The 140,600-nt window shown below is 36.3% G+C and overlaps 4 protein-coding genes across 5 annotated transcripts; 2 read left to right on the top strand and 2 right to left on the bottom strand.

Moving 5' to 3' along the window:
• The first annotated feature begins 81,563 nt into the window (after nucleotides 1-81,563).
• Nucleotides 81,564-91,326, top strand: LOC134661475 (tyrosine 3-monooxygenase). The gene is made up of 8 exons (XM_063517587.1): nucleotides 81,564-81,835; nucleotides 86,642-86,753; nucleotides 86,847-86,960; nucleotides 87,046-87,084; nucleotides 87,210-88,029; nucleotides 90,055-90,181; nucleotides 90,364-90,593; nucleotides 90,781-91,326. Exons 1-8 carry the CDS (start codon nucleotides 81,770-81,772, stop codon nucleotides 90,953-90,955), a joined length of 1,683 nt encoding a protein of 560 aa, XP_063373657.1. The 5' UTR covers nucleotides 81,564-81,769; the 3' UTR covers nucleotides 90,956-91,326.
• Nucleotides 91,327-93,773: 2,447 nt separating this feature from the next.
• LOC134660858 (myosin-9-like) lies at nucleotides 93,774-108,853 on the bottom strand. Of its 2 annotated transcripts, XM_063516700.1 has the most exons (10): nucleotides 108,626-108,853; nucleotides 108,270-108,389; nucleotides 106,715-106,780; nucleotides 105,919-106,059; nucleotides 105,713-105,844; nucleotides 102,877-102,987; nucleotides 100,934-101,086; nucleotides 100,197-100,336; nucleotides 99,337-99,586; nucleotides 93,774-93,959 (listed from the first exon to the last, which is right to left on the bottom strand). In XM_063516700.1, the coding sequence occupies exons 1-10, from the start codon at nucleotides 108,704-108,706 to the stop codon at nucleotides 93,792-93,794; spliced, it is 1,362 nt and encodes a 453-aa protein (XP_063372770.1). In that variant the 5' UTR covers nucleotides 108,707-108,853; the 3' UTR covers nucleotides 93,774-93,791. The 2 variants fall into 2 exon arrangements, with proteins under 2 accessions (XP_063372770.1, XP_063372771.1); XM_063516701.1 differs by lacking the exon at nucleotides 108,270-108,389 and having other exon boundaries at nucleotides 108,626-108,851.
• A 480-nt stretch (nucleotides 108,854-109,333) lies between these two features.
• LOC134661477 (endoplasmic reticulum mannosyl-oligosaccharide 1,2-alpha-mannosidase) lies at nucleotides 109,334-126,159 on the top strand. The gene is made up of 11 exons (XM_063517589.1): nucleotides 109,334-109,718; nucleotides 110,321-110,458; nucleotides 111,307-111,415; nucleotides 111,807-111,992; nucleotides 114,674-114,822; nucleotides 115,727-115,915; nucleotides 119,701-119,888; nucleotides 121,225-121,333; nucleotides 122,710-122,889; nucleotides 124,421-124,561; nucleotides 125,944-126,159. The coding sequence occupies exons 1-11, from the start codon at nucleotides 109,575-109,577 to the stop codon at nucleotides 126,157-126,159; spliced, it is 1,749 nt and encodes a 582-aa protein (XP_063373659.1). The 5' UTR covers nucleotides 109,334-109,574.
• Nucleotides 126,160-131,748: 5,589 nt separating this feature from the next.
• On the bottom strand, nucleotides 131,749-140,319 carry LOC134660721 (uncharacterized). The gene is made up of 4 exons (XM_063516505.1): nucleotides 140,190-140,319; nucleotides 136,349-136,823; nucleotides 132,745-132,934; nucleotides 131,749-132,121 (listed from the first exon to the last, which is right to left on the bottom strand). Exons 2-4 carry the CDS (start codon nucleotides 136,801-136,803, stop codon nucleotides 131,888-131,890), a joined length of 879 nt encoding a protein of 292 aa, XP_063372575.1. The 5' UTR covers nucleotides 136,804-136,823; nucleotides 140,190-140,319; the 3' UTR covers nucleotides 131,749-131,887.
• Nucleotides 140,320-140,600: the final 281 nt, after the last annotated feature.

Genomic DNA, 140,600 nt, shown 5'->3' with positions numbered 1-140,600 from the left:
GTACAAATTATTTACATTCTTATTTGGGCTCTTAAAGAAAGTTTCAAATTCTAAGGCGCAAAAACTGGCTAGGGTCTTACGATGTTAAGGCGGTTATAATTAACCCGCTGCTGCATACAAATCAAGATACAGTACACTCAGATGCAATAATATGTTACATAAGGCTGCAAAAATATCTGACAAGATATTATTCGTAGAGCCATAAAAGTGTGTCACATATCTTTGCGGCCTTCGAAGAGTAACATTATTATTGCAGGTGACTGATGTACAAAGTTGAAACCCGTAGCACCGGACGCCGCTCCAGGGCCCATTTCTCGAACGGTATTAGACTAATATTATTAGTCCACAAACTGTTAATTAATAGGGGTTTCCATGACAACACACTAATAATATTAGTCTAATACCATTCGAGAAATGGGCCCCTGAAGTGCCGAGCAGTGTGAATAGTGTGATCAAGAACGTAACGGAAGGTGATGACAAGGCAATAGATGAAAGGTTATGCTATTAAACCCAGCTTCCACATACATAACAATGCAATTATCCTATGCACAGCACCTTGCCATAATACCAATACAAAACATCGTTCACTTATAGGTACTACATATATTATCAAGTAGCAAAGTATGTTCGTTATAGTCGGCGCAACGTATTAAGGTCCAATATTGACCTTATAAACTGACTCTCGTATAATATATGAAGCTAAAGTTATCAGTTTAATCGTAGGTCTTATATAGCTTCACAATTATAAGGATTAAGGGTCAATAGAAAACTGTGAAATATTGAGTTTATAATAATTTAATAATAGTACTGTACCTACCTAGTGTATTTACCTAGTTATATTTATTCCATTTTCAAAGTACAAGTGTTGATAACTGTAGATAAAAATGATCACAGATTATGATGGGTATTTAACTTATTAAGTTAACTTATTAACTTAAAGTTGTGTAAGTGCGAAAATCAAAAACACGAAACTAGGTAACTTTTTAGTTTGCTATAGTTACGGAAACTAAATCTTAATTTCAGTTTTATAGCGACCAAGACCGTCTAGTTTAATAGCACCAAAGTTAAGGATGGGTATTTTGCCGTGCTTATCGCTAATGAAGTACTTGCATTGAAAAAATCGTTTAAATAAAGGCTTTATTCAAGAAGAACAAGATAAACAATTGCATGAGTTTTCCAATGTGATTACTGCATTTATGATAAGGCGATAAGCGTATAGTACCAAAGAAGTTAAGAAGCTTTCGGTAATATAATATACCTAAAGGATCTTATATGACAACAAAAATCTCTCTATGACGCATGATAAAACTAACATTCCTTTAGTCTGAAGGCTACATTTACCTTATTTACATTAATAATACGCAATTACTTAGGAGTAAAAGCGTGTATTAAGGCGATAATCTTCTAACCATAGGGATTACCTGAGATCACCTTGTTCTGCGTGTAGTTCAATTGGAACAAGGTTGAAATTTTTCAGACTATGCAATAGTACTTGTATCATAGCCTGACTGTTTAGTTGCACGGCTTGGCAATTATCCTCTGTCGCTGAGAATTAACAAAGAACTTAATTGCCGCATCTACATTTTTACTTAGGCTTAGCGAGAAATATGAGCCAATCATAATAAAGGCAACAATGTATTTATGTATATGTATTGTTTATTTAACTACAATATTTAACACAGGGTGACATCTGACTAGTGTCTGTGCGGAAAGAGAAGAGTCATTGAATTTAAGGGAGCTCATACATTCTACGACTTTTTCCGCATAGACATAAGATAACGGAACAGGAACAAATTTCGTTAACTTAAGTCATAGCTTCCAGGGAAATTACTCATATCGTATTTGTAAGACCTAAACAAAAATACTGGAATATAACGACTGCGACGCCCGCCTTGACAAGGTGAAATTTTTGTCACCAGCCATACTCTGCGTACTGAAAAATTTTAAGCTAAGCAAAATTTAATGAGTCTGATTGACTGAGTATGACGTGTAAAAGCATTGTATGTCTGATAATTAAGGTTTCATAGTCAGTTACTAATTACTGTATCACTTGTGTAACTGTAGAGTTCCTTCACCAATTTTTAAGTTCACATCTATACGTTTCAATTAGTGGTGGGTAGCGTATGTATTCCGTTTCCAACTAGTGATGAAATTAGCCGAATCTGCATCCAGGACAGAACTATTATTAATAAATTGTTTGTTTATTTCTATACAAAGATAATTACAGCGACCATACAGGCATAATATCAGATCGTGTAGACCGAGAGGTGAAGTGTTGCAATCATAAACCGTTTCCGGATTTGCAACCTACCCTTGAAAGGGTCACACCAACACATTCTGCGAGCCAGTGTGCAAATATAGCAAGTATGAATGTGTCTACATTCTATATAGTAACAAATAACGATTTATCAGTTAATGTTTATTAATAAGTAAATGCTGTTTTTCCGCAAATATACACAGGGGCATATTTATTACAAATATATCTGATTCCTGATGTTAGGCATTCTATTTAATCTGTTCGTATTCCACATCCTTTTGATGTCACTTGCGAAAACATTTATTTTATTCACTCCAAATCATATAGGTCTTAAAATGAATGAATGAATGAAATAAATCAATCACATGAGAAGTAAAAAGTATTGGAGAATAAAACCTTTTTAGTGACGCTGAGAGTTTCAGAACTAAACGCAACCTTTCTTGTGTGTTGTGGCCGCTCTCCACTATTAAATACATATAACATTATATATGGGTCAACCAAGGCTAGGCATAACACGTATACAGCTAAACACTGGATCAACTAACTGGATAAACGTACATACGTTATCCGTACTTTACTTAGGGTTGCCAGATGGTCGGGATTCGGCGGGATTCTCCCGATTTTTAGTATGTGTTCCCGATTCCCGACAAAGTGAAAATTGTCCCGAAAAACAGCTTCACGTTATAAGTTACTATCTGTTGCCCGCGACTTCGTACGCGTGGATTTGTATATTGGTGGTTATATATTCTATATTAGCTTAGAACATTATGCAGAAAACGATAGCAGTAGGGACTGCAGTTAATCATTTGTTAATTATTATACACAACCTGGCTACGAAGTTTCAAGCCCCTAACTGAATAAAATTGTTCTCGATATCCCTCCCAACCCCCAGCATATTTTCAAGTCCACTATTTAGTAAAACCTACTACCTAACTACCTATTTACGAAGTTTGAAGTTCCTAGCTTTAAATAAAATTTGAACTCTCTACCAACTTTCAACCCCTTCTTAAACCTTTTAGGGGATGAATTTTTAAAAAAGCTGAAATTACTTATTATGTATTATAATAATATGCCTTTATACAACGATTCAAGCCCCGCACTCAAAAAAATGTTTGACCTCCATACAAATTTTCAACCCCTTTTTTACCAACTTGTGGGAAGAATTTTCAAAAATGCCGAAATTACTTTTCTTGTATTCTAATAATATGTCTTTATACAAAGATTCAAGTCCCGCACACAAAAATGTTTGATCTCCATACAAACTTTCAACCCCTATTTAACCCTTTTAAGGGATGAATTTTTAAAAACGCTAAAATAAATTTTCTTGTATTCTTATAATATGCCCTTATACGAAGATTCAAATCCCGCACTCAATAAAATATTTGATGTGCATACAAACTTTCAACCCCTTTTTCACCACCTTGGGGGATGAATTTTCAAAAATGCTGAAATTACTTTTCTTGTATTCTAATAATATGCCTTTATACAAAGATTCAAGTCCCGCACTGAAAAAAATGTTTGATCTCCATACAAACTTTCAACCCCTATTTAACCCTTTCAAGGGATGAATTTTTAAAAACGCTGAAATTACTTTTCTTGTATTCTTATAGTATGCCCTTGTACAAAGATTCAAGTCCCGCACTCAAAAAAATATTTGATGTGCATACAAACTTTCAACCCCTTTTTCACCACCTTGAGGGATGAATTTTCCAAAACGCTGAAATTAGTTTTCTTCTCTTTTATTATAATACCTTTTTACGAAGTTTCAAGTTCCTAGCTTACAATAAAATTTGAACCCCAAGACAAACTTTCATCCCCTTTTTAACCCCCTTAGGGGTTGAATTTCCAAAAAACGTCCCATAGCTTTTTTTTGTAATCGGCTATTATGCCTTTCTAAGAAGTTTCAAAGCATTTGTAATGGATTCAAACTTTCAATCCCTTTTTATCCCTTTTAGGGGATGAATTTTCAAAAACTCTGAAATTACTTTTCTTGTATTCTAATAATATCTTCATATACAAAGTTTCAAGTCCCGCAATCAAAAAAATTTTTCTTCTCCATACAAACTTTCAACCCCTTTTTCACCACCTTAGGGGATGAATTTTCAAAGACGCTGAAATTAGTTTTCTTGTTTTTTAATATTATACCTTTTGATAAAGTTTCTAATTCCTAGTTCAAAATAAAACTTGAACCCCATACAAACTTTCATCCCCTTTTTAACCCCCTTAGGGGTAGAATTTCTCAAAATCGCTTCTTAGCTCTTATACATTTTATAAATGCAACCTCGTGTCCAAATTTCAACTTTCTAGCATTTGTAGTTTCGGCTCTGCGTTGATGAGTCAGTCAGTCAGTCAATCAGTCAGGACACGTGCATTTATATATATAGATAGATAGATAGCTGTTGCCCGCGACTTCGTACGCGTGGATTTGTATATTGGTGGTTATATATTCTACATTAGCTTAGAACATTATGCAGCAAAATATTGCAGTAGGACGGTTAATCATTTGTTAATTATTAATATTATACAACGCATGAGATTTGTCTTTCACAACCTACGAAGTTTCTAGCCCCTAACTAAATAAAATTGTTCTCGACATAATCCCTCTCAACCCCCTTAGAAGATTTTCATGTCCTCTATTTAATAAGACCTACTACCTAACTACCTATTTACGAAGTTTGAAGTAAATAAAATTTGAACCCTATATAAACTTTCAACCCCTTTTTAACCATTTTAGGGGATGAATTTCCAAAAACGTCGCAATTACTTTATTTTGTAATCGGCTATTATGCCTTTCTAAGAAGTTTCAAAGCATTTGTAATGGATTCAATCTTTCAACCCCTTTTTAACCCTGTTAGGGGATGAATTTTCAAAAACGCTGAAATTACTTTTCTTGTCTTATAATAATATCCCCATATACAAAGCTACAAGTCCCACACTCAGAAAAATATTTGATCTCCATACAAACTTTCAACCCCTTTTTCACCACCTTGGGGGATGAATTTTCAAAAACGCTGAAATTAGTTTTCTTGTTTTTTAATATAATACATTTTTACAAAGTTTTAAATTCCTAGCTTAAAATAAAACTTGTACCCCATACAACCTTTCATCCCCTTTTTAACCCCCTTAGGGGTTGAATTTTTCAAAATCGCTTCTTATCTCTTGTACACTTTATAAATGCAACCTAGTGTGCAAATTTCAACTTTCTAGCTTTTGTAGTTTCGGCTCTGCGTTGATGAATCAGTCAGTCAGTCAGTCAGTCAGTCAGTCAGTCAGTCAGGACACTTGCATTTATATATATAGATATCCGAACTGTCGTCGAGCGAGCCACCGACCCGCGTCGAGCCCGTCGGGCGCGCGTGGCGAGATTGGGCAGAGCAGCTGACGTTAGTGCCAATAATGTAAAATATCGTTGTTTTTAATACAATTAATTTAATTTGAATGGTTTTTTTTCCCGACTTAAGGCCCAAAATCCCGAAAAATGGATATTTTTTCCCGATAATAGCGCCTTTCGATCTGGCAACCCTAACTGTACTAGTTACTGGTATAGGAGAACCCTCCACCAAACACCATTAACCCGTGGAGCGCCCCAGTATTACCGTACTATGGAACTCCTATACTAACTACTATCACACGTGTGATTAGTAGGGAGCTCCATGGGTTAAGTCAACAAACTACATAAGTGCTCTGGAATATGTATTTATCATCTATAACTGTTTGAAAAAAAAAATGAAAAATGAAAATATTTATTTACATTAATAAATGTTACATAACAAGGTAACAGGTTGGGACTCCCTATTAAGTATATTATACCTGTATCAGGAAACCCCGCTCCTCCGTAGCAACAAGTTGTAGATTTAAGAAATATTTAACTAGCATACAGAAAGAAAACTTAAGCTAATAGTACAATTTATTCTAACTTTGTGTGTGTGTGTGTGTGTGTGTGTGTGTGTGTGTGTGTGTGTGTGTGTGTCTAGGTATATGACTGTGTGTGAGATCGTTCAATTAGAACAATATAAAGCAAGAAAGAAGTTAGTCATTACTACACTACACGGCATAAAATCCTCGTATGACCAAAACTAAAATTACCTACTCATAAGTACTTATAACAACTCAATGAAGTGCGACATAATGTCTGTACACAGCGCTTTGTAATATTTAAAGGCTATCGCACTACAGCTCTCCTAAACGCTCAGTGCTCAAAGACACTGGCCGAATAGTTTCCAACGACTACGAATATTTCGACGAATATTAAAAAGGTACCTAAGTATTCGAATATTTTTTGGGGCTCATTTAACCTTTTCCATGCCAAAGACGTATATATTGGCACCGCAGGTCCAACGCCAAAGACGGATTAATCGGTCACAGACCACAGAGTAACATCGACCTACGTGCATAGACATAAAGTTCAACTTCAGTTTTGACACTTCAATGACGTGCCGTCTGAGTGACAGCTTTTATGTTTGACACGGCGTCTAAAAGGTTAAAAGCCGTGTTAACATGGCGAAACTGGCTTTACGAGTAAGAGCCAACAGGAGTGGTCATTTCTCCATACAAACGTACTCGACTGTTTCCTCCGTGGGTTTTGAAGCTAGAACAATGATTTTTTCAACACAGATTAATATTGTCAATATCTGTGTCGGACCGTTTTGCTTTTTTTGATATTTTTGTTTTTTAAGGCGCTAGAGCCCTTCAAAAATGGCCAAAATGGCCTAATTGACTATGCCGCAATGAGAGGCGTGCTATTCAAAACTGATATCAATTAGTCAAAAAAGCAAAACGGTCCAACACAGATAATGTCATAATCAATTAGATTTCCAAATTTGGTTACGATTGGTTAAGTTTTGGAGGAGGAAACAGTCGAGTACGAAACCCCGATTTTTGAGATTTTTACGCAGGGTTTTTCGCCTTGTCCTTATCGCACTAGTTTTAGAAGCCGCTTCCGTTAGCGAGACGGTTATAATTACCTAAAATATTTAAATCTTAGCTCCTGTTGGCTCATAGGCTGTTTACACTGCATCTCTAATCTAAACGACTCAGTGCCCGACTCAATAATTTCCACTATTCGTAACCGCCGAATATTGAAAATTATTCGTAATTTTTCGCGGCTAGTTTCAAAAAGTAAGTAGGTACTTTTCAACACCTATAGTAGAGATGACGTAAAAAAATATTTAAAAAATGGTGTGTACAGCATTAAGCATAATTGCTCAAAAACATGAAACTAGCCAAGAGGTAGTGTATATCACAAGTACCTAGCAGACAAAAGTTTATACTCATACTTAGCAATTGCAATAAAACAATGATGTGGTTCTTAGCTGAATAACATGACATGGTGTAGCATCTAAAGCTGCTATAACGCCTGCTTAGCAACACATTGTAAGATTGTAACACCATTAGAACAATTCAATTAGCAAAGTGCGTTATGTTTCATTACATAACGCATGGTGGTTAGCTCAGCGTAAACGTTACGTTGCGACCTTGACTTTCACCTTAAACATTGGCGGTGCCCGTGGCCAACGCCTTCTGCACTACCGTATTGCAAAACCGTACACGCTTACTTGAACTTTAGGAAGTATGCTTTTATTTAATAGCATTGCATCATAATTGCTGCCTATAACAGCCAAGTATTTATTTGCTAAAAGCTCTTAGCTTTCTTGATTTTGCTTACCTACTCGTACATAATTTTATATGAAGTACAAACAGCAACATTCTTAATTGTCCATCAGTGGACCTTATTTATGCCTTTTGTGTTGTATACCGATAGCGCCGCGTTTCTAGAAACAAAACACTATCTAAAAAAAAAGAAAGGTTTACGAAAGGTTTCAAAGCTGTTAATAGTGTGGGCTATGGTACTGTATAAAATATTGTTAAGCAGATTTCATGAAAAAGATTGTCATGTATGAAAATATTGGGAGATGTATGATGGTAGAGTCTGTGCGGAAAGCACCGAACAGACTCTATTTATTTATAACTTTGATTGAGGGCATTTTATAATTTTGATAAGCCGACAAACCGTTTTTAATTAACGATTTCATAAATTGGACATGATCGAAATAGGTCGGTCTATATCTAGGTATTAATGATAAAAGGAAAAATAAATTGCGGCGTTGCCAGCTCAGTAGGAATAAAGACTATGCATTAAATATAGGTACACTGCACATTATTAACATTAAGTGTAAAGCCAGTTTTGAAACCGGCTAGGCCGAGTTTCGTTTGTATCTTTTTTGTTCAAATGACTCAAATCAAATACACGTGTACACGGATACATACTTTAGCACACGTTCACAGCAGTTCCATTGAAGTCTAATGACCTTACCCGACATTATGCATTATAAACCTGTTACTAAAAAACCTAAGTAGAGCACTCCATAATGCCTCTTTAAAGCGCAAGTTTGGCGTGTAAAGGGGCCCACTGATTAACAGTCCGCCGGACGGTATCGGCCTGTCAGTTGTTCGGAACTGTCAACTTTTTGTTAGAGAAGTCACAGGCCGATACCGTCCGGCGGACTGTTAATCAGTGGGCCCCTTAACATTTAGACCGTGAGAGTGGTAGTGCCCCGGGCAACCATTACGATTACGGTCACAGGCCATATTTACGTACGCTTTACATTTAATCGCATTAACATACATCAAACACAGAGGTAATGTATGCTTTGAAGGTTATCTTTCAGCGTGTAAAACATTATATCTAAAGTTTGACAATATACTGTATACTTACTAGTAAGTTAATTTATCATGTTACTCATACAGCGATAATACATGGAGTACATTTGAGCGAACGAAATCACCAAAGCATATATAAGCGCTGTAAGTTGCACCGCACATTTTTAATCTTTGTGTGTGTTTTGTTTTTCAAGTATTCACAAACGCGCTACAAGCCTCAATTAATAAGCTATAAATTGTTTATTCTGCCCTTTTGACTTATGTATTTGTAAGAACATTTATTTAAATAAGTATTTAAGTTTAGCGGCTTCACTACTAGAGGGTATACAGACGGACATAGCCTGTCATGTTGTTCACTCAAATCATCGACGTTTTAAGATAGCGTAGGTACATTGAGTTTGTTCTGACTCATTAACTTGTGAAAAGTAATCCGGCTCATGACCGATTGTGTAACGGTTTAACACACTCAAACGTACGCTGTCCTTTAATTTTTATTTCTTAATTTCGGTAAGGTGTGTTAAAAGTTTTAGCGATTCATATTTAATTACTAATACTTGTCAATATGAAGTCCGTATTATGTAGGTCGGATTTAAGATCGTTTTGGGTAGTGCAAGAAGGCCTTGTGCAATTGTAAATTGACATCCAAACCTATTGACAAATGTTTTGGAATAAGCTCCTTACCAAGGAACACAGGCACATGGGGTTGTACAAGAAAAATCACAATAGTCACACGTCCACAGGCACAGAACATGAAACACAATATGGTCATACGCTTATTTTTCACCATTGTAGCTACCTGTACATAAAACAGTGTAGTGTAGTGCAACGATTAGGCACTGTAGCCTGTAGCACGGGTCAAGGAAACCTCCACTCCGTTTTATTAAATTGCTTTAATTTATCTTACTTTGTTTTTTGAATAGCATAAGGTATAAGATTTTACTATCCATAAATTTAATTACACAGTTAACCTTTGTGAATATCAAAGCAGATTTAGTCACAATTCTGAAACAACATTTAAATTGTTATTATTGATTATTGTCTCCAAAATGGAGTTAATTAGAATACCGATTTCATTGAGAAAGTTACTTAATTTAAGCTCAAGAATGCAGAATGTACCCTTGAAATTAAGTGCTGATTTAGACGTCACGCGAACTCGCATGCGATTTTAGAACAGTTACATTGCGGACTGTTGGTTGCGTCCACTTCATCCGACCGATCAAAACCCGCAATGTAATGAAACTTGCATGCGAGTTCTCACATCGTCTAAATGAGCCCTCGGACTTTAAAAAACATCGTGTAGGTAGGTACATTGAAATGACTAGAAAAAATACATAAGTAGGTAAGTATGAAATTGTTTTTTTTCCTTCTAATTTCTTATTTATCTCAATGTTATTTTCATCAAAATTGAGTTCAATCATTGCGCCAATAAGGTATCGTCACCTTCCTAGAGTTGTCCAGGCTTTTAACCACGGCCCGTTAAGCAATAATATGTACAATCACGTATTAATTGTAAGTTAATATGACTAGTAAAGCCGTCAAGCGCTCGTTGTAAAACAGTTTACACACGTGGGCCGATGATTGATCGTTAGGAAACTACACTATGCCCATAAATCCAGCTACAGGTAGTCCTTACCGCGGAGGCATTAATAGACTCGGAATTAGACTATAAATTGGCTCCATTTATCCTGATATTCCATAAATCGCCTTGTATCGGCGACGGAAATTGAAAATATGCTTTCGTGATCGGAAAGGTCCTTGTACAGCCACCATTGTTACCGACCAATTAAATTCTAAATATTTATGATGCAGACATTTCGACGTTTAAGTTTAAGTAAGACGTTTTTTGTCCTCAGCGTTGTTAGAAAACGCCTTTTTAACATTGATGTGATAAGATTAATTATGCCGCAAATGAACTCAAGCCATTCAAAATTTTAAGAGGGTAAATTGGGTGTCAATTTGTATTTTTTCCGCGTTTTCGTTAAAGTTTTGTGTAGAAAGGTATTAATTCGCATATAACGAGCAATTTATGAAAATATAAAGAACTCTTCTTTCGCCGTTGGTATTCAAAAACCCAATAAACCCCATTATTTGGATGAATTTGTGGAAATCATTAACACAGAGAGAATCGTTCACGCACGTTTGTAATTCGCAGATCAAAGTAGCACTTTACGACGTTAGGAACTGAGATTAAGTATATGGCACTAATTTAGTTACAAACAATTAAGTTTAAAGAACCTCTCATCTCACCATAATCATTTCAACCGAAAAACGTCAATTTCTCCTTTTCGTATATAGGGTTACAAAACCCTGTACGAAGCATGATTCGGCTGAAGGATGAAGCTCTTAGCACAAAGTACGAGTACAAGGAACTCACTGGTTATAAATATTATAAATAAGTACGTTTTTGTATATTATATAATCAGCGTTTTAATCTAAATACAGCAGGTAATACGATCGAACAATATGCCGGTTCATTTACATAGTCATGTTTTTCTGTTAATTATGATAATAATAGATTGTTAGATTGTAACATACTGGGTCTGTCCTCTGAGTTTGCCTATAATTTACGGGATATTTCTTTGAAGTTTTATGATTGTGACTGGGATTTTGTGAGATTAATTAGATTGTTTTATTTACTTCTCTAACTAGTATTCAACACTTAATTCTTGCTAAAAAATATTATATAATGCGTGTTCTACATATGTACAATACGATATCTGGGTCAGTGAATGTGATTTGATGTGAACGTGTGGATAAATTTGAGTGTCATTGTTATTAGTAACTGTTAGAACTGTTAAAAGAATAAAGTGAATTCGAAGAAAATAGTAAAATAAAATTGGTATACACAAATTACCTAGTCATAAAACGCTCTCCTCCAGAATAATTAGGTAATATGACTAACTGGGCTTGGGTAACTTTGGAATAAATATGGATTATGCTTTCTTATAAATGTTATGGTCAGACATAACAAAATCAGCCCTGTATTTACCGGTCATTGGCACCGCGCTGGAAAATATAAAGAGACAATTCGAGACACGACCATGAAACACCGTTGGTTTATTTTTATTTTTAATACTAGTTAATCTACTTACAAACAAAAAAACATACAATTCATGTTATATAAACACCATAGCAACTGGTACCTAATTAGGGCGTGACCGATATAAACAAGTTGCTGTATTAATTACTATAACAAATGCATCCCGCCATTAATCACGCAGTGATATCGGCATGATACTTGCGATGTAAATCCAACACCAGGCTCAGTTCCGTATCCTACTGAATTATAACACCGATCAGTCAAAGATAAAGCACTCCGTTGGTAACTATTAGCTACATTTTTTTTTGTTTTAGCTCCCACTAGTTGTTGAGCCACAGATCAGTATTCTAATAGATTCATTCAATAAGACTTGCGGTTACCTCTGGCTCTCGCGTTATACTTATAACCTCATTTAAGTTGCATCAAAATTAACAAACTGTCCGAGATTAAAAATGACTGCTGACTGCTCTATTGGAGCTATAATCAGCAAAAAAGATGGTCGAGGTTTCATAGTTTAATGGAAACAAAACGCTGTTGCTGGAGGAAAAGAAGGGGGAAATAAGTGTTACTTCTTCAATTAATATTAAGCTTATGTTTACGCATTTTGTGTTGGTGTCTTTTAAAAAAAGTAAAAGAAAAGGGCTATCGATTGGTGCTTATTTTATACAATTCTAGCTAATAGATTTACCAGTACACATGCCTAACAGGTGCCAATGCGGAGCTATGGTCGATAACCTAGGCCACCACGGCCTCTCATGCAGCCGGAGTGGGGGCAGGATCAATCGGCAACCCAGCGTAAACGCCGTCATCCGAAGGGCCCTTGTCAGTGCCAAGGTCCCGGCGGTCCTAGAGCCCAATGGTCTGGCCAGGGTCGATGGCAAAAGGCCTGGCGGAATGACGTTGATAACTTGAAGTAAGGGCCGGCTTCTTGTCTGGGATGCTATTTGCGCAGACACCCTGGCGCCGTCCCATGTTCCAAGCACCAAAGTTGGTGCTGGTGCGGCCGCGTTCTCAGTCTTAAGCCTCAGGCGTCGCCAGTATATTACCTACCCTTACCCTTGGTAGTAGCTACATATTTGCGACGTTGGCGTTAAAACTCTGGGGTCGGCGGCTAGCACGCGTCGCCGCTAGGAGTTAGCAAAGCGTCTTATGTGGTATCTACAGTAGGTAGTCTATGTTAGGCGCAGACACTTACAAAGTGCCCCTACTTCCGCGAAGTGATTCAATTACTTATCAGTTTTTTTTATGAGATTAACGTTTTGGTGACTTGGGTTAGTTCTATGACGTGGAATAATTAACGATCAGATAATATGTATCTGGACTGTCTGGGTCTTGTCTGGGTCATTTAGGACGACGACAGTGTGTAAGACAAGTACCTATACAATGCAAACACACCGCCATTAGGGCCATTTGTTACCAACTGTCGCAACCAAGAAAAATCGAAGTACACACTCCAAGTGATATTGTCTCATTATCAACAATTAATACATCCGCCGAGATGAGATTATTTTAGTATTAGATTGGGTATTAATTAGCACTAAGTTTAAGTATATTGAAAATCTGTAGGAGACCGAGCTTCGCTCGGAAAAGATATGAAAACTCAAAAATGTGCGTTTTCCCAGAGACAAGACCTAGCTAGATCGATTTTTCACGCCCGAAAACCCCCATAACGCAAATTCATCGAAATCGTTAGAGCCGTTTCCGAGGTGCCCGAAATATATAAATAAACAAGAATTGCTCGTTTAAAGGTGTAAGATAAGATAAATGAAAACATTTATATATTGGTAGGGGAGTAGTTACAAGTGTTACAACTGTATTTCTCACACTAGACTTTTTGACTTTTCTCACTTGGACTCAATGTGACCACAATGGAGATCATTACAGATAAAGTAAGTATAATACAAAGGATACTATGGGATATATACTATCTTGAGAACGTGGGTCTACGTGACTAGAATCACGAAGAACATTTGCGGATATGGTTTATATGTACTTCCTGAATAATATTAAACAAAAGATGTTAGTCCTTGATTGTACATATCAGTTATTGGCAATGTGAAGTTGAATGCTAAATAGGTTAAGTATTTTTTACTGTATTTATTTAGCCCTTTATCAGGCTATATATTTTCCACATACGACACCTTAAACATGTGTTCTATTTTCGATCAGTAAGACTGACATTAGATTGTCATTTTTGAAATGTCAGCCTGGTTAACATGCTTGTGGTACAACCATAGAATTAATATGACTAGAACAACTGTCAATCTTCAAAAGTGCGACCAAAAATGAAATGCAAGTGTGTGCGTAAATTGTCTATGTGAGATCAAAAATAGTGATGTCATGTTACAACATAATTAATAATCTTTCGATGTTTGATTGCTTTATCGACTACTTTTTCAAATGTGTTATCTTAAACGTTAAAATTCTACGACATTATGACTTATAAATAACACTTGCACTGCGTGTGCTATCAAAATCGTTGCAGACTTATCTTAATGTAACTCTTACTGTGTTGGAAAGTGAAGTTTAAATTTATCGCTAAACATGAGCACCTTCAAAAAGGTATAACAATCGTTATTATTTGAAGTCGGTTATAAAATCTAATATCTTAATTATGTCTTGTGAAGAAATAATTACATATCTATTAATATACCGACAAGTTATCGATGTCTGTCATATGAACATTTTGTCAAGCTCTAGCGTAAAGTAACAGGTTATGTTTTTACACAAAATATTTTAAATTATAGACTAATATGATAAAATATTAGCACACAAAGGAAGAAAAACTTATAATGAAGTTTATAAACTGGCTTCTTACATTTTTTACGCTGTTAATTTGACAAAATATCGTTATGAAAATTTCGCTCGGAATATCATAAATCCTCTGAAATGAGTATTTGCTTGGATTATTTGGCACTGTAACACTGAAATCCGACACACTACAATACACCATCTTCGCTGAATTACTTTATTTAATACTTTTTGTCCTAATCCGTGTATATTTTTCAATTTGAAAATTACCGTGATACGCTCTTGGCCGTCCGCGGCCGTCGTCAAAGTCAAAAGTGGTTACGTTTTCTCATTGGTAGTCTGACTTTTTCGCACTCATGGGATGTTCATATACGTGATGGCTTCCCTTTCACACACTTCAGCTGTCTGTCAAGCGCGAGCGGGAATTGTATGTCTGTGGGTACAACGGTCTTACCGTGGGACTCATGACAAACTCGCGTATTTTTAGGGTTCCGTAGCCAAATGGCAAAAAACGGAACCCTTATGGATTCGTCATGTCTGTCTATCTGTCTGTCCGTCCGTATTTCACAGCCACTTTTTTCCGAAACTATAAGAACTATACTGTTAAACTTACAGCATTAAGATTTTCACATAAAAATAGAAAAGAAAAACAAAAAAATTGGGGGTTCCCCATACTTAAAACTGAAAGTGGTAAAATGTGTGTCCCCCCCTGTAACTTCTAAAATAAGAGAATGATAAAACTAAAAAAAATATATGATATACATTACCATGTAAACTTCCACCGAAAATTGGTTTGAACGAGATCTAGCAAGTAGTTTTTTTAATATGTCATAAATCCCCTAAATACGCAACCCTTCATGGGCAAGTCCGACTCGCACTTGGCCGCTTTTTTCTATCTAACTCAAAGTAACTTCGAAAGCGGGATAATTCTGAAAATGGCAAATATCTGTAAAACCAGTTGCTCTAATATAATAAAACTAATTTACTAACAACTCTATGTAGGCTTTAAAATAAGCGAAACAATACCTACATTCCTTTTGTTTGTTTCTCATTTGAAACAAACAAAAGGAATGTAGCAACAACAGCAACTAACATACCGCCGTGGAAATCAAGACCAATAATATGAAACAAATAAAAACCGACTTCACAAAAAAGTTTCATGGATCTTTGTATGGCTTTCATCAGCAGTTCCTCTCCAACAAATGTCTTGCTAGTTATAGCAATATCTAATGACTTGTGTGCCGATATTATATATACTTACTTCTTTAGACCTCTTCGTTATTTCATCTGATCAAGATCTGTATCTTTATTTAATGAAAATGGCCCAAAACTTGTACCCATACTTCTTGTTGTACTTAAAGTTATACCCATTTAACAAAAAAAAAAAACGTTTTATTTACATCGAACTTCAGTGTCAGATTACGAGTTCAAATTGTACCTACCTACAGTGTACAACGTACTTAGTCCGCAGCAAGCTCGGCCAAATTTCACCTTCTCATACAAACGGAATTTCGTTCTAATTTTTAAAACTACGTGTTGGATTGTAATGAAACTTTGCACATATAATGACATGAGGTACGAGTATATCTATGCCTTTAATTTGTTTATCTTCTTTCTCGGCACGTTTCGTCGTATTTTGGAACCCTCGTAGTTTCGGCTAGGATAATACAATATAGCTCCAGCTTATGAAACAAACGAAATAAAGCATAGACTGATATACTTTATACTTTTGTAAGTGCAAACTTTTAGGGCACTCTAGCAAGTCGTTTTAAAATGAGAGCGTATACGTTTGTATGGAGAACCGAGCTTGCTGCGGACTCGTAAGCTGTTCTCATGGTTTAGCCGCAACTACGCGCTGCCAGCTTCAATTAACGGTAAAGCTCTTGATTTTAGTCACTAGACCAATTTGCCCTATTACACATGCCGGCCTTGCTGGCGGCACGTCTCAACCCGCCGGGGTCGCGCACGCCTCGGTCAAGGCGGCAGTTACCGACGTAATCCTTACGTTCTTCCGATTTATACTAACCTGCTACGTCAGGCGACACTCTTAGGTGAAGCCTCCGACCATTTAGTCTACAGGGCCTGTTGTGTACATAGCACAATGACCTCGCTTTGAAAACTTAGTGCAATAATAAAAACAAACGCTCCAGTGACCGACTGGTTCCCTATCGGTCGCTGGTGCCACTACCTTACTTAATTACATGTCATCATAATACTTATATGCCATCCATTTTTCACTTTATTCACATATTCCATCAAAATAGATCGTTCAATATAGGTCGAAGAAATATGACATAATTATGTTCAGCGAAAAGTTTTGAAGAAATCATCAAATTTGTGTTCTTGGTGACGTGCGATAACCTCTTTTGTAACTGCCCTGCCCTAACAAAAACATTAGAAGTACCTATTCACTACTTATTAGCTAGATTTGAAAGTTAATAAGGTGGTCTCCAATTGACTCCAGGAATTGACGGAACCTGACATAGTAGTTACCATTTTTGTAGCGACGTTAGATCAGGGCAAATATCAGGCGAAAAAAGGAAAAGTTGATAGCTCGGTCATGTCTTCGCCACTTAATTAAGACACGCTGAATCACAAACTGAATTAATTGACCTGAAACTGATTGAATTGGCTGGTAGTTTGAACTTACAATTGTGTCTATTAGATCTCATGTGTCTATTGATACAAAATAGTTTTTTAGTTGTTCGAATTGTTGAAACCCGCCGCCCGCCTTCCAATCAACTCATCTTAGTGCGGCTTAAAAATGAGAAAATATTTTTAGTATTTTTTAAGTAAACTTTAAGTAGTATCGATTTAACGTTTCTGAAAACCCCAATTCACACCAATTGGCTAAGCATCGCAGTCGTATCGGCGTTATATTGAGTGAAGTTCGACTAGAGATTATCCACCAACTGTTTTTTACTCATACTTACCTTCCTCATCAGAGAACATTTTAGTTCCTTGTTAGCTAATATAAATTTAACATAAATACCCTTGCTGTTATGTATCCTGCGAGATACGTGACTTTTTGGTAATTAAATGTAGGCATGTAGGTCAGATGATGTGAGCGGGTTGAGGAAGCGCACGCTATTTCAACACCGAAAGCGTGGGTACGGGACATAAATACAATGGCAAATAATATGTGTAATATGTTGCATTAACTTTCGTGTTCTCATATTTGTTATCAGTGTTATCACCAGTGAAAAACGCTAGTAGGTGTACACTTGTACAGGTAATGATATGATGACGGTGAACCGTTTTTTTGTGACGGTCTGTATCGTAATGTCAACGTGGAGATGGCGGTAGCTTAAAGTCTTACTTTACTTTTTATTGGTCATATTATACGAGCATGAAATAACAACATGAAACTTATAAATCGTTCTCCATATTCGCCACTCGTTAGGGTAAGTAGTTATTATTTTTCCCACCAAATTTTTTATCGATTTTTTTGTTACGTGATGCGCAATTTGACAAAATTACTAAAGTGGAAACATTAGGTACTTACTCTTGAAAATCATTAAGTATTAAGTTTTTGTCTTCTCGGCGAAATAAATGCGCAATATACGTAAGAAGTCAAGATTTTGCTATTAGGTCTGTACACATCTACAAATTAGTTAATTCCTATTGAAATAAAATTATTCCTACTTACCTACCAAGCGTTTCAACAAAAAAGAAAAAGCTCTATTGTAATTCAGAAATAAAGATTTATTATTTCTAAACCTTTTTCGTTTTCTTAGTAAAGCCTTAGGTGTCCGTATCCGCCCCTGGAGGATGTAGTTTCCCCCATGGGGAGATTTTTCGATAAAATTATTTGTGTTACACGTGGTTAACGGCTCCACAATAGCTGTCCAAACATACTGTATATGCACCGTAAGCGCGTTTTATCAGTTCATTAAACTTATTTATCTTGTTCCGAGCCGTTACTGCAAACATTCAATTTGCATGAGATCTATCACGAACTACAAAGTTTCTGTTTCTCCGTCTCTATCACTCTTGCATAACTGGAGTGACACAGCTAGAAAAAAAATATGGACGTTTCGCGATAGCTAGGCCTCAGAGCCGCCCAGGGTTATAAGTGTTATAACCGCAAAAATCGAAGTTCGCAAATTTCGGCATTTTTCTATGTCACTCTAATTACGCCTTCATTGGAGTAAAATAGATAGATCGTAATTTGCGAAAAACGGTTTTAGCGGTAGCCTCTCAGACATCCACAGATTCTGAGGCCACCTGCGATTTTTCCCGTGTCTAATTTCAGGTTGGCGTGTCAGCGTGTAATCGGCATTAGTCACAATTCGCCAATTTTTTCTTTGTTTTTGCTAATCTGTGGGCTCCGAAACTATCCGACCAAATCATTTAAGTACTCTGAGTCAAGGTTACCGGATTTGTTTAAGCACAATAATAATCAAAGATGTACTAAGTACTTATAGTTTATTCTATTAGTAAGAAGAAGGAGGTATTGTAACCCCCCACTAACTAACCATAATATAAACACTCCGTTTAGATTTACCCCTAAAATATGGCCATGTAATTTGGTCGTGATCGTCTAGTCTAGCGTTAGGACCCCTCGAGGTGAACCGCGGTACCCTAAGTTCTTTAATGAGTATCAGCTAAATTTTGGACTCTGTTTTTATTTACAATTATCTGGACTTTAGAAAAAATATATATTATGATATTGGAAGCACGTTTGTTATGATGTTAACTGACTAGAATAATTTATTAAAATACTAGAATTTATTAGTGTAATGTAAATGGAGTTATATTTTACTTCAAAAGATATTATTTAGGTAAATGCAGCATACATGATAATATGAATATAAAAGAAATATGTTTGGTAAAATGAGTTTAAAAAGGAGGTTGGTAGAAGCCTGCTACAATCTATTAAGCCTCCGGGATAACATATGAGTAGCACTCCTGGGGTAAGCCCATTTACACCTAGCGTTTCAAGTTAATATTATTAACTTCCAGCTTCTATACGAAATATGCTACCCATACGCTCGATGCAGGTTTGGGGGCTCCTAGTCCAATCAGCGAGGTCAATTGGAACTCCTACCCTACCTCTTTAGCCAGACGGGCTATGATCAACACTTCGGAACCTATGCGTGCCTAGATGACTATGAAGAGAAGTGTCGAAGTATCCATCAGTCATCAAAATTACTTATCTTTTTTATTTCAAAAGCTAGGGATGCGAATCCCATTTCCATTCCCCAGAACTAAAATATAAACTGTATTTCTAGTTTTTTAGAAGTATGAACGAAGTACTAAGTTTATTTGTTAAACTATATACAAAATTTTATGAGACTGAAATATCAAGATGAGCATTATTTTACTCAAATTATCCTTTGGATTACTCTTGCCTGCCAAAGGTTCCCTAAAACAGCTAGACGTCGATTTTCTATCTCCGAATAGACTGTGTTCCTAATCCCAACTTGATATTTAAGATTTTATTTTATAAATACCTTAGAAACATGATTGTAATACTCAGTACCTCGTCTCTACACCAGAAAACCAGAACTTCATAAATAAAAATAGAGATAAGATTCTACATTAATTATTTTCCCCAAATAAATAAAATTATTGGAAGATTTAAGCAATTGAAACCCTTTACCTATTAACGCACAATTTTAGTATAGTGAGACCGTAGTTGAAGTCCCTTAAAAGGAGAAATATATCAGTTTTACAGACCAAGACTAAAATGAACCCTAAATTCCGAATAATTGGTGTGTGAATTTACCGTTTGAATGGCGACTGAACGACTGACTGGCGACTGAATGGCGACTGAATGGCGACCGAATGGCGACCGAATGGCGACCGAATGGCGACCGAATGGCGACCGAATGGCGACTGAACGGCGACTGAACGGCGACATAACGGCGACTGAATGGCGACTGAACGGCGACATACTGACGACTGAATGGCGACATACTGACGACTGAATGGCGACATATCGGCGACGTAACGGCGACATATTGGCGACACAATAGGCTAGTCTTAATGGCGACACAACGGCGACTGAGTGGCGACTGAATGGCGACATAACGGCGACTGAGTGGCGACTGAGCGGCGACTGAACGGCGACATAACAGCGACTGAGTGGCGACTGAACGGCGACTGAATGGCGACATAACGGCGACTGAGTGGCGACTGAGCGGCGACTGAATGGCGACATAACGGCGACTGAGTGGCGACTGAGTGGCGACTGAGTGGCGACTGAGTGGCGACTGAGCGGCGACTGAATGGCGACTAACTGGCGACTGAATGGCGACATAACGGCGACATATTGACTACAAACATTGTCCCAAAGTACCAGGATATCATAACTGAGGAAGAGGTCATTTGCCTTGTGGCGGGTGCCGACGCTCGATTCAAGAAGAAAGATCCTAAGTCCTATTTTGTTTACTAAGCCATACGACCGTAATATTAAGGTTCATATTCGTAAAGTTCGATGCTACCAAGATCTATCCCTTTCACGCTTGCGTCTTAGAGAAAGACGGAGATATTCTCAATGACGTCTACGCACACATTCATAGGCAATAGTCGGGTAGTCAGTTTGAGTAGACTAAATTACAATAAAAGGGAACGTTTTATGGTTCCTCTACACGTACGAATTTGTAAACATTATTTTACTTTGAGATACTTTTAGTTTCTTTCCGAAAAACACTCCTGTGTGGAAGTATTTTACGTTTATTAGTAGCAAACATACTCAAAACATAGCGGAAAGTTTAAAATCTTAGGAGTTTTGGACTGTTTGTATTAACGCTGTACTAGGAGTTCAGACTTCAATACTTTGGATTCATCCTGAGGGTCGCGAAGTTGGAATCTCGACACAATGCGAATTTTAATATTTTTAATTTGTTTGTGGTGACCGTTCCGACTGAACATCTAGCAACAAGGAGGAGTTTTGGCCGAAGGGTGTCAAGTTTTGGCGGTTCCGCGGCCGGTTCCCTGACACTGCGGGGTTGCGTAATGCATCGCAATCATAATATGTTTTTTAGTGTTTAGTTATATTTTTATAATATGTATGCTAGTTTTAAGGTATTTATGTATGGGCCATTGCTAGGCTAGTTGTCTGAAATAAACGATTTCATTCATTCATTCATTCAATACGACCGAACGTCACGCTGTCAATGTCACTGTCATTCTCAATGCCAAAAGTTAACATATTTGGATTAGTTTTAACTTGAGATGGGGGGGCTTCTTGTCGACCGCCATCTTGGTCACATCGGGTCGTGATTAATTTCTTTGTTTTTGCCCATTAATGTTGTTTAAAGTGTAATACTGATAGCTTATTATACAGTAAATTAATATGGAAGTGTGCGGATAATGATCTTGATACGAGTTTAATCGCCATTCTGGCGTCAACGCCAGGTAGCCCCACGTGGCCCTTGTAAAGCCCAGCTATCGCCTTACAAGAGCTCATAATACAACCGAACAACGTCGTAATCTACGAGCATTTGGTATTTCTACCTCTAACCGTGGCTGGCTAGAGCCCTAGAGGCCATAATTTTAGTTTTATATACCGTACACTGGCTGAAGTTTATTTATTACAAATAATATTAATTCGATCCCACGTGGGATCCACTTCGACGTTGGCGAAATCATCGACAGTATCGATGGAGCCATATTACCCAAAGATTGATTGATTGATTGAACTTGAGATGGTTATTTTACACAAGTTATTAATCTAAATAGCAAAAATGTTATAGTGGGTTATATATTTAATGAAACCACAAGTGGTGAAATACGAAAACGTGCGCTTCAAGTTGTAATTGTTACACTATTCATTGGAATCATGTATGAAATACGCGACTGAAGGGGATCTTAGTATTCAAGGTATTTCTTTCTAATTTGTGTGTTTTGTAATGAACAAATTAGGTTAATACTATGTAATAGGCATACGGCCAGTCACAGTATGACTAATAAAGTGGAATAAGATTGAATCAAAGGTATAAGATACCTTAAGCCCCCAATTGCCGACTAGAATAAAGCCACTGGAACAATTGAGGTGAAGATTTTATACAACTGTTATATGTAAAGGAAAATTGTAATGTTCTAAAAACAGTTTTAATCGTCGAAATGCGAGTCATACTGGCGCCCAATCTGTACATCGCACTTTTTTTTACAGTCTTACATTTTTTGATAAAACTATTTTCTCAAAATTATAAAAAACTAGACCTTCCTATAATTTAGATTCTCATAAGTTATGAGATCCTCAAATAAAGGTATATTTTGCTTGTCTGTAAAATTTTTTAGACTCTCCCGTGAGACTGGATCATTTCAATTTTAAATGGGTCACTAACGTATTATTAAGTCGAATAGACTAGAATAAATTAACTAAGTACATACTTACTAAATTTGAGTATTTGCGTAGATAATCTGTAGATCATGTAGAGATGCATACTATAATTTTCATAATAACTATCAATATTAATAAAATCCGATACAAGAAATGTAAATCTCCGCTCTATAAATAGATTGTGTCGTTAGCTTAGGGCAAATAAAAACACCGAGGTGACAAAAACTGTTTTAGGATACAGGGGCGAAGGTCACCGGGAAATGTTTTGGTCAGATGAATCATTCCCAATTTTTTATAGTAATATCTGTAATACCAATTGACAAAACAGAGTCGCTGTCTGAACTTAATTATTTCCTTTATTATACATACGTACTTAATTGTTGCCTTGTGTCAATGATAATAAATTCTTGAAAGTCCATTGTCGATGTGGGTTTTTGTTGCAGTGAAAACTTATTACAGGTAGAACAGACGCCACATTTGAAACCTTTTAATGTTTTCCCTTATTACATTTATTATTTATAATTCATACCTACTTCCTTTCATTTATAATTAATAATCAAACGAACTTACCTGTGAAGTTTGATTACAGTTATACGAGTATCCAAATCCAAGACAACAATATAATTTACTGAGCAGCAGTACATGGAATCATGCCGTCCTTGTCACACATTTTAGAGATATAATATTTAAAAAACAAGTTCGCACTGTCCCTCTCACTCGCTACGCTATCATCCTCCGCCATCCCACTCCGACGTTGCTCCTCAGATACCCGTCATTATTTCAGAGTGGATCTTTTTGTGTTATGAACGGAGACTATTTTATTTTAATTTTCGGGGATGGGGGGTGGCACTTTGTTGTCTTGGATTTGGATACTCGTATAATTGTAATCAAACTTCACAGGTAAGTTCGTTTGATTATTAATTATACTTCCTATCCAAATCCAAGACAACAATATAATTTACTGAGCAAATGTTCAGAGTGGATTTGGATAGGAAGTATAATTCGTCTTCATTATTCGGCTCTCTAATTTGCCAGACCTATTTGCTTGCCCTTTTGAAGGTGCCCTACCCTACGCTTTCCGTGCAGGTCGTACAGCATCCGTGCAGTCGCGAAAAAAAAGGGTAAACTTATAATGTAGATCAGACACTGTCAGTAATGTGCATTGCTTTATTTTACATTATGAGTTTTTTAAGCACTATTTTTATGATTTTTTTTTCATATTTTGTTGGATCGATTTTTCAAAAGGTAGAAGGAATAACCGTTTTCTGTTCTTTTTAAATTATTATTTCCAAAGGAAATGTATAATAAAAATTACATTATAACATATAATAATATATCAAATGGCGTTATAACTAATGTATGATAGTTCTTTTATAATTATATTAAGCATTACACACCCGAAATTTAGTGGGACAACATCTTCATATTATTTGGCAGTTGCCAACTGTCAGAAAGCAAAGCAAAATGTCCCACACCCACTATAGTCTAAGATCCGGCATATATGGTCGACCTTCACCGATCTGTCTGACGGATGAAACTCATATATTATGAAAGAAAATATGTTCCTGAACATAAATAAATAGGGTTGCCTAAAGAAATATGGTCGCCTTCAAGGCTACTTTAATTAATTTTTGAAAAAAAAATTTTTCTTCATATTTCACCGATCTGTCTGACAAACGAAATAAGTTCCAATGGAAAGTATACAACTTGTACAACATAAATTAACTAGGTTGCCTATCTTTTTCCGGTCACTATTATGTGGTTGCCTAGTTTAAACAGGTGAGTTTTTATCGATAATTGCACTCATTTGTCTGACGCTTGAATTATACATCAAAATGATGGTAATTTTATTGCGAATACAGTGGCATAGGGTTGCCTGCGAAAATCCGGTCACAAATAAGGGTTGCCAGGCTTTTAAATAAAATAAGAAGGGAAGACTTTTAGTGATAACTCATAAACTTATCAAGTTTGTTTTAATTTTGTTTGAATGAGTTTTTTAAACACTATTTTTATGATTTTTTTTTTTCATATTTTGTTGGATCATTTTTTAAAAGTTAGAAGGAATAACGGTTTTCTTTTCTTGGAAATAATAATTTAAAAAGAACAGAAAACGGTTATTCCTTCTACCTTTTGAAAAATCGATCCAACAAAATATGAAAAAAAAATCATAAAAATAGTGCTTAAAAAACTCATACTGTAAAATAAAGCAATGCACATTACTGACAGTGTCTGATCTACATTATAAGTTTACCCTTTTTTTTCGCGACTGCACGGATGCTGTACGACCTGCACGGAAAGCGTAGGGTAGGGCACCTTCAAAAGGGCAAGCAAATAGGTCTGGCAAATTAGAGAGCCGAATAATGAAGACGAATTATACTTCCTATCCAAATCCAAGACAACAATATAATTTACTGAGCAAATGTTCAGAGTGGATTTGGATAGGAAGTATAATTCGTCTTCATTATTCGGCTCTCTAATTTGCCAGACCTATTTGCTTGCCCTTTTGAAGGTGCCCTACCCTACGCTTTCCGTGCAGGTCGTACAGCATCCGTGCAGTCGCGAAAAAAAAGGGTAAACTTATAATGTAGATCAGACACTGTCAGTAATGTGCATTGCTTTATTTTACAGTATGAGTTTTTTAAGCACTATTTTTATGATTTTTTTTTCATATTTTGTTGGATCGATTTTTCAAAAGGTAGAAGGAATAACCGTTTTCTGTTCTTTTTAAATTATTATTTCCAAGAAAAGAAAACCGTTATTCCTTCTAACTTTTGAAAAATGATCCAACAAAATATGAAAAAAAAAAATCATAAAAATAGTGTTTAAAAAACTCATTCAAACAAAATTAAAACAAACTTGATAAGTTTATGAGTTATCACTAAAAGTCTTCCCTTCTTATTTTATTTAAAAGCCTGGCAACCCTTATTTGTGACCGGATTTTCGCAGGCAACCCTATGCCACTGTATTCGCAATAAAATTACCATCATTTTGATGTATAATTCAAGCGTCAGACAAATGAGTGCAATTATCGATAAAAACTCACCTGTTTAAACTAGGCAACCACATAATAGTGACCGGAAAAAGATAGGCAACCTAGTTAATTTATGTTGTACAAGTTGTATACTTTCCATTGGAACTTATTTCGTTTGTCAGACAGATCGGTGAAATATGAAGAAAAATTTTTTTTTCAAAAATTAATTAAAGTAGCCTTGAAGGCGACCATATTTCTTTAGGCAACCCTATTTATTTATGTTCAGGAACATATTTTCTTTCATAATATATGAGTTTCATCCGTCAGACAGATCGGTGAAGGTCGACCATATATGCCGGATCTTAGACTATAGTGGGTGTGGGACATTTTGCTTTGCTTTCTGACAGTTGGCAACTGCCAAATAATATGAAGATGTTGTCCCACTAAATTTCGGGTGTGTAATGCTTAATATAATTATAAAAGAACTATCATACATTAGTTATAACGCCATTTGATATATTATTATATGTTATAATGTAATTTTTATTATACATTTCCTTTGTTATATTGTGATTTCATCTAAACTGTCATTGATATAATGCCTATTGTAACATAATTTTTAAATAATACATATATACTAGGGCTCGCGGTCGTGTCCAGGTTTCGTGTACACGTGTTCGGTACCCGTTTCCGTACTACACGTACACGGTTTTCTGACCCGTTCTACACGTGTACACGGGTACACGTGTAATTAAGATCCGTGTATCCGTGTACCCGTGTACCCGTGTACACGGCGAAACGGATCTTAAATACACGCGGGTCTAACCCGTTCTTGACGTGTAGCGGAGATTAAAGTTATGTATAGCTTTAAATAAAACACAGATTCAGGGTCAGGAGCCCCGATTGTTTACCAGTTTTATCGGATTTTCAAATTCGGACTTGCAAGTTATATTTGACCCACTTCCGATGAAGCTGAAAATTTCCATACGTGTGTAAGTCGGGTGACAATGCAATATTAATGGAGCTGAACTGATGATGGAGACAGGAGGAGGCCATATGAACTCTGTGATATAACAACCGAATTGTGTTTGGGGTTTTTAGAATATACTCGTGGAAAGAAAAGTACAGTCAGCGATAAAATCTTGTACCAAAAATGAAAGTTTTGCCAAAAACTTATTTATTCTTTATTTGAATACTCCAGGACCCGCTTATTTTAATCGCTTAATATCGCTTTCAAATAATTGCTAAAAACGACACCGTTATTGGTAGAGTGAACAGAAATGAAAATATTTATTTTTGTGTACTAGTTAAAATATCAAATTGTATTGTAAAAAGAAACATAAATGCTATTATTATTCGACACAGGCTGTGAAATGCTTTACAACGGTTCTCATTTTTAACACGCTTTTATTAGGTCGACCTGTATGTAACTAAATTGTAATGGAATCTTGAAAGTTAAATTTGATCCACTTCCCGGTTTCCGATTGAGTCATACATATGTAAGTCGGGTGACAATGCAATATTATGGTACCATCGAGCTGATCTGATGATGGAGACAGGAGGTGGCCATAGGAACTCTGTGATGAAACAACGCAACCTAATTGTGTTAGGGGCTTTTAGAATTGTCTCGATGAGTATTAGTTGTCTGTCGTAAGAAAAGTACAGTCAGCGATAAAAGCGTGTAACAAAAATGACATTTTTGCCAAAAACTCATTTTAAATTAAACAGTAATTTTCTAAGATATAAAAAATTGTTTTTCTACAAATTGTCACAAATGGTGTTGTTTCCATATAGAAAAGACCCATTAATTACAAAATTATTATATATATATATATACAATATGTAGTGACTGTTTATGGTGCATAATATTTTCTGAATTGATTACTTTAAACTTAAAGTATCTACAAGTAAAATGTGAAGATTTCATTAGTTGATTTATTGATTGATTGATAAAAACTTCATTATATATCATATACCACACAATAATAAGAACGGTAGTTTTAAATCCCATCCTCATTCCCATTCTGACCCTTATTGTTTCAATACCTTCATTACAAATATACTACAGAACTGTTTATTTAAATATACTAAACATTCTAATAAATTATAACTGTTATAAATGTAAAAAAATCGCATTAATTTTAACGCAGTTTTTGGTTTCACTATACGAAGTAGGAAGAAATGTACTTACTCAGGGGTCGTCATGGTGGGTTATTTTTGATGTATTGATAACAAATATCTTCCTATGGCTCCTGTTGAACCACCATGGCACGAAAACTCGTTATTTGCCCGGTCATTGCACAAAGAGCAATAGGCTTTGTCACCGGATCTGGCAAAGTTCCACACCCAACTTCTTCTCATTTTTTTTTAACAAAAATTAACAGTAAACAACAAAACAAAAACTATTAATAAAACAACAAAACGGTACGATTAACGTAGATAGACTTTAGTATCCAACTGACCAATAGGCGAACTGGAGTCTAACTAAAGTTCTATGAGATACTTTTTAAATCTTAGGCATAGATATTATTCATTGTTTGCTGTCTCTGTCACTAGTAAAATGCTTTTAAGAGCCGCGCGGCAACCAAACAATAGAATAATCCTACCTGAAAGATTAGTTGTTGTATTTTTTTGCAGATGTGTCTAGCTTATCACAAAGAGATAAGACCAAAAGCACCAACGCACGTTGTAAAAACAACACGGTCTATTGAATGAAACTTCTGCACTTTGTTTATTATCTATGTCATGTATTTTGTTTTTCACACGATAAGGCAATTGAAAATACTTAATCTCATTTTGTTAGTACCCCGTTCGTGGTAGTTTCAGTTATGCATTTGTCTTAGTTAGATAGTCATTTAGGTCGTTAGATATTAAATTATAAATATAGATTTCATTGCTATACGTATAAAATGCATGTACCTACCTAGACTTAACAAATATGGAGTGCCCTAACAGGGTGTCATATATGTACCTACCATCCTCAAATTATAACAGCTGATGTATAATGAGCATGACTATAGATGACAATACAATAAAGAATAGGTTTACTTTCATTATCAAAAAACTACATCAATGAAGAAAATTATATAAATGAACTCAACGGTACCTAAGTTATTGTTAATTTTAATTTAATTAGAGTAAAACAAAACATATGAATTATTGAAACAAAGTCTACTTTATTATTGATATTACCAATCAATAACACGTTAAACTGCAAAGTAATCGAACTTTCCTAATCTCTCTTATATTCCACCGTATCTCTTCATAGCACGAATCTCTGCTACACGAAAATGAACGGTTGAACCCGCGGGTAAATAATATCCGTTCTTTCGTGTACCCGTGTAAACGTCTCTGGATCCGGGCGGGTTCGTGTAGTTCGGGTTCTTAGTACCGCCGGGCTTAAGAACACGGGTACCCGTGTCAGCGTGTAACACGTGTATCGGGAGCTCTAATATATACACATGTGCTATACTGACATTTGTTATATTATATTTTTGTATAACGTAATACTTTATACTTACAATTTTATCAAGTACAAATACATATATTTTATAACAATTTTTGTCATATTTCATTTAATAGTAACATATAAATTTACATAATTTTTATATCTGCATTGTTTTTTAATAAAATATTGCATTTCTAGTTACGTCTTTTATGCTATCCTACTTCTTTTGCTACATATTTTATTCTAGGAGGTCGCAGTTCTAACCTAACCAAACCAATTTTTTCTTGGTTTTCGATTCTGCGGGGGCCGCAGTTCAAACCTAACCTAAACCACTTTTTTGCTAGGTATTTTATTCTACGGAGTGTCAAAGTTCTAACCTAACCTAACCCTCCTTTTGCTAGGTAAGTAGTTATTCGTTTGTGTGGAGCCGCAGTTCCAACCTAACCTAACCCATTTATGTCATGCAACTATTATGCCACACAAATAATTATGCGATATCACTTGTTATAACAAATAATATGCTTTAGAGTATGTGATAATTATGGCAATGTATATTAGACGAAGTGTAAATATACCTTATGACCACTATACCAATAATAACATTATGTGTAACGTTAATTAGGTATTACAGTAGTATACTATTCATTACGTTATTCGAAATAACGATATATCAAATTATAATATACTAGCTGAGGTACCCGGCTTCGCTCAGAGAGTTGACATGTGATTGTGTGGTAGTTGTAAAAAAAAACAAAAGGCCCCCAATATTCCAGCATATTCCACAACATTCGAGAGTGTTCTGGAATATTCCATAATGATCTGGGATGTTCTCGAACATTCGACAACACTCCAGAATGTTCTGAAATGTTGTGTAATGCTCTCGAATACTCTCTAATGTTCTAGAAATGTCTACAGGGTGAAATTATCTACCCTTATATCTTCAAAAGCACCGCCCTTCAGGTAAAAACGGGAATCTTCTTCACAGAAATACAAAAAAGGCTTTAAATAGTCCACAATGTTCTAGAATCTAGAACATTCCACAACATTTCTGTGTGTTCTGGAACGTCCCACAATGATCTCGGATCCTGGATGCTAGGCTATATCCGAATATTCGACAACATTCCAGAATATTCTGGGTTGTTCTCGAACATTCGAACCTCACGACGGATCTTGCTTTATATACTCCTACCAATGGGTAGCACCGCTCGGACCTTATAAAAAAGGCTTCAAATGGTCCAGAATATTCCAGAACATTCGAAAGTGTTCTGGAATGTTCCACAATGATCTAGGATGTTCTGGAACATTTGAAAACATTCCAGAATGTTCTGAAATGCTATGGAATGCACTCGAATATTCTCGAAAGTTCTGGACTGTTCTAGAAATGTCTAGCTTCCAAGACCCGAGACATCACACCAGGTACAAATTTTGTAGGTATATATTTCACGATCTATTCTGAACTTTCGTCTATTAAGTTAAGGTTCAAAATTCAAAAACAAAACAAAATTCTGAGTCTGGGTCTGGGCGAAACTTTCAGCACTTATATCTTCAAAAGCACACGCTTCAGGTAAAAACGGGAAACTTCTTCATGGACTGGAGATAGAGGGCTACCACACCATATAACGTCCTTGATCGTATCGGTACTCATTTCTGAATTTTAGCGGCACGCACATTGTACACTTTCTTTTATAATATATATTGATAAAAAGTAATTATAAAAAATGTAATGCACCCCTAAATTTCACATTGTCACCACGTCGTGCGTTGGCGTTGCTTGTAGCAACCCGCTACCAACTTCACACTTACAAATACTGATTGGAATTAAGTGAAATTTTATTAATGTCATTCTTACTGATAGTGTCTGGTCCGCATAATTATAAGTTATAAACCGGCACTACATTCTTAATACAAGTAACCTACATAATGTACAAACAGTAACACTCTTAACTGTCCATCGGTGGACCTTATGCCTTTTGTAATAAGGTTTACGAGAACGGTCAGTTGACAGTGTGGGCGATGGTACCTAGTTCACACCATGAACTTACATATTTACACGTTTAACAAGTAAAAGTGACAAAGTTTGTACCCATTGGTGCATTGCACTAATGTTTGTTGTGCCTACGTGGCCTTGTTATTATGTAACACTACGAATAGATGTATAAAAAAAGTCTTCAAGTATAATATTAAAGTAATAAACACCTAGTTAAGTAATATTAATAGCCTTATTATAATTTCAGATGTGTAGGTTGCGTTTCCTGTGATGAGCATTAGGTACGACAAGACAATTGCTATGCTTCCGAGGCAATCTTTACGTTTACACAAAAGCATTTTTTTATACTACGAGGTCACTGATAAGTGGCATTAATACGATTATTGATATAATAGTATATGATTGTGGAGGCAGAGCAAAGTATTTATTATAACAGACGAACTTTTGTTGCGAAGTGCCTATAGAACTATTTGAAGATCATTATCACATTTGTAATAGCCAATAGGTTTTTAAATATTCAATATTGTAGAATTGGAATTATATGAGTTTAAATTAGGTTGCCGATAATAGGTAGGTCCTAGGTCATATATAATAATAAAAACAAAACAAAATACGTCTCATCTAATTTTAATGAATACAAACAGATTCATAAAAAAAAAATCAAAACACGTTGGTTTATCTCAGTTGTGTCAAATTGGAACATAGTGAGTTTTGGTTGTCACCCGACGATACGTTAACGCATATCTGTGACATAAAATAGTTTTTTATGCTTCCGGGTTGCAGGAGTAGACACATGTGTAATTATTCAAATAAATGAGATAATCAAGATCACGAATTAAACAGGTTGTTCGATCTTGTTCCGCTAAGGCCGTCAGAATATTTGACACTATGAATTGTTAGGCGTTTCATCTATTTTTTTTAACAAGCTTACTAGGTCGACCTGTATGTAGTTACATACAGGTGACCTAGTAAGCTTGTTAAAAAATTATGTAATGGAATCTAAGGTAACTAATTTAACCATCTTCCAAGGATCGCAGCGTCATGAAAATTGGCAGCTGTATGTAGTTCTGATGACAATACAATAATATGGTACTGTCAAACTGATCTGATGATGAAGACAGGAGGTGGCCATAGGAACTCTGTGATGAAACAACGCAACCTAATTGTGTTAGGGGGTTTTAGAATTGTCTCGATGAGTATTAGTTGTCTGTCGTAAGAAAAGTACAGTCAGCGATAAAAGCTTGTACCAAAAATTAAATTTTTGCCAAAAACTTATTTGTAATTATAGTACTAATGGTAATTGGTTGCTTTAAATCAGCAAATTCTTAACCACTTGAGTTTTTTACATTCATTCATATAATACCTTATATGATCAACACACGGGATGCAGCGCAAGAAGAAATTGTATATAATAAAGATAAAGACGAGTAACACCGGGTGATGGTACCAATGTTTGATGGGGATTTTTGTTTATGGTGTATAAAAAAACAGTGATTCAAGTGTATGATATTTTACGACTACACTTTGTTCGCAAATCGCTAATTCTGCACCAACTTTGAAGTGACACAGGTTAGCAGTGCCAATATAAACGAAGTATTTAATAGAGATTTGTCGTTTTAGGTACTTCTTCCAATTCTGACACTGCATACACTGTGCAGAGCTTGATCGGACTCTACATGCCTGGTCTTCCGTTGCTATACTTGCTATAAATAAAATAAACACAAACGTTGAGTATGCCGTCTCGTTATTATATCGTAAATAAAATGTTATCGAGGGTATATCGTATTGGAATATCAGATTTTAACAATGACGTCAGTAAATTCTTCATTATCCATCGGTTTCTTTTAATATAAGCTACGTGCATTGAGTCTATTAAACTTTCTTTTTACATGAATTTCGGAACTTGCATTCCAAAGCTCCTACAGGCCTCTGAGGGTATAAAATAAAACGGTCTAAAATAATAGCATGTCTCTTACACTTCCACACACTGGACCAAATCATCAGTCAGTCGTTCGTCGAACCTACCACAACACAACATGGGATTCCCTGTCACCACTTACGTACGTGCACTAAATGGTCAATTATACCACATTTATTGCAATTACAAACGTTACTACAGTTCGAAACGCAAATGGGTCTCTTGGTTGTGGCTTAGATATCATGGAATTATACTGAAAAAATCTCCTTTGAACCATCATTGCTGGGAAGTGTAGGTATTAAGGGCGAGCACCGATTGTAACTGAAACTGCAATCTAAGACAAACTATGATAGAAATCTAAACCATTTTCATACTGTGTACTGTACGGTCAGCGAAAGTATTAGCCCCTGTACTTATACATTTTCTATAATAATACTAATACCAATACCAATGGCATATAATATAATGTTTTATCCTGTTTTATGTTAGATGACAGACTACGAGATAATATTTTCCTTGTTCTTGGTAAAGTAGGTGCAGGCACTTAAATTAGTCAATGACATTATTAATGATAATGATAAATGGTTAAGTAAAATGGGAAATTTTAAGTAGCCTACTTTTTAAATATAACTTCGATACCTAATTATTAGCTGCCAATACACGGATTGTTTCACGATGACTTATTAGGACTCTTCAAACATGATAATTGACGATGAATATCATCGCAAATGCGTAGGTACTATCACGCCACAGGAAACCAATATAAAAGTACATACCCATAAAACTTGTATCCTTCTCACTTTTCCAAAATTTTAATTCATATTTGCAACAGTAATTGGAGCGGAGTGCCTTTCGATGTTATGGTAAAAGACAGTAAGTCACAAATGAAACGCGTAACAATTATAATACTTGGTTAAGGGACGTAGAGTTCGGAATGGAACTACGGTACATTCAGATTATTTTGCTATGGTTTTAAATAAGGTGGTAAAATTATGTTATTTTCGAGTTCCGTTTCTGCTCGTATACTTAACAGCTGCGCTGGATATAAATCAGAGCCATTAAGGTTGTCTAACTATAGAGAAGCTTTTCTTTTTGTGGTATTCCTTTTATCGCAAGGTGCGCATCTCGACTATCGCAAACCAATTTGAAACGTATTGATATTGACATTAGATTGGAATCGTATAGCTTCGTTTTCGGCCATGAAACCAAAGTAAAGGAAGTGATACACATAATTTAAAATTATATTATATAATTATATCAATTAAATCGTATTATCACGTCGTGGTCGGACCAGGATCCATGACGCCTTTAGGGCCGAGTTTTTAAATCATACTTCCATATGTAGACGCATATACCTAATTATGAAAAAAGATATATCCAACTTGTGCTTTTGTGTAGATAGTGGTAACCCTAAAAAGTAACGATGATCTTGTCTGTTATATCGAAACCGACAACTAGTTTAGTATTAACCCTGAGGGTGTTAGGCCTTGCTGTTGTAGAGCGATCGATCGATATCAATTGGCGATACGAGGCAAGTCTGCATAAGTGCCAATCAGAAATCAAAATTCAATTCAATATAATCATTCGTTGTGCTCTCACACTTTTTACATGAAACTTTCGTATATTGTAAAGATTAGCAATATTGTAACTAGAGCCCGATAACTATAAAATTAAAATATTAAAATAGAAATAGTTTATTTACCAGAAATAATACATAAGTACTTAAGGTTTACTTAACCTTTTGAACGCCACACTAGGCTAGGCCTGTCTCGTGGAGTCAGTACTACTTATCATATTTGGGCCAGAGCGCAATTTTAGCTAATACCTAACTATGTTATTTGCTTATGCTGTAGAATAGCTCTGAATGAACCGAGTCCAGGCTGAAGGATTTGCTCATCTCATGTAAAACAATACATTTTATAATCTCAACGAATACTACTACAGTCACCATCAGATATATCGGAGCGGCCGAAGTGATCAAAAATATCTGAACACGCACTCTAACGCCTTTGACAATAGAGGCGAGTTCAGATGTTTGTGAGCGCCTTGGCTGATCCGATATATCTGATGACGACTGTACCTACAACTACTACCGTAAAATGGGGTGAGTATACTGTTTTCATATGTAAAACCTATAGGGTCAAAACTGAAATTCAAACCTTGATAACATTTTATTTTTACATATGAAAACTGAATGGTGTATATAATAAGTGTTCCGGGCGTTTGTATTTTAGTTTTTATTTTATTTTGGGTTCCATTTCATAACTTTGACGATAAAGAGGAAAACTCACCTCACCTCGTAGTGCCTCGTATTTGGGGTGAGAGGGGTTTTCATACAAAGGTGATTTTGGAAGAATGTTGGATCGATTTTTTTTTATTATGCGTATTACTATAGCTCCATTTTAATTTGGAATACATTATTTTTGTAGCAGTAGCCTTAAAATCCCTTCTCACCCCCCCTCTCAAACCTTCTCTCCCATTCATAACCCACCTCTCCCCGCGAAACCTACTCACCCCGTTTTACGGTACTTACTATTTAATAATTTTGATCCCACTTACGTCAACGAAAAAAAATAGACATCCTAGTCCTTACAATGACAAAATCACATGGCTCTAGTTGTTAAACAAGAATCGTTTTGACTAATGATTATGTGGTTTAACATAAGCATAAAGGTTAGGTTACATAATTAATTAAACGGGTTCATACGGGCCGAATTGCGACTGGAACAAGGTCAGTCACCGGTGACCTCCGTACGAAGTGGACTGAAATGATTTACAGTAACAGTTCATTATATTTAATTGTTTTAACAACAGCCATTGCAGATTGTTCAGTCTTTAGGGATTCCAACAGACTAACATGTTTTAACTTTTACTATAACTTACACATTCCTTATTCGTATCTCTTGCTGAAAATTTATTATAAATTTTACCGGATTATTATAAATGTTGTCATCGCCTTTCAGTAATTCATCCCTGTAACTCCACTTGCCTCCGTGATTGCAACAAACAATATTTATTGATGTAGGTACCTATTTAAGTAATTAAAAATAAACACATTACGTAACTACGTCGTAACTTTAAAGAGCCATAATGTACCTAAGTACCTACTGTAAATTGTTGTACGATACACGTGCGAATAGGTAATTCGCACTTGTATCGTTAATAACTATAATAAACTATTAATAATCGTCGCTACGCCATTAAAACTCAATTAATTATCTACCAACTTTAGGTGAGTACCTCTTACCCATGTTAAAAATATTAGACAGAAGCAATCATATTCATTAGGATCATTACCGACTTTATTGGTTTGCAGAAGTCGGTGTTTTACGTAAGTTCAGGGTCATCGGACTGTGTTTAGGGTTTTCCGTTATGTTATAAAAACCTGTTCGTCTTAGGCCCAATACAATTATTAAAGACCCTGGTATCGTACTACCATGTGGTCCATGTGACAGAAGCACGTGCGGAGATATGAACCTGCGCTGCGTCATGTGAATTAAACAGCTAAAATAAATGACGTATGATGTCCATGAATTGATTAATACCTATAGAGTAGTTTTATTTCTATATTTAGTTTAAGATACATATTATTTAATATTCCTAGAGTTAAGAACAAGATCTCAAGTCTTCGTTTAATTATGTTTTCAGTAATAACTATATTCGAGATTTTAGAGCGGGGTAAAATGTTGATGATAAGGAATATAAATTCCAATACTTGTAGTGGTTTTAGGTTTAAGCAAGACACTTATCATACTTAAACTCCTAAGGCCCAGCCATGCAAGTAAAAATCTGTTGATTTTGTTCGGTTTAAAAGTTTTACAAAACAAAACAAATGTAGCTCTGTTCCATTTAAAATAGGTACCTGATTTGCAATACCGAAGGATCCCATAAGTGTTCCATGAACAAAGTTTTGTACGGAACACTAGTTTATGTATTTGTCGAACTGTATTAAAAAAATCCCCTACATCTTACATAAGGAATAACCAAACATTACGAGGAAAACCACTTCCGAATGTTGACTAATATTATCATTACCTACGAAATTTTACGTCAGCGGGTCACCGCTCGTTAGAAATTAGACCGTTTCGAATGTGACGATGGCTCGAGACGTCACGTGACGTCAGACTTCGGCCAATGCACGTTACGACCTCCTATGACGCAGCCAAACAAGTCAGCGGTCAATATCTCAAGCAATTTCTATTAAGCTGGGTTTACACGGGGAAAGTCAGTCATTATGTAAGGCTACAAATTATTATATAGGACATAGGTAACTAGTTTTTAGGGTTCCGTACCCAAAGGGTAAAAACGGGACCCTATTACTAAGACTCCGCTGTCCGTCCGTCCGTCCGTCCGTCCGTCCGTCCGTCCGTCCGTCCGTTCGTCCGTTCGTCCGTCCGTCCGTCCGTCTGTCACCAGGCTGTATCTCACGAACCGTGATAGCTAGACAGTTGAAATTTTCACAGATGATGTATTTCTGTTGCCGCTATAACAACAAATACTAAAAACAGAATAAAATAAAGATTTAAGTGGGGCTCCCATACAACAAACGTGGTTTTTGACCGAAGTTAAGCAACGTCGGGCGTGGTCAGTACTTGGATGGGTGACCGTTTTTTTATTTATTTATTTATTTATTTATTTATGTTAAGGAGAACCAACAGCTACAAACTTTAAATAGATAGTAATATTAAAAACAGGAAGCCAATTACAGGAACTCACAGGTAGTTACAAAGTATTAAATTTAAAACTAATGCTAGCACCTACGCACACACACATGCGTACAAAAAGAGAAGGAAAAAAAGAGAAAAAAAACATAATTGAAAATGGCAATAGAAGCCTTACAATAGATCCTAAGTTTAATAAGTTTAATACCTACTTAGTACATTAGCGCCTGGAATGTCAGAGGTCTCAAAATTCGAGCGATGAAAACAAAATAAAGTAAAATTATCATAACGGTATACAGTTAAATAATACATAATTATGTAATGTCGCTATCAAGGCGCCAATACACTTAGTTGAATAAATTAATTTTAATGCATTTTGCTCGCCTAATTAGAAAAAAAAACAAAAAGTATACATGAATTAAATACATTGGTAGGAAGGTCGCTCACATAAAACACCGCTCAACCAAACTATGCCTTACATTGGGAACTTTACAATTGAATTTTTTGCTTGTTTTGCTCTATTTTTTGTTGATGGTGCGGAACCCTCCGTGCGCGAGTCCGACTCGCACTTGGCCGGTTTTTTAATAATTCAGAATAGTATGCAATGTGTTCGTATACGCTTAAACTAGAAAAATACATTATAAGACATACGATCTACCATTATCGTTCACCTATATCCAAATTAATTTGGTTCACTTTTCAGCTATTATGACATGTCCTCCCAAACATCTATATATACTTGGTCAAGCCGATCTTGTCAGTAGACAAAAACCGGCCAAGTGCGAGTCGGACTCGCGCACGGAGGGTTCCGTACCATCAACAAAAAAACGCTCACCCATCCAAGTACTGACCCCGCCCGACGTTGCTTAACTTCGGTCAAAAATCACGTTTGTTGTATGGGAGCCCCACTTAAATCTTTATTTTATTCTGTTTTTAGTATTTGTTGTTATAGCGGCAACAGAAATACATCATCTGTGAAAATTTCAACTGTCTAGCTATCACGGTTCGTGAGATACAGCCTGGTGACAGACGGACGGACGGACGGACGGACGGACGGACGGACGGACGGACGGACGGACGGACGGACAGCGGAGTCTTAGTAATAGGGTCCCGTTTTTACCCTTTGGGTACGGAACCCTAAAAAAGGCGGCAAATTTGAAAAATGTAGGCGCGAAGGGATGGCGTCCCATAGAAAATTTGAATTTCGTGCCTTTACTGACAAGATTTGCTTAACTTTATATGTGGCTTACAATCTTTAAGTGCGGTATGTAAAAGTGATACAGGAAAACTGGCAGCCTGAGTAATGAATTAACACTCGGGGAAAACGCATCGGCACTTTCAATCGACACTTATTTTCGCCGTGAACCAGTTCCACGAGGAATATTTTTCGATTTTAGATTAGATATTTATATCTAAGTGTGTTGCGTGTTATAAGTTATAATACAGCTAATATTTTAAATACTCAGGTCATCGTCGCTTGGCGTGACGTAACTTGATAAACTACCTAATTAAGTACCTAAGTGTGCCGGCTTGATGACTCAAAGTGCATTAATGCAATTATGTAGTTTGTGCTTCGGTGTTTATCGATTTTCATTGGGATAGATTGGAAACTAAAATGACACGAAATAAATTGCTTTTTTGACGTGAAGTTACACAAAAATGCTCATTTAGTAGCAATTTATACGGTAACTAAATCATTAATACCTAATATTTATTCAAGACAAATATGTAAGACTCCCGAAATAAAATAATTGCCTCAAGTCTTCAAAACTAATCTTTTAAGACCCCGTAGGTTCAGGTTCTTCTCTCGCTCTCACTGAGCGTGACCGTGAGCGTGATGGGTGTGCGTGCCCGGGATCACGGATATTAATATGTATAATATGTATTATCATGCTTATGAAATTATGTTTTTGAGAGATTAAGATTAAATTAAAATTGCACATGTTTAGAAGCAATTTTCATATTTTTAGCTTTTGTGCAAAAATTGTTAATTTTTTTTAAACCACCTTTAGATCTACATGTTGGTGTTTTTTTTCTAGCGTGTGAAGTTACTAGAGTCTGCCGGGCTAGCACATGATTGGCGCATTATCGAGCTAGGTCTTATTTACACTACATTTCATTTATCGCATTGTTACAATGGTATATGGTGAGAAAATGTAAACATATGTGTTTATCTTTGACCGTACCTAATTTACAGAGTGGGATACATTTTGTGAGCTGACTTTCAGTGCACGTCAACGTATATTTAACTTTCCTTATGTACCTTACGTGAGCACAGAAATTCAAAAATATTTTCTAGTATTAAAACTAATATAATTGTAAACACAAAGTGTGACCAGGCCAAGATTTTTTGAATTTCGCGCCAAAGAAGTAGCCACTAGAGGTAGGCCTCAAGATGGTTCAGGCGGAGTATGTCACTTTCTTAGGACGTCACATTCTGAGTTTGTCACTTTCTGACTTTGTCACTTTCTCAGATCGTCACATTCTGAGTTCGTCACTTTCTGACTTTGTCACTTTCTGAGATCGTCACTTTCTGAGTACGACACTTTCTGAGGACGTCACTTTCTGAGTACGTCACTTTCTGAGAACGCCACTTTCTGAGGACGTCACTTTCTGAGTTCGTCACTTTCTGAGTTCGTCACTTTTTTAGCATAGGTACGATTTAACAGTATAATATACCTGCACGAAAGATGTATACTGCCAGCAACCAGATTAGCTGTCGCTGTGACATACGGTCGCTTTTATATCCTACATACCAATACCAATCTCTGTTTGTCTTACGCCTGACTGGTAGAGAATTCCATTTGGCAAAACGTCCTATGTGTCGTGCAATAAAGTGAAAATAGAGAAATAAATAATAATAAAAAACAATCTAATTATGTTTCAATCAGAGTATTTAATTCAGAATAAGTACTTAGAAACTACAAGCACCAAAACATTTAGTCACAGATTGGAGTTAGGCCGGCAACAGCTTCGATTCAATACACATAAATGTTTCGCACAGTAGGAACCATGATTTTATCACTCGCCGCTGTGATTAGCTCGTGAAGGTATCACGGCAAGCTCGCTGACACCAGTAGAAGGTCATTCCAACATATTTACATTTAAACGGACTGCCGCTCCTTTCGTGACAACATATTCTTCAGCATACCGCGTCTTCTGTCATGTCTCCATAAACTCAAACGTCTTTTTTTCTGATGATAGTGTAAATTTTGGATACCTATCTGCGTATAAAATCAGCATTGCAGTTTTGTTTCAAACAATATTTCTTCTCGTGTCATCTGTGGAGAATAGGCGTCAATGGATTTGTAAACTCTGTAAATAAAACAACTATTGAAAGATATACAAACTATAATCAAAGCCTTTACATAGCAGCCTTTTCGATATTATCTTCTGTTAACTTCCCGACACTTGACCGTTAGTTTCTTCCCCCCACAGATTAAAAAACCGTCGTAGCTTCACTTTTACCGTGTTGCCAGCGCAACCTCTATTTTTCGCCAATTAAAGTTACATTCAAAATAAACTAGTATGTTTTTACATTGATATAAAAATAATAATTATATTTAATTTTAGAAATGCTCACAGACGGCCTTCCTGTTAGCCGGAATGTCCCTATTCCGTTTCGGCCATTCACAACGATGTATGTCTCTATACTCTATGTTACCATGCAATCAAATATGTAATTGTGTGAAACAATATTATTCAAAACTGAATAACCATTTAAATATTGAAAATTTTCAAGTAATTTAATTATCCAATGGTTACTTCTATAGAAATCGATCGTAATAAAGTCCTCTTCTTCTATTCTCGATGGTCTGCTTCAGTGGCGCTTGCTGCTCTTCTTTTAGAATACGTAACCTGTAATTATAGAATGAAAATTAAATTTAAATAATAATTCTGATTACTGAGCAGTATGTGGTATATTTCAGCAGACACATTCGTTGTCATTTAATTATTAATTTCCATATAGCACGGCATATTAAGCAGAAACATTTATTTTTATTTAATCACTGATCACCGCATTACACGGCATATTTCAGCACAAACATTTATTTTTATTTAGTCACTGATCACCGCATTACACGGCATATTTCAGCACAAACATTCATTTTTATTTAGTCACTGATCACCGCATTACACGGCATATTTCAGCACAAACATTCATTTTTATTTTCTTACTGATCACCGCATTACACGGCATATTTCAGCACAAACATTCATTTTTATTTTCTTACTGATCACCGCATTTACACGGCATATTTCAGCACAAACATTAATTTTCATTTTATCACTGATCACCGCATTACACGGCATATTTCAGTATATCTCTTTAATTTAAACTAATGAATAATAATATATTGTATTATATTTTTTAATGTATTAAATATCATAGCAAACACTGCATGTAACGCAAACTGCGCTTATTGTAATCTAATCATTCATGTAAGTACCCCTCCTTTTTTTTTTACTAACACTTTTCATTTCCATTAATGACATGAGTCAGCAAGGCAAAGCAACTGTTTTTTTGTTGTTGTAACATTCACTATGAATAGGACTTTGCTATTTGAAAACCATTTTTTAATGAAAAGGAAAACATGAAAGAATGGTTATTAGTGGAATATATCACTTTTACTAAATTTTAAATGTACTTAATTGTCTTCATCTTCAGTCAGTTCAATATCGTTGTCATTACGATCGAGAGTGTTATTAGCAATACCATCCTGGCCATCTGGTGATGAAAAGGTCATGTCTTTGAAGCATCCACTGGATAGAGTGGATAGATACTTTTGTTATTTTCTTTTAGCATGTCCATCAATGCCGATACATAATTTCGATATAGATCATTTGCTAGAACAGAACAAGTTTTTTTTTACAGTCTTCTAAATTTAGGACAGGACCTTCTTGAGGGCTAGCGTTACGTTAGTCATACCCAATTCATTTAAATTTAATGAAAAACAATCCCTGAACTCGTTAATAGGGATATTTCCTCTACTTAAAATAAATCATAAATTATTTCACACCGTGCGCGAAATAAAGCACCGGTTAATTATTAGAAAAACATAGATAGCGTTATTGTAAACACAATCTCTATTTAATAAATCGGATAGAAATGTAAAAAGTAGGTGAGTTGACCGTTGTTACGTCATTGTGTAATGTTTCATATACATTCCATATTATAGCAAATCGTTTTTGACAACTCTAACAAAGAAGCTGATTTGACTAGGTAAAATGTAGTCTATTAAGTCTAACAAACCTTGTTGTTTTTCTCATGTTTAGTCTTCTCCCATATTGAGCATTTCTAATGTGACGTACAAGTCTATTTAGGATCGCAAAACAGTGACAATTTGATAAATCAATGAATTTACCACACATTTATCAGGGTTATGATTTTGCATTGTTTTTATATTAATTGGTACCATTATAGCACGCACAAGAAGTCTTGTCTTTTTTTTTGTAAAACGTTTTGACTGATAAAGACATCACCAGGATCTGCTCAAAACCATCGTTAATATGATAAAATCCTGGCAAAATCATAAATTCTGAGAAACACATTTCAGGGTACATAAATTGACCTGTTGTAAATTTAGAAATGTAACGTACTCGACGTAAGTATACAATAATTTTATCCAATTCTAATTTTTCAGAGAAATGTACCGGATTTGAGCTAGTCTTGTAAACTTTCACTTTAGGCATCTCTGTGACATTATGTCGAACTAGCAGATCCGTATTCAAATACTGTGCGGAAACAACATAATGTGCTTCTGTTTCCATTCTAACGAAATCTACCATTATATCGAAATAAACTCTGCCCATAGCTTATAATGTACCTAAAGCGATTCCTTTCAATATAAGAATATTTTTTTGTACACATTTTTAGATTCAATTCTTCTATTGAACTTTGTTTTATTACGGAGCATTCACTACTTAAGTCAATAAATCCTTTTTAATTTTATCGTTAATGTAGACATTTTTTTTATAAATATTACTTTGTATATTTTGAGCTGTACTACATACCTTTTTAATTACAAGCGTGCTAGGTACATTTAGCCGGGTACCTATGGCCTAATAACATATAATACCCTAGATTTTTATATTTACCTAGTTATAAGTTTGTAAATTTTTATACCTATTTATTTAACCTGTCGAATCCCACGATATGACGTCACCATAAGCGTTCTGGCTCATATATGAGCCGTGGGAGCTGACAGATAATTACCATTATTAAATTATTTTCTTAGTATTATGGTATTGGCCGTGTTTGACTTGGAATCAAGTTTTCCGTACCCCGCCAACATTATTCGGACAAATGTCCTAGTTAAGTGCATTTGTGGAGATTTTACGGCAATCAGGCGCGATATTTCTAGATTCGGAGCATTTAATTTTATGTTGAAGTCTTAAATGCCATGTGTACAGTATCTTGCAACGTCTGACTAATTTGGATTTATTGTAAAATTATTCCTCGAGAGATTTTTCTCGTCTGCTTGTCCTAGTACATATAGCCAACATTTCAGTAAACCTATCAGCATAATAACGATCATCTAGAAAACTATGAGACATTTTGCGTTGCCATTCAACGAATATTAATTCTGTAGCGTTAGTTTATGAGACTTAACAGGCTCGACTCGATTTATTTAATATAAATTTCGTTTTGAGACTTGGAGAGACTTTACACCTCCAAATCTTATTAGTATTAATACTCTGACATTGAGGACCAATTACATCTTCAAATTTAATGTACGTATAATTAAATTTATTAACCACACTATACATCTGTCTGTTATATTGTAGTAATTATTTATTTTAAGATTATTATAATATAATGTTTACCCAGTTATTGGCTATTGTATTTATGAATGTTGCTATGTATTTTTCATGTCACTATATGATGTTACTGTAAATGCTGTATTGACTTGTAAAAGAGCCCTTGAGGCCTACTTGCAGATTTTTTAATTTTGACCCAACACAGGATGATATTGACACAGACCTTCATACTCGTACCATTGCTTTGCAAGGCCCGTTAGTTTTGGAAATGACTGAAAGGTGGCTTGCTTATCACTCCATTTATATATAGCTGCTGTTTCATTTACTTTTCTGAGCCAGTCTTCGGGTAGACAAAGTCTTTTCGCATGGATCGAATTTGTGTATAACGTCATGCAAACATATGAAGCTATTTTTACTGTGATTATTTATTGAATTTATAAATCATTACCTTCAATATACGGCTATTCTTGGCTTACAGCTAATGTAATATATTTACAAAAAAACATGTAGCATTGGGCAAAACTGATACATGATTAATGAGCACCCACTTCCAACAGTTCCAAATATACGTGATTTGGGTCTCATTCTCGATACAAAACTGATATTGGACGCCCATATCAATCACGTTCTTAGTAAATCATACCAAATGCTAGGAATCGTAATGTAACGCGTATACGCGCGCCTATTTTGGTCTTTAGTTAGATCTTATCTCGAGTATGCCTCAACATCAAAATGAAATCTCCATGTTGCTCATATGATCAGCTCTTAGTTAAACACAACATGCTATCCCTTCACGACATACGTTTGATAGCTGCCGTTGTAATGTAGAGAGAAATTTGCGTTGACGATATTGACTGCCCTCAACTCCTATCTAAATTATATTTTAGCCTCCATAAAGCCAGAACTAATTCTGGAAAACATGCACCCATACACAGACTATGTAACTACTACAACAAATCCCTAAATGAAATTGACCTGTTCTCCAAATCTCACGCCCAGTTTAAGGCAACTATTTCAAAAAACTTGAAAAAAGTTTATTTCACTACGAGTGCCTCTTTTAATATGCCAAGCATGCATAATTTTAGTTAATTATTTTTATTCTATAAATATAGCCACATTATTTCTCAAGGCGTAAGTTATTAACAATTTAACTTTTATAATCGTCTATAGATCTATATCTACCAGTGATTCTAGCAGTTACTTATTTTATTTTATTTTAATTAGTTCCTATTTTACTGTTACACATGTAATTGTCTTGTGTCGGTATACAAGACAATACTTAATATTTTTAACATTGTAAAATAATTTATCTTCAGCATGTATAACTATAACCTCTCTCTGTCATGGTATGTGTGTTCGCAGTGAGACACTTTTGAGTATACATCTGTATTGAAATACGTATGTGCATTTTATTGTACTTACACGTTCCCTGTATATTTCTATGTTATCTCCTTGATAAAAAAAATATGTCGTATAAGTATTTCGATTGGAAATACACGTACTAGGTAAACTAGTACTAGCTCGGCGAGTACGCCGTACTCTTCTAACGTGCCGTGATCGACATCGGCCCATACAGCGTGAATTTGAATGCCTAATAGATGAGTGACGCTGACGAGTGACGGCGTCTAATACGCGCCCCTCTTCTGATCCTAGTGCACGACGCAGATTTATCACGATTAAATATGTCTTCGAGTTTTCTTAGCAGTACGAGTTATTGAAGGACTCCGAGTCCTAAGCTCTTACGACTTACGTTGATTATTTATCAGGTATTGGGAAAGCGTACTCATAACTAGCGATCACTATCCACACCGGATATAACGACAATGTCTATTTTCATACAATACATAATTAATTCGTTTTAGTATATTTGTGGAAAAAAATTAGGTAGTTAATATAGGTAGATGTAAGAATAATGACAATATGTTAAAAGATGGTGGAATTATGTAATTGAAGTATGGATATTGCATGTTTTGCTAATAAAATATATATAATTAACATTATATTCGAGTGACAAACCAACTTATTAAGTACAGCATTAATTGTCATCAGTTTGTAAACAACAAGGTCATGAAAATAGCGATCAATGTTTTTAGCAAAATCTTGTCTATGCCAATGATGGTGTTACTTTTAAGAAAAGTTACAAATGCAAATATTTAATTGATTGACTAAGTAAGATTGACGTAAATATATATATATATATGTTCAAAATATTGTTTAATATTAATATTTCAGTAGATTTCATTTTATCATGGGTGTGTTTCTTTAGGCAATTTTTATTGCCAGCGAGAACTGTTTAACTTTTTTTCGTCCGTTTGCTTTGGCGCCAATTAAGATTTTAAAAAAAAATAGCTATGCTGAAGTTTTTCACTATTGATTTTGGAATTTTCAATGAAATAATTTAAATAATACAAACTCAAGTCTTTGATTGGAATTTATCACTACGTACATAGTGTAAAACAAAGCCGCTTCCCGCCGCCTGTCTGTCCCCATGCATGCCCAGATCTTCAAAACCACGCAACGGTTTCTGATGCGGTTTTTTTCAATAGATAGAGTGATTCAAGAGGAAGGCCCATGTATAACTTGTTAACCCGCGCGAAGCCGGGACGGGTCGCTAGTTTCATATAAATCACACACTAAATAATCTACGACGATGCTCAATTTTATTGCTTATCAAAACTAGATATAGAATGTATAGGTACAGCATTCCGATGGCTACAACGAAACTATATTTCAAGAGTGTATGATTGGCCTAAAGCGCGGCCATTTATTTGATTTATATTATTATTCCTAATTTATTGGGTAACTAGATTATTAAACTGCAATATTAGAGTATTAGATGCATAAAATGCCATAAGATATTCATCGTGCATCTTAAAATGATGATTCCGTTCTTTAGTACATTAGGTACATAAACTTATCGATCGCCCGCCAAAAAACGTGTAACCTGTCTGAATGGGTAAGAGCAAGATGGAATGCAACGACACTGCGTTAAAACAGTGCACTTACATACAAACACGCGAGCGCAAGCAAAATTACAAAATGTCCTTCATTCTGTGTTTATAATGGTGCCGTTTGCATTATTTTTACTTACTGAATACTTAAAAGTTGCGAATGAATATGAGTTCTATTGTCATTGGGTGAACCAGGATCTATTGAGGGTGCGCCATGTTGCGGAATTTCACTGGAACTAATTTTTTCATACTACACTGAATTGTCACCCTATACATGAGAATAACAGCGCCCTCTTGACAATTATCATATAATACTGGTCAGGCTATAATACTAATAAAATTCACCTTTTTTTTTTATAACCTGTAAACACTTATACTAAGCGGCTAGGATACTCGTAAGTATAATAAACTACTATGATTACAGTATCGAAGATCGTATGATTACAGTGTATTGTAGTGACATTGTGACACTGAGACAAATAAACAATAAACACCATTTATTTTAGTCCATTATTGGATGTGTATAAATAAGAATTATTATTCCCAAATAATATTTTAAAAGAGCAATGTATGTGTATAACCAAACCAAACAGAATGTATTCATTCAAAACCAAATTAATCGATTCGATCGATTGCTTACAATACAAACCATGCATATATTTGGTCCCGGGAAATACCGAAACCGAAAGTACCGATTCAGCCCTCTCTACTACATACGTACAACATCTACGTATTTTCCTGCTAAAAAAACCACATAGGTACGAATCTGTAAAATAATCTCTTAGTTCAAAGACTTTTATCAATTACGCAATCTATAAAAAGAAACCTTATTCGTAAGGTCGTTAGGTTCATTTTTATATAGCATCTCTGTTTAGAAATTTAATATCACACGTATTAAGAAAAATAGAATTGTGGGTAGGTCAGCACTTAACTTGCCGTAGTACAAACGTACCAATACATACAAGAAATAAAATAAAAGAAATCATGAATTGCCGATGGTAACGTATAGTTCAGTTTATCTAATTAAGGTTTAAATAAATAACACCGATTAAGTTTTATTCCCTGCGCCAAATATGTATGTCACAGCAAATATGACAGTTCCTTTACAAGTGAATTCAAATGTACATACCAAAGCGATGATGAGCGTTTTCAGTCGTCCTACACTTCTGATTGTAAACTCTGTAAATAAAACAACTATTGAAAGATATACAAACTATAATCAAAGCCTTTACATAGCAGCCTTTTCGATATTATCTTCTGTTAACTTCCCGACACTTGACCGTTAGTTTCTTCCCCCCACAGATTAAAAAACCGTCGTAGCTTCACTTTTACCGTGTTGCCAGCGCAACCTCTATTTTTCGCCAATTAAAGTTACATTCAAAATAAACTAGTATGTTTTTACATTGATATAAAAATAATAATTATATTTAATTTTAGAAATGCTCACAGATTTTTTCTTCAAAGCGTTGCCGAATTTCAGAATATATGTTCAGCCATCAATCACTTCTGCGTATGGAGTGATCCATACTCTCATAGTTCTCATGTTCTTTATTTGTTTGTTTTCTTCCTATATAGGTTACACGATGAATTTTTAAATTGTTATTACATTATACTTTTAGCCTGACAATAAAAATCTAGCATGTCGCCGATTTGATATCGCCCACACATACCCACAATGACTTACGTCAAAAGTGAATAGCGAACGAATATGGAATGAATAGAGTCGCTATGGATTATGTTTCCATATTAATTATTAAGTACATATTTACTAGATGGTATTGTATGAAATCTAGAAGAGCACCAATTTACTCTTAGCTTACGTGATTGATCTAATAAAACAAAAGGTAAAACTACGCTCAATTACCAGGGAAAGTTTGTGTAAAAAATTAAGCGATAATTCACCACGAGCTATCCCTAAAAGTAATTGGTTTTTCAGCTGCAAAAAGTGGTGGTGCTGTGTCTACGGAAAATAAAGAACTAAAATATGACTATTAGTCCTGTCAAATTGTTCTTGTGTTCATAATAATAAAGCTATATTGTTTCTAGACATTTAATAAATGGCGTCGCAGAAGAGGACATCGAAGAATTTTGGGAGGAAGTGGTTGATTCAATAAATAAGTATTCGCAGTAAAGTGTCAATTATTATGTTTCTGTTTGTATCGATAATATGCATAATTTTATTGAGACATTGCAAGTAACTTTTAATATTTTGGCCTGACGTTTCGAGTCTGCTTGTGACCTTGAACGTTACGTCAGTCACGTCACGCCAAATATTATTTAAAAGTAAGTGCACTCGTTTAAGTCGATCGACCAAATACCGGTGTCGAAAGGTGTCATTCATAAGAGAATTAAAAAAAAAATCATTGTTTGAATAAAATATAGTTTTATTCACTTCTCTATTCCAAATCATACAGAACACCATTTTGCTTAGTTCTTTCATTACTTCTACATACTTCACACAGTAGGTAGCATTTTTTTACTAAAACTTTACTAATTCTCCAAGGCTAAAATTCTCATACATTTCACGACTCTTCTCTTTCCGTAGAGACTTTAGAGTTAGACCAAGATAAGTCTGATGGTAACCGTACTGTTCGGAAAGAGAAGAGTCGTGAATGTATTGGGCCCTATACAATATAGTCAATATACATTCCACGACTCTTCTCTTTCCGTACAGAGTGTATATAAGTTACGCTATGGTTTGAGCTGTATATTATACTACTCTTTGTGCTGTACTCTGGCGGCAGAACATTTCAGTAACTCACTATTTATATTTACATAAAATTATGTATGGATGTGATTTGAGGCCCGGGGAAGGACCTAATTATTGTTTATAAATCATCATCATCATCATTATATTTCCACGCAGATGAAGTCGCGGGTCGAAGCTAGCGCAACATATTATCTACAGTTCGTTAACTCTAATGACCTTCGGATTTTAGAAAGATACTTACATCGGGTATCGGCGGTAACACGCGAAGGTGATACTGCTGTTCTGCTTTCTTACTCACTCACAAAAAGTTTTAAACTTACCGCAAAAAGTTAGGGATACCTATTGTCTCAACGTAAAATAAGCCCTAATTTAATGACGTTATGCTTAATTTTTGGTTGATGACTATATTGCTATTTGAGTTTTTGTCATATTCTATATAAAATAGAATCAGAATTTGAAAGCAGAACGTCACACCGTCATTTACTACTTCTGGCTGAAATTATATAGAGTGGTAATAACAGTCACTTTTTTTTTGTAGGTAAGTAAGTATATTTTATAGTTTGTGTTTTTTATTTTATATCTAGTTTTAATTCAAATTTACTCTAAAATAAAAGAATAAATTAAAACAATCATTTTAAATTTAATTTGTAAATATAGTAAATACTTAAAAGTCACATATTTTAATATGAATTTAAATATTTACTTACCTACTAGTTATGGTGGTATTAACTACTCTATACAAGGTGGTACAAACCACGATGTCCTAAAAAGATTCAGTACACTTTTTCGCTAGGATCAATGTTTTAAAATATATTAAAGTGGGAAAGTCACGTATAATTTATTCTAAGGTTGTTATTTTTTAGTTATTCGTAAATAACTCGTAAACGGTAGCCCACAGCAAAAAATTATCTTTTACGTAAATAATCTATTTGAGATTTCTTATAAAATAAATGCTACTTTTTTTCGCTAGGATCAACATTAAAAAAGATATTTCCTATTTTCTATTACGCGATTACGTCCGATTTTACCCGAAAAACGAAGTTCATTCTGAGAGTTAACGGACTGTAAAGTATAGTTGGTCAAACCAATTTGTCATTAAACTCATTAAATAAGAACAATACAAAATATACTCATCCTTTTCTATTGGGTGCTAGTACTAGAGTAACACAAAGATAGTATGATTATCTCTGTCTATGTTTGAAATGAGACAGTCCTTTGACAAACTACTTATATATAACCTTTTTGTAGTTTCGCATTTTAAATAGAAAAAAAATCAGCGATGTCAAATCGGCGACATACTAGATTTTTATTGTCAGGCTAAAAGTATAATGGAGATGATTATGGGAGTGCGGGAAGGGTAGTGACGTTTAAAATCTTTTCGGCCCAAATTTTTATATTTATTCATTCTAGGGGCGGATTTTATGCAAATAGTATTTTATTTATTTATTTGTCCAATTATTATATATTTATTACATTTTGTTGGGTTCAGATTGTTCTCATATGGCCGGCAGAGTGATGGGTTCTTCTAACCCATCACCCGGGCCGGCCATGGCGGCCATTAATCTTGCGTCAAACTCCCCGCAAAGTCCTCCGGCGGCAGACCGTGAAGCATCAATCTCTCCTGATATGGAAGAAGAATACGTAATGGCCAAATCGTCTTCCCTCAAAAGATCCGCGATTAATTTAAAAGAGATCTCGTCTGACATTCCTAAAAAAACAAAAGTAGGTCAATCTTCGAAGATTCAAGCATCAGCATCACCCCCCATTGGTAGGCAGTGCTACACCCAATCGGACGTTGGTCCGTATGTGATTCACGTGCAAATGAAGTCAGATCTATCTCCCGATAATACACATGAAGTTTCACTTCACCCCGTGAAATTTGGGCAATATTTGTGCTCTATTAATGTTAAAGGTTTGCTTGAGGGGGGAATCCGTAAGGTGGGCAGGAATCGGTTAAGCCTTGACTTTGTTAACGGTGTTTCTGCTAACAGGTTCCTAGAAATAGTTAATAAAGAGAACTCTCGTTACCTTGCGTTTATCCCGACTTTCAACGTGGCAAGATTGTTTATCATTCGACATGTGCCCAAAGATCTGACCATCGAAGAATTAGTAGCGGGCATGATAACGCCCGAAGGATTTGGAAATGTAATTAAGGCGAGGCGACTCAATGCTAAAAAAAAGGTAAGTGAAGGCCACGAATGGGTCCCCACGGAAACAGTAGTCGTAACAATCGATGGACAAAAAATTCCCCAGAGAGTGTACCTTTTCCACAACTCTTTTCTTACCGAAAAATACAATTTGCCGGTAATCCAATGCCGGCAATGCTGCAGATATGGTCATATTATGGCTCACTGCAGATCTCAGCCCCGCTGCTCAAAATGCAGCCAGCCACATTTAAGTTCGCAGTGTACTTCATTTAATGATGTAGTTTGCCTTTTCTGCTCTGGTGCCCATTCAGCTGACGATAAAAAATGCCCAGAATACAACCGTCAACATAAAATCAAAGCTGCTATGTCGGAGGAGGCCATATCATTCAGTGAAGCCTCTCATCTCTTCCCCTCATCAAAACGATCCTACGCTGAAATTGCCGACTCTGCTACTCTATCATCCTACAAGAAAACCGTTACTATCACCAGGAAACCCAGAGCTCCTCTTCAACCGGGATATGACAAGGTAGCCCATCAAGCATTAATAAATAGTTACAGAATCCCTGATCCTGTAAATGGTTGCGCTCTCCGCGAAAAGCCGAACGCAGACCTAGAGAATCATTTTGACAGTGCCAACTCTGGCTCTCCTCCGACTATCCGTCAACCCCAAAACGCTTTCCGCGGGAAAGCTCAACTAGATGACAAAATCCTAGATTCTCTTTTAACTACCTTGCTGATGCTCCTTAGTTTAGACAATTTACCGTACCACGCTGCTCCTAAAATAGAATCCCTGTGTGTATTGCTTAACAAAAGACTACAAGATGTGTACGGCAGTGCAATGGAATTCGCGTAGTATTTTAAACAAAAAATCGGAATTATCATTCCTTTGCAACAAATATAATCCAATACTTTTTGCCATAAGCGAATCTTGGCTTAAACCCCAGCAATTCTTTAAATTGCCGGGGTTTTTAGCGCTAAGAGATGACAGGATAGATGGGTGGGATGGTTCCGCCCTTTTAATTCATAACAAAATCCCCTTCCACCACATACAAATTCCCGTTCACTCTAACGACATTTATATTGTTGCAGCCAGCATTAATAATATTTCTTATGTCTCAATTTACATTCCACATCCTTCTATAGCCAATCTGAACGAATTCTACTCTATAATAAAGAATATTCCCAATCCGATTGTTATTATGGGTGATCTGAACTGTCACCATACGTGTTGGGGTTCAGGCACTTCTGATAGAAATGGCAGGTATTTACTTGGTTTATTGGATAAATTGAACCTTTGTTGTCTGAATGACGGCAGACCAACTAGACGTACGGCCCCAAATCAGTTTTCCTCAGCAGTAGATTTAACTCTATGTTCCTCCAATTTAGCCCCTCAATTATCATGGAATATCTCTTTACTATCTCACAATAGTGATCATTTCCCTATATTTATTTCCTTACCCGGAAACCTTAGTCCTTCAGCCTCTCTTCCTCCGTTACTAAAATATAGACTAGGTAAAGCAGACTGGGATAAATATTCTTCCACTTTGGATGACAACATTCAGATCCTGTTCTCTGTCACCCACCCAAACTTAAATTCTGCTCACGAGTCATTCGTCTCTGCTATCCACAAATCAGCAGAGGAATCTATCCCTCTCAAAAAACCCTTTGTCCGTCGTAATAATAAACCTTCTCAACCATGGTGGGACTCAGAGTGTTCTGCCGCGGTAAAAGAACGAAATAAGGCTGAATTAGAATACGCTAAAAATATAACTATTGAAAACTACATCAAGTTCAAAAAAATTAGAGCGAAATGTCGTAAAATTCTCTCAACCAAGAAATCTGATGGTTGGAACTCGTTTTGCGAATCTATTTCCCCCTCCACTCCCTCTACGACAGTATGGAGGAATATACGAAGATTTCGCAGAGGCATTGCTCCTGTAACAGCCTCTGGATCGTCTCTCAACTGGACAAATGATTTTTTAAATAAACTAGCTCCTCCTACTGCTCCTAATGAGCTCGATATTCCAGTTACTTACTCTTTTAACAAATCGGACAATTTATTGGATAAGGATTTTAGTTTAGATGAACTCAAAACGGCTCTTGCTGCAGTAACTGACTCATCCCCAGGCTCTGATGGTATTGTTTACTCTTTTTTGAAAAAGGCTGGCCCAGCGTGCCTTAATTTCTATTTGGATTTAATTAATAAAACTTTTGAGTCAGGTGATGTCCCTGAATTGTGGAAGCTTCAAATCATTCTTCCTATCCTGAAACCGGGAAAAGATCCTGAGAACTTCAGCTCTTATCGTCCCATTGCTCTCTCCTCGGTTCTATGCAAGATAGTTGAGCATATGCTTAAAAACAGATTGGAATGGTATGTTGAGAGCTCGGGGCTTCTCTCGGAGACCCAATTTGGTTTTAGAAAAGGAAGAAGTGTTACTGATAGCCATGCTCTATTATCAACAGATGTCAGAATAGCTTTTTCTCAAAAACAAGCCGTTGTTGCTGCTTTCCTTGACATATCCTCTGCCTATGACAATGTTCTTCTCCCGGTACTCTGCAGGAAACTGCGTTCCATGAGAATTCCGGAGAAAGTTGTTCTTTTCATTAATAATCTCTTATCAGGCAGGAAAATTTCATTAAGAGTAATTAACATGCATGATAATTCAAAACTTGTTTGGAGAGGTCTTCCACAGGGCTCGGTTTTAAGTCCATTACTTTACAGTATATATACCTCTGACTTAGATCAGTCCATCAATCAGCATTGCAATATCCTCCAGTATGCGGATGACATTGCAATATATTCGGCTCATAGGAACGTCGTTGATGCGACCCATTACATAAACAATTCTCTCGCCTCTCTGGGTCTTTGGCTAGAGGCCCATGGTTTAGACTTGTCTCCTTCTAAGAGCTCAGCTCTAGTCTTTTTCAGAGGCCGAAATTGCCCTCCTATTAATGTGTTTTTTCGTTCTCAAATCATCCCAGTTCATAGTAATGTAAAATTTCTAGGTGTTATCTTTGATTCCAAATTATCATGGATCGAACATATTAAAAGTTCAATTGGAAAGTGTGAAAAAAATTTAAATATAATCCGGGCCCTATCTGGCTCCTGGTGGGGAGCCCACCCATATTCTCAGAAATTATTATATAACGCCTTAGTCAGGTCTCTTCTCGATTTCGGTTCTATTATAATTGAGCCGTGTCGCAAAAAAGATCTTAAGAAACTAGATAGGATCCAATCTAAAGCCCTCAGAATAGTTACCGGTGCCATGAGATCTTCCCCCATTAGAGCGCTTCAAGTAGAATGCGCTGATCCCCCCTTAAAGATTCGTCGTCAGTATCTAGCTGATAGATATTTATTCCGTGTTGCTCAATTAGAAAACCACCCTATCTTCCCAAAGCTTCAAATATTACAATCCCATGTTGATGTGAATCCGTTATGGCTGAGAAGACCAAAACCAAATCTTGTTACCAGTCTAGTTAGATTAAATAATATTGAGGTTCCCTTAACTAAATTCTCTAAGATCCCCATTTATACAGTTCCTTTCGAGGCCCTCACGTTCCAGCAGAAATCAGTGAACATTGGCGTCAACCGTAGTTCGACTGACGTCAATGACAGATTCCTGTCTTCAGTAAGAACTAAGTGGCAGGAATGGGATTTACTCTTCTCGGATGCTTCAAAATCTAACAATAGTTTAGTTGGATGTGCCTTCATTCATGATAATTTGATGACAACCCACAAATTTCAACTTCCCTCAGTTTGCTCTATCTTCACCGGAGAATGCGTAGCCATTTTGAAAGCAGTTAAATATATAATAGAACTCAAGGTGCCCAAATCGGTAATCTTTTCTGATAGTTTAAGCTCGATCCAGGCCATTACCTGTAATTCTATCAAAAATTGCTCAAAAGCCCCTATAATTTGCCTAATTAAAGAAGCTCTTTTTTCTTGCCACTTGTTAAATTTAGAAGTACAGTTATCATGGATTCCAAGCCACAAAGGAATCCACGGTAACGAAAAAGCAGATGAAGCTGCCAAAGAGGCGGCTACAAATGGTAGTAGGTCCTTTTTTAAATGCTTCAGTAAGGACTTGGACGTAGTTTCATCATCAAAGCTACTTTCTGTTTGGTCGGATCTTTGGGTTTCTAATAACAAATTACAATTCTTTCAAATTCAAAAAATATTTATCGTAAACCTTGGTTTTATAAACATAGGTTCAAGAAAAAAGTAACAAGTGTTCTGATTCGCCTTAGAATGGGTCATGTGTGCTCTCCGGAGTTTCTATTTAGGATTAATGTAAAAGGTAGCCCGGAATGCCAATGTGGGTATGGTGTAGGTACAATTGAACATATATTTTTCGAATGTCCGTTGAACCGTCTTTCCTTATACGATCTCTTGATAAAATTCAAAGTCTGCCTCCCCTGTAATGTCAAATCTCTTCTGGCTAGTTCTGAACCCAATGTATTAAAACTGTTGGCATATTTTATTGATAAAAATAATATAAGTCTATAAATATTTCTTATGTATGTTCAGCTATATGTGTTTATTGCTAATGTTATATTATTAAAACTATCTTTATGTGTATAATTCTCTAAATTCAAAATTCTGGGCTAAATCATATTAGGTGCACTCCTCAGTTTGTCCTTATATTATAACTAAACTTGACATTGGCAAAGTGCCCTGGCAGCAAAAGCCATTCTAACAAAAAAAAAAAAAAAAAAAAAAAGTATAATGTAATAATAATTTAAAAATTCATCGTGTAACCTATATAGGAAGAAAACAAACAAATAAAGAACATGAGAACTATGAGAGTATGGATCACTCCATACGCAGAAGTGATTGATGGCTGAACATATATTCTGAAATTCGGCAACGCTTTGAAGAAAAAATCCATTGACGTCTATTCTCCACAGATGACACGAGAAGAAATATTGTTTGAAACAAAACTGCAATGCTGATTTTATACGCAGATAGGCATCCAAAATTTACACTATCATCAGAAAAAAAGACGTTTGAGGGTCAGACTGTACGAAAGGGGGGGCCGGGACTTAGATTTTTTTTTGACAAAGTGGTATCATTATGACACTATTTTTAAATGATTGTAATGTGTAGATCACGTCAAAATAAGCATCTTTTATTGGAAAAACTTTTCTCTAAAATAAAAAATGGCCGAGTTAGACGCGACCAAAGATTGATGTTTTTAAAGGGAGCTGGGACTTGTAAAATTGTATTATTATAAAAACGTCGGTTCTGGCGCTTCGCCGGCCGCTGCCGCGGCACGCTCGCTTCGCTCGCTCGGCTCGCGCGCTGTATGGTCGCAGTTCTACCTAACACTCCTCCTCGCTTCGCTCGTCGTCGTACCTACTCCGACCTGCCTTAAAAGCCTGGCCTGCCTTAAGCTCTATCTCCGCCATTTTCAGTTTTAGTAAAAAGTTTTCCAAGTAAAAGTTGCTTATTTCGATGTGTTCTATACATTAAAATCATTTAAAATATATGTCATAATGACACCACTCTCAATGAAAATTTTCTAAGTCCCAGCTCCCTTTAAAAATATCAATCTTTGGAGGCGTCTAACTCAGCCATTTCTTATTTTAGAGAAAAGTTTTTCCAATAAAAGATGCTTATTTTGACGTGATATACACATTACAATCATTTAAAAATAGTGTCATAATGACACCACTTTGTCAAAAAAAAATCTAAGTCCCAGCCCCCCCTTTGCTACAGTCCAACCCGTTTGAGTTTATGGAGACATGACAGAAGACGCGGTATGCTGAAGAATATGTTGTCACGAAAGGAGCGGCAGTCCGTTTAAATGTAAATATGTTGGAATGATCTTCTACTGGTGTCAGCGAGCTTGTCGTGATACCTTCACGAGCTAATCACACCGGCGAATGATAAAATCATGGTTCCTACTGTGCGAAACATTTATGTGTATTGAATCGAAGCTGTTGCCGGCCTAACTCCAATCTGTGGCTAAATGTTTTGGTGCTTGTAGTTTCTAAGTACTTATTCTGAATTAAATACTCTGATTGAAACATAATTAGATTGTTTTTTATTATTATTTATTTCTCTATTTTCACTTTATTGCACGATACATAGGACGTTTTGCCAAATGGAATTCTCTACCAGTCAGGCGTAAGGCAAACAGAGATTGGTATTGGTATGTAGGATATAAAAGCGACCGTATGTCGAACAGCTAATCTGGTTGCTGGCAGTATACATCTTTCGTGCAGGTATATTATACTGTTAAATCGTACCTATGCTAAAAAAGTGACGAACTCAGAAAGTGACGAACTCAGAAAGTGACGTCCTCAGAAAGTGGCGTTCTCAGAAAGTGACGTACTCAGAAAGTGACGTCCTCAGAAAGTGTCGTACTCAGAAAGTGACGATCTCAGAAAGTGACAAAGTCAGAAAGTGACGAACTCAGAATGTGACGATCTGAGAAAGTGACAAAGTCAGAAAGTGACAAACTCAGAATGTAACGTCCTAAGAAAGTGACATACTCCGCCTGAACCCCTCAAGATTACTAATTAAATGTTTGGCAACCGTATTGTGATCTAAAAAGCACTATTAATCTATCTTTTTATCTACTTAACCTACTGCACCTTAAAAACGTGTCATACCTAGGGCTTACAATACCGGGATCCCGGTATTTCGGGATCCCGGGATCCCGTCGTTTTAAACGCATTTTTCAATACCGGTATTTTTAAAGGCAATACCGGGATCCCGGTATTTAAAAAAATGAGGGAAATGCGCAGTATCCACCATAAATCCATTATATTCGGCTGTATCAAAAAGCTTACTAAACGTTAGACGCATCTAGAATTAGACCAAGAAAAGTCTGCAACGATTTTGATAGCACGCACAGTGCAAGTGTTATATTAAACGTCAAACTTCTATGAAATTATGACGTACAAATAACACTTGCACTGCGTACTGCTTATGCTATCAAAATCGTTGCAGACTTTACTTGGTCTAACTCTAACTGGTCTCTAGCCCGCATTTTATTATTGAAACAAGATCGTTGCCTAATGCGTCAGATAAATATTTGGTGGTTGGTGGTGGATGAATCCTGAAGTTATGTGAGTGATGAATATGATGATAGTGACATTAACATTAACATAATTAGTTCTTATAATTTTATCAAAAAATAAAACGAAAGAGCAAGGATAACTGTAATAATGGCAAACCAATTTTGATGGGAATTTGAAAAAATGTTATCTGGTTGGTTAAGTTGGACTACAAATGTGACTGGTGAGGTGAAGTCAACAAATTGGATAAAATTATTGCCAACCTGGAGTGTGAAATAAAATTATTGCAGATGGCGGTATTGATTGTTTATTGTTGTAATAGCTTTTAGGACATATCTCGTATTCCAGTGAGCTTTTCTAAGTCCCCTTTTTAATAAAACTATATATTTTTAAGCGATTCATATCCAATACCGGGATCCCGGGATCCCGGTATTGATTAAGACAGTTTCGGTATTAATACCGGTATTGTGAGAAGTCCGGTATTTGGAAGCCCTAGTCATACCTACAAAAAACGAATGTGTATTTTTTTGTTATACAGTATAGATTTTTTAATCATTTAAATCTAAATATCTGGGTGACCGAGTTTTGCTCGGAAAACATATAAAAACTCAAAAATGCGAGTTTTCCCAGAGATAAGACCTAGCTAGATCGATTTTTCGCCCCCCAAAACCCCCATATAGCAAATTTCATCAAAATCGTTAGAGCCGTTTCCGAGATCCCCGAAATATATATACATATAAATAAATAAATAAACAAGAATTGCTCGTTTAAAGGTATAAGATTAATTGATATTTTTTTTAATTTATTTAATTAATTTATAAAATTGAATTGAATTTAAAAAAATACGGTAAATATTTCTTTCCCTATAAATAGCGTAAAAATGTGTGATGTGATGAGGTGGACTACTGAATAAACATTAGATTTGATTAGATATGACTTGAGACACGAGCGTATGATACAATGATTCTGGAGGATCCAGGACCATAAAATAATGGTCAACTTGATAAAGGGATTTTAGAGTCCCCAGCAAGATCGGTTCTCCATACAAACGTATACCTAAGTTACGCGACTAGTTAGATTGCTCTGTAACTTTGTACTTAGATAAGGGTAAGTTATATATCTAGTCCTGTAGGTAATTAGTTTATGTAGCTTCAGATACCATTTACAATTTACTTTCATAATAGTAATGCTTATTATTATTTTTCTCTGATTTATGATTTATAAAGTTACATTTGTATGATGTAATAGCGGATTCAATTTTTTTACACAATATTAAATCGTGGCAAGTGCCTAATGGGCCTTTACGTCAAACAATGAAGAAAATGTCGGATGATAGGTATTTGTATTTTTACCGTGTAACCTAATTAGCACTTATTTCACTTTAAATATATATTTTTTCTTCGCAAGTGTGATGAGATAAACAACATTGTGTGATTTGTGTGTAACATGGGAGGTATTAAAATTGTAACTCGCATCATAAAACCTGGGTTCCGCTACGCTCTACGCTCCTTGCATCGGATTTCTATTCACTCTCGTTAACAATTTTGTCGATACCTATCTTCCTCATTTATTGTAATGTTTATTACAAATCTCAAGTTACCGTAAAATGGGGTGAGTAGGCGCAAAACTGACATTCAAACCTCGATAACATTTTATTTTTACATATGCAAACTGAATGGTGTATATAATAAGCGTTCCGGACGTTTGTATTTTAGTTTTTATTTTATTTTGGGTAGTTCCATTTCATAACTTTGACGATAAACAGGAAAACCCACCTCACCCCGTAGTCCCTCGTATTTGGGGTGAGTTGGGTTTTCATACAAAGGTGAGTTTGGAAGATTGTTGGATCGATTTTTTTTTTATGAGTATTACTATAGCTCCATTTTAAATTGAAATACATTATTTTTGTAGCAGTAGCCTTGAAAACCCATCTCACCCCCCTTTAACCCTTCTCTCCCCATTCATAACCCAACTCTCCCCGCGAACCCTACTCACCCCATTTTACGGTACTTATCCAGTAGAAAAATATAAGTAATTAATATGAATTAATGTTACCTGACCTACCTAATTAATGTGACCTGAGGGCGTACCTGGGAAGACCGACTGGTGGCCGCCTGGTAGGTCGGCCCAGATACCGCTGGGGAGACAGTGTGGAGGCGGATCTGCGTCAGCTTCAAGCCGATAATTGGCAGGAAACGGCGCAGGATCGGGAAAAATGGTGTGCTCTCGTTTCGGAGGCCAAGATCCTCTTTGGGCCGTAATAGTTAGTTAGTTAATGTTACCTGACATAAAATAAATGTTACATAGGTATTATTAAGTCAAGACGAGGTGAGAAATATGCAAGAAGGACGATCTAAGTTTACGTAGGCATACGAGGTTACCCCTATTTATGAGGTGTGATTAAGATGAATCGATTTCAAGGAAAATAAACATAGGAGTAGGTAGCAAACTTGTACTTAAAATCTATTAGCGATAGCGGTTCGCCAAAAAACGCTGCAAATGGTGTTAAAGGTCTGAAAATCGGTACGATTGATCTTTAGGACGTTTGAAACAAGTTGACCCGAAGCACCAACAAATAAAAAAAAAAGAGATGAGTTATGACGTCATCTTTTTTTGTATGGAATTTAAAAGAAAATTTTTAGAAACCTATCGTGTGTGGTATTACACAAAAGGGCTTTCTGAGAAGATTCCAAAAATATATCACATCACTACATTTTAGTCATAACACCAAGTTTGGGCTTCTCCAGATACAAGCCCAAACTTGGTATGTTTTTTATTATTATTAAAAAAAAATGACTAAAATGTAGTGATGTGATATATTTTTGGAATTGGCTCAGAAAGCCCTTTCGTTTAATACCACACAAGATAGGTTTCTAAACTATTTTTTTTAATTCATACAAAAAAAGATAATGTCATAACTCCTTTCGTTTTTGAAGTGAAAACTTCTTTAGCAGCGCTGGGCACTTTTTGAGGTGGGGAAAAAATGATAAACTGAACAGAGACAGCGTAAGGCGATCACGTGACCGTAAGGGGCGTAAGGCGATCACGTGACCGTAAGCTACGTAAGGTGGCCACTCATAATTTAAATGGCATTTAAATCAATAAAGAAAAACTCAATGTTATTTTACATTTATGTTGCAGACTCCTTTTTAAGACTCTTTACCTATGTTCAAATAATTTGACGTTGTCATGGCAGTATGTAAATAAACATGTCAATGAAAAAATGTGATCTTATTTGATAATGATAATAATATATAATATATAAATAGAATACCTCCGCTAAACGTATTTATCGTGTTACCGGGCGTCGGTAACATAGTGAGGTGAGTTTTCACTTCTATCGGCACTCCGGGAATGTAACCGTTTTTTTTTTGTTGGTGCTTCGGGTCAAATTGTTTCAAATATTCTAAAAATCAATCGTACCGATTTTCATACCTTTAACATCATTTGCAGCATTTTACTGAATTTCTCGGTGTACCGCCAGCGCTATATGTGGCGGGCGAGGCCCGAACCGGGCATCTGTCGCTAAGCAATTCTAAAGTGCAATAATTTAAACTTCATAATCACGATTTAAATATACTGGGTCAACCAAATCTTGTCAGTAAATAGGATTAAAATAACTATACTCATCCTTTTCTTTTGGGTGCTAGTACTATTAGTGTAAGACAAAGATAGTATGATTCTCTCTGTCTATGTTTGAAATCAAACAGACCTTTGACACACTATAGTACCTACATTTTTGAGAAGCCATAGAGGAAAGGTTAAACAATTCTCTCAAATTTTAAGTTTCCGTATTTTGTACCTGTTAACTGTTCACTTTAAATATAATTTTATTGATACTTTACCGTAGTTATAATTTCAGGGCGAATTATAACAATACTGAGGATAACTTTTAAATGAACTTCCTGTGGGTTGCCTGTATTACAGTCGTACAATTGACAGTCATTGCCATCTCTTATTAACAATGATTTCTCACGATCTAGATTCAATTGAAGTTAATTATTCATATTCATGCTGTTGTAATAACGAAGAATATTGTAAATTAGTTCTTGGATCGGAAACTTACCTGTAGTTTGTTTTCACGCCATGGGCGTCTTCACAGCATTTGGCATCGTTTCTCAAACCGCAATGTTTTTACGAGCAATGTCGATGTCGCCCCGCGTATTGCAATGGTAGGTATTTAGGTAGGTATGAATTTACAGAAACAAGTACTGTGTGTCTAAACGGCTAAATACAATGTATTATTCTTCTTCTCCTTCGTTACACTCTTTACAGAGTGGTCGTATTCCGACAGTGTGCAGACCTGCTATCATGGTCGTATTTTTATCACCTGTCATGCCATGCGTCACTTTCGCACTTACATATTTGTTAGAACGTGACAGCCATGGTGACAAATGATAAAGAGCCAGCCATCTTAGCCCTACAGCGCTATACTATAACCGCGAAAAACGAAGTTCGTAATTGCGCGCATTTTTCTCAGTCACTCAAATTACTCTTATTATCATTGGAGTAAAAGAGAAAGATCTCCGCGATATTCGAATTTCGGTTTTCGCGGTAGCCCCTCTGTTTTGGCTGCCACGGCATTGTAGCTCGTCCGGTATGTTTGCGGACGCGCTCGTGGACTGTTTCCAACTTTCCACGCGACGACGCACCGCATGCGGTGCGCTGCTGCGGCGCGGCCCGCGCGGCGCTTCGCAGGGTGCGCGACAGCCGCCACAGCCTCCTGTCCGTCGTAGGAAGGAGATGGGACGGTGGCCTACTGAGGCACTGGTCCTCCTAACATTTGGGTTATAGTACAAATTTAATTAACATAATATAATTTTAATTGTATCGGTTTTAGTGAAAGTTATTAATAGTATTTTATGCAACCGTTGTTTAAGAGAGGTCAAAAAAGGGGAGTGGCGTGAGTATAAAAGCGTAAGTGGCGTAAAAGACGCCACGAGTATTTTTTGACCTCTCTTAAACAACGGTTGCATACGTAGAGTTTCCTATCTTCACCTGGGTTTTGACACTTTTCCTAAAAAATCTCTCAAATTTGAAAGCATTTTAATCCGTTAAGGCGAAAAAACGTTTTTTACTGTTCCTAACTATCAGTATTCACAATTGAAACTTTGAATTTCATTGGTTAAGTTGGTAAAAAATGGCCTCAAAGGCAATAGGCGATGTTTGGGTATTTTTCCCAATCTTCGCCTACGGCATGCTTTACCGCTAATAATACACTTTTCTGTGACTAACACATGTTAAGTCGTATCTATTTGGAATGTGCTACTATACTATGAACCTTAATTACACCAGACTAGCCATATTTTAAAAAAACGGTGTAGTAGGCGAAGTTTGGTAACAGTCTGAAGTTGGTTTCATACATTTTCTATAACGAAGCTAGGGCTGCCAAAAATTAACCAACATGCCAAATAAAGGGGAGTAATGGTTTATAAGTAAAAAAATTATAATTTTTAACAAAAATATTTAATATTTAAACCTGGCTCGCTGAGCAACTTCTGTTGCTGACTGTACAAAAATATTTAAATTTGGAAACAAGTAATGCCATCCACCACCAATAGGGTATTTGACTACTAGTCAAATCAGTTTCTTTTTTCGAACTGTCAAAACGATTTTGCTACTATGGGGTTTATTATGTAACATTAGCATGTGACGTCACAATCAAGTTACCTATTGTTTATAGTTTTATACCGGTTTTAAAATATAAATTGTGTCTAAAAAATAACTGCTGTCTACGTTTCTCTATTAACCTTATGATGCTTTATTTCATGCATGGTGTAAAATAATTTATTTGAAATACTTACAGTCAAATACCCTATTAATGTGGTAAAACAAATTTGACAACCCTAGGGGTAGGCGAAATTTGGCAACAAGATGGACGCAAAGTACCTTCACCAATGTTTTATCCAATTGTGACTTCTAAACGTAAGCTAGCCATTAAATAATAGTTTCATATGAAAAAGAAATAGTTATAGTATATAATCATGTAATAGTAGTTTATGCAACAGTGATATAATAAGGGTTCTTAAAATTCAAGGGTCGAAGTTACAAAACGAGACGTAGTCGAGTTTTGTAAAAAAAGACCCGAGAATTTTAAGAACCAATTATGAGCTGTTGCATACATTACTTTTTCTATGACAGCTGCAGCAAAAAAAAAAAAAGAAAAAAAAAAAAAAAAAAAAGAGAGAGTTATTATTAAAAAAAAAGAGATTATTAAAAAAAAAGAGTTATTATTTAAAAAAAATTGAGTTATTATTTAAAAAAAAAGAGTTATTATTTAAAAAAAAAAAGAGTTATTATTGTAAATGAAAACATACCTCTTTCAATCAAGATGATCGGAACTTGTATCTTTAAAAAAAATAAAGCAGTTGTATTATACTCATAAGATGACTGCTAGCAGTCATCTTATGAGCCTATAGACAAAGCATTCAAATGACATTGCTTTAGATATCACTGTCAGTCATTTAATTGACACATTTAAGTGCTGGAGTAGAAAAAGAGTTTAACATTACCTGGTCTGTATCACTGTTAAAAACCGAAGTTCAAACACTGGCTTAAAAAAACGTGTGGTCGGCGTCGCGAAAAAACCTCACTGAACGTAAACTGTGTGAAGTTAGCCGCAGATTGTTCGAAGAATGTTGACACCCGTAAAAAATACTTTGTATTTAGTAGTTTTATGTAAGGCTTACATTAGAAACATTTTGTTAATGGCAACTTTTGTCAAAGTAGGCGAAAATAGGGAGCCCAGGCAAAGATACGAAACTCTACGGTACAATACTTTTTCTACGACCAAGCACTTACTTTAAATAAAATTGTAAATTTAACAAATATTAAATTCAAGAAGTAGCAAAAATGGAGGGTACGGGCGGGAAAAGAATGAATGAATGAATGAAATTAAAAAAAAACATGTCTATGGTTCACATATTTGTCAGAGATGACATTTAAAATAAGGTTGGCAACACTGTATTCAATTTCTCACTGTATTCATTCAATATTTTTTAAGTGGTACCTATTATAAATCGCCAAAAAGTTACTGCGTAACGTAAGCACAAATTCTTTTTTGGGAATAGACTAAAGACTTGTCTTGACAAATATTTATAAGGTAGGGTTTTAAAGGTGTGTGCACGACCCTTTAAATGACAAATAAAAGTACGGGAGTAGAAAAACTTATTAACAATCTATGGATTCTAAATAGGTAGTATGAAACATGGTCTAATAAAACATGGTCTTCTCTTCCCAGAGTGTCACTTGCCTACGTCACAATAACATTGCCACTTTATTTCAACATAACATGTTACATGGGTACATTATATCTATGGTTAATAAGTTAAAATATTTCTTTATAATTTAATAATTTTCATTTATATGTATTTTATCTTAAATTTTACAATAACACGTCATTTTTAATTATTCGTTAGCAATATCTTCCGATTCACGAAAGAAATTTCAGACGTTCGGGTAATTCTGTTTACACTACTGGCAACACAGGATAGCGCTGTCACATTTGACAATCCGCCATTTTGTCCCTGACCGTCATCCTTGTCGAACGCGTGTTAATTGTTATTTCCTTCTCGCTCAGTGTCAGCAGTCGCAGTGTTTTCCAAACTTTTCACGTCGTAAGCTTGGTAATTAATGTTTTGTTACGAAAATGGTTGGCTGCTCTATTCGCAACTGTAAGAGTAGGAGTGCAGTATAGATTTGTTTTATTTTACTATGTTTCTACATGAAGAACTTAAAATTAATGCCGTTAAAATAATTTTCACCGTTGGTTAAAATTCTCCCACATTTTAAAGTTTGAGAACCTGTAAACAGCATGATGACGTAGGCAAGTGACAGTTAGGTCATTCGCGAATCTCGGAAGAGAGTACCAGGCGGAGTATATTATTATACCATGGTATGAAATAAAAGCATTTTTTAAGGATCGCCACTTAAGGAAGCAGTTAAAAGGTATCAGAATTAAAAACGAGTTGTCTTTGATCGTTTACAATGCATTATCCTTAACGTTTTGGAACAGAACACATTTTTTATGTGTGCGTGAATTCTTTTGCTTGATTCACTTAGCATTTAGGCATACTTTTTTGTTATATCATTATAAAAGATTAAATTGGAATGATTGGCAGCTAAACATTATTGATTTTTCTGTTCTTTAATTTTATTTTTTAAATCTTACAGGCATACGTAATTTATAATTAAGACAAGGTAACTGAAAGCAACATACAGTATCAGTAATGTCACTCAATACTTATTTTCAGTTTTAAGGTTATAGGTATGTACCTACAGTCAGCAAGTTTACTAGCCTAGCACTCCTTCATACAAGTTATGTATGCAGGGGAGCTAAGCTAATAAACTTGCTGACTGTACATTGTATGGAAATGACAGCTGTTATCGTACCCAAGCTATGCTATGTTTCACTCTAATTTTATATTATTTTAAGTAAATATTAATTAAATTTAATTCGAAGTACGTTAATACGTACCTAATTCTTGTCCTATTGTGATTTCTCAACGTTTGGTCTTTGTCACATAGTTTTACGAGTATATTGTTTATTATCAACTAAACCGCAAATGGTGGTCACACAGGGGGTAGTAGTTTTATATTGTAAGTATATGTATATTTACGCAGTGGAAGACCACACTCACGCTGGGACGAGGACATCATAAAAATAGCTGGACCAAACTGGCATCAAACAGCACTAGACCGATCTAAATGGCAAACTTTGGAAGAGGCCTTCACCTGAGAGGGGTTCCTGTTTTGAACAAATTATTTAGGTAATAAATATTTATAAGCAAACTAACAATTCTAAAATACTAGACTTAAGCATAAAACAAAAATTGATTTACCTACTAACCATCATAATGAGAAATCATATTATATCTGTAATAATTTAGCGGGAAATAAAAGGCTTTTTATTTTTTTTTTTATTATTTATATGTATATTTAGTTTAAGATCTAATTAGGTTCCTTAGATTTAATTTAGTTTTATTCATAATATATTTTTTCTACGCCCGTACTTTTATTTGTATTTAAAGGGTCGTGCACACCTTTAAACCCCTATCTTATAGTTTTCATTCATTCTTTTCCCGCCCGTACCCTCCATTCCTTGCTACTTCTTGAATGAAAGATATTTGTTAAATTTACAATTTTATTTTAAAGTAAGTGCTTGGACGTATTTCTTTATTTCTTTATTCTGAACAATAATTATTGTGTCGAACATTGAATAGCTTAAAAATTAAAATTATGTACATTGTTATCAAAAAAATAAAATAAATACTGAAGATAAGTATATAAAATTCCAGAATCACAAATTACACTTACAAATGTCAACAGTTAATTACAATATTATTAGAATAAAATTCACAGCACACATCCAAATTAAAAATTACTCACTAAAAAATAATTACAAATGCCAGTCTCCAGTCAAATGTCAGTCAACTTAATAATAACTAAATAAATCCCTATCACAATAATATAAAACATTAAAAATTTAATTCACCATTAGAGATGAGTGTCTTAGAATAAACACTAATATTGCTCGTCTGATACAAAATCTGCTATAGAATAATATGATTTTTTTAAAAGATGCTGTCTGAGTCTTACACTAAACAATTTGCTATTTAAAATAGATTTTAATTCGATTGGTAACTTATTAAACAGAAAGATTGCCTGGTAGCTGGCGGCATGCTTCATGATATTAAATCGCGGGACAAGGTTACATTTCAGATCCTTCCGTCTAGTCGACAGCCTGATTTCCCGATCTGTAATGCTCTCATATTTATTTAAATGCTTAATTAAATCTGTTAGTAGTACGAGGATATAAAGCGACGGTACCGTAAGGATATTAAGCTTTATAAAATGTTCTCTGCAAGACTCCCTCTGAGGTATTCTAACAATTATCCTAATAGCCCTTTTTTGAAGTATGAAAGCGGCATCGACATATTATTGATAACTATTTCCCCATTGCTTGATGCTGTATCGCAGTTTAGACTCCACTAGAGCATGATAGACTGCTTTAAGTTGAGTCGTATGAATTAAATCTCGTAAGGAGCGAAGGGCATAGCATGCAGAGCTTATGGAATTGGTTAGTGCCTGTAGTTCATGTTTCCAATTCAATTGGGCATCAATATGAACCCCCAGAAATTTCACCACATCAGCCTGTAAGATTTTTCTTCCGTTTAAAGTAATGTTTAGTTTATCCGAATTGTTAGAAGTAGCGGAAAACAAAATCACATTCGTCTTTTTAGGGTTCCGTACCTCAAAAGGAAAAAACGGAACCCTAATAGGATCACTCGTCTGTCTGTCTGTCTGTCTGTCTGTCCGTCCGTCCGTCTGTCACAAACTCCGAAACTACTGGACCAATTAAGTTGAAATTTGGTACACATATGTAAGTTTGTGACCCAAAGATGGTCGTGTAACGTAAATAAACGAATTTTAAATATGGAGGCCATTTTTGGGGGGTAAATGAGAAAATTAAAAAATAAAGTTTTTCTAACTATATCGTGTTACATATCAAATGAAAGGGCTTATTGTAAGAATCTCAAATATATTTTTTTATAATTTTAAAATAAATAGTTTAGCGGTTATTCAAGAAAATAGGCAAAAAATGACCATTCCCCCCCCCCCCCTTATCTCCGAAACTACTGGGTCTTAAATTTTGAAAAAAATACACAAAATAGTTCTTTACCTATAGATGACAGGAAAACCTATTAGAAATGTGCAGTCAAGCGTGAGTCGTACTTAATTACTTAGTCTTTGACCCTACCCCTACGGGTTTTTTTTATGTTTTCTCCGAAACTACTGGACCCATTAAGGTGAAAATTGGTACACATATGCAAGTTTGTGACTCAAAGACGGCCATGTAACGCAAACAAATGAATTTTAACCATGGGAGCCACTTTTAGGGTGTAAATGGGAAACTTAAAAAATAAAGTTTTTCAAACTATATCTTGTTACAATTCAAATGAAAGAGCTCATTGTAACTCAAAAATGGGGGGAAATGCCTCCGGCGCGCCTCACTCTAAATTTTATATCTGCATACATCTAGCAACTATATCAAGTTTGGTGTCTTTTTCGTGTAATTCGAGGATAAGGAATTCATTTCTGTGACTAAATTTTCACTCACCCATACAAAAAATACGAGAAATTCATAATTCATAAAAAATATTTACACTTTTTTTTACGAAACTCCTCTACAGAATTAAAAGTATGGGGATTTGCTCTAGAAAAAAAATACCTGTGAATAGCCCAGTTATCCTACTATATATAATAGTAAACTTATCAAACATTTTTCTTTTATAACCCTCTTAAAAAATGTTTTGTGTCTCACGGCGTACCCGCATTGTAAGAGCGGTAAGCAGCTTTTAGGATTTTTAAGTATGTTTAGATGATTTCTGATAAGTTATGCTTCTGTACGGCTACCATCAGTTTGGCACTGACATAAACGCCATCGAGAACGTAATTTACTTTCTATGCATCTCGCTCGTACTCGCATATTAGTGCGAACGAGATGTATTATAGAAAGTAAATTACGTTCTGGATAGCGTATATGTCAGTTTTGACACTGTGAGTGACTCATGGTACGGGCTCTGGTTGTAGATAACATTAATAAATTACTTCTGGACTTGATATATATACACATACAATTTAATTATTTTTTTAAGAAGCAGAAATGTCTGCGACCGATGCTATTATGCTCAGAATAAATAAAAAATTGGAAAAAATACTGTCTTGGGTGACACTTGAACTCCAGACGCCGTGAGTTCAAGTCTCACCCAAGAGAGTAATTTTTCCACTTTTAAATTCATATAAATAAAGATGTTGGGAACACTTTCGCCAGTAGAGTTATTATAATTGTGATAAAATTAACATATTTAGTTCTTAGGATATGTCTGACAAAAAATGCACATAGGTCCGTGCAAATGTGCAGTCAAGCGGGAGTTGGACTTAATGGACGGAACCCTTAGAACGCGAGTCCGACTCGCTCTTGGCCGGTTTTTGTGTTAAGTTTTAAGTTGTTGGCTGTGAACCACATATTACAAGTCATCAAAACAGCGTTTGCTTTGTCGTTTAAATGTGTCATGCTTTCCGCTGTGACATCCGCATTTGTATCATCTGCAAACACTACTAGCTTTGTCTGCGGTACTGTATTTTCTATATAAGGAATGAGGTCATTCACAAAAATTAGGAAGAATAAAGGGCCAAGTATTGAGCCCTGCGGAACTCCACGTCTAATCGTCACTGTATTTGACCTGACCACCCTTTCCGTATCACCAACAATTGATCTCAGCTCGACGAATTGCTTCCTGTTTGCCAAATACGATTTAAATATCCTGTAGAAAAAGTATTGTATGCAACGTTGTTTAACTGAATCAAAAAATACTCGTGGCATCTTAATTAACAATTTTCGGTTTCGCCTCAAATTGTTACTCACGCCACTCGCCTTTTTTGACCTCTCTTAAACAACGGTTGCATAAAATACTATAGTTTATAATTTTAATGCGATTATTTGAAAATAAACTTGTACGTTTATTATTAAAAAACATGGTGGATCCGTTATTAACATTTACTGAGTGTGTAGGGTTGGTTCTGCTCACGACGCTCATGTCTTATGAATCACCTTGTATAACCATTAACCAACCACTGCTTGCTAAGTAACTAGGTCTAGGAGATCACGCCATGTGATTATAATCCATGTAAGCTACATAATGAGTAAAAAATGCGTTTATGTCATGTATGTGTATTATATCAAACCGGATTTGTAAGTAAGTGACCTGGCGACCAATCAATCATGTCATTGAAAGCCCTTATCAACTAAGCGACTGGTCATAGCATTGTAAAGGCTTACTTGACAACGTGTACTTTTTATATTACTATATTTTTTTTTATATGAGCCTAGAGTGTCCCACTGCTGGGTAAAGGCCTCCCTCCTCTTTTTCCACGTATTCCGGTCTTGACCCGTTCCTGTCAAAGGCGCCAAGGTCATCTCGCCATCGCCGTCGAGGTTTGCCGCGACCCCGGGTTTGATGTGGGACCCAATTGGTTGTTATTAACCGACTTCCAAATCTCAAAGAAGGAGGTTATCAATTCGGTTGTATGTTTTTTTTTTTTTTTTTATGTTTGTTACTCCATATCTCCGTCATTACTGGACCGATTTTGAAAATTCTTTTTTTGATTGTATGTATATGCTTACAGATTAGTCCCGTTTTTGTCAAAACCCAGTTCTGATGATGGGATCCATGAGGAATCGAAGGAACTCCTCAAATCTTAAAGGCATACATATAGTGATTTTTGTGTTTTTATCAACAAATCAAGCATATACATTCAAAAACGTGACATTTGATGAAGTGGAACTGCTGATGATGATCAGAATGGAACTCTTCAACGACGCATAGTTTACGTTTGGCGATTTGTCCTCTTCGTTATGTTTGTTAAGCAAGTTACGTTTTTAAGCCACATTTTTGTCAAGCTCGAGTTCTGATGATGGGATCCATGAGGAATCGAGGGAACTCCTCAAATCTTAAAGGCGTGCGTATAGAGATTTTTGTATTTTCATCAGAAAATCAAGCATTTTTATTAAAAACTGTCACATTTGATGAAGTGGAACTGCTGATGATGATCAGAACAGAACTCTTCAACGACCCATAGTTCACGTTTGGCGATTAGTCCTCTTCGTTATGTTTGTTAAACAAGTTTAGTTTTTAAGCCACATTTCTGTCAAGCTCGAGTTCTGATGATGGGATCCATAAGGAATCGAAGGGACTCCTCAAATCTTAAAGGCAAATGTAAAGAATTTTCTGTATTTTCATCATAAAATAAAGCATTAACATTAAAAACTGTCGCATTTGATGAACTGGAACTGCTGATGATGATCAGAACAGAACTCTTCAACAACTCATAGTACACGTTTGGTGATTTCGAATTTCGACTCTGACTTGGGACCCGGACTCGGATCCAGATCCGGACTCGTACCCGGATCCGGTTCGGACCCGGACCCCAGACCTGGACTCGGACTCGGACTTGGACTCAGACCCGGATTCGGACCCGGACTCGGACTCAGACCCGGACCTTGACCCGGAAAACCACTATGATACCTAAACTAAATAAACCACTATGATTACCTACCATAAAATGTAGGTATAAAGTATGATGAGGCCAAATCCCTCCCGCTCAAACCCCCGTACACCGCACCGCATGCGCCCTTAAGTGGGTTAGGTTAGGTTTGAACTGCTATCCTCACAGAACCGAACAAAAGTGGGTTAGGTTAGGTTAGAACTGCGAGCCTTACAGAAACGAAATGCTACTAGAAAAGTGGGTGGTTTTACGTCCTTTTCTACATAGCGCACCATCTACAATAATCTTTCACCGGGCCGCATAGAAGTCGGTTTTTTTTTTCTTAAAAATTATTTTAGCCTACAAATCATCCGGCCTACGGCAAACGTGTCCCGCCCAGTCCCACTTCAGCTTGGCGGCTGTTTCACCTACGTCCGCTATTTGCGTTTTCGAGCGTAGTACAGTCTTTTTGATGCGATCGGTCAACTTCACGCCGAGAATACTATATACGCTCCGTTACTATAATTATCTTAATCAAATACGTTACGTACAAATAGCCATACATTTTACGTTACCCTCCCCTGCAAAAACCGGCAGACTGTTTTGTACAGAAAATGACAGACAAGGCGTCTCCTGCAGTTACTAAATGCACTAAGGCTCTACAGCTGATAATTCTACAAAATTGAAATTTTTATCATCGTTGCAAACAAGCCTAACTGAGGGTTCCAATAGGTGTTACGTTGTATACCTATAATGTATATGGGCGTCAGCCCGTATACATTATAGGTCACAACGCGTCAGCGTTTCGGGAGTTTACCATTCTAATGTTTTGAGGAAAAAAATGAGTTAAACTAAAAACGTAAAAGCTAAATAAAAATGTAACGTTTGAATAATCTCTACATGCTTCCTTATAAGTATACGTAACTATTCTATATTAAGAATATCCTACTGGTCTTAATTGTTTGCGATATAGGCAATACAAATCTTTGGCCAACACTGTCAATGAGGTAAGCATTCATAAACCTCCTAAAATTGTTGAAATTAAACGTAGATTAATTTTTATTTCAATTTTTATATCGCAATAGAATGGAATGGGAGTGTACATTTACTCGAATTTCTAAGCAGACGGATGACTCTATTTTAATACGAATATTTGTTTAACTATCCAACTTTCCTTCATTACACCGAACTAAGTAAAACTTAAAAAGTAAAACCACGTGAATACCAATTACATATTATAAGCTTAGCCAAGGCTTGGCCTATATCATGTGTAGTACTATAATGTTAAAAGAATATTCCCTTTTACTTTGCGTGATGTAGTCAGTTTATACTCGTAAGTTATATTTATTACCTTTTCAGGTCTCTAAGCTTAATATTTGGTTTCTTTTGATTTATCAGGAGTTGTTTTATTTATTAAAATCTACAAAAACCAGCAGTTTAATATATAAAATTATGATTAATTGTGAATCTTAAATATACTTGCCTTTGGTACCTACCTATTTTTAACACTTAGTATCATAGAACCTATTTGATCTACCTACCTACGCTTGAAAGACATTAAAACTTTATTCAAATAAATTCATATTTACCCGTACCACATTAATAATCGACTCCAAAACAAAAGTCGTAATCATAATAGTTAAAGGATAAAAAAACCCACAAAAAGTATTTTTCAAACGATCGGAGTTTTTCGGCAGAAGACGTCAGCGCGACAATACATTAGCGTTGTGAGTGAGTCATTATACTCGTACCAACAGTTTACCGGAATACATTGGCAGCAATCGTCTGTGTCGTGTATTGTCGGTGGTTCTGTACAGTTTGGCCTTTTCCGCTGCTGCTGACGTAGGTAGGCAGGGAAATCCCTGTACTCACTTGTAAGACTTAACGGAATTTAAATTCCCCCGAGTATGTCGCTGCCCGTTTACCTGCATATCTGTTCAACATTTTTTATTAAACTGGATTTGCTAAAGATATGCTTGCCTGCAGCAGAAAGTAATAAATAAAAGAGTGCTGTATATCGTTTTTTTACTTAAGACAAAAGTGGACGACTGCGTGAAATCGCCTTTTCATACAAACTTGATACAAACGTAATTCTCATTTTCCTCTCTGGATATTGACATTATGGAAAATATTTTTACATAATTTGATGTATATTACATTCATTACAAATTGTATCAACATTTTTATGCATTACATTACAAAATGGGTACTACTATTTATAGCAATGCAAGCGGTCGTATAATTTCCTCTCAACACACTAAAACACACGACACGATGCCTTAATAGACAGTTAGCAAATTGCCCGTAAAAATATCTGTAAAGGTACCTACATATTATTTGGTTTAAGCTGATTATACACTTTGTTCAGTAAAGGCTCGTACTTAATTTATAGACAATTTCATAGTCGTATGCCAACGTTACAATAAAATTGCGACCGGTCTTTATAAATATACAGGACATGTCTGTCCATCGTATTCAGATCTGACGCATTCAGAGCATTGCTCCGACCTTCGGGCTGTTTAATCAAATAAAATGACTAGAAACTTGGTAGGTAGGTACCGTAATATAACCTAACCATAGTCTACACTTATGGTTTGCAAGTTTTTGTACCTACCCTAGTTCAAACTCGTACTAAGTAATTACGCGGAAAAATCCGTTACGATCAAGACTTTTCGTTATGCACAACATAATTTTCTCCGTAATTAGTACGACTGTGCACTAAGGTATCGATATAAAGATATTTTGACAATGTCGACATACAAATAGTCGTCACATGGCCGACGGTAGAATTAGACCAATGTAAGTCTGCAACGATTTTGATAGCACACGCAGTGCAAGTTGTATTATACGTCATAATTGGCTTGTCTTTCTGACTCTATTATAGTTTTGGGATCATAGTTGGCAACTTTTGGATTATATGTAGTTGGGTGATTTTACAGTAGGTACCTACATATTCACATTTTTCGCATTCATAGCAAGATTAATTGTTATATTATATAAATATCTGGGAGACCGAGTTTTGCTCGGAAAACATATAAAATCTCAAAAATTCGCGTTTTCCCAGAGATAAGACCTAGATCGATTTTTCGCCCCCGAAAACCCCCATATACCAAATTTCATCGAAATCGTTAGAGCCGTTTCCGAGATCCCCGAAATATATATATATATGTATAAATAAATAAATATGCAAGAATTGCTCATTTAAAGGAATTAGATAGATTAAGTTGGTTGTACATTTCATTTAATATAGGTATTTATTTTATTTAAACTATATTGCACAGTAAAAAAAATGTACAAAAGGCGAACAGGCGAACTTAATGCCAGAAGGCATTCTCTAAAGCAGCGGTCGGCAACCCGCGGCCCGCGGGTCGCATGCGGCCCGTGAACCTGTCACTTGCGGCCCGCGAGCCTTCCTGGCTATTTTGTATGTAATATTGACAAACGATAATGTCTGATAAAGTCATAAATATTAACAAAGTGCGGCCCGCGTCAACTTCGTTAACTACTATTTGGCCCTTGGCTGCTAAAAGGTTGCCGACCGCTGCTCTGAAGTATGAAGTGTACGAGTACAACCAACTTCATATGATAATAATCAAGCAAAGCTTAATATGAAATTTAATTGGGTAGGTACTAAGGTACGATTCGCGATATGCGTATATATTATATGTAATTATTATTTAGTCAACAAAGCCTTGGACCAATATTACATAATATACAGACATAAAAAAACATCTCCAAACAAATTACACTCTTGAACAGGAAACTTATTGTAAGAGAGATTGTGTATACCTATAAACAAGTTTGAAATGATGGATGTAAACAAATATTTATCGTACTTTTACATGCTGGTTTTTACCCATCTTCAACCGTATTTACTTATGGGGGTTTTCGAGGCAACAGGTAAATGTTTTGTTTAATTTTTAACGCGGTGACCATCTTAACAACCCGGAAGGAAAATTACTAATAAAATACTTGTACACTAATAAGTTTCAAATACTATGAGACCGATTCGAGCTCACAAATTGGTGTCAATTTGATCTTATTTTGACATTTTGTCCCCTGTGCATCTTGCTCGCGCTTAAAATATCTTGTTGTTGGTTCAATAGAGATGCGCCGAGAGTAGGTACCTACTTAATAATAAATATATCAATAACAAACCAATCAGAATTTTAAAGCCACACCGCCATGTTTAATGGCCCAATGGAGAATATACATTACAACACCTAAAGTCAACGGATAAGTCGGATAAGCCTTAGTTACATCATTTTATATCATTACGACTATATGAAGTAGTGAAAATCGAGTTGATACATTTTATTGCTTGGTTAATATTTATGTTAGTTAAAGGTGAAGTTAGTAAAAGAATGAAGAATAGAAAAAACAACTGTTCAGCAACTAAAGTCTATTTTTTTATTCGGTAGACTGAAATGACAGTTAATAGTATGAAATGACATTTCATGTTCATACAATTAACTGTCATTTCAGTCTACGGAATAAAAAAATATACTTTACATGTCTGAGAGGCTCAGAGAACTATTATAGTTCTGTGTAGCCTCTATAATACAGTTAGCTCGTAATTTCTACTCCGGGAATTCAAATTTCGCACTTCTTTCCGGAGGAAGTGTGTTTTTTTAACAATTAATGTAATCTATATAATAAGAAAGTAAACTTTAATAAGTTTGTTGTTATATCGCTGGCTGTGCAACGCAAATTAATTTTATTTTTTTGGTTTAATTCTAGTTTGACAACATTTTAGTTTAGTTACCTACTTATTATTTATTTTTATTGAGCAATAAAGACTTTTTTCGTATAAGTTTTTATCTTATACCTTTAAACGAGCAATTCTTGTTTATTTATATTATATATTTCGGGGATCTCGGAAACGGCTCTAACGATTTCGATGACATATGACATATGGGGGTTTTAGGGGGCGAAAAATCGATCTAGCTAGGTCTAATCTCTGGGAAACGCGTATTTTTGAGTTTTTATATGTTTTCCGAGCAAAGCTCGGTCTCCCAGATATTTACTTATATTAAATAAACGGTACATCATCTAGACTCTAGCTAGAGGGTAAAACTGAGCCCTTTTGAATTGTTCCATGCACAATGATTCCACGAACAGCGGTGATTCTACTCATAATACGAGAAATGTGAATGGTTGTGGACAATCATATTTGCGGTTTGTGTAAATTACCGTCTCCCATTCAATATGACACGTTGGTTGGAAGAAACTCATTGAGATATTTACATAAACTGTGGTTGAACCTACAGGTATGGCGTGGTTTTCTTCCTAATTATATTTTTAAGAGCCAACAGGAGTGGTCATCTCTCCATACAAACGTACTCGACTGTTTCCTCCGTGGGTTTTGAAGCTAGAGCAATGATTTTTTCAACACAGATTAATATTGTCAATATCTGTGTCGGACCGTTTTGCTTTTTTTATATTTTTGTTATTTAAGGCGCTAGAGCCCTTCAAAAATGTCCAAAATGGCCTAATTGATTATGCCGCAATGAGGTGGTATTCAAAACTGATATCAATTAGCCAAAAAAGCAAAACGGTCCGACACAGATAATTTCATAATCATTTAGATTTTCAAATTTGGTTACGATTGGTTAAGTTTTGGAGGAGGAAACAGTCGAGTACGAAACCTCGATTTTTGAGATTTTTACGCAGGATTTTTCGCCTTGTCCTTATCGCACTAGTTTTAGGAGCCGCTTAGCGCGCCGTTAGCGAGACGGGTATATTTACCTAAAATATTTAAATCTCAGCTCCTGTTTCGTCTTAATGAAATAAACAATAAGACAGCTAATTTAAAAATTTGATAAATTATTATTCATATTTATCCGGTAATGAATCTTTACCAGAAAATGTTAAGCCGGCATAGTTTAGTTAGTCGATACATAGGAGATAGCACAAGAAACCATTTAATCCCTACTTTAATATAATATAATAAATGCGAATGCAAATGTACCATTTTTGTAAATAAATAAAAACGGAGCGTCAGCCAACACGTAGAGTCCCTTTTGACACTTTAAATAAATGTAAGGGGTACACCGAGCGGACGCTCGCACCGCGCCAGGGTGTAGGACTATTGAGAGTTGATGGAATCTAAAATGAACTAAGAAGCTGTGAAAGTGATGAACTAAATTATAGGCTATGGGATATAAATCCGGACGCGTAATAAAACGGTATGCAATTTTATTTCCGGCAGACCGTGACTCGCCCTCACAAGATGGGTCCCCGTATAAAGTGACATCTAAGATGGCTCAAAAGCAACACCGGTGTGAGGGCTGAGGGTCACTGGAGAGAGGTGTCGCTGGACTTTAGCCACTTATGTTTCCACATCTACCCTCGAGAACGCAGCTCTCGCGACTCTTCTCTGGACGGCCGACTAAGGCAAGCCAGAGGCAGGGAATCCTGTGCCACCCACCCACCTTTCGGGTGACAGAACTTCCCAGGAACATTCGGGTACGGGAGCCTGCTAAAATTATTATTGTGTGCCTACGTTACTTGCGACCCGCCCCGGCTTCGCACGGGTTACACAAAACCTTAACAAATTACACACCTAACCCTTCCTCTTCCAATACTCTATTGATTGGTGAAAACCGCATAAATACCCTGTGCAAATATCATAATTTTGCCTCGTTTTTAAATTAGAACGTTATATGTTTGGAAATATACCAAAGAAACACTTGCAAATCCTTTAATTGTTTCCGCAGTCCAAGATCATAACGACAAGGTAAGAACAAGTTATGTTTTATAATATTATTAGTTTTCACTAGATAAGAGTCACTAGTAGGCAACATAACTAACATAATTAAACAAGTGTACCTTAGTCGATGGCGCAGTTGAATATGAGGTCCCCAACTCGCTTTGGGGCAGCTTGGGGACTAAATTTAGCCCATTCTCTCCCAGGTTTGATAGAGCCCCTTTCCAAATGGATCTTCATTAGACAATTCATTGGAGTTTTCCTTTTCGCCAGATATATTAATATCTTACAAGTAGGTATGTACTAAATATTCACCGAAATTTCCCTACAATACTGAAAACAGATCTTATATTAAAGAGTACCTATTTTATGTCTCACTATGTCGCATGTTCTATGCGCCTATGCGGTCATCCAGTAGCTCTGAGGTAGGCCGGAACCATAGGTTTATTTTACATCAATAAATAAATTCAATGAAACTGTGACAGGTCTGTTCCGCGTATTAACCGCATGACATTACTTTACAGTTTTGTTAAAATGGAGCAGTTCACTTCCGAGTAGCAAGGCCAGATCCGGACAAGGATTTTTAAAAGGATGTAGATACAAATGTCCCGATTTTAACTAACATAAACATGTCAACAAGTCGTGACGCCCACGATTCTGGCTACGACGTCAAATTATTAGAATTCAACTGCCCATACATTAATGTCACCTACGTAAAGCACTCGTACATATCCAATCTTTAAAAACCTTATCGGTTGTGCAATAAGCAAGATTGTATAAAAAATCTGAGGTTATAATTATAATTATGTGTGAATATGGACCTCTAAAAACAATTTACTTACAAATAAACTGAAGTGTAACCTACACTGTGGAATTCAATTATTGACGCGTTTTTAATATTCTGTACGTTACACCTATATAATTACTACAAACTGATTCATATATTAACGTTTCTGGACCGTCCAATGCAAGAACAATGAAGTTTACATGTCTGCAGCCCGCGAGTAGGTCTACTGTGTTGTACACAATATTTAATTAAATATTAATTTGAGTTTTTAACTAATGTAATTTTTGATATGAAAATAAAATGTAAGGGTAGATGCGGGTGCGGGTGGTGGTGACGGGCGCTGCAGGCGCTGGCGGCGCGGGGCGCGGGCTGACGCACGCGCGACGAAAGGCGCCGCGGGGTGGGAGGCGAGCGCCTAACACTATTTAAACTGTCCAAGCGAACAGTCATCATGCATTGGTCTATTTGCAATCGCAAAGTTTAGTTAGCTATCGTAATACGACAGCAGCTCGAGTCGTAGACAGACAGGCAAAAGCCCGTGGTCGAGACCTAAAGCTCTCGCAGACGCTCAGCTAGCTAAGCGCGCAGTGAATCCCGCGTTCAGGCATCACCCAGGAAACCAGTAACCCAGTGGAGTGTATCGAAATGGCTGTTGCTGCTGCCCAGAAGAACCGCGAGATGTTCGCCATCAAGAAGTCCTACAGTATCGAGGTGAGGGCTGTCCCCTGTCACCCTTGATTCCCGACTCATCGCTTCTTCTTCAATACTTGGGATCTTTCAGTTAATTTCAGTTTGAGTTGTTAATGATTAATTATTAATTATCACACATTTTACGATCAACCTTAATCAATGAGCCTTGTTAAAAAAATATGAACATGCCAGTTAATTTGTATTTTCAATAAGAAAGAAGAAGACTTAACTAGCTTTAAAAGTGGCATCTCGAAAGGCTTAACACAATAATGCTCAAGTACTAAAGACAATAATTTATATTTCAGTACTAGCTGCTTACTAAATATTAGATCAGTGAACTAAAATATAGAGAAAATAATATATTTGATCAGTGAACTAAATAAAGAAAATAATACATAATATAGTATTATTCTACATCTATAAATGAAAAATCATTATTGATAGATATCTCTCATAGGTACTGTTTTTTGAGTATTAAGTGTAATAACTAATAACTTATCCTTACTCTGTGGATAGCAATTAAGTTACTGTTTTATTTATCTCTATGATTTATTTATATTTCGTTTCATATCTATTTATATTTGTGCTTTTTCATATATGTATGTATTTATTTATTTACTGTAATTGTGTCAATTGAAGTGGATTTCATAGGCGATTCTCCAACACCTACTCTTTTTTATTAACATTCACTAAGTCCGCTACCCAAAGGCAGATATCGCTTTTTAGCGATAAGACCACCTGTCATCTGAATTAGTCAATTTTGTTTTACCGAAACTTTAAGTAATTTCTTTAGTTGTGCAATAAAGGTACATATTATCTATCAATAATAGAATATTGGGTTGTCCCTTGAGAGTAGTTAAGACCTTAATTGAAACTTAATTAGTTCACATTTAATTGATTCCATTGTATTTTAAAATTACAGCTTAAGCCAAAATAGTTAATTTAATGTAATAACTTAAATAAAAACTGTTTTTTATCGTAACACAATGGACTCAATTAACTTGAGACTAATTACAGTTTTTATCTAAGATCATTTTTTTGCAATTCACCCGATTCTTTATTAACTAAACTTTATTATTAACTAATATTAACTAAACAAATCCATCATATCAAATCCGATGATAAATATCTGTGGAACTTAAACAAATCCCAAAAACCGTATTAGTAAAGTGTAAGAAGTAAATTTTTACCCACTTAGATACAGCGGAACATGGCATTTGAAATTTAAAGTACAACAAAATAGTAAACAGAAACAGTAACCTTGACTTTGGTTTGACCTAAAAGGCTTTTATATCTGTCAAAATAATCTCTGCTAACCATACCGATTGTCTATTCGCGACTGGTCAGGCAATAAGAATAGACATAACACATTATAAGACAAAATACTAAGGTTTTTTTTTGGTTTCGTGCTCATTGTCAACTGGCGACCTCCGCAATGCACGCACGTTGCCTAGACACAGTAATCATAGTATCCTAGCTGTAATCTCAAAACAACCGGCCTTGACAAATATGTAAAATAACTTGTGCTTTTATTTAAAATTTATTACAAACTCTAAAATTCATACATTCGCGTCCGAGAAGAAGAGATTGCGTGAAAGCGCAAACGGCATGAACAGATTATTCTCGATGCGTAATTATAATAAAGTCGTACATGCATGTAGCTTTTTTCCCCTGAATTACATAAAGAAATCACGGGGCCATCTGTTAAAGTGCTTCTGCCGCGATATTGAGAGCATATTACAGCACCGGCGGCAGGGCTCGTTTAACAAAATTATCCCAACAGACAATTACCTCGCTGTTACGCGATACACCTCCATACACTTTCTCGGCATATTCACAATATCGTGTGACACGTTGCATAATCAACAAAACAATGCCTAATAGGTATTAATGTACAAATTAAAGAGTTCGAGATTTAATTTTCCAGATGATGAACCGCGAGTTAATCTTGTTTGTTTATGATTTCCAAGTTCATAGAAACTGCGTGTATACATATTGTAAATTGAAATTGAAGTGACTAATGTCGGAAGTTGCTTGCACTGTGATAGATAATTATGATAAAGATCAATTTGTAAGGATGACCCGTCTACTCCGTTTCGGTAAAACTGTATTTATCATTTAAAAGTACGTAGTAAAGTCTACTGCAGAAAAAAACACTCAATAGCCTCATCATTGTTAGCAAGAAGATTAATTACCATTGTAAATATTCAAGTCGTGATTATATCATGATTGTGATAATGATTTCGTTGTGTCAATGCAATTACTAGTGAACCACAATCATTTTTGCGATAGGCTGTTTACGAGGTCTGGTAGGTCACGATAGCCTGTGCGAAATTATATTGTTTTATTACCTACCTATATAAACATTCGAGATCAGAAAACCTGTTTGAAATGCAGACTCTGTTTTGCCATTAACTTCTGCGATGCGATGCGATGTTGTTAAACTGTTGATTGTATTAATCTCATGTGCTGTGCGATAATCAACACTTAGTAATTTGTTACAAATAGGCTTGAATGATTGTATTTCCTTGACCGACGAAGGTCGGAATGCAAGGCAGGTGCGACGCTCACCGACTTTACCACAAATAGTAAAGATCGTTAAAATTCTATCACACTGCAAAACGACAAACACTACTAGCCAACAAAGAACGTGTTCATTTTTAGCCGGCAATCTGACAGCTTCCAAAGACTTAATATGATACCGTCACGCAATGCACAAAGTGCTAACTACCGTGAAGTATAAGATCAATGTTTACAACAAACTCGAGGTCGTCGAATAAGCCCTTGACCAATTAGAGGTTCCGCACCGCGGTCAAAATCATCCTCAAGGAAAAACTAGAATAGAATAGGTAATTGGCGCGTAACTGCAGGAAATACGTATTGGTTAACAATCACATCACCTAAAATAAAGGTATAATGAGTCCGATATGTGTGATAAAGTGGATTGAATTTGGGGATTGTTATAGTGAAGGAGTCTGTTGGATTGATGGGTTTGTAGGTGCGCCTGTGGGGCGGTCGGTACTCGTGTAGGGACGTAGGTCCGGGTGCTCTCTAGTTCCGCTTAATTACCCGTCGGCCGATTGGAACGGTGAAGTGGCCACTCGGACACACCAAGGCTATCTACCGGATTCCGAATCCAACCCGCTCCATTTAGGTGGACTCGAGCCTTACTGCTCGACAGTATTGTTTCCGCAGTTTTATTGAGACACTCAATTTGTGTTAAAATCGTCATTTTACATTGCACGTTAACTCGCGCGAATAAAAAATAAAGGTTCTTGCCTAATCGTATAAATCGATAGACAATCAGTTAAAAGTTAAGAACTCAGTTGTGCACTCGTTTCATTATATACGTATAATTTTACATACGAGTATGTCTGCTATTGATTCAAATCTAATATGTATATATATATAATTATATGTAATTATACATTAATTTTTAGCGTTGTTAGATAGGTATTTGTTTTACACTTAGTGAATTTTAGTCGTCAACCGCCGTCAACCTTTTGCATTTAGTTTTTTATCTACATCGAAGAATACCTACATCATTTCAGTGCTGCTTGTAACAATCGCGAATGATTACCTTAAAGCGCAACCCTTGACATAGTTAGTCGCGCGGCCACTCTAGTGGAAAATGCTAGGTCTTGTGCGGCCGTAACCAGCCAAGAACGCGTCATCGAGCTCAGGAAATCTGTCGATTCCCTTTTTTAATTAACATTATGTACGTAAAAAACTAATTCTCCAGTTTCGATATCGGGAAAACCCAATACTACACGTAAATATGCATGCTCCATTACATTATAAAAAGTTTAATTGAGTACGTTCAGCTCGTTTAGAGTACAGTAGGTTACGCACACTATTAAACTTTTGAAAACGAAATTATACTCTAGTAATTCCTGTCCTAATTGACACTTTTAATTGGCCTAACTTGTATTGAGAGTCAGTGGTCCAGAAAGTGGCGTTCCTTTGAAAGACTCCCTCCCCGAGATGGCGTTTCCGTAGTGGTAATGGCAGCACTTTACACCCGCCCGCACTCAGGAAATAAGCTTAGGAACTTCGTAAAAGCAATTTCTGCTCGCACATGAAATATAATGCGATGTGACCGCTTTATATTTATAAGGATTTAGGAGATCAACCTATTTTTAGAGAGCCTTTTGTGTGCGGGTTCCTTGGTATAATAATATTAAAAGGTTTCGGAATTATTGTTACTTTTTTTTTCACTTTTTGTATGTATGCATCAAAACAGTTATACTTGGTCAAGCAAATCTTGTCAGTAAAAAAAGGCGCAAAATTCAAATTTTCTATGGGTCGATATCCCTTCGCGCCTACATTTTTCAAATTTGCCGCCTTTTTCTACTGACAAGATCTGCTTGACCAAGTATAACTTAAAATAATCTTGAACTGTTGACGATACTAACTGTAATTGTCGATATCGGTCGGACACATTTTAACAACGCTTCCGATCAAACGTGTTAGTAGGTCTTAAATATATGTATGTACCTACTATATATCCAAGTTTTATCTTTGTAAAAGTGTACCAATATCTCTAGTATAGTATATTATTTACTTAAAATAAACATCATAAGTACTTTAATTGCGTAATCTCGTGGCGATTTTAAACAGTAGGTAGTAAATGTTTAAAAATGCACGACAAATTAACCGTCATTTATTGCGTACTTTTTATAATGGAGAGGTTCTCGTGAATATAGACCATTTTCAACAAATTTCATTCCTATTACCCTTTTTTCGGCATAAGCGTGAAGTTATAGTTATTTGTATCTACTAACGGTGTAAAGGATTGTCGCTAAATTTGATATCGCATTGTTTCAGAACGGCTACCCATCACGCCGGCGCTCGCTGGTAGACGACGCCAGGTTTGAGACGCTGGTTGTCAAACAAACCAAGCAAAGTGTACTTGAAGAGGCTCGTGCCCGTGCCAATGGTAACTACAAAACCTTTATCTCCTCGGATTTATTAACTTATTTATTTGTTTTTTAAGTTATTTTCTTAATTTTGTTTAATTATTTTGATCAAGACTCTAGCTTGGACTCCGATTTCATCCAAGATGATGTTCTACTTGGCACCAACGATAAATCCCCAACTGTGGAGGACGGCACTCAGCAAGATGATACGAAGAACGGCCACCTTGGTAATTCATTTTGTTTTATTGGTTTTATTTATCATTTTTAACTTTATATTTTCTTTATTTTTACGTTGGTTTATATTTTTTATAGCTGATACTGACATTGGGGACGACGCTAAGAAAGATGACGGTATGTTTCTGGAAATATTTTTTCTTGTTCATATGTATACTTTATGAATATCATGTCAGAAAGCCGTTCAGCGATTGAAAATCATCAATTTTCATCATCATCATCGATCAATTTTTTTTTTGCAGATTATACTCTGACCGAGGAAGAAGTGATTCTGCAAAACGCAGCTAGCGAATCCCCGGAAGCAGAGCAAGCCATCCAGCAAGCCGCTCTGTTGCTGCGCATGCGCGACGGCATGGGCTCCTTGGCGCGCATCCTCAAGACCATCGACAACTACAAGGGCACCGTCATGCACCTCGAGACTCGCCCATCTCAAGTCACCGGCGTCCAGTTTGATGCGCTCGTCAAAGTCAGCATGACCCGCGTCAACCTCCTGCAGCTCATCAGATCCCTCCGACAGTCCACCGCCTTCGCCGGTGTCAACCTCGTCTCCGAGAACAACATCTCCTCTAAAACCCCCTGGTTCCCGCGTCACGCTTCCGATCTCGACAACTGCAACCATCTTATGACCAAATACGAGCCCGAGCTCGACATGAACCACCCCGGCTTCGCCGACAAGGACTACAGAGAGCGCAGGAAGGAGATCGCCGAGATCGCGTTCGCCTACAAGTACAACGACCCCATCCCATTCATTACCTACACCGAGGCGGAGAATTCCACCTGGATGCGAGTATTCAACACCGTGCTGGACCTGATGCCTAAGCACGCATGCGCTGAATACAAGGCCGCCTTTGGCAAGCTGCAAGCTGCGGACATCTTCGTGCCGCACCGCATCCCGCAGCTGGACCACGTGAGCAACTTCCTGCGTACGCACACTGGGTTCACGCTGCGCCCGGCCGCCGGCCTGCTCACCGCGCGCGACTTCCTCGCCTCCCTCGCCTTCCGCGTCTTCCAGTCCACGCAGTACGTGCGTCACGCCAACTCGCCCTTCCACACCCCTGAACCGTAAGTATACCACTATGACTACCCACTAAATAATACTAGATATGCGCATGAATCTTTAACCTTTTAACCATTTAGAATTTTTCATCAAGCTTGCTCGTGTCACCGCCGGTACGAAGTTACACGAAGTTTTGTCTTATATATCAGACTACGGCAGTTAAAAGGTTAATTTGTTTCCTTTTTTCATCAAGGACGCTGTTTTATGAATTAGTTCATTGACGCGACACTATATAGCCTACTTAATTATTTAAATTACTTACATTGAATCAGTTGGGTGTTTTCCGGGTTATAAAATTTAAATATACCTACGCTAATAAAACAGTGTAAGTTTATAATGAACTAAAAACGCGCATTTGATTAATATTTGAATCTTAAATAGCTAAAATAACTTAAAGTTTTTTAAAGGAAAATATTGTCCATAGAAACCTTAAAAGTAAACGGTAATAATCATGTTAAATTTGCAATTACATGGTCAACATGATAAACAAATCGTGCATTGTATGCTTCATTACGGATAAATCGGTAATATAATTTGATTATGGTTAAAAAAGGTAGATTATACCTTGACCCGTCTTTTTTACGGAAATATGTATTACACAAGACGTCCTTGTAGATGTTATGTTAATTGGGCCAAATCGCACCTAAGAGGCCGACTAATTACATGAAATAACTGTGAGGATTTTTTTGTCTCGATCGTCCTCCGATAAGAATCTTAGACTTTTTAGATGCACGCAGTTTCGAGTTCACCGATATACTTACCTATCGTTGGGTCAGGTTTTTACTAATGTTATGGCCACAAGATGGAAGGTAAAGAATGCCATGTTTCATTTTGTTATTTAAACGTTTTTATTACTCTTGGCTTGACACGTTTATAGTACATTACATACCTAGGGAGGTGAATTCGTGAATGCTCCACATCGCAGGTGTTTGTGGACCGAACCGAAGGTGAGGGCCATAAATATGCGATCTGAGGCTTTACGAATTACCGCCCGTGGTTTATCTAAAGTTTTACGTCTTGCCTTGGCCAGGAAGTGAGATTTTCTCCTCGCGTAGCGGGAAGAAAATCCCACTTACGGGCCTAGGGTGACGTAAAAGTTTTAACGCAAAAGATTGTCATTTGATTTACTTCGGTTGCTGGAATGAAACAGCCTATAATAGTACATTGTGCAACGTGGGGGGGTAAGTGAAATATTGTACGAGAGTCTATCAGCCACAGGCTGGAGTGAATTAAAAACTCGAGTAACAATATTTTTACTCCCGGAATTACACACAATGTTTTTCATCACACTTGCGAAGAAAAACTAAATTTTAAGCGAAATCATTCTTGCCATATTGTCTTGTTTTGGCAGCTTAGGATTCTAAGGCACAGACCCATCCGGATTCAGCCATAATTGAAAATTGTGTAAAAAATAATTTAAACGGCTAGGTATTCAATTAATCAAATTAAATATTTTCAAACATACACATAAAAATAATTTATAAACGTTAGTATTTTCAATGTAAAACTCATTTAAAACTACTTGGTTCGTATGAATTAGTGACATAATAAAAAAAAGCCATAACTCGTGAGTTATAGCTTTTTTTTTCAGAATCCATAACTCCCGCGGGAACAATATAGGCCTTCGTCCTTCAGTACGCCTGCATGAAATAAAATCTTTTTCGAGCAAGTGTGATGAAAATATTCATGTTGTGATCAATTGATTATACAATGATCGGGTCCATCAAATCGATTTTACAGCTTGTTGAACTATTAATATCACAAGTTAATCGTTCAATGAATACAACCCATTTTCTTTGAGAGTGGGGCTTAGCAGCCTGATGAAAATGTAACCTCGTTAAGTGAAGTAATAAAGTGCCTGTGATGTTGCTCGTCGCACTTTGACCATGATTCTAGGTTATTTCCAGCGAGAAAGGGGACTTTATTGAATCACAAGCCACTCAAAATATTGAGTTGAGCTAGTAAAATTTACCATTTAAAAGATAGGAACTAGAAAATTGAAATATCCAATCATATTTTCTTTGTTCCAGTGATTGCATCCATGAACTACTTGGACACATTCCGCTTTTGGCTGATCCTAGTTTTGCTCAATTCTCACAAGAAATTGGTCTGGCTTCCCTTGGTGCTTCGGACGCTGAAATCGAAAAATTATCCACCGTAAGTACCAAAGAGTTGTAATTTCCTGTTACCTAGTTGTTGTTGTGTTGACCTATCATGTAACGCCATTGCGAATTGCGATCACCATTCTATTTATTGTAATGTGAATGCAATAGCGAATATTTTTTTGGAAATACGTGTATGGAGAGAAGCATTGAGATATATGAAGATTTTTTTCACAGGTATACTGGTTCACTGTCGAGTTCGGTCTCTGCAAAGAGAATCAACAGCTGAAGGCGTACGGCGCGGCCCTCCTCTCGTCCATCGGCGAGCTCCTGCATGCCCTCAGCGACAAGCCGGAGTTGCGACCCTTCGAGCCTGCCTCTACCTCTATTCAACCCTATCAAGACCAGGAGTACCAGCCGATTTACTACGTCGCTGAAAGCTTCGAAGACGCCAAAGAAAAATTCAGGTAACTATCATAACTGACACAACTAGCACCGTTGTTTATCCAGAGATTGGTCCAGACACAGATGAACAAATAAGTTTTAAAGATAACGTTGGTGAAGGAATTCATTTTCTTCGCAAAAGATTAGTGCGTTTATAATTATGTGATTTACTCGTATCGTATATTTATTGCGGAATATTGTATCGTACAGACGCTGGGTGTCAAGCATGTCCCGGCCGTTCGAGGTGCGCTTCAACCCGCACACGGAGCGCGTGGAAGTGCTGGACTCCGTCGACAAGCTGGAGACCCTCATCTGGCAGCTCAACACCGAGATGCTACACCTCACCAACGCCGTCAAGAAGCTGAAGAGCTCGCAGTTCGAGTGAACCCACAGCCAAATCCAATGATCAGTGCACGCGGCTGCGCCGTGTTCTGTATAGCTAGTGATATTATAGGTGTACGAGTAAGACTGCCCTCCAGTGTGGAGCGTGTGTGCGCGTGTGATAACCATCGGATGGTTTTTCGTTGACTTCCTTTTTGTATGTACCTTATTTTATTATTTATTTTGCCGAGCTCATTGCCCGGGCCTCGGAAAGTGCATAGAGCTCCCGATTGCCCATTTACGGAGGCTGTGCGCGTTTCCCGAGTCCTAAACTATTATTAGAATTAAGGCGTAATTTAAAGAAAGACACAAAGAAATAAAAAAATGGAGCACCCAAACTGAAAACAAACAGAAAATAAACGTGTTTGAGCACAACACTGTATTTTATTCAAAACCCCTGTAGAATATTAAAATACAATCGTTACATACGAACAAGGAAACCCCCGTTACCACTAAAACATACAATAAATTATGTTATATTATCTTTTCACAAAGATTATTCGTTCTTATTATAATCATGTTAAAGTTTAATATTAGTTAATCAAATCGCCTTCTTGAGCAAGCACAGCAAAATTAAAATTGGTTCATGCAATAGAGGAACGAAATAAAAATCTAAAATATAATTGAAATTTAAATAAAATTTCTATCGAATAGTGATATAAAAGGAGCAAAAGGAAAAGCAATAAGCCGAAGAAGAGAGCCCGGCGACCCCACGCGCACTTGTAATAAGATTTGTTGAGGTCTTCGGGGAATATGATCGCTCCAATCCTAATCAGATTTAAATGTGTTATACCTGTAATACAATCAAAATTCAATTTTATTACCTATATCGATTCCGCCATCTAATTTTTAGTACTCAAAGGTACATTCTTATTTAGCGTTAATAATAAAACTCAATCAAGTGGGCTTTGATCTCGACTTCAAGGTATTTCCTGAAATAAAATTATGGCGATTCGAACACTTAGTAGCTACACGTAGTATTGGAGTAATTGGAGTAAAAAAGCGATTGTTAACCGCATTTAATGAGAGAACCGGTTACGCTGGATCGAGAGCAAACACAACTGAAAAGGGAAAAAATAGCTGTGGGTGAGGTATGTGCACAGACAGATATCTAAATAGAGGTTGAATATATAATCATAGACAAAATATACCGATCTCTTTAGTCAGGGATAATGTACAATTTCCACCGACCGGCTGGAGTCGGGCCGCACCGGAGCGCATTTTCAATTTGTCTATACTTTAATATGTTATTAATGTTATTATGGCAGAGCGATGGAGTATGGAGTCCGTCCGGAGCGGAGCCGGTCGTGTTCGCGAGGATTCGACCGGCTTGCGGCCGTACAAATGTAAAATGCGCGCCAACTCCGCCGGACTCCGGAGTGATATTTATTTGTACATTTTCTACCAGTATTATTATTTCCACTGTAAAAATATTTTTTTTGACCGTGCAACTGAAGCTCTAATATTGCCCTCAAATTTTAAATCAATAGCGTTAGTACCAAAAAATATAATATTAGCGATGTGGCGAATAGACAGAGTCGCACGATAAGAGTTATTTTTAGCTTTTTGGTACGAAACCCTAAAAGTAAACTAAAACTAAAAAAACATGTTTAATAAATCATTAATACACAGAACAAAAATAAATATAAAAATGGTCCTTGCGGCGAAGTACCGAACAACGTTGGATTTTTTTTATGTTTGTTTTAATGAATGGAACTAGTTTTAATCCAATATTTATGTGTTCACTCGCCAGTTGAAATTTGGTCCTAAAAGTGTATAACATCAATATATATTTAGAGTGATTTTTAGTACAATAGTTACTTCAATCGCCAGAAAAACTTCCACGACACGTAATATAACGAATTCATAAAGCCTACTTGGAAATATGTCTGTATATGTGTATGAAGATAAAAGTCAGTGTTCTGCGTGGACCTTAAGGGCGAGTTGAGAGACTGCCGATGCCGCGGATAAAACAAGGAGCAAAACTGCGAACTGTTCGCGGGGGCCAGCCAATTAATGTAGTCAAAGCATGAATGCCTGATTTACTCAACAAGACAAAGGGAAGACACAAGTAATAACATCTTCACGTGGTTTGTGAAGCGCCAAGGGCGTCGTCAGCCGATGGCCTATGGGCATGTTGATACAAATGAAGGATGGGAAAATTAAAATACACAATTTATCACATCAAATATAAATTTCAGTGGTTGCAGTCTGTGCCGTGAAGAACGCCCAAAGTAGTCGTGAGTAGTGAAGTCGTACCTACACCGCCAACAAAGCTTATGGTGTAGAAAACGTCGTACGGCGTATACGCTGTCAATGGAGCCTTTATGCTATAATTTGGCATAATAAAAGTAACAAGGTGTTTTACAGGCGTGGAACTACTTGGGTGATTGCAAACAAACATAGAACATTATTTATGTCACATTTATTTTTTTATTAATAGGATAAATCATAATAAATACATAGTTATTGCACGATTAAAAAAAAACAGGTACAAGAAAACCAAACAATAAGTAGATTTGTACGAAAATGTTTAGTGATTGATGATAAATCAATGCTTACGCCCTTATAATTCGGTACCAGTGAATTAGGGCAAACGTCAAGATTACTCATTATAATACAACATAACGTTATAACTAGCCACTTTGTAGTTTTGCAGTATTTCTGCATAAAAATATTCAACAAAATTTCTTGATACTTATTAAAATATTCTTAGCGCAGCATACAGTATTTGTAGCCGTTGACTGAAATGGCTAGTTATGGGCGATTTAGCCTGTTACGATGGGTATAATATCACTATTTTTCGAAAGAGGATATATGGCAGTAAAACGGTAGCAATGCTATGATTCAACTAAGCTGGTGGTGAGATCTTCACTGTCTTCCGTCAAAATATACGAGTATGAGTGCTTGAGGGAGCCGACCTGGTTTTGAAGGCCTCTCAAGCGTATCTCCACCAGTTCGAAGTTTTCTTGCAAACTGCTTATCTGCATTTGCATCCTTTGGCGGATCTGTTAAATACATTCAGGTAATTAGGTAGGTAATGTTAATGGTACTATTATATAATTATGTAGCGAACATGAGGTAGGCCCAAAGCATGAATCTATACAGTATGTCTCTGACCATGGGGCTTTAAATCCAGGTCTTGATTTTACTAGCTAAACTGAGCTACTTTTACTATGGGACTAACTCTAAAATCGGGGATTTTTTTTTTCTTTTCCATAGAAAACGTTGACATCTGATCAGCCAAAATGTATGAAAAAGTAAAATTGTTTTTCGGGATTTCGGGGTTGGTGCCATAATAAAAGTAGCTCAGTTTAGCGAGTAGAATCGAGCCCTGGATTTAAAGCCCCATGGTCAGATACACCCTGTATTACAAGGATTTTAACGCTTCCATTGTCAAGCCCCCGATTCCTACAAGCATATATTATACTTCAAATACGGCTAGCCTACCGAGTTTGCAGCCTAGAGGCTGCGAGAGTGGCATAATTATGTAATTTGGCAATTAAAATTATAAAACAATCTTGTTGATGTCAGTGAGTAAGCCTGTAAGGAAAGGAAGGAAGGAAGAATTTGAAATAAAACAACGCCGGCTTCTTTAAAAGCGTCTTGATGAGCAGGTGACGCACTCGATCACTAATCGACATAAATACCTATATGTAGTAAGTGTATTTCTTTAGGTATTAAACAGAATGTAAACAAACCACAATACGGCATTTGGACCAGAATGTTCAAATCAATTAACGTAAAACTCAAGCTGCTATTCTGCTAATAGGAATATATCGGATTGATTTGATTATCAATAGGTAGTAATTTACTTTTGTAATATTTTCTATTACCTGGCCCTAGTAAAGATCCTAAAACGAGACGGAATGTTTAGCCACGAAAACATTACACGATTAAATGTAATGATATAGGTTATAGGGTATATAGGATAGCCGAGAGGTTTGACCGCCCATATATGAGGCACTGTGATAACATGCATGTTTCTAGAGGTACTTAATAATTATTCTGTATATATAGTGATAAGTGTAAACACTAACATAGCTATAAGTACATACTAACAATATCTATGAGTCTGTAAAAGTTACTCGAATTAAAAAAAAAATGATTTAAAGCCAGAACAATAAGGGACAGATCAAGGTAGTTTTGTAATTGGTTGGTTACCTAATAAATGTTTTAAGTAGCTACCCGAAAATGCAAAAACACATTGTTTACATTTATTTAACTAAACTAAAGAAATACACTATAAATACATTCACTTTTTCCCAAAGGAGTTAAAAAGGTAAGAAACTCGAGTACTGAACACGACATCATCATAAAGTGTCATAAAGCAAAAATAATTTGAAACGTTGCTTGCAGACTACCCCATAATGGGCCTTACAATGATGTCCTTATTGCAGTGTTGTGAATAACGGTTATTTTTAGGCTTAAAGACTCGAGCCCTCTAGACTCGACTATATTTGAGAATTGTATTTATTTAATTTACACGTATGGATGTAAGAAATCGTCTTTGCTGCCTTTGAGGCGTTAAGCCTCGAGAGTCTTAAGGGTTCGAGTCTTTAAGCCTCAAAATTAGCGTTATTTACAACATTACCTTATTGTGATTCTGTTTACGACCTAAACTGAATTGCTAAAGTCGCTTAACGCCGTCCCTTAGCAATTCAGTTTAGGTCCTAAACATAAACGCAATACAGACATCATGGTAAGGTACAGTTCACGTTTACTCCGCCATGTAGTTTTTGCCAATTAAAATTTTCTTACTTATAATTATTTACAATTTTTTTGATATTGCCTACATTGACTATGGAAAAAGCCAAACAATTTAACACTTTATAGGGGCGTTTTTTTTTTGTTGTCCCCTACACTTTTTTTTCAAATTTGGGAATTTTTTATGTTATTTCTACTCAGAATCACGAGCTCTGTCTATCCTAATAGGAGAAAAAAAGTGTCCCAAAATTTCCATACATTTTTCGATCTTTCCATTGCGCGACCGCCATACAAAGTCTATGAAAAATGGTGACGTAATGGAAATAAAAACCTTAGGACACTTTTTTTCTCCTATTAGGATAGAAAGAGCTCGTGATTCTGAGTAGAAATAACATAAAAAATCCCAATTTTGAAAAAAAAAGTGTAGGGGACAACAAAAAAAACGCCCATAGTAGGGGTTAGTGTATATTTTTTATTTATTCGTAAAACTTAGCAAACCTACATAATTCTCCTTAGTTACTAAACTAACACCATTAATATAACTAATATCTGGGAGACCGAGCTTTGTTCGAAAAACTTATAAAAACTCAAAAATGCGCGTTTTTCCAGAGATAAGACCTAGCCAGATCGATTTTGCGCTCCCAAAACCCCCATATAGTAAATTTCATCGAAATTGTTAGAGTCGTTTCCGAGATCCCCGAAATATATATATATATATATTTCGGGGATCTCGAATAATATAATATATATATATACATATAAATAAATAAACAAGAATTGCTCGTTAAAATTAAAGGTATTAGATAAGTTTGTGTTTTTACTCAGTACATATACTAACAAATCAGAAAGAACCAAGCCATTTGAAACATTGTTAAAAGCGGTCAATTACTATGTAGTGGGTAATGTTCCAGTACATCCCCCGTGCTATACATATTATGTTCAGTCTGTGTCGCATTAATTAACACTATTTTAGTTCTCCTTTATTATTTTTATACTCATACGAATCAATACTTTCATTATTATACAAACATTTAATTTGTTTTATTTTCGTATCAGGCATAAGAAGGTCAATGTTAAAAACTGGTTTATGTAGCTTTTTGTGTATGCGCAAATGACATTGATACGTTTTAGACTAAACCAGCGGTCGGCAACACGCGGAACCTGTCACTTGCGGCCCGCGAGCCTCACTGGCTATTTTGTATGTAATATTGACAACGACAATGTCTGATAAAGACATAAATATTAACAAAGTGCGGCCCGCGTCAACTTCGTTAACTACTATGTGGCCCTTGGCTGCTAAAAGGTTGCCGACCGCTGGACTAAACTATAGTTTAATTAATATTATATTATGACTGTATGTCACAAGACAAGACGCTAGAAAATCTGTTTCCATCATTACGAGGTTTATACACCTGCACATGCAATAGTCACACACACAAACATGAATTTTGTTGAGAGCCGGGTGCGTAGCCAACATGCCATTCGTTTCCGTTCCGTAGCGAACGAAAAGCAACTGTCACCGTTGCACTAATATGAAAGAGTGAGAGAGACACACAAAGCGTTTCGTTGTCGTAACGCTAGCGATTGCCACCTTGGCTAGGCACCGAGATCCGCGAGGGGCAGCACTAGTAGCGACTTTTACCCTTCGTTTTGATTTTATTAGATTTATAATTATTTCTCAAACATGCAATGAAGTGAAACAAAACTTTAGTCGTGTAGCTATTTGTGGTTGATATTCATAATTCGTTTTTTTTTGAGTGATGATTTTTTTTATTTCATTGCATATGTTTGAGAAAAGCACTATACATGCCTAGCCGTGAAAAGGTCTTGCCGACTTCGTATCACTATCCGGCCTCCCTACGGTCGGCCGTCTATACCTACTCACCCAGCAAGCCCTTCTTTCCCGGCGTCTGCAGTAATGTACTATTATTTAAATATATGAGTTACCTATTAAAAACAATTGTAAGAAAGGGTGTAGCCATGTTAGCATCGTGAACCTGGTTTTCCTTTTGCTGCCCTAGTAGCAGGGTCGCATTTTTATCGTTTATCACCATGCCTGTCACGTTCTAACAAGCATGTAAGTGCGAAAGTGACGGGCATAGTGATAGTCGATAAAAACGGAACCGTGCTGAGCCCGCTGGAATACAAGTATTTGTTTGCTATTTATCAGATAATTAAAAAAAAAGGATTTTTTCTTTTATTTTTATTATCTGTCCTATAAATACGATTTACTTGTAATTTTTTTTAATATAAATATGCAATTATAATCAAGGTTACTTTTATATTTAAAAATAACCTTTATATCTCTTTTGTAAAACAGCTTAAAAATTAAAATTCACCTCACTTATTTGTCTCAGACGAAATCGCTTGGTAAGATTATTCCGTGCCTCATTGGTTCAAGTGTTCAAACTAAGCTAAATCTTTAACCTCCGGCTACCTCTAACAAATCGGCTAAGTGCGAGTCGGATTACGTACGCATCATGGAAGGTTCCGTACCTTCATACAATACCAAAAGCCATTCAACCAAAAGGGTGTATCTTCGCGGCACTTACGTCGTTTTAATAAGAATATCTGGGTGACCGAGCTTCGCTCGGAAAACATATAAAAACTCGAAAATGCGCGTTTTCCCAGAGATAAGACCTAGCTAGATCGATTTTTCGCCCCCGAAAACCCCCATATAGCAAATTTCATCGAAATCGTTAGAGCCGTTTCCGAGATCCCCGAAATATATATATATATATATATATATATATATATATAAACAAGATTTGCTCGTTTAAAGGTATTAGATAGATTTATTTTTTGAATATATTTATTGGTGATGAGGAGGTTAAACCGCCTAGCGTGGTACGGGCATGTGATGCGGAGGGATGAAAGTCATGTGACAAGAAAGGTATTACGAATGAATGTCGAGGGAAGTACAAGGAGAGGAAAACCGAGGAAAAGGTGGATGGACTGTGTGAGAGATGATATGAAACGAACGCAAGTGAATGATGAAATGACGGGTGACAGAGAGGTATGGAAGAGAAAGACATGCTGCGCCGACCCCAAGTGAATGGGACAAGGGCAAGAGAATGATGATTTATTGGTGATGCGAAGGAATACTCTCTCGAGATATTGTGTGTTGTTATATGAAAAAACGTGTAGACTTAGTGTAGCGTAGGAAATTTTGAATGGGTCTCTCAGCTGTGATACAATGATCGATAATAAATAAGCAAAAAACCTTTCATTACGGTTACGTAATACCACAAGCGCACTTGCACGGCACGCCATGCGTATAATTATCTATTAGACGTGGGTAACTATTAAGAATTTGAAAAACTAAACCAGAATTAAATTAAATAGTACCTATTATCGATCCTACTAAGGTTTATAAGGAGACTTCAACGGGGTCTAATGTTTTTCTTCCATGTTTTTAAAACTTTTCAATATACGTTGAAAGCAACTCAACAGCCATCAGTATGTCATCAGTCGAATCTCGCATATTAAAGGAGTGTACAAGTTTGTAAAAAGGTCGGCAACGCGCATGTAACACCTCTGGAGTTGCAGGCGTCCATAGGCTACGGCGGCTGCTTACCATCAGGCGGCCCGTATGCTTGTTTGCCACCGATGTGGTATAATTTTTTTTTTTTTTAAGAAACATGGCAGAACAACACCAGCCCCTAATGATTGACTCACATCATCCCGTTCCTTCTGCGAAGCCCTACACTGAGCCCTGCTCTGTATTAGTTGTTTCTCCAGCTCAGTTATCTGGGCCTGCATGTATCTCCTGTTGGACTCTGAGCGCTCCTTGAGCCGGGTGAGCGAACGCGAGCTCTCGGCGCGAAGCTCGTCGAGGTCTTTCAGTATTTGCGCACATTCCGCCGCCTTCTCTTTATATCTGACCTCTTGTTGTGTCAGTTTCTCTTCGAAACGAAATGCTTTGGACCTGTTTAAAAGACAAAGATCAGTGACAGCATTTAAAATATATTTACCTACTGTTCCAGGATGTTCAGTGCTAGCCAATTAACGACAAAGTACTCCATTGGCCTTTTGCGTCTATTGCAGACGATTTATGGTGCAAATCGGAGAGACAATGACCTCTCCAGACTTAACACCGCCTGGGACGGAATTAAGGAAACGCAGGGATGCCCAGCACCTGCATTACCCTCTCGGCTTCACTGTCATAACCCACAGGAAAGGCAAGCCAATACGTGTGGAGGCAGGTCGGCTGCAGGAATCTGCGGCTTATTTCAGGTTGGACCCTACTCGCGCCTTACGGTAACTCCATTTCGGGATTTAATTTTGGAGTATCCTTCTCCTAGATGGATTGCGAGCCAATGCTAAAAGGTCCATCTCCCCTATGACGAAACAGCTTTTTGCTTCGTTTGTGGACTTAGTCGCCTCGTACGACACCCTTATCCCATGTGAGGGTTGGCGCTATTCTAAAGCCGGCCACCTCACGGCACGACAAAGTACTACTAGGTATAGAATGCAGCAATTTCTGAAGGTGAAGCTGAATATCTAAATGGTAAAAGTAACTCTCGTTTCGTACTTACTTATATTCATCTAGCTCTTTAGATATTCCATCAATTTCGTGGTCCTTTTCAAGAAGCGCGATTTTAATAAATTTGTTTTCCTCCGACAACTTATCTTTTTCAGCTTTCTCTTGATTGAAACTATTCACAGCGTGGACTAACTAAAACAATTCAAATCAAAATATTATCAATATATTGTAGGTATCGGTATTTAGAACACTGGTAGCATAGCGGCAGGGCCAAACCGCAGATGTGGTTGGAATCCCGGCTCGTATCAATATTTTTTTGGGTCTTGTGTATGGTAATATCACTGATATAATACCACAGTTGCTCTAAACTACCTATAGTTTACAGAGAAGGAATACATTGCAAGTGCCGTAAAATTCAAGAGTCCATAACAGTTGTGACAGAACGCTTTTGCCTTGTAGTTGGACAACAACTACAAGGCATAAAAAAACCGGCCAAGTGCGAGTCGGACTCGCGCACGGAGGGTTCCGCACCATCAACAAAAAATAGAGCAAAAAAATCGTGTTTGTTGTATGGGAGCCCCCCTTAAATATTTATTTTATTATTTTTAGTATTTGTTGTTATAGCGGCAACAGAGATACATCATTTGTGAAAATTTCAACTGTCTAGTTATCGCGGTTCATGAGATACAGCCTGGTGACAGACGGACGGACGGACGGACAGCGAAGTCTTAGTAATAGGGTCCCGTTTCTTACCCTTTGGGTACGGAACCCTAAAAACAGAAGTGCTACCTTTTCCCTGACAAGCTGCAACTCGTTGGAAAACTGCTGCGTGCTCTCCTCGGCCAGCTTCTGCAGCTGTTTAGACTCCTGCAACTGGATCTGGGCGCCCTTCAGGAGGTCCGGCAGCTGCGCCAGTTCCTGCAGCTTCTCTTGGAACTGCAACTGCAGTTAAGGCTGGTTTTAGTGGCACGCGGACCGTCCATGCGGATCGCTCCGCACCGTCAAATTGTATGAGAAAGCTGTCCACGCGGACGGTCGTCCGCGCGGACCCGTCAGCTTTACTCTAAAACGCTCCCTGAACTTAATACATATTGGTCCGGTGCGGAGCGATCCGCACGGACGGTCCGCGTGACACTAAAACCAACCTAACTTACGGTAATTAAGTTAGTTACTATAGTTAATTAGTAGTTAATAAATGCAGGAATAGCACTGTTGTTTTTCTTATAGCAAATATGTCTACACTAATGCTATTGCATGAACTCGCGTAAAGCTACCAGTCGAGTTGTAATTAGGGCTTGCAAATATTCGAAACTTTCAGATATTCGAATATTCGACTTTTTCTGACGACGTATTCGAATATTCGAATAATTATTCGAATATTATAAAAAATAAGAAAAGGAACGAGAAATCGGTTTATTATCGTTTTATTCAAAAGCTTTTTTCACATATTGCTAAAACTAAGGATATTTGGCAGAAATCCACTTAATTGACTAGATTTATCATCCTACTATTTATAAGATGCCCACATTTATAAAAACAAGTAAAACGCCAAAATTAGACGTATTTAATATTTCTAGATAAAACTTATTATAAATGCGTCGTTGCGTGAAATAATATTACTTTAACCATCCAAACACCTAGGTATGTAAGATATTTTTTTAGTAGGTAATTATTTTCCGATTTAAATTAACTTGTAATCACTCAGAGGCCTGTAAAAAGGCCTTTATTTCACTGTATTTTGAATCTTTATTGACTTTATTTGTTTTGGCAAGTTACTATTCCTAATGGTCGGCTAATTATATAATATTGGAACATTTAAGGGAAAAAGTTAGTTGAGTACTGGGTGAATTATTCGTCAGCTAAAGGTGCATGGTTAGATTACCAAGTTGGGCAGGTTTGGTATGATTAAATTTGAGAATTGCGATAAGTGGCAAGGTTTAGACTTCAAAAATTCGCTTAACGTACGCTTGTACTGAATAAACCGAATGACCCTTTAACTTAAAACTTACGCACCGTAAAAATAACATACTTTTTGATTTCGTTTTCTTTTAAATTGAGTTAGGTTTCACTGTATTCACGAAGAGGAATACAGTAAAAATATTATTTCCTTCGTATTTGGGTACCTACCGTTCCTCATTCACTGTAAATACCCGTAAAACATACAGAAACTGTAACTACAGCGGATGACATAGATTTTTTTATAGTAATAAAAAATATTCGAATATTCGAAACCTGAGCGGCCGAATATTCGAATATCAAAACAGGTCGAATATTCGACAAATTCGAATATTCGAATATTCGAATTGCAAGCCCTAGTTGTAATATTTCTGAGAGATCGATTAAAGAAAATGACGGCCCGGTGAGTTAAAAAAAGTTCACGCGAAACATTCAAATGTAGCAGTAAAACTGTTTAAAAATATGTTGAAGATATGGGCATCGGCAAACGTTCAAGAAAAGTTAAACCCACTGTCTCCGAAAATATAAAAACAGTATTTATATTAGTTGAATGCGCAAATTAACGAATAAGTTAAAAAATATAGACTAGAGTTTTTTTTCAAAGTACAGTAGTAGTAGTAGTTTTTTAAGTTTTTACCTAGTGACGATATAATATTGTATCAATAAAGTATTATATTAAAATTTTACATTTATTATTTTTGCGCATGTTATAGAGTAGAGCACACCCTGTTTGATTTGTTATTGTGTAGACAACTTTGTTTTTGGATTTCTCATACCTTCATCTTTTGGATTTCTATATGTATCTGGTCCGTGACTTGCTTGTTATCGAACTCGATTAGTTCGCGCTGTCGCCTCGCCTCTTCGACTTGTTGCTGGGCTTGTAGGTACTGCGGTTACAATCAAACATGAAAAGATACACTAATTCATTATTAACTATAAAATACGGGCGTTTACTTACAACTCTTAATTATTGTCACCGTGATTGAAGTTAATATTTACATACTAGCTTCGTCTTCGTCTGATTGACAAAAACTATTTTACAGTACATATGGTGCTAATTTACCGCCCTAGTGCAGTAACTGGCACAATACGTGCATATGTGGAAAATTTAAAGGGCCGTATGTACTGTAAAACGTTGTACAATACACGTGCGAAAAGGTAATTCGAAACTCGTGTCGATAAAAAAATATTCCCTTCGGTCGTGTTTCAATTTATCGCCACCCGTAATAGCGAATTTCCTAATTTTCGCACTTGTATTGTAATGTACTAATATGTCCTTTAACGGACGCTGGTTCAATTCCAGCCTTGGGCACTGGAGGCCTTAGTCACTTTTTCTTAGTATAGGTTGGTATGACATTTATTTCAGTTTATAATTTAGGTAGTAATGTTTCTACTTGAAAGAAAAACAAATTAAAAAAAAATCTAGTAATCGCGTTTAAAACGCTGCAAAATGAGCGTTTGAAGCGCTCAAAAAATTTCTATAAACCACCAGGACATCATTTCCCAGTTGGCAGTATATGTAACTAAGGCTTATCAGTATAGTGACACAACTCACACACGCATTGTTTTGATATGTAACGTTTTGTTAAGGAAATAGAGTTGCTATTTGAAGATGCATCATATTGGATTCCGGGTGGACATTGTAAGAGCGTCCGTTGTCATGGTGTGGGGGTCTCACTGCACCCCTTTATGACAGTAGGAATAGGTTTCCTATGTAGTAGTGGATGCACTAGACTTGCGCAGTCCAAACTCTATATAGAGACTAGGTATTAATAAAGACAGATACACCCTAAGTTGCATTCCTCTTAAATATTTTGGAACAGTCTAACTCAGGAACAACGACTCATCTTAAAAAAGGTATTACCAGAATTTAAAATCAGGACCTCCAGCAAAAGTTAATCGACGCAGATATCGAATAGGCTTGGTTGTACATAATTACATAACATACAAAATATTCTAAGATGTCTAGTTTTCATTTTCTTTTTATACAAGGTGTTACACCAGCCACTGAAAGTGGGATGGGTAGGTACACGTTGTATCAGGTCATACTGACTAACTTTTACTATGGGACCAACCCCGAAATAGCGAAAACAAAATTGACTCTCCCATACATTTTGGCCGGCTGATGTTGATATCTTGTATGGGAGTGTCAATTTTCTTATCGCAATTTCGGGGTTGGTCCCATAGTAAAAGTTGGTCAGTATAACATGTCCAACGAGTACGCACCCCACTTTCAGCGGCTGGTGTAACACGTTGTATATTATGTTCTATCACCGAGAATGATAAAATAAAAGCTTTTTTTTTTAAGAAACAAAACATATTGAGGTACATTCGCCGATTTAGAATAAGAGTCAATTACCTGGCCTTTTATAATCATTATAATCAACCTTCTACAGGCAAAGTACAAATTACGTGGCCTTACGAGAACTTTTAATGTAGAATATTTTCAGTTTTTATATAGATAATAACTTGTCTTTATTTATATGGAAGAACGGAAATGACCAGGGTTATTTGATTTTTAATTGACTTTGTGCTTTATGTTCTATTTTAATAAGGTAAACATTTGATAGCATTTCAAAACTACTTTACTCGGATTCTCCTCGGTTTAAACGAGTAATATACAAGGATCTTACATACGAACCCGATCGAATACCATATACAAATCGTATAATGTAATCAATTCATATCACATACATTTACCTATGTGTGGTGATTTGTTACGAACCGCTAGCTAGTACCTATGCGCTCCTAGTACTCAGATGCACTTCATGTGCAATGTTGCATTATTGCACAATGTACCTGAATCACTGATAGTGCAATTCGAAGCATAATGTTCAGATTCTTTAAATCTTTAAATCCTGCATTTCATTCGAGTTTATTTGCAATATGGTGGACATTGTGTTAAAGTACCTCTTAAGTAAATTTTCAGGCTGTAGATAATTATCCCCAACCAACATTACTATAATAATCATTGAACAGCATCCAAGGGCGAAGTTTTTATATTTTTGTCAAAACAGAACGGAGTACGTACCTCCAAGGAGATAAGACTTAACATGTCACAGAAAAGTTTATTATTGCCGGTAAGGGCGGTAAGGCATGCCATAGGCGAAGATTGGTGAAAATACCCATACTTCGCCTATTGCCTTTGGGGCCATTTACTACTAAGTTAACCAATTAAATTCAAAGCTTTAATGGTATATACTGATACACGGGAGTCCTAAAAAACGTTTTTTTGCCATAACGGACTAAAATGCTATCAAATTGAAACGAGTTTTGAGAAAAGTGTCAAAATCCAGGCGAAGATACGAAACTCGACGGTACTCTAAAATTGCATCGAAAAATGTCGAGCGTTCATTCGACATAATAATAGGTAAGTTAAAAATAATTTTATTATGTTCGTGTCTCACGGGAGTTTTATAGCAAGAAGACTTTTATAATAATAATATGTTATGTAGGTACTTAATTTGCTTAAATTGTTAAGTTGCTTAATATGTGTAGATGTACAGGTCGAAAAACTGCCTCCCTATTTTCCCGGAATACAACATTTATTCGCGGAATACTCATTAATCTATGGTAAAAATCTAATAAGTAAAATAGTAGTAAAAAAATTACCCTCATTCTGTACTCCTGCAATTGTTCCGATTTCTCGTTAACGGTAAATCTCAATTCCTCAATTTCCTCCCTCATGTCCCGGATTTGAGTCTTCATCGCTCCGACGTCTTGATTGGTATAATCCCGGGTGCCCTTGGGAATAATTCATGGACCGGTTAACGAATAAAGTACAGAACCGATTGAATAAGGTTAAAAATTATATATACCTTTTCAACTAACTCAACGGAGCAGATATCATTTAGTTTCCGCTCTAGGTCTTTAAGTTTCTCTTCGTATTTCTCTCGCTGTGTTCTTTCTTCGTCGGCAGCGTTTTTTGCCCGAACCAGGTCTTCACGCATCTTCAATATCTAACGAGAAACGTTATTAATAAGCATATTTGCAAATGTTGTACTTAAATTCCCCAATCCCCGTCCAAAAGGGGACACAGCGCGGCAGGTGTGATCAGTGTTACCTATCTTTTAATTTGGTACAGCAGGAATACCTACTTAATACTTTTTTCGTGTTTGAGGTTATTCAAAATCGCTACAGATTTTGCCAATCGGTGTCTGATTAGTGCCAGGCAAACAAGAAGACAAAGAAAATAGGTGCTCTTTTAGAATCCAAGATAGGCATACTTAATTTTTAAACCCATCTCTCAGAAACTTAAAGACTTGATGAGTTTCATGATTAAAGTCAAATGCATTCTCGCTTCCATTCGGAGTAATTGGGTATTTATTAGTAACTATAGCGACCCGCCCCGGCTTTGCACGGGTTAACAAATTATACATAGGTAAATCTTCCTCTTGAATCACTCTATCGATTAAAAAAACGCATCTAAATCCGTTGCGTAGTTTTAAAGATCTAAGCATACATAGGGACAGACAGCGGGAAGCGACTTTGTTTTATACTATGTAGTGATAGTTATAAGTGTCACTCATGCCCCTACATGTCGTTCCAAGGCTCGGAGTAATAAAGGTTTATTACTCCGAGTTTCAAGGCCTTACAAATTATTGACCTTCTCACCTCGGGATACTTAGCCACGGGATTTCCTGGACCGTGGTCTCGAACGACTTCTTCTGCGTCGGTCAGCTAGCGAGAAATTATATTCATTTAAACTTTCACGATTTTTACAGAATATTATTTACCTACCTACTTAAACGGGACTTTAATGTATTAGTTATTATTAAGCTTTAAAATTACCTCCAACGTTTCGAAGTCAACTTTGTCCTTTTGATGGTGAAAGATCATTAAAAATATTACCTAAATTAAAAAAATAATTAAAATCTCGCATCAAAAAATGTTAAAGCTTAATAGTATTATAGGTACCGTAAAATGGTCCTACTTTGCTCCTTGGTGGGTAACTATACTCCAATTTAAAAAAAAACTTAATGTTTATTATATCCAACCATGATATTTATATATTATTATTTATATACTCAGATAAACGAAATTGTACATATTTTATGAATTGCTACTTTAGTCATAAAATTAATCTCTTTTCTTGACGGGGTCTATTAATTTGGCGCACAATGGTGTGACTTTGTACCTCTAAGTGAACTATAGGTAGAAGCAAAAATACAATGAGTTATGTTGTGCCCGTAATCAAAGCTTAGTTTTATATAAAACAACATTTCATAAAGTTGATTTACCGATGAAATATATGAGATGTTCTTCTTCATATTCAATTTGTCTGAATATTTAAATGAAAAACAGTTTAAATAATATTCAAAATTTTCTTAAAGTGGAGCCAATTGTGGAGAAAAGTAGGACCATTTTACGGTACGCGATTAAAGACCCGTTTAACCAAATAACAATAAAAATATATTTCATTGAATACCTAATTATAATAGCTCGAAATACGTAGGTACATTGTAAGGATGCGAAAAAGATCTGCGTTAATAATAAATGATTAAGTGAAAGTATTCGCAACTTTTGTTCGCAAGTTCGCAACAGTAGCTGTTGCCTCTATATTTTTGAGTGTATTTGTGTCAAGTAGGTACCATACTTGCAGTTTGCAGCAGACTAAACAATTCACAGTGACCACACTGAATTAGTGCTACAGATATCTCGATATCTCTAATTACAAGTACCTACGCCAAATGACTGAAATGAATGAATCTGTATTGAACTTTGTTTACTGTAATTTGTTCAAATCAAACGACAATCCGGAAAAAATTACCAGGCCTCATGAATTGAATAAAATGAATCAGGACAGATATGGCCGCTAAGTGGCGACAGCGCCACGCGCGGCTTATGGCTAGCCACCAAAATTGGTGTGGAACGGATGTACTTTTAGCCACCTGTAGCAAAGCGACGAATTCGAGGAGTGAGCCACGCCTGCCTAGGTACATCTTCCTTATGTGGCCTCACCAAACGTCGCCGGTAATCGCTTGTGATTTCTAACACATTATACACATAATACAGTTACGAGTGAGAGGAACTCTGTCTTTTGTCTGTTGTACAGGTTTTACTGTTACAAATATTGTTGAAACAGTTCGTAATATAATTTCACCGTTTATCGACCTGCCACATTTCCACATTGGTAAATAAGCATCAACATGAGATCCAAAAAACATACCGATCCGTAAATAACATTTCTACGTTTTCGACTCGATACATCGAGTCGTTCGTTTCGTATGGCTGCTAACTCCATTTGGATTTCTTTGACTTCGCCTTCCATGTCGCCCAACTGTTTTTGCTAATAAAAAATAAAAGAAATAACAAAAACACCAACCTACACACAACATAAAAGTTTTATAACTTCCGTGCCTACATTTAAATAAACTTAAATCAGTCAACGAAGTATGTAATAAAAAGCTAGCTACGCAGGCAGGTAATTGACAGCAAAATACAGTTAAATTACTCTAATACCAATAAATATATGCATGAGTAAGAATAAATATGATAAGTATTATAATTGTTAAAAATACTTACTAAAACAGAGGAATCTTCTTTGAAGTTAGGGTCATCGACTTTCTTGTAGCTCCCAAACGGCCAATATTCAGTTTGAGGCATTAATAATAAAAATTATGACTCTATTGTTACGAACCAATGTAAAGTATTAACCATATGTTCTAAATATTATAAAATAACTACAAACGTTAAGTAATATAATAAAAAGTATCACCACAACAATCTATACGGCTTTGACAGACAATTTTACCAAAGACCTTTTTTTCATGCCAGACACCGAACAATCCATACAAAATTTGCTGTAGGTAATATAACCGAATTTATTTGATACAAATAATTTATGGGACTTTACAGTAACAACTTCATAAAAATCAAACATGTATACAATTTTAAATGATCATAATAAACGTTTATATTTTCCCGGGCTCTTACAACTCTTACAAGAGACAAGTTTGTTGTTTTATAACTACTAGCGACATCTTGTATCGTTTTAAAAGAGTATATCACATAATAAAGTTGATGATTCCTAGGATTTTAATTCAAAATGAATTTCTCTGTTCAGATAAACAAAACTATTAATCAGTTACATTATATTACAAAGTTATAATCCTAGTGGGTATTATATTCTTTGATTATAATATAGAAGTGAGATGGCAGAATGATACTTAATCAACACATGCCCATTGCCTCAGATTCTTTAAAAAAAAAGTTATTTGACAGTTCGTGTCGTGCCGCAGGTACGGCTGAAAAATCAAAAAAATGTATTAGAAAATGGTAATGGTGCCGGCTTTGCAGACGTGGAACTTCCACGTAGCGGGTCCTTAATTTTTCTGATTCAGGATATGGGTTAGAATTTAAATTATTGACAGATCCTTGTGGTATTGCAGCCCAAACTAGTTATCCTCTCTACATATTAACTCGCCTTTTCCAGCATATCTTAAAATGAGAATTTTGTAAAATCTTATTCATAATGAGGAGTCCGGGAGCCGACACACAAATTGAAGTGACCGAGGTCGATCTACCAACAGATGTTAATAAATGGAATCCCACAATAGACACATCTATTTATATAAATGATCAGAGTCAGTCAATATCTCATAGAAAATTTATAAGGGTAAGAAAAAAACACTTATTTTTGCTTTACGTCCATTAGGAAGGAGCATTAAACAAATCGCAAATGAAAAATGTTTTTTTTAGATAATTTCAATACAACATGTACTCCAATAGGTAGGGTCTTGCCAGTCCGTCCTCAAAGAAGATCAAAGCAATCTGTTAATTAAAATCAATACTGGATTTGCCTGTCCTAAGTATAAACCCTTGCCTTGAAACAACTGTGTTTAATTGGCAAAGTAATTGGTGTAATTTAAGTTCAATCTTATCCTCCACAATGATGATTCATGGGTGAAAAGTGAACAAAAAGATTTGTAAAACAGAGATAATATGCAGCATCCATTTGAGGACCGACATTCAAGAACAGCAGTAGTGTTGCCTTTTATCTTTTTAAAGTTTATTTGTCATGTGTTGGAAGACATTCAATAGAAGTTGTATAAAAGAGGCAAGTAGCAAGAAATTGTAAAATTAATGAATAAATTAAGCATTACATCTTACACTAAAGACTTCTCATCTGTTTTTGTACACAAAACCAGAATCCTGATGTCAAAGGGGTTGACTGTCTTTCAAAGACTAAGTGACACACAACTCCAATTTTGTTTACAGAGATGGAATCGTTTGTCCCGTCTGCAGAGATCCATTGTGTATGCTGTGATAGTTATAGCTGTAACTGTGGGGGTTCTCTTCTATACCGCTCGGGAAACAAACCCTGAGGATAAAACTAATATTACCCAGCTTCCTGTGGTAAGTCCATCTTAATTAATTATGATCAAATTATTATGCAAACTCCTGAGGAAACCTTATGGAGTCTAGACTCCCGTACAATAATATCTGCTTTTTGACCTACTAATTTGAGTCGGTAACATAATTCCATTAGTAACCACAGTTGATGGTTTTTAAATAAAGATGTCTGCCATGGAGCTACAAATATCCCATGTGTATTCAAATTAATTTACTACAATGTTATTAAATTCTATCCAATTAAAACACCATAAAAACCACAAAAAGCACATAGAAATTGTTCTATCTGCTTCACATCTACTTATGTTACCTATATTTAGCTACTATAATTTTAGATAACAGTACATCAAGCGCCATTAAACTGTTTCTCTGAAATAAAATTATCTTACATTTTTATTTTACTTAGTTGTATTGTATAATTATTTGGGAGTCAGTTAATACATCATTACTAGTTGGAATTGGAACATGATCCTATCATGCAGTAGCACTAATAAATATTATCATTCAGTTTAACATGTGTTCCTACTTCAGTATTTACTCTTATCTGTGCATGGAAAACCTATCAGTTCATATTTAACTTAATTACTTGGAAAAACTGATGTGAGTGGGTTCATCAAATGTGAAAGGCCAACATACTATCATCGAAGTTGGTACAGAGTTAACTTAGACAGACTACATGTTTCTGATGTCTCCTTGGCAATAATATGACGCCTAATTAATGATACTCCTACTACGAATAATACAACTGGAAAACTGTGTCATATCCTAAAATAGAACACTCATAGTCCCATTCTGCATTGAAGCAACATCTTCATGTTCTAATATTAGCTTAACTGTCTGTGTTACTTTAGGAACCAGTGAAGAATTTGTCTCTAGTCAACGAGCCAGTCGCGGAACCAGTATTAAACAACAACAAACCTGCCTTTGAAATTGAACTGAATGAGAGACCAGTCTTTACTGGTGAGTAATTTGTATTTTTTTTTAAATGGCGTTCTAGTTAATCATACTGGGCATTTTCCGCTTGTCGACAACCATTGTGCCTGTTTGCGTGAAAATGGCGTTCTAATAAATACAGACTTTTCATACTACGATGGTGGCAAACAAGCGTACGGCACAAGCAACACTGCAGCCTATAGACGCTTGTAACTGCAGTAGTGTCACAAGAGATTTGCACATACAAGGATCAGTGTAAGGAATCCAATGTACAGATGGAGCTTACAGCTATAAAAAAGGTTTTGAAATATAGATCAATGAAAATTCAGCTTTATCATAAAGGTTTTTGGTACAAAATTTAATGTACTTATTTTTTCTTAATGAGTCTCTCAAGCACGGTCATACCTCTCTATTCCAGGTCCCACAAACTCGAAACAGTATGCAGTGGTGGAGAGCTTCAGGCACGCGTGGAAGGGTTACAAGACACACGCCTGGGGCCACGACAACTTGAAGCCCCTGTCCGGGATGCCTTCCGATTGGTTCTCGCTGGGGCTGACCATCGTCGACGCTTTGGACACTGCATTTATTATGGGACTGACTGAAGGTAGGCGAGCATTTTCACCTCTGTACCATTAACGGTTAGCAATCGTCACAAAACTGACGGTCAATGTGTCAAATACCATACATTTTGTCAGGAATGTGACGGTTAGACGTTACTGAAACACGACTTAAGTCGCGCTTTAAAGTACAAGTTAAAATTAAATTGCCCGGGCATAATACTGTATATTTAGGGGGCCAAATAGATTATATTGTATGAGATATTGTGTTGTTTTATATCTGATGTGTAGCAACATTAGAGTCCTGCATAATATACTTAGTACTTACCATGTTATAGTATTTATAAATCTTAAGTTGCCTTTGTTACGCATAACAGGTTTCGTTTTTTGATTACAACACTATCGTCAAAGTCAAAGATAGAGTAAAATGGCCCTAGGAAGATATTATAGATTTAGAGATTCAGATATTCCGTGACCATAGAGATTTTTCCACACAAAAAAACAATATCTGAATTTATTCAGTGACCACAGAGATCCAGGCTCTGAATATCTGAAAAAGAAAGTGTTTGTGGTGTGCCATATATTTTTCCTTTAAATACTATTTTCCTACTTCTTGTCTTATGAAAAGAAAACTGCTATTGCGAATTCCTATTGGCCAAGTGCGATATTCGTGGTGGTGGGTTCACTAAGAGCGATGACAATTTCCGTACTAAGTATTGTCTAGGTTGTTGCAGAGCACGGAATTCTCGTAGCATTTTTGAGCTGTCATAGAGACTTCTCGTTTATCGACTTCCGATTATACATATGTATATCGATAAATACAGAATACAATATGTAAAATATGATTACGAGTTGAAGTAAACAACATGCAGTCTTATCGCGAATGAGCGATCTCTTCGAGATAACCTTTGGATACCAACTTTTAGGAAATTAAAATAATAATATTTTATTGTTTTCTATAATTCATTCGCGATAAGACTGCATGTTGTTTACTTCAACTCGTAATCATATTTTACATATTGTATTCTGTATTTATCGATATACATATGTATAATCGGAAGTCGATAAACGAGAAGTCCCTATGACATCTCAAAAATGCTACGAAAATTCCGGGCTCTGGTCATATGGCAGGCGGTTTACATACCCCTGCTATAACGTTACCTATTATTTTCTGTGAAACATAGGAGGTAAAGGTATCACAAAAAAATGAATCGACTACGAACGTTTCTTTTTCAGTTCAGACTGTTAATTATTTCGTAGATAAGCAATATTGGTTTATTTCATTCCAGTAGCCGACTGGTTATTAGTTGATTCGTTATCAAGTTTTTATGATATGTTGTATGGATTTTGCTTGCCGATGCGATATGTATTTGTATTTTAGAAACGTGGTTAAAATTAATTGTTTGAGATGAGAGATGATAATTATTATTTATTATTGGGGTGGTACTGGGCCTTTGAGTGTCACGTCGACCAGGTATTGATCTATTGTGACGGCTCTTTAAAGTTCATTACTAATGCCCGTTGCATCCAGAAAATTACAGATGCTTTGGGCCGTAACGTTCTGTACCTCATAGGGTTGCAATACATGCCGCCCTAAGTAGGTATTTCTTTTTGACATTAGTGGTCCACAGGAGCAGAGAATGTGCATTGCAGTCTCCTCTGACTCCTGGCAGAGATGATAATTACTTTTGATATCTAATTATGTATTTTTATCCCCTATACTGCTAAATAATTGGAATCTCATAAATTAGTATTTTGTTGCGCTTTAATGATTATTGGATCATATGTATACTTATACAATGGATTTTAATTTTTTTTTCATAAGTATAATCAAATCAAACAACCAAATCTTAACATAAACTCGAAAAAAAAAGTGGGACCACTTATTCGAACCTTTGTTTATAAATGTTCATTCATGATCAACCTCGAAGATTTCGTTGCGAAATGGTTTTCAGATAATAAAGCTTAGGGTCAAAAAGTCGCAAGAAAATAACCAGAGACAATTCACAGAACTAGATAGCAAAATGTATTGATAAACAAGGAAAAAGTAGAAAACCGTCGTAAAGGTTGAACACACCAAAATTTGGGCACAATTTATTGCTTATAATTTTTGCCATGGCATATAATTTTTGGAGATGGTCTTTTCTTTGTATGCTGAATTTGTAATCACCGAATAAATAATACCACGACAGTTGTCAATTCTATTATTCGTTTTAGTGACAACGAGCTTTGCCCCAATAGAACTGACTGAGCGAAATCAGATCGCACTTTGTAAAATAATTTTAGACTTGGGGCCAGTTGCACCAACCACATTTGACAGATTGATCAACGCCAGCCGGCGCGCCCCGGCGCTTTACTATGAAACTATCCATACATAAAAAAAATGCGAACTCTTTAACGATAGTGAACAGTTTGGTGCAACCGACCCTTAATTTGGTATACATGCTCAATTGTTACTATGAACGACTGGTGAGGCTTGAATGTTAATTTACCCGTGCACATTTCATTGGGTTATTCCCACTAGTTACCACCAAGTTGTTACCAGTGGTAACTACTGGGAATTTTTTCCCACCTTTTACTACTGGTAACTACTTGGAAAAATTATTCCCAGTAGTTACCACTAACTCGGTTTGGTGGTACCAGTGGTAAAATATGGGAAAAAAAATCCCAGTAGTTACCACTGGTAAGAACTTGGTGGTAACTAGTGGGAATAACCCATTTCGTTCAGAGTTCGACGAGGGCCGCGAATGGATCAGCAAAGAGCTCGTGTTCACGCGGAACAAGGACGTGAACTTCTTCGAGGTGACCATCAGGGTGCTGGGCGGGCTGCTGACCAACTACCACTACACGCAGGACGAGATGTTCCTGAAGAAAGCGGTACGTGCAGTCAACATTAAAAGTAGCCGATCAGACTATGCGTCTAAAGTATCCACCGTTATGTAATAGCTTATAAAAGGGAGATAAATTCTTATTTTGGAAAAGTATTCAAGGGTGCCAGATACTTCTAGGGCATTGTAGTAGATTCACCCGCAAACAAACACGAAGAATACCATTACATTAGGCATAGGTTGTAACACAAGCAACAATCTAAAATATCGTCAGGTGACAAGCAAAAGTCACTAATTACTATAAAATATTTAAACAAAAATCAACCTTTTCGTACTAATATGGTTCACTATGGCTATGAACTTGTAGAGGTACTTAGTGACTTTTGCTTGGCACCTGACGGTAATATATAATCTATAGTTTATTTATAAATTGTAAATTATTAGACCTATTTAAAAAAAGGTAGGAATCAAAACGAGCGGCGAACTTTAAAAAAGCGATACGGAAAAGTTTCCGTGACTATAGTCTGGCAAACACATCTTGTCAATTAGTAAGAACAAGGAAAACTATACCTACTCCTCCCTTTCTTTTAGGTGCGAGTACCATACTATAGTTCGTTTTTTTTAGCATTAGAAATAATGTAAACAATCTTGATGTGTCTTTTAATTGAAAAACACATTTTAAAAATAAGTTACGGCAAATATGTATCAATTATGAATCTAATACGATCATTTATATTCTTCTGCTTTCATAAGTAATAGTTACTGATTTTTAAAAAGCGTTTTTCAATTAAAAGTCATGTCAAGATCGCTTACCTTCTTTCAAGTTCTTTCTAATGCTAAAAAAACGAACTATAGCGTAAGACAAAGACAGTATGATTCTCTCTATGTTTGAAATGAGACAGCCCTGGGCCAAGCTGTAGCTTGCAATGTATGAATGTTTTTTTTTTTTTGAGGAGGACCTAGGCGACCGTCTGATGGCAGCGTTCAACTCGCCTTCGGGCATCCCGTACTCGGACGTGAACCTGGGCACGCGCACCGCGCACGCGCCCGAGTGGTCCCACTACAGCACCACGGCCGAGGTCACCACCGTGCAGCTAGAGTTCCGCGAGCTGTCGCGCGCCTCCAACAACCCGGCCTTCGAGGCGAGTACAGTTGACGAAATATAAAGTGACCCGGTCTTAAACTTGTTCGAGAGATCGGCTTACTTTATATTTCGTCAACCTTACCACGCGTGATATTAGTGTGGAGCTACGACCGTCTGACGGCCGCGCAAGCTAGCAAGTGGTCTCACTATGCCTCCCACTACTTCAGTGACAAACACACCGTGACACACCAACAAATTAACCAATAATTTAAATTGGCTTCAAGTTCGTGTTGTCATGTATGTTCAAATCGTAAACTATGTGTTTTGAAAACGCATTTCAAATGTGTCATGGTAGTGTTAAATGCCTATTGTCACACCGAAACTATATATTTGGTGGAGCAATTTGATAGGTACAGTAAATAAAATAATAAATCTGTGACTCTAGTGAAAAAAGGTACAAGTGTTATATTTTTACAGCGGCAGTTAAGTCTCAGGGGGCTTTGTTCGCTGTTATATTTTTATGAATGTATATAAATATTGTGTTAATAAATAAATGAAAAAATATATATACAGGGTGCTTCCTATAACAGGAGCAATAAATTAAACTGTAGGCTGTACTCCTCAAACTGACCAACATTTGTTCAGCAACTTTTTAAAATAACTCATGTTTTGATTTTTATTACACTTTAAAGTTTATTCTAAGACTGGTCTCAGCGTACATTGAAGGCAATATTTATTTTGTATGAAAAAGAGGAAGTCTAAAGGATTCATAATTTTTAAAAGTTGCTGAACAAATGTTGGTCAGTTTGAGAAGTACAGCCTTTAGTTTAATTTATTGCTCCTGTTACAGGAAGCACACTGTATAGATAAATACATACTTATATACATAGAAAACATCCATGACTCCGGAACAAATATTAGTGTTCATCACACAAATAAATGCCCTTACCGGGATTTGAACCCAGGACCATCGGCTTAGCAGGCAGGGTCACTACCCACTAGGCCAGACCGGTCGTCTGGTCTATGTTTTTTTTAACTCATTTCAAATGTGTGATGGTTTTGTAAGCCTATTGTCACTAGGGCTCCCGGTATCCGTGTTACACGCCGAAACGAATACCCGTGTTCTTAAGCCCGGCGGTGCTAAGAACACGGTTTACACGGAACCGCCGGGATCCGGATACGTATCCAATAAACGTTCCCAAGACACGTTTCTCAGACACGTATCTCCGTTTACACGGGTACTTAACACCGGCCCGAACGGATCCGAAACAGGTTGACCCAATCAATGCTCTAGGTCTGGGTATGTAAGGTCTAATATTGAATGTTGACTTCAGATGAACTCGTTTGGCGTACGATTTTTTTTTAAATTATTTATAACTGTGTTGATATAACATATTTAGTCAACTATACAATATATTAAACGAAGTAGGTGTCCCTATCCTATATTGTTTTTATATACTATTTTTAATTTTAAACCTACTCGTCCCTAGTTTAAATTAAAACCTTCATTTTTTACTATTATTGCTTTTAAGCTAACATATTTATTATTAATTATATAATTAATATAATTATATTTCAATCAAAGAAATACATTTTATACATGTATAATAGGGATGATGACACATGTTGAATTTTATAACAAAATCTAGTAAAATAATTCGCTATCGAACGAGCAATTTATCACAATAATGTGGATATTAAAATAAAATATTGAAAAATTACAAAAATACAGGACCTGAAAGTATCAAAATTTAAGTTTTTTTTTAACGTCCAAAAACGATAAAAGTAAGGGTACCATTCGATTCCTTACATTTCATCCAAAAAAATATTGTATAGCAACTATATGTATACATAAACGCAATATTTCACCGACAAAAACGCAATTTTCTTGTTTTGTCCATACTACAAGATGGGCGATGACGTCACGGCCCCTGGCCGTTTTGTATAGGGCGTTTCGCGAGTGAAGTGCGACTGTCGGCCTTTGACTACAATTTCTGACTTTTGTGTTACTTTAATGCAATGGGTCCCATATAGACATTTGATCCTAAAAACAAACCCGATCGATTGATACCATAAATGAAAATTTGTCATGTAGCCTATTGTTTAAGTAATATAGTTTCGTGAAGAATAGGTGTGCAGACAAATACTACCTATATTAGTTAAAAATAACAGTTAAGAAAATAAGTATAAATTACTTCGTGGTTATTTCTTCTTGCAACGGGCGACCCCCGCGCGGGTAGCTTTCTCGCGCAGAGAATTGCAATCACAATCCAGCGCGGGAACACTGCCTGCGTATTGGGCACCCTCCCGAGGGCACCAAATCTTATTATTATCAATTTACTGCTGAGCGAAAACAGCAAATCTGCCAACGACGCAAAAAAAAAGTACACACAAGCGGCACTCGAAACACAAGATTTCACGCGAGAACCTTAAAAAGAAACCCATGTTACCTTGGTTACCTAGCGATTATATTGTTAAGAACATTAAGATAGATCTCAAAATTGGTAATCATTCATGTTCACTTGGGTCACTTTCACACGAGTGTTCAGGTAATAAATGCCGGCCGCTGGTGTTCCATTCATTAGAACGTGTTGTTTTCCAATACCCTTTTGTCTGATATCGCCGAAAACAAGTAGGTTCCCAAACCATTATCAGAACTGCCACAACCAATTATAAGCTTTATGTCGGTGTAATAAGGTGAACACGTCTACACAAGAAATTGTAACAAATGCAGTGGCAGACACACATGATTATTTATCATGGTTTACTATAATACTTAATACCTAGATGCCTGGCTTACGTAAGTTAAAAAATATACATTTCTTATTGACAGAATATTTATTCGATAAAATATACCTATTCGAGAAAACTCACACATACATTATAGGTAATATCAGTAATATGATTGACAATTGATTGAATTTTAATTATAATTATACATACTTATAGGACTTATATCTACAGATTATTAAAAATATAAGAACTGTTTAATAATGTGCAATTGGTAAGAATATTGTATGTATTACCAGATCATGCATGGCCAGTTTTTATCGTACAGTCTTCTCTTTATACTCTTTATTGCTTTTATTTTTTATTACTAGCACTTTATATTTATTGCTATCAAGTTATATAATAAACCATAAAGTATTAGTATTTGAAGTCTTATATAAAATACTATTTTGATAGTAGCATGTAGGTATACCTACTGTATTTCTAATTTTCTACTCGTATTGCAAAATTGCAAGCAAAAACTACCTGCTCAGAAAAGGGTTTTGTAAATCGTTTATTGAATTTCGACTCTATGAACCACGAAATAAGGTTAAATATGACAGAAACTCCTCATGAATCTTTTGTCTATTCATTTGTAGCTCTTAAGTACCTACGCCGGTTCGTTCCTTCGCTACTCGTCAAGGACGTCTCCGGAGCCACGGGTAAATAAGATCCGTTTCTTCGAATACCCGTTTATCCGTGGGAACGGATCTTAATTACACGTTTCTTAATTACACGTGCGGAACGGGCCAGAAAACCGTGTACGTGTTATTCGGAAACGGGTATTCGAAACGTGTAAACGAAACACGGACTCGACCGCGAGCCCTAATTGTCACACCGGAACTATACATTTGGTGGAGCAATTTGATAGGTCATAAGTGCTTGTTGCTAGGCCTACATGAATAAAGTATATTTTGACTTGACTAGGTACAGTAAATAAAATAATAAATGTGTGACTGTAGTGAACCTGCGTTGTGTGAGACTTGTACCCGTTTTCACTATAGCCACAGAAAATATTGCAGATAAAATAATTAGTAATAAATATATATTCTAATATTCTCCTGTAATCTTCAGGACGCAGCGGGAGCGGTGTCGGAGAAGATCCACCAGCTGCCTAAGAAGCACGGTCTGGTGCCTATCTTCATCAACCCCAACACCGGGCAGTTCCTCCCGCACGCCACCATCACGCTGGGGGCGCGCGGGGACAGCTACTACGAGTACCTGCTCAAGCAGTGGCTGCACACCGGCAAGACCATCAACTAGTGAGTCTTACGTAGTGTGATGTTATTTCGAGACAATTTCCACTTGCGATCGAGTCAACTGACCTACTATAGTATTTTTTCTACTCCAGCACTTAAATGTGTCAATTAAATGACTGACAGTGATATCTAAAGCAATGTCATTTGAATGCTTTGTCTATAGGCTCATAAGATGACTGCTAGCAGTCATCTTATGAGTATAATACAACTGCTTTTTTTTTTTTAAAGATACAAGTTCCGATCATCTTGATTGAAAGAGGTATGTTTTCATTTACAATAATAACTCTTTTTTTTTTTTTAATAATAACTCTTTTTTTTTAAATAATAACTCAATTTTTTTTAAATAATAACTCTTTTTTTTTTAATAATAACTCTTTTTTTTAATAATAACTTTTTTTTTTTTTTTTTTTTTTTTTTTTTTTTTTTTTTTTTTTTTTTTTTGCTTCAGCTGTCATAGAAAAAGTAATGTATGCAACAGCTCATAATTGGTTCTTAAAATTCTCGGGTCTTTTTTTACAAAACTCGACTACGTCTCGTTTTGTAACTTCGACCCTTGAATTTTAAGAACCCTTATTATATCACTGTTGCATAAACTACTATTATGCAACCGTTGTTTACGAGGGGTCAATAAAGGCGAGTGGCGTAAGTAACAATTTGAGGCGAAGCCGAAAATTGTTAATAAAGACGCCACGAGTATTTTTTGACTCAGTTAAACAACGTTGCATACAATACTTTTTCTACGACCAAGCACTTACTTTGAAATAAAATTGTAAATTTATCAAATAGTTTTAATTCAAGAAGTAGCAAAAATGGAGGGTACGGGCGGGAAAAGAATGAATGAATGAATGAAATTAAAAAAAAACATGTCAATGGTTCACTTATTTGTCATAGACGACATTTAAAATAAGGTTGGCAACACTGTATTTCATTCAATATTTTTTAAGTGGTCATTACACGAAGTATCGTAAAATCGCCAAAAAGATACTGCATGTATGCACAAATTCTTTTTTGGGGCATAGACTAAAGACTTCTCTTGACAACTATAAGATAGGGTTTTAAAGGTGTGTGCACGACCCTTTAAATGACAAATAAAAGTACGGGAGTAGAAAAAATATTTTTCTCGACGTTACTCTCGGGTCAAATTATAGCCAGTTGTAAAAGATAAGATATTTTCAGGGTAGCTAAGCTCTTTCTTTCTGACTATGTCTGAGCGAGCAAGAGTACTTGCCCTGTGACTGAGTTCTCAACCAAACACTTTATATGCCGATCCTCTCCACTTTGACTTTACAGTTTGATGTTTATGTTTTCAGATTGAAATTGTATGTATTTGTGTTTTCAGTTTGCTGGACGACTATCTGACCGCGATTGAGGGTGTACGAGAATTCCTAGCGAGGCGGTCGACGCCTAACAAGTACTTATTCATTGGAGAGTTGCTGGCCGGATCCGAGGTGAGTGTTTAATAGTATTTTATGCAACCGTTGTTTAAGAGGGGTCAAAAAAGGCGAGTGGCGTGAGTAACAATTTGAGGCGAAGCCGAAAATTGTTAATAAAGACGCCACGAGTATTTTTTGACTCAGTTAAACAACGTTGCATACAATACTTTTTCTACGACCAAGCACTTTGAAAAAAAAAATTGTAAAAACAAATATTTTTCATTCAACAAAAATAATACTTTAAACAAGTGGAATCATATAGGACATATATGTAGGTAAACAAACCAAACCCGGCCACCGCGCCCCGCGCCCCACGACCTGTTGGTCAGCGACACCTTCTTGTAACTCATGAGACCCTGGTACTTGCTCTTAGTTAAATTACAATTTTGGACAGTTTTTTTCTCGATTAGGGCCACAGTAGCCTATGGAGACTAACAAGCAATACTAAGCGGTGTTCGTAGTCTATGGATCTTGCTATATTACGGGTGTCACATGCGCGTTTCTGACTTCTGAAGCAATTTTATTGTTTCTACTAGTTAGTACTCATCTGTCAGAGATGACAATTAAAATTAGGTTGGCAACAATGTATTTCATACAATATTTTTTAAGTGGTGATTACACGAAGTATCGTAAAAGTACCAAAAAGATACTGCGTGTATGCACAAATACTTTTTTGGGGAATAGACTAAAGACTTGTCTTGACAACTATAACATAGGGGTTTAAAGGTGTGTGTACGACCTTTTAAATGACAAATAAAAGTACGGGAGTAGAAAAAATAAATGTTTTCACACTATGAACACTTTATTTTGTTCAGTGTGAAATAATTTTCATCACCAGAAAATTATTTGAAAAATATAGACAGCAGTTTCTTTCCACTATTTCTATTTAATATTTCAGATAGTAAAGAGTAGTATGTGACTTGACCGTGACGTAACATGTGCAGTTCGAAAAAACAAACGACTATACTTCGTTTTTTTTAGCATTAGAAATAAGGCCAGATGTGTCTTTTAATTGACAAACACATTTTAAAAATAAGTTACGGTAAATATGTAACAATTATGAATCTAATACTATATTTTATAGTCTTCTGCTTTCATAAGTAATAGTTATTGATTTTCAAAAAGTGTTTTTCAATTAAAAGACATGTCAAAATCGCTTACCTTCTTTCAAGTTCTTTCTAATGCTAAAAAAACGAACTATAGTAGGAAAGTAGAAGTACCCTACTGAGTAATATATAAGGCAGAAGCTGATATAAAATAAAGTTTTTAACAAAATAAGACATTTGTATGTACGCCGTCACTTTCTAGAGCTAATTCTGTGGAAAAGACTTGATGACAATCATAATTTATCATCCGATAACCCGGTGCTGATCCATGACCGAACGTTTCAGGCGTTCAACCCCAAGATGGACCACCTGACCTGTTTCCTGCCGGGCACACTGGCGCTGGGCCACGCTAACGGACTCCCCGACTGGCACATGACCATGGCCGAAGAACTGATGACCACGTGCTATCTCACATACAAGGCGCACCCCACGTTCCTCGCGCCGGAGATCACGCATTTCAACTTGGTGAGTACTGTATCTTTTTTTTTTTATTATTAAAAATGGGCTTACTCATGGCCACAGACTAGCCGGGGCGAAGACGTGATCTGATATAACTTGCTTGTATTTAAGACATTTAAAGTTAAGTTACGTGTATTTTTACTTCAAAAATGTTTGTATACTCTTGAAGAATTTTTTCATTGTGATATAGGGAATTAATAATAATATTTTAATGCTGACATACCTTAATTGTTATTTTTTTATTTACTTTTTACTCATTGACATTTTTTTTCTTACTTAATTTTTTTTTATCTTGTTAGTCCGATATGTAATTGATTTTTAATGGTTTTTAATTTTACTTTTTACTTGTTGACATTTTTCTTTATTATGTTTAATTTATTAATTCATATTTATTTAATTTCGGAGACATTTACTTTAATTTATTTGACTTTTTATTTTTATTTGATGATGTATTATTAATTATTTTTAAATTGGTGGATGTTGTTTTGTAAATATATTTTGTATGCATGTGCCTAGATTTAAGATTTCAAACACAATGCAATATTGTTATTGAATAAATGATGATGATGATGACTCGGCCAAGACTGCACCAAAAACGCATGTTCGCTCGATGTTGACGCCGAGCGTCATACATTTGGTTGACCAATGTATGGCGGACAGAGCGTGAGTTTCAGGGCGGATGCGTTAATATCCTATTAGAGCTGGTGCGTTACTAGTACGCCACGTTTCATTTTATCAATTTTCGTTTCCCATATTGTTGCTTTGGCTGGATAAATAGATACTAGATTAGGCTTTCTGTTGATTATTATCACAATTACAACAACTTTTGGATATAAACGATAAGTCGAGGGCGTGTTGGCTTTATTATTAGCAGCAGTAGTTAACTATAACATGTTTAAAATAGATTAAATATTGGCCTAAGGTGAACCTTATATAATCACAGTTTGAAAACGCGAGCAAGCAAAGCAAACACGGCCCAGTATCTGCTGTCGAAGCAAGCTGTTTATAAAATTAAGATTTAAAAGTTACAAGGAAGACTTCTAAGCAAGTTCATAATATTACAAAAACTCTTTCAGTTACCACATTAGAGAATATCGGAAAAATACGTTGTAAGAGGGCACTGAACTGTAGTATTTTTAGGGTTCCGTACCCAAAGGGTAAAAACGGGACCCTATTACTAAGACTCTGCTGTCCGTCCGTCCGTCTGTCACCAGGCTGTATCTCACGAACCGTGATAGCTAGATAGTTGAAATTTTCACAGATGATGTATTTCTGTTGCCGCTATAACAACAAATACTAAAAACAGAATAAAATAAAGACTTAAGTGGGGCTCCCATACAACAAACGTGATTTTTGACCGAAGTTAAGCAACGTCTGGCGGGGTCAGTACTTGGATGGGTGACCGTTTTTTTGCTTGTTTTGCTCTATTTTTTGTTGATGGTGCGGAACCCTCCGTGCGCGAGTCCGACTCGCACTTGGCCGGTTTTTATTTTAAAAAGTTTTTATGGTTAACCTATAAAACGTATATTTTGTGCAGGCGAGCGCCACGTCGGACATGTACACGAAGACAGCGGACGCGCACAGCCTGCTGCGGCCGGAGTTCATAGAGAGCCTGTTCTACATGTACCAGATCACCGGCAACACCACCTATCAGGACTGGGGCTGGCAGATTTACCAGGCATGTTACAATTTTACACGAAAAAAAGCGCTGGTGGCCTAGCGGTAAGAGCATGCGACTTTCAATCCGGAGGTCGCGGGTTCGAACCCCGGCTCGTACCAATGAGTTTTTCGGAACGTATGTACGAAATATTTGATATTTACCAGTTGCTTTTCGGTGAAGGAAAACATCGTGAGGAAACCGGACTAATCCCAATAAGGCCTAGTTTCCCCTCTGGGTTGGAAGGTCAGATGGCAGTCGCTTTCGTAAAAACTAGTGCCTACGTCAAATTGATTGATTGATTGATTGATTATTTATTCATAAAACATAATGTTTTACATGTCAGATAAGGTACATAAACAATTTATACACTAGATCTTAGGTAGATAAGTATTTAACACGTAGATAGGTACTAAATTACTTCTGCATGCATTGCATCATGGGATTAGTTGTCAAGCGGACCCCAGGCTCCCATGAGCCGTGGCAAAATGCCGGGATAACGCGAGGAAGAAGAGAGTTCCAATTTTACACGACACGCGTAAAGTGATCTGGCTTAGGCCACCATTGAAGACGTTTTTGTATGAATTTAGCTCGTGGGAATAATTACAGGGCCCCTTTTACTCCAATTGAGGCGTAATTGGCGTAAAGGCGCCCACAGACACCTGGCCTACAAAGAAGTATGTACCTACGGGAGAGTGCTCACTGAGTGCGAATAGTTGCACGTTATACGCCTAGTTACGGAGTTTACCCCGTCTGCAAATAAAACCTATAGGGATGATGATACATGTTGAATTCTATAACAAAATCTAGTAATATAATAGCAAATGAGCAATCAATCACAATACTGTGGATATAAAAAAAAAGAAATAATACGAAAATACAGCACCTGAAAGTTTCAAAATTTAAGTTTTTTTTAACTTCCAAAAAAGAAATAAGTAAGGATACCATTTGATTCCTCACATTTTACCCAAAAAAAGATTGTATAGCAACAATATACATAAACGCAATATATCACCGTAAAAACGCCATTTCCTTGTTTTGTTCATACTTCAAGATGCGCTTTGAGTGACCTTGACATCACGTTCACATATGAATTTGTTAGGGGCGTTTCGCGAGTGAAGTACCACTGATGGACTTTGGCTATCATTCCTGACTTTTGTATTGCTTGCAATAGGTCCCATATAGACATCTGGTACCATAAATGAAAATTTGTCATCTAGCCTATTCTAGGGGAGGTCCTGGATTGTACACCATTAACTGCGAGTCGAACGCATAGAAAAAACTAGATAGCCGCTAACCCTTCGTCAACCCGTTAAAAATAATTCGTATTCTTTGTTAACTATATCCGGAAACGCCGGTACGGTTAGTCTGTCTCGTACTAACGCATTTTCGCTTTTTTCCAGGGCTTCGAAAAGTATGCTAAGGTCCCCAACGGCTACACTTCTCTAGCCAACGTGAAGACTGAAAAGCCGGTGCAACGAGACATGATGGAGTCCTTCTTCCTCTCCGAAACGCTCAAGTACCTCTACCTATTGTTCAGCGACGACAGATACCTTATAGACTTGAGCAAATACGTCTTTAACTCCGAAGCTCATCCCCTGCCTATACACAAGTCATAGACTTGGGGATTTATACTTGGTCAACCAGATTTTGACAGTAGAAAAAGGCGGCAAATTTGAAAAATGTAGGCGCGAAGGGATATCGTCCCATAGAAAATTTGAATTTCGCGCCTTCTTTTACTGACAAGATTTGGTTGACCAGCTATATCTTTTTCGGAAATTATGTGAGCACTCTTATGTACAATTAGCACAGAGTACGCAACCACCACATTGTGGTTATAATGCGTTTATAAAGAGAGTGAGGTTCACATCGATGCAGTTTTACATGTAAAGTGCTACGAATCGAGCAGCACAACTGAGTTGTTTTCTACACCATTTTATAGTATAACAACCCAGGTACACCTCTAAAGCTAATTTTTTGTACATATCTTTAATTTACATTAGTTGTGGTCATTGTGCAATAAGCGGTCGCGCTCATACTAAATGTTGTATGGGAGCGCTTTATAAATGAATGAAATTCTTTATTTTCAGGCAACTATTGGCCCATAGATAAACCTTAATTATACACTATATCTTAAGAACTATAAAACACACACTATGGCTATGATGCTTATATGTGGTGACCTCGATTGTCTCATGTGTCAAGTGGTTAAAATAGTGACATTTAGCAAATAAGCGCGGTAAACCACCATCGCATGGAAGTTTATATGGAAGAGGGTAGTACTCTTCTTAGTTGTTGACTAACCTGACTGAGTTCCCACGTCCGAGCGACACGGTCCTTAATAACTGTCAAATGTGGCCATTTATAAGCCTTCGTGTATAGCACAATCCTTAGTGTTTATAAAAGACTTAATTTTTTTTTACTCGTCGACTGCAATGCTTGAATTAAGACTTCGTATACCAAAGTGAAATCGCATACTTTTTTCACTATGGGACCCCCAACTCAACTATAATATTAATTTCGATACAGTTTAGTCAAATAATGAAATTTACCAATCACAGCTCGCCTCGGTCAAGAGGACGAAACAAAACGATAGCTCAAATTAATTATTTTAGGTTGTATAGTAGAAACAATTGCTTCATAAGTCAGAAACGCGCATGTGACACCCTTCATATAGCAACATTCATAGACTACGAAAACCGCTTAGCGTTGCTTGTTAGTCTCCATAGGCTACGGCGGCCAAAATCAAGAAAAAAGCTGTCTAAAAATGGAATTTAGCGCGGAGCAAGTACCAGGGCCTCATGAGTTACGAGAAGGTGTCGTTGACCAACCGGCCGGGGGGCGCAGGGGCCGGGTCGCGTACGAGTATGAAGGTATCGCGGCTGCTCGCGCATCTTAGCTGTATACTTTTGTTTTTTTTTACCTACATATATGATTTTTCTACTAGTTTTAAGCATTTTTTTGTTGACTCGTAGAAAAAGTATTGTATACAATAGTGATATAATCAAGCTTTTCAATCTCGTACCTTACTTAGGCAACTCAGCAGGTACTCGACTGAAAAGCTCTCCATTATATCACGATTGTATAAAATACTATTCCATTTGTACATTTCCATTTCCCAAGGTCGTTTGTACAATTTTATCGACGTGTGTATTATTACATGATCATTGCGATTTGCCATAAAATTAAATGTTGTTACGTAGTATAACAACATTTACCGTACAACTAGTGAATTAAAATTTTGCCACCCTTCCTTTCGTCCTTTTGCCAGCGACTTCAAAACTGTCGCAGGAGTTGTGAAACTAAGTGTTCGACATTTACTCCATCCCTATAAAGCCCCGTCTCCATATCGCGCGGCAAACTATCGAACATTGGCTCGCGCGGCAGCCGCGCGCAATGGATACCGGGTTGGCTCGCGAGCCAGCGAGTTGGCTCGCGCGGTAGCCCGGTATCCATTGCGCGCGGCTGCCGCGCGAGCCAATGTTCGATGGTTTGCCGCGCGATATGGAGACGGGGCTTAATACTTGGTACTGAATTAAAGTACTTACATGGTTATAAAATATAAATGTATTATATACAAAATGTGTACTTGTAAACAAGACTAAGAAATCTTTTATAATAAGTACATTTAGTGCACGTAAAAAGCATCTTAAGGTAAGCTCCCGAGTGAGATAACTCTTTATTTTTTAATAATCTTAATACAGGTTTTAAATTGGCTTTGTTTTTAAACAAGTTTGTTATACTGTTCAAATTACTGATGAGATACAGTCAAGTGTAAAAATTTAGATGCACTCATACTCAAAAATACTTCCCATAGCTCTTATGTCAGCGAATTAAGAACTATGCGACATATTTTTGAGTAAGTAATAAGTTAGCATTTATAATATAAGTACTCACTGTTTTAGGCTGGTTTTAGTGTCACGCGGACCGTCCGTGCGGATCGCTCCGCACCGCCAAATTGTATCAGAAAGCTGTCCACGCGGACCCGTCAGCTTTACTCTAAAACGCTCCCTGAACGTACATAATATTGTTCCGGTGCGGAGCGATCAGCACGGACGGTCCGCGTGACACTAAAACCAGCCTTAAATTGTATGTATGGTTGGTTGTCTTTTGGTACACTGCCGAAATACAGCATATATAATAGGCCACGTACGTACCATCTCTTGTACACGAAACTGACGCGCCCTTTAATTTTTAGAATTAAATATTTTTACCATATTTTTCACCTACAGGCGTATCATGGATGACCTTATCAACGTGATAAAATTACCGTCACTATTTAACATCGCACGATTGATAGTGACGGACACTAATTTTATCACGCTGTCACGTAGACAACAACGACCATCATATCCGTACTGTTTGTATAGTTTGGAACAATTTCTTGAGATGCAAGTCTTATCAGTGAGATTAAGTTGAGTAAAAGCAAATGAAAGTCAAAACGCATGGTTTGACTTACCACCATGTAATTTTTTTTGAGACTGCGGGACCAATCGTCTCATATGACAACGTCATGTTTTCATGTAATTTAAAATGGACTTAGACAAAATTAGAGAAAGCGATCGAATTTGTTGCAATGAGACCTTGTTTATGAGATGTTATTTTTTTAGTTAGTTTAATTGGTTTTCCTTTGTAACATATTTTAATGAAATTTTATAATGAGTTGTAATAGTTATTAAAATATTAGACTTATGTAATTTATACACGTAATATCTCATATTAAAGGAAACGCGCGGCGCCTTATCAAGGCGTATTGTATGTACGCGTCGGCGGAGTTTGGGAATCGAAGACCGCCCTGCATGTAACTTAATCATAATAGAATAATTCGTTTTATTAATAAATTCTGTTTAATAATGTTGCGTGTATTTATGTGGTTGATATCGTTTAATATATTTGTATCATAATTATTTTTTTTTACCAAAAAGCAAGGCATAACACTTAATTTACTCTTAAGTTGTTTATTTTATTTTATTGTATTTAAAACTGCCACTGTCGATGGCGTGTAAAGATGTATTCTATGTGTATAGTCATTCACTAAATTGTATGTAAATATTATTTTTTATTATGCATTCCTGATTTATAAATATTTAGTTACCAAAAAACTAGTTAGGCAAAACATACTGATAGAATAGATAAGATAAATGTAATACGAGTAAATCACGTAACTTATACCTATACATGTTCTACTGATTTTCGTTTCGCCGAGTTGGACTATGTGGACTATACATATACACGACAAACTATATCCAGTCTAAAAGTCGATTGACCCATAAACAATTTTTGTTACTGGCTGTTTGAACTAATAAAGAGTAAAACAATTGACGTTATATGTTTTTTTATTTATACAAAAATATCTTTTACACTTCATCAGGTAAACAGTTTATTTACTGGCAGTACAAAAGAGTGTACATACTCAAAACATATATCAACTATTATACAATTCATCCTTTTTTGTACAAATGAAGACTTCAAATCTAACGCACATTCACATCAGGCTCATAGTTTGTAACTCACAGCAAAGACAATTAGTAGCGTTAAGTATTGACAAATTCGTGCTACAATACAAAATTAAAGCTAAATACTATTAGTGATTTTGTGGTATGGTCTTGGGTCGTCCCATTCGTTTTTCGTCAAGTTCTTAAATTAGTCCTATTCTGCTTTCGTCACTCATTCTACATTGAAAGCCACTGACGATTGTAGAATGGGTGACGAAAGCAGAATAGGACTAATTTAAGAACTTGACGAGAAACGAATGGGACGACCCAAGACGATACCGATGTTGTATGTAAAATCATTGTTAGTATTAGCTTGTATTTTATTATGCAACAGGCCCCATGAGTACGATTTTTTTCTTAGACATGAGTCACATGAGAATCAATGAATCTTTGCTCACAGTAAACTACTGGCAGTAAACGTCAAGCTGCAGAGATAACTAACCCCCTGCAAACAAGTATCTACGCAACGTTATCGCAACGCCGCTGTTAGTACTCCTGTGACTGTGCGGATCTAATGTAAGCCTTATGTAAATGTGCCCTATGGGAGTCTTCTGTATCAAATGGTCCACATTTAAACTAACATAACAACTATTGTATAGACAATATAAAGCTCACAGAGGCGTTTACAGTCTGGTAAACCAATGATCCTGAATGCACCTAATCTAGTAATAGATTTACATCATTACTCATAAGGACCCAAAATAGCACCATACAATGGTGTTCATAGGTAATTCCATCTTATGTTTACTTAACCTTAAGTATAATTATAAAGATCTCATGAGAAGTCAAAACATGAATTTATAAAAAGTAGATCTCTGATTTGTCATTATCACAAAATGTTTAGGAATATTGTATCTTTAATGCCTTATTATATGAACGAAAACCTAAAGCAGCCTTACAGATTGTGCAAGCAAATATCTATTGGGATAATTAATCACAAGAATAAAGTTTCTTCACTTGTAAAAGTGTTTTTTTTTTACTTATCCTTTATAAAATGACATTGAGATGTTACATTTCATGAAAGCATAATTAATGCTCATACAAACTAACTGCATGTTTGGAATGTGATAAATGGGCGCTTATTGGGCGCCTAATAATTATCCGATAATTTTTTTGCAGATTTTCAATTAGCAGACAATGTTTTGCCAAACATCTTTATGCAGACTGATTTATTAGTAGATTTATCTTTTGCCATGCAATTTCACATTCTTACCAGTATTATATTGTATTAGATATAAAAATAAATCTGCATCCTACCATGCTACTGACTACTCTTGAAAACAACTATCTGCATAACGAAATTCTGCCAAACTTTACCCTGCCAAAGAACTGCAAATCATTGTCTGTGAAACGAAAATCGGCATAATTTCACTCCGGGAATCAATAGGAGCGCCCTGAAATAAATTGATAAAATAATATACAAGAGTGAGAAATACATCCTGTCCCTATCACCTGTTGCAGAAGACATATTTGCAGTAGTACTATGCAATATGGCCAATATGGCATACTGAACGATAAATACCACAATTGCATGTTTTTAAAGATTCAAGTTATTAAAATGTCAGTCTTGAGCGAATGAATGCCTATTTTTGATATGAAGAAAAAATTAAAATTGTCCTAAAATCCAAAGAGATAATTTACAACTTGTAGAATGAATTTATCAGCTCCTGAACCATGATCAAAATACAATGGCATCTTACAATTCATGCCATAGATTGCTCCAGCTATATTTATGTATAAATTACTCATTTATTTGAGAATATTAAAAAATTTCAATGACAATTGCAAACACTGGCATTCCTATTGGCTCCAGGCCTTAAAAAATACACCTACCTCTAAAATGCATGGCAGCTTACATAAGAACACAATCACAGCATTGCAGAGTATAATACAGACACTTAATGCCGCAGCTGTCGTCTTCAGGTGTAGAGGTGGTCGAGCGAGCTTTGTGCGGAGGTGGGGGCCGGAGGTACACACTGTCAGGTTCAGAGGTGTCTGGCAATTTATGTCTTACGGGTTCCTCATTGCTTAAATAATCTTTATCGCCATCAGTGTCTTCATTGTCCTTTCCATCACCAGCTGCCTCCTGTAAAACATCGGCCCATCATCGGCAGCTAAAGTTACCCATTGCTTGTTGTCAATTTTACCTGCCATTTTACATTGGCTTTTGTGTGAAATAAACTTCTTTCTGATATTAAATGCATTGAAATCACGGGTCTCAAGAAGTGGGCAATAATATCTGTTTCACAAGCATCCATCCTCCTAGATGCAATGGATTAGGCGATTAGGGTATTGGGCACATATGGCGAAAGGCCGGTCAGGAACCTCACAATTTTTTCCAGAGATTTATTGCAAGTAATATAATGTTTACTAATTGTCACTTAAAAACTAGCGATAAAATGTATTCTTTATAGAATCAAGAATGTAAAGGAAATCTCTCAAGCAATGACACTAGAAGCCACCACCACCAGATGGAAATTGGAAGACAGAACCACTTCACTTGCCAGAATCAGGTAATTTCGAAACAAACTGATTTAATAGAATTATTAGTGATTTTCAGAACTACCCAAACTTTGAAAGGGATTTCTAATGGCTGAATAAAACTAGTTATTGTACAGTACCATAATCAAACGGATAGTCATTGAGTGAGTTCATTACTGAATGCATAGAACGTTTGATTAATGGATGACACGAGACAAAATTACTCACTTTAGTTTCATCATTGTCTTGTTTTATTAGATACTGTTTCTCATCCAAGTTGGAAGCTGTAATATTCGCTGCCGCCGCCGTTTCTGTAGCAGCTAGTGCGGCTGTGGGTAACTTGCGATCCGGACCAACTAATAGGCCCGTCTCATCATCTGTCTTCTTGTGAGTTGTGTCATGAGAATCACCAGACATGCTATAAAAACGAAAACTATATTTGACACAGACCAATGCGAAAAGAATATACAGAGTGCTGCCGAAGTTTCTTGTTGCATTCAATGCGATCGTATTACATACTGATGACACGCGCACCGTTTCTAAGTAAATGTAAACAAACTTGTATACAATATCTTGTTGGTTTTATGAAATACCTTACTAGTGCAGATTCAATTCGTTCCCCAGACAATCGACGCCATGTGTTTCTGATTGTTTCAAAATTGCTAGTTTCTTGTTCTTGCATTGTCGTAAAATTCATACCAAAAAGTTTGCAAGCTGTTTTGTAAACACAAGTAGTCAGCAATTTTTAATCTAACAGCGCCAGGTAAAACATTTAAAATATTGGTTTTAACGTTTAATTATTTTCACTATTTATTACATAAAATTTAGATTCGTTTCAGAGTAGAAAACAAAAATACGACACTGCACTCTCACAACATCTCATTCTATGCAATATAAATTTCATTACTGACACTGTTGTATTTTTATGATGGCAGTGTTGGCACCCCCGTTTAGGGGAGAGTTAAGATAAAATATTCCTAGATGGAATTATTTTAGGAAGCGCCGCGGTGCGGTGCGGTAGTGTGTTACAGTTTTAAGTATACTCAAACACACCCAATATGTCAGTAGAAAAAGGCGCGAAATTCAAATTGACTATGGGAAGTTTTGCCGCCTTTTCTACACACAAAGTCGGTGTGCCAGAGTAAAATTCAAGTGAACTTTATAAATAGGAAAAGGCGAGTTATTCGTTTTTCAAATGTTTTATGGGAGATCAACCCTTCGCGGGTACATTTATCTTTGCCGCCTTTTTCTTCGGACAAAGCTGGCTTTCCAGTGGTGTATCATATTAAGTGTAATTTATGTTTATATTTACTTTAATTCACACCCGTAAAATCTGTGGATTTTATAATGTATCTAAAATTTCGACTGAAGTACTTTGTATCCACGGTTAATTTTTTGCAACACGAGAGGAGCGCGAAATTTCAAATATAGGGTCATTGACTAATTGCGCTAGTTTTCGTCCAGTTGACGAAATTTGAATATAAACCTACATTGCTGCACAAATAGCAATCCGTAATGTCTAAACAATGTATCTATCTACATATTTCGCAAGTGGCAAATTAAAAAGGAAATTATATTATATTACCTATTTGCTAATCCGTCAAGTGGACGAAAACTGGAACTAGCGCATTGACAAGTAATGTTGGTTATTCCCACTAGTTACCACTAAGTTGTTACCAGTGGTAACTACTGGGAATTTTTTTCCCACCTTTTACCACTGGTAACTACTGGGAAAAATTATTCCCAGTAGTTACCACCAACTAGGTTTAGTGGTAACTACTGGGAAAAATTATTCCCAGTAGTTACCACCAAAATTTTGTTAGAGTTAAATACTAATAAAAACAGTATAAATTGTATAGTATAAATATAGAGTGATTTTGAATTACCTAATAAAATCACTTGAAAAATAATCTACATGGATTAATTAATTTATCCTTACATATATAGTTGGTCAACCAAATCTTGTCAGTAAAAAAAGGCGCGAAATTCAAATTTTCTATGGGACGATATCCCTTCGCGCCTACATTTTTCAAATTTGCCGCCTTTTTCTACTGTCAAGATCTGGTTGACCAAGTATATTATAGTTTTTGTAATAGTACCGGTTAAACTGTTTCAATATTTTTGGTCGCTTTTAAAGCAGTTTACTAAAACACTAATCGACTTATAATTATTTATTAAATCACTCTATATTTATATTATACTATTTAAATACTGTTTTTATTAGAATTTAACTCTAACACAATTTTGGTGGTAACTACTGGGAATAAAAATTCCCAGTAGTTACCACTAAACCTAGTTGGTGGTAACTACTGGGAATAATTTTTCCCAGTAGTTACCAGTGGTAAAAGGTGGGAAAAAAATTCCCAGTAGTTACCACTGGTAACAACTTGGTGGTAATTAGTGGGAATAACCCGTAATGTTCAATCTTCACATAGGTACCTAATACCAGGGGCCTATTGCATAACATTTTACAACTCATAATACAAGCGGATGTCCCTTTTCACATTTCCACAGTAGGTACCTCTCTTCAAAACTGGCCAGCCGTTTTCCGGAATTCGAGGAAGATTGGTATGGGGATCCGACCTCATAAGACATCTTTTTGTAAAAGAAAAAATAGGTAATGGGGAGTTTTCAGAAAATAGTGTAGGCAATTAGCGTGTAAGAAAAGACAATTAAGCATCAATTGGCATTAGACCGTTTCTACACTTGTAACTTGTAAGTTTTACTTACGTAAGTAGGGACACAGCTATACTAGAGAATGAGAGATGAATATCGTTATCTCATTCTAACAAATAGCTTTGTCCCTACTTACGTAAGTAAAACTTACAAGTGTAGAAACGGGCTTAAATCAGGCCACAATTAGACTATCATAGAAATTAGAAATATAGTCATAGATATAATATATATGTACCTATACTTATTGTGGCAAACCGATGTTATCAGTAGAAAAAGGCGCAAAATTCAAACATTCTTTGGGAGGAATACCATTCGCGCCTACATTTGTTAAATTTGAGGGGTTTTCTACTGACGGAAATGTCTTGCCAAACTACAATTAAATAGGAGTCATGTTTCTATCCATTTTCTATGTATTTATGATAGTCGAATTGCGGCCTTTTGCGGCAATTGCGACCTAAGGCCGCCTATAGTGGCCGGGCATAACACCCGATTATGTATTCGTATCGTTAAACGGTATTGGAATGCTGATATTTTTTTTATATAATACATAGAGTGTACGACGTCGACGATACATAGAGTGTAAAATTTGACGACTGGTCTGGCCAAGTGGGTAGTGACCCTGCCTGTGAAGCCGCGGTCCTGGGTTCGAATCCCAGTAAGGGCATTTATTTGTGTGATGAGCACAGATATTTGTTCCTGATTCTTGGTTGTTTTCTATGTATGTGTATATTATATATTTGTATATTATATATATCGTTGTCTGAGTACCCACAACACGGCCTTCTTGAGCTTACTGTGGGACTTAGTCAATCTGTGTAAGAATGTCCTATAATATTTATTTATTTATTTATTCGGGTAATTTCGTGCGTCGGATAATTCCGAAAATCAAATGAAAATCACCCAAAATTCCAACTCTGAGTTCCTTTCTGAAATTATTTTCGACATTCGGAATTATCCGAATATACATTACTTAGTTCCAGTCTTTAGCTGGGGCAAGTCTGCCGAACTCCCCCTACATATACCTATACCTAGGTGCGAACGGCTATGAAACAATATAGTAATATTGTTTCGTCATTCCTGTTCATAAGAACCCATGCAAAACTCAGTTCAAGCCAGAAAATAAACTAATTAGCCTATTATCGGTACCGGTACTTACAGTTTGTAAAAAGAGGGCGATCTCTCGCGTCGTCGATCGTCATTATTGTAGTTGAGGACAATGTCCTTCTTTTTGTTTCGTTTGCCGGTTGGAATCCATATAATGCCAAAGGTCGATTTTCCGCTTTTAGGTGTTCCGTATACGTTATACGAAGAAGACGACGGGTAGCTTTTAGGTGATGACGGGATGAGGGGCTTTGATTTACTTGGTGAGAAATCGAATGTTTTCGATGTTTTAGGGCTAGCGCTTTTCGATATTGTTCCGCTGCTCTTACTTGTAGGACTATAGGAGCTTTTAGAAGAAGTAAGACTGTTGGCGGTGGAACTCCCAGTTTTGCTAGAAGAGCCCATTACACTGCCCTTGCCTGAAGTGACTCCGCTCTTCCCACCACCAAGTCCACTTTTGCCGATGGACCCCAGCCCGCTCTTGCTGGAGCCAGCTCCCGGCTTCTTCATTATTGGTGCCAGGGTTGATACTGGAATAAAAAAAATAACACTAGTCTTTGCTCTACTCATTTGCTGCGTAGCTACGTTTGTAGCACTACGTTGTAGCCTCTGTAGCATAGTTTTTCCGGTGTTAACGAAAATACTTCTTAGAGGTAGGTATGGCAACAATTGGTCGTGTGTCGTGATTAGTCCAAAATAAATTAATGATTGTTAATGAGTGGACAAGAAAAGTATATCACAACTTCCATACCATATCCGTACAAAAGAATCAACATGATTAGCTATTAGGTTATTCATAAAGCACTAGTTAAAAAATACACGCGCAATAAATATTTTAATACTATTGTTGGATGATATAAATAGCTACCCTCTACCTAAAGAAAATGCGCTGAAATTGCACTAAACTTTGATTTGAACTCGCCATCGGCAGGGTGTTCATCCACACACCCTAGAACCTAAATGGTCGCGTACTGTGCGGTTTAAGAGAAATTTCCTCCCGCGGACGCTCCGGCTGTGGAATGAGCTCCCTTCCGAGGTTTTCCCGAGGGTCTACAGTATGGGGTTCTTCAAAAAAGGAGTGTACAGGTTTTTAAAAAGGTCGGCAACGCGCATGTAACACCTCTGGAGTTGTAGGCGTCCATAGGCTATAGTGACTGCTTACCATCAGGCGGCCCGTATGCTTGTTTGCCACCGTTGTGGTATAAAAAAAAGTATTACAAATAGGTACCTATACTTAGTTACGGATAATTAATAAACAGCGTATTGAAAATAACCGTTTGATTCATGCTGGGTACTTATTTGATGCGATTGGATGCTTGTATTAGGTACCTACAGGTATGTACGAACCCTCTCTATGAACCGATATGTTACTCGTACCTATTGTATTATGCAGGTGTTCATTAAAAGTGAATGTTCAAATTGTTCTTGATTATTTACACAACAATAAAATTACGCATGCAATTGTATTTATCAAATCTAAGAAATGCAATACTTTGTTTCCAAGTTGACGTCATGGACAGGCATTTAAGTGCATAAAGACTGCAGGTAGGCACTTGGGTAAAGGCATAACCGGTTGAGCTGTTTGTATATATAATTTTATATTTTACATTCGCCACGCAACATTTCGTCATCAATGAGGCATTATTATAAGTGTGCATCTTAATCGCTTCTCATTTTGGCCAGAGAAAACTAACTATTGTGAAAAAGATAGCAAGCCAATGTACCTATTTCTACTCTGTTAATAGTAGTCATTTATTATTCTTATTTATTTATAACTATAGTGAAATTCTGTAGGTATATGTATATTACTAGCTGTTGCCCGCGACTTCGTACGCGTGGATTTGTATATTGGTGGTTATATATTCTACATTAGCTTAGAACATTATGCAGCAAAAGATAGCAGTAGGGACTATTAATCATTTGTTAATTATTATACACAACCTGGCTACGAAGTTTCAAGCCTCTAACTGAATAAAATTGTTCTCGATATAATCCCTCTCAACCCCCAGCATATTTTCAAGTCCACTATTTAATAAAACCTACTACCTAGCTCTAGTAGAGCGGCTCTACCAACTTTCAACCCCTTCTTAAACCTTTTAGGGGATGAATTTTTAAAAAAGCTGAAATTACTTTTCATTTATTCTAATAATATGCCTTTATACAACGATTCAAGTCCCGCACTCAAAATAATGTTTGATCTCCATACAAACTTTCAACACCTTCTTCACCACCTTGGGGGATGAATTTTCAAAAACGCTGAAATTACTTTTCTTGTATTTTTATAATATGCCCTTATACAAAGATTCAAGCCCCGCACTCAAAAAAATATTTGATGTGCATACAAACTTTCAACCCCTTTTTCACCATCATGGGGGATGAATTTTCAAAAACACTGAAATTACTTTTCTTGTATTCATATAATATGCCCTTGTACAAAGATTCAAGTCCCGCACTCAAAAAAATATTTGATGTGCATACAAACTTTCAACCCCTTTTTAACCCTGTTACGGGATGAATTTTACAAAACGCTGAAATTACTTTTCCTATCTTTTAATAGTAACCCCAAATACAAAGATTCAAGTCCCGCGTTCGAGTAAATGTTTGATATCCATACAAACTTTCAACCCCTTTTTCACCACCTTACGGGATGAATTTTCAAAAACGCTGAAATTTGTTTTCTTGTGTTTTAATAATATATCTTTTGACGAAGTTTCAAGTACCCAGCTTAAAATAAAATTTGAACCCCATACAAACTTTCAACCCCTTTTTAACCCTGTTCGGGGATGAATTTTACAAAACGCTGAAACTACTTGTATTGTCTTCTAATAATATCCCCAAATACAAAGATTCAAGTCCCGCGCTCGAAAAAATGTTTGATATCCATACAAACTTTCAACCCTTTTTTCACCACCTTGGGTGATGAATTTTCAAAAACGCTGAAATTAGTTTTTATGTATTTAAATTTAATACCTTTTTGCAAAGTTTCAAGGACCTAGCTTAAAATAAAATTTGCACCCCAGGACGAACTTTTTATCCCCTTTTTAACCCCCTTAGGGGTTCATTTTCCAAAAACGTTGCAATTACTTTATTTTGTAATCGGCTATTATGCCTTTCTAAGAAGTTTCAAAGCATTTGTAATGGATTCTAACTTTCAACCCCTTTTTAACCCTGTTAGGGGATGAATTTTCAAAAACGCTGAAATTACTTTTACTGTCTTATAATAACATACCCATATACAAAGTTTCACGTCCCACACTCAAAAAAATATTTGTTCTCAATACAAACTTTCAACCCCTTTTTCACCACCTTGGGGGATGAATTTTCGAAAACGCAGAAATTAGTTTTCTTGTTTTTTAATATAGTACATTTTTACAAAGTTTCAAATTCCTCGCTTAAAATAAAACTTGCACCCCATACAACCTTTCATCCCCTTTTTAACCCCCTTAGGAGTTGAATTTTTCAAAATCGCTTCTTATCTCTTGTACACTTTATAAATTCAACCTAGTGTGTAAATTTCAACTTTCTAGCTTTTGTAGTTTCGGCTCTGCGTTGATGAATCAGTCAGTCAGTCAGTCAGTCAGTCAGTCAGTCAGGACACTTGCGTTTATATATATAGATTACTGGTTAGGCATTTGGGGTTCCTACGCTTAAGGTAGAGCTGGTTAACGGCTTAACGGTTACAGAGCTAAGAATGAGTGGATTAACATATATGGATGAATAACACCTTTCCGTTAAATAACAAGGTTACTCAAGTTTATAATTTACCTACATGTTACATGTGCAATAGCTCTCCTTAAGATATGAGATAATTTGCAATAATGAAGTAAAGCATGTAAACAATTTGACCCCTTAACCTCAGATATGAAATGTTAACTACTAATTTATGCATTACTTACTTTGTGTGACCTCGAGATTTTAATCCGTGTTAATCCAAATCACATGTGTCACATTGTACGAGTTTTAAAACGGCGATTTCTCCTCTGCTTGTCCTATTCGACACGTAGCGAGCGTGCGTATGTTCGACCGCCTGTGTGTGTACTGGGGCCTACACGGTCTACACACATCGGGGAGCACGAATAAAACACAACACTGCTCCGACGTAGCCCAACAACTTTCGCCACAACATAAGTACTTATGGTGGAGGTGCCGTCGTTTTCGTCTAGCCGCCGGTCACCGTCTGATGCGGGATTTTTTTCATATACAAAGCAATCATGTCTGCTTTATAATTTCCACGCCTAATAATTTCTTTTGTTTCGTATATAACAAGAAAAACACCTGTTCAAGTAGATAGATGTATAACTTGCATT

This window comes from Cydia amplana, chromosome Z (assembly GCF_948474715.1).
Source record: "Cydia amplana chromosome Z, ilCydAmpl1.1, whole genome shotgun sequence".
Lineage (NCBI taxonomy): Eukaryota > Metazoa > Arthropoda > Insecta > Lepidoptera > Tortricidae > Cydia > Cydia amplana.
This window is presented reverse-complemented; position numbering and strand designations above follow the sequence as displayed.

What these genes read in the sequence shown, in the direction of transcription:
- LOC134661475 (XM_063517587.1), top strand. Translation starts at nt 81,770, where the DNA reads ATGGCTGTTGCTGCTGCCCAGAAGAACCGCGAGATGTTCGCCATCAAG. An exon ending in GGCTCGTGCCCGTGCCAATG is followed by an intron (nt 86,754 to 86,846) that starts GTAACTACAAAA and finishes ATTTTGATCAAG; the next exon opens with ACTCTAGCTTGGACTCCGAT. An exon ending in CGACGCTAAGAAAGATGACG is followed by an intron (nt 87,085 to 87,209) that starts GTATGTTTCTGG and finishes TTTTTTTTGCAG; the next exon opens with ATTATACTCTGACCGAGGAA.
- LOC134661477 (XM_063517589.1), top strand. Translation starts at nt 109,575, where the DNA reads ATGAGGAGTCCGGGAGCCGACACACAAATTGAAGTGACCGAGGTCGAT. An exon ending in TGAGAGACCAGTCTTTACTG is followed by an intron (nt 111,416 to 111,806) that starts GTGAGTAATTTG and finishes TCTCTATTCCAG; the next exon opens with GTCCCACAAACTCGAAACAG. An exon ending in GGGGCTGGCAGATTTACCAG is followed by an intron (nt 124,562 to 125,943) that starts GCATGTTACAAT and finishes GCTTTTTTCCAG; the next exon opens with GGCTTCGAAAAGTATGCTAA.
- LOC134660721 (XM_063516505.1), bottom strand. Translation starts at nt 136,803, where the DNA reads ATGAAGAAGCCGGGAGCTGGCTCCAGCAAGAGCGGGCTGGGGTCCATC. An exon ending in TCGCCCTCTTTTTACAAACT is followed by an intron (nt 132,935 to 136,348) that starts GTAAGTACCGGT and finishes TCGTTTTTATAG; the next exon opens with CATGTCTGGTGATTCTCATG. An exon ending in AAGACAATGATGAAACTAAA is followed by an intron (nt 132,122 to 132,744) that starts GTGAGTAATTTT and finishes GATGTTTTACAG; the next exon opens with GAGGCAGCTGGTGATGGAAA.
- LOC134660858 (XM_063516700.1), bottom strand. Translation starts at nt 108,706, where the DNA reads ATGCCTCAAACTGAATATTGGCCGTTTGGGAGCTACAAGAAAGTCGAT. An exon ending in CCGTTGAGTTAGTTGAAAAG is followed by an intron (nt 105,845 to 105,918) that starts GTATATATAATT and finishes ATTATTCCCAAG; the next exon opens with GGCACCCGGGATTATACCAA. An exon ending in TGCAGCTTGTCAGGGAAAAG is followed by an intron (nt 100,337 to 100,933) that starts GTAGCACTTCTG and finishes GAATTGTTTTAG; the next exon opens with TTAGTCCACGCTGTGAATAG.